Source organism: Benincasa hispida, chromosome 11, assembly GCF_027475165.1.
Source record: "Benincasa hispida cultivar pf3 chromosome 11, pf3_genome.v1.1, whole genome shotgun sequence".
NCBI classification, from domain to species: domain Eukaryota; kingdom Viridiplantae; phylum Streptophyta; class Magnoliopsida; order Cucurbitales; family Cucurbitaceae; genus Benincasa; species Benincasa hispida.
The window spans coordinates 27,442,749-27,553,538 of record NC_143488.1 but is presented as its reverse complement, the minus strand read 5'-3'; the positions used below and the strand labels follow the sequence as shown (position 1 = coordinate 27,553,538).

At 35.8% G+C, this 110,790-nt stretch overlaps 2 protein-coding genes across 2 annotated transcripts; one reads left to right on the top strand and one right to left on the bottom strand.

Annotated features, from left to right (window-relative positions):
* The first annotated feature begins 23,140 nt into the window (after positions 1 to 23,140).
* LOC120090282 (cullin-associated and neddylation dissociated) lies at positions 23,141 to 72,038 on the top strand. Its single transcript, XM_039047851.2, has 29 exons — positions 23,141 to 23,368; positions 23,752 to 23,850; positions 23,977 to 24,146; positions 24,415 to 24,625; positions 28,390 to 28,555; positions 30,269 to 30,398; positions 39,467 to 39,581; positions 39,693 to 39,850; positions 40,311 to 40,434; positions 40,694 to 40,744; positions 40,824 to 40,906; positions 43,821 to 43,905; positions 43,970 to 44,071; positions 44,198 to 44,296; positions 49,677 to 49,787; positions 55,092 to 55,175; positions 55,503 to 55,643; positions 64,667 to 64,759; positions 64,903 to 65,024; positions 65,129 to 65,291; positions 65,381 to 65,620; positions 66,793 to 67,041; positions 67,126 to 67,302; positions 67,393 to 67,539; positions 67,679 to 67,795; positions 68,332 to 68,500; positions 68,837 to 68,914; positions 68,995 to 69,133; positions 71,319 to 72,038. The coding sequence occupies exons 2-29, from the start codon at positions 23,815 to 23,817 to the stop codon at positions 71,413 to 71,415; spliced, it is 3,657 nt and encodes a 1,218-aa protein (XP_038903779.1). The 5' UTR covers positions 23,141 to 23,368; positions 23,752 to 23,814; the 3' UTR covers positions 71,416 to 72,038.
* A 1,437-nt stretch (positions 72,039 to 73,475) lies between these two features.
* On the bottom strand, positions 73,476 to 78,930 carry LOC120089846 (protein NRT1/ PTR FAMILY 4.3-like). Its single transcript, XM_039047259.2, has 5 exons — positions 78,615 to 78,930; positions 77,730 to 77,947; positions 76,292 to 76,732; positions 75,047 to 75,183; positions 73,476 to 74,637 (listed from the first exon to the last, which is right to left on the bottom strand). Exons 1-5 carry the CDS (start codon positions 78,748 to 78,750, stop codon positions 73,740 to 73,742), a joined length of 1,830 nt encoding a protein of 609 aa, XP_038903187.1. The 5' UTR covers positions 78,751 to 78,930; the 3' UTR covers positions 73,476 to 73,739.
* Between the last annotated feature and the right edge of the window lie 31,860 nt (positions 78,931 to 110,790).

Below are 110,790 nucleotides of genomic sequence, written 5' to 3'. Positions count from 1 at the left end.
AGGGAGGTCATTCCCAGGGTGACACGAAGCATCATATGAATCTCATGGTGTAAACTATGTGGAGACGTGGTAGTTGAAATCTATTTATCATATAATAGGCTTATATTTGAACAACTTCCTCTTATTCACTGTAATCTAGATTTAAGCTAAAAATACTTTCCGAAGGGAGGTCACTCCCAGGGTGACACGAAGTACCGCTTAAATCTAGATTGTTAACTCTCAGAGACGTGAGAGCTAAAAATAACGTATCGTATATGTTATTAATCTCCCACCGAAGTTTTCTAATAACTCTATCATATGGAAGTTATTAAACTGCCACTGAAGTGTTCTATTTTGGGTAGATTTATACTTAGGTTCTTTTCGGCTAATAAAACAACCTTAAGTCTATGTGGTTTATCCAAGTATAACTCTTATAATTGGACTTTAACCTAGGATGTCTAGGTGATAAACCATTTTACTACCTCACATCACTCACGTATGCTCATAAAACCGATTACTAACGCTCAATTATTCGGCCATAAATCCCAGGTAGGAGGTGTTCCGTAACCCGTCAACTTAAGTACCCCCAGCCTTAGACAGGATTATATATAGGTTGAGTTTGTAACCTAGGTTTTATAAGTTTTAACAATTAAAACAGGTGGTCAACCTACGTGAGCATGCAACTGTTGTTTATGGATTTTAAATGTCTAACCCAATTTTATAACAACTTATAAAACTTTAGACATGTTATTCATCCATAACATACATAAGGCATTCAAATTTAATATAACATTTACATTAAATACAAGAAACCCTAACATGCATACTATATATTATAACAATTATAACATACTTTAAATGCATGTTACATGCTTCCTATGATGGGATTTTAAATCTAAATGGCATATTATATGCATATACAAGATTTATTTAATTATAACATACATCAAATGCATAAATAATTAAACACAAACTGATATGGTTTTAGTTTTGGCAAAAAAAAAACAAGCAAACGAAAGCCTAACTATTACAAAATAGCTTTCGAATAGCTCCCAGACCGCTCGAACCGCTCCAAAACAAACTCAAGTAGCTTGAACCGGACCCGAATCATTTGGACCGGACCAGCCAAGTCTGAACCAGACCAGCCAAGAACCATTCGAAGCTGAACTAGACCAGACCACAAGAGAACTGGTTGAATTGGCAGCCCTTGCACATGTTCAACATCTCGCTAAGTTTCATCGTTTAGCAATGACGACCATCATCTTGCATTTTGCCAGATCGTTTAATAAATTCTTGATCGTTTAGCACACGAAAAAGGTAAACGATCGTTTAATGCCATCGCATAGCATTCAACACATCGCCCAGCTGTCGCACAAAGGTATGCGATCGCATAGTGTTATCGCATAGAACCTCAATGCATCGCTTAGCTCCTACATAGAGGTAAATGATCGCGTAGTGTTATCGCATAGCAATTCAACGCATCGTTTAGCTCCCGATCAAAGATAAACGATCGTAATAAGCGATCGCTCAGGGCTATCGTATAGCTCTTCATAACTATCGCTTAGTTCTATCGTATAGAACCAAACGATCGCTTAACACCATCGTCTAGCGCTGCATGTCATCGTTCAGTATTCGTCGTGTAGCTAAACGATCACTTAGCTCCATCGTATAGAACATTATCGTGTCATTCAACATCGTAGGTAAGCAATTTTTTTAGTTTCATCACATAGAAACTTCAACACTTCGTTTACACGATCGCTTAGCTCTGCATCTAAACGATCGCCCAACACTATCGCGTAGCACTTCATCGCATCGCTTAGTGCGCATCGTTGCTAAATGAGCGTATAGTACCATCGTATAGTAAATTCAAAGTATCGTTTAGTTCCCATGCCAAAGCTAAACGATCGATTAATGTTATCGTATAGCAAATTGAACGCATCGTTTAGCTCCCGCAGGTACACGATTGTCTAGCGTTCAACATCACAGCGATCAGCATCCATTGCTATACGATCGTCTAGCTTTTCTTCACATCGTGTAGCATCTGGAGCTAGACGATTGTTTAGATACTGGAACCACAACGACGATAAGAACATAGGCTAATTTTTCTCAAATTGCAACTTAGCCTCTTTGCTTGCTTCTTCAATTTACAGCTTAATTTCTACTCTAATGACTCCAAATAAATTACAGACTCTTAGGAACACATTAAAGCTCATCAAGCAAGAGCCAATTACCAATTTAAATGAGGAATTAAAGAGATTTAAATAGTCAAAATTCAGAAAACCATATCAGTGCATCAGTTTCATATTTCTCATATAAAACATCCACCGAACCAAAATTAAACCAAATTGAATGCTTATTTGATGCTCTAATACCAATTGTAAGATTGTATCAATTGCAGCGGAAGCTTAAGGATCATCTAAGCATTAAAATTTACTAATTTTGGCAAAATATAAAGCATGCTTTTGCAGAAAAAATGGGTTTCAAGACATACCTCTTGTAGAACTTCTTTAAAGCTCCTTCTCCAGCTGCAATCTTCTCCATATCATGTTGTAGACCACCCCAAGATCTTCCTCACTATTCTCTTGATGCTCTAGATTGAGTTGTGAGACTCAAAACAAGCTTGAATCAAGGAATGAAGGAGAAAAGCTCACTGCAGCAACCTTGGTTGAAGAACTTTTCTTCAAACCAAATTTTCTCTCAAAATTCTGTAGATTGCATGCCCGATTTTCACTCCAATCTCTTCATTATATTGCAGATCAACATGAAAAGAGAAGAGCTGCATGAGTTGCAGCTCATGCAGCTCTTCTCAGCTTTGAGAAGACAAGGCAAATATATTGTTTCACGTGTGAGCTAGTTCAAAGATGGATAATGGAAAAAACCATTTTTCCATTTAAGTGTTTTAGTTTTCCAATTTTTCAATTTTATCTAAAAAACAAATTTTGATTTAAAAAATCTATTTGATTTTTAAAATGAAAAATTAATTAATTTCATAAATTAATTATTAAATAAAACTTAATAATTTAATATCAAATATTAAATTAATTTTAACACATATCCATCTTTATATATTTAAATCATATTTAAATATATAAATTCTCCTATTCCGTTTAATTCTAAAATTAAACATAATTATATCTCATATAATTACTAATTCCCTTAATTCTAAGTTGAACGTTTCAAATTAACTTATCACGCTATTCTAGAACTAGTCCGTTACGAGCTATATGGGGACCTCGTGGACCTACAGATCATGGGCTCCAATGATCCGAGATTAATTGGCTAAACTCATTAGATCAGATTAGTCTTCATTCGTTAACTAATGGGTCATTTCACTAAAGCCCATAGTTGCACTCCCCTCACTGTAGATATATTATGTCCACATGATTTAACCATAATCAGCACGTCAACCTTTCACATGTTGTTTGTAATAATAACTGGGTCAAATATCTATTTTACCCCCAAGATTACGTCTTATTCCTCAAGTCCCTACTGATCTTCTAATGAACAACTGGTTTGTGATCCAATCACCAAACCAAACTCTCTCAGCCCAGTGAGAGGGTGAAGCCCCTTGTTCAAGACCTGGATTCAGTACTTGAGAGAACAACCTTTCTCCTATCCCTAAATCGGGTAGGTGTGAACTCCTTCTTATACCCTATGTCCCCAGCTATCTATCCGATCTTACCCCTGAAATGGGAGTCTTATTGAGCCGACGTTGTTGAGCCAACCCTCAACTATGCAAATCTAAAGGCAATCCCGAATAAACAGGAGTTCATAGTTAGCTCAGGATTAAGATCGAGTTACCTAGGTCATCTAGTTGAAATAGTCAGTCTTAAACAGTAAACAGCGTTATAAAGTAAGAGTGACTTATTTCTTGGTCCTGATCTTATGCAACTTCATTGCATAGGATGCCTCCACCCCTCATGTCATAACATGTACGAATTATGATCACATCGTATGTAGCACTTTACAATTCTTTGTAACAACTACAGAGTAGGTTGCATCCAATGGTGTTACCAGAATAAGGTACCCGACCTCATTCATGTACCATAGATCATTTTAACTATTTACTCGAACCCGATCCACTCTTATGTATCCACATAAAGTTCAAGTACTCATACAATAGTCATGGGTCTTAGTTTATTGGATTTAGACTTTCATATAATTTATTAGATCAATAAAAAGTATATTGATAATAGAAAATGTTTATCATTTTACAAACTGTGAATTTTTAGGACATAAAACCCAACAGCCCACACCTCCTAGATTCTCACTCTGAGAATACCAAGGTCACTGAGTGGTGGTGTCCAAGTTATTGCCTGTTCTTGGAGAAGACCATTCGTTGGCTGAGCGATAGCTAGATTCGGTAGACGATTGGCTTGGCATTGCAAAGACAGCGAGAGGGGTTGTTCTTGACGAGAGCGAGAGATAAAGAGAAGAAAAGTTCTTCAAAGGTATGTCTCTCGTTCTCTTGTATTCAATTTGTTGAAAGCATGCCGTAATTTATTCTGTGATGTATAACTTTTATGTATGTTTGTGAATGCTTGTTTTTCTATCACAATGAATTTGGAATGGTCTTGCTTCCACTCATAGGTCCTTTTTTATAAGAGTTCCTTCAATTGGTATCAGAACCAGGTTCTAATATTCCAAATCCATTGATGTATAGAAAATCATTTACATTCTTGGTGGGTGAAGCATGTCTACATTCTGTTTAAATGTTAAATAGTTTTATGGGTGTGGATTAATGGAGTTTTCTAGGATGAGGCCTCTGGTTATTTAATTCTTTTACATTCAAAGTTAATTGTAAGGGCCCCTGTGTTTTTGGACATATTAACTTGCTATCGAGTCTGTAAATTCAAAGTGTTTGAGTTTTTATGAGTCACTCGTGATGAAGCTTCAAGGCAAGGAGTTGCACTGTACTTCGAGGATGAAGACAACCAAGCGTTGGTCATGTCATGTCAACGATAGGATAAGCAATCGTTGAGTATGAGATACTCGGCAGCAAGGTAGACACGTGCGCATTAAACGATCGTGTAGCTCAGCAAGCTTCATCGCTTAGTCACTGACTACACAATCGTAGAGTAAATGTTACTTAAGCACTTATTCTATGATCATCTAGACGATTGTGCTTCACAGCAACGCCGTCGTCTAAACGATCGTTTAGACTTGTGCGTTTAATGTTTGGTGTGTTAAACGATCGAGTGCCTCATGTTTCATCGCATTGTAAATGGTACTCGATCGTAGCTAAATGATCATGGATACTCGGCCAGTTTACTAAACAATCAGGGAGGCTTCACCCAGGCGGTTCAAGACCCGGTTCGCCTGTAAACCGGTTTCCTCGATGATTCTATGTAATAGATAGAATTTTATTTCCAGTTTTGAGGCTTATCATCCCGGTCCATTAGTCTTTGGTGAATGTACATGGGATGTATGTTTGATTATATGTCATATGGTATGCCATATAGTTGAAATCCCACCTTAGTTTATGCATTGGTCATGCATCATCTCTATATTATAAGTGTTATGATATAGTAGTTTGTATGACTTAAATTATATAAGAGCATGCTCATGCATCATATAATATAAGAGTTATATTTATGCATGCATTAAGCATAGACATGCATCATCTTTATATTATAAGTGTAATAGTATAAGGGTGTATGGAAGCATGTTTGCTTAGTTCATTACCAAGTATATAAAAGTTATATATAGTAACGAATGGACATTGCATGAAGCATGACACATAGGTTAAATTTATAAGAGCTATAAATACCTAGTTGTGCATGGCAATGTGAATGGGTTTTGGTTGTTTCTTTTATAAGTGTTATAAGGGAAATTGGAACTAAAATCTGTAAGAAATACATGCACGTGAACTTAGGCTTGAATCATGGTTTTAAAAGAGTTTTAAAACTTGGTGGACATAGACCTAAGATTATGGTTATAATGAGATTAGTAATCTAAGGTTTAATCTTTTAATCAGTTTAATAGGATTAAATTGACTAATAAAAGATTAAAAGTGTAGCAAATCTATCTATAAGGGACCTTTTGTCTAAGCCGGGTTGTGTCTAGGTTGAGGTACTTAAGCTGACGGAAACGGAACATCCCTACCTGGGAACCTACCTGGAAAGGTGAATTAGATAGATTTGATGCATGCATGCAAATTTGAGGAGAGTTTGTTAAAGAGTTTAATGGGACTGCTTGAACTTGTTTAATTTCAAAGAGAATAGTTGATTTTGAGCAAATTAAACTGACTTAGATAAAATCAGTAGCTGGATGGTCTAAGTTAATGAACCCCTAAGTAGAAATTCAGTGGGAGGTACTTGAGGTATATGATACTTCATTTAAACCTCTTCGTGTTTCTCCATTTATGTTCACACCGTGAGATCTATCATCGACCTCGTGGCACCCTGTGAGTGTCCCCCTAAAGAATGGTGTTTGGGTAGGTCAATATCAAGATGAATGGAGAGAATGTTCATAGTAAGTAGGAGCGGGACATGCGACAACATATCCCATGGTCTCTCTCATTAGGTTGGATAACGTTTCTGTGCATCGCCTTGAGGCACCCTAGGAGTGTCCCCCTATAGGATGATAGTTTTGCACGACTCTTTATCTAATCTTCTGTATAGGATAAGGTTGCTTTAGTTTCTTGTCCTAATCTGCTTTTTTCCTACGATGGTGCATTAAGGCGGAACTCTAGGGTTGACAATGAGAGGTTACACTTATGCGGAATTGTTAAAGGTTAACAGTTATAAACCAAAAAATGGTGATTGTTAAGGTTAGTTACAATGGTTGTTTCTGCCTAATGGTTGAGAGTGTCTTATCCCAGTGAAGGGGCATCTAATCACCCCACCGGTGACGTTTGTCCTGCCTCGCTGGGGCATCATTGTAAAATAGAAGTCTTTTCACTTAGGGTACTTGGAAACTATTTTGCTAAAACTAAAATTGATGTTAAAATGTGGTATTGCATAGACTCATTAAGTTTGTTTTTCAGCAATGTAATTATGGCTACAGCTACATTAGCTCTATTAAGTGCCGACAAACTGACTGGTGAAAACTACGCTAGCTGGAAGCACGCGATCATAAACATTTTAATCATCGATGATTTACAATTCATCCTTACGAAGGAGTGTCCTCCTATTCCACCTCAAAACGCCACTTGAAACGTATGGGAGGCTTATGAGCATTGGACACAGGCAAACGAGAAGGTCCAAGCTTACATCTTGACCAGTCTTAACGACATTTTAGCCAAGAAGCATGAGCCTATGGTCTCAGCATATGAGATCATGGAGTCCCTGTGGGGGGATGTTCGGACAACCGTCTGGACAGCTCGAGCATGAAGCTCTCAAATGCATCATCAACTTCAAAATGGAGGAAGGCACCTCTTTTCGTGAACATGTGCTTAACATGATGGTCCACTTCAATGTGGTGGAGATAAATGGGTCACACATCGATGAGGGAAGCCAGGTTAGCATAATCCTACACTCGTTGCCGGATAACTTCCTTCACTTTGTCAGTAATGCGATTCTGAACAAAGTGGACTACCCTTACAACTCTCCTCAACGAGTTGTAGACATTTCAATCCTTGCTGAAAAGTAAGGAGAAGAAGGTTGGTGAGGTAAATTTTTCCTTGTCATCAAAGAAGTTCCATAAAAGTTCGACCTCAGAACGAAGTTTTCAACTTCTACTTATAACACTTCCAAGTGGAAGAAGAAGAAGGGTGGTCAGGGGAAGGGTTAGCACCTACTAACCCACAGCCTATCTCCCAACAAGGTAGGCGACCAACGCCCATTAACAAAGGAAAGTGTTTCCATTATAACCAAGAAGGGCACTGGAAGAGGAATTGTCCTCGCTGGATCAAGGTAAATATGATTTACTAGTTTTGGAATCCTGTTTAGTGGAGAATGATGATTCTGCCTGGATTATTGACTTTGGGGCCACAAATCATATTTGTTATTCTTTTTAGGGGATTAGATCCTGGCAGTAGCTTGAGGCTGGGGAGACGAAGATGCGAGTAGGCACCGGGCACGTCGTTTCAACTATGGTAGTGGGAGGGCTTCAATTGACTTTATAGAAGAAGTTTTTCATTCTGAATGGTGTTTACGTAGTTGCCGAGTTAAAGAGGAACTTGATTTCTGTAAAGTGTCTGTTACAGTGTAACTATACTCTTAATTTTAATTTGTCGTAAAGATGGAGTTGAAATTTTTTCAGCAAATCTGGAAAACAACTTGTATGTGCTAAGGCCGTTAGCAACGAGTTTCCTCCATAACACAAAGATGTTTAAAACTGTTATAACTTAAAATAAACAACAAAAAGTTTCTCTAAAAAAAAATGCTCAACTTTGGCACCTTCAATTAGGGTACATCAATCTCAATAGGATTGAGAGATTGGTGAAGAATGGACTTCTAAATGAGTTAGAGGAAAATTCTTTACCGGTGTGCGAAAGACAAGATTACTAAAAGACCTTTTACTGGAAAAGGTTATCGAGCCAAAGAGCTTTAAGAGTTAGTGTATTCTGACCTTTGTGGTCCGATGAATGTGCGAGCCAGGGAAGGCTATGAGTATTTCATCACTTTTACTGATGATTACTCTCGATATAGCTATGTTTATTTGATGCAACGGAAGTCCAAATCCTTTGAAAAGTTCAGAGAGTTCAAGGCTGAAGTTGAAAATGCATTGGATAGATGGATTAAAATACTTTGATCGGATCGGGGTGGATAGTTTTTGGATTCGGAGTTCAAGAACTATATGATAGAACATGGAATCGTTTCCCAACTCTCAGCGTCAGGTACACCTCAGCATAATGATGTAGCGGAGAAGAGAAACAGAACCTTGTTCGACATGGTTTGGTCGATGATGAGTTACGCTTCCTTACCAGACTCATTTAGGTGTTTTGCAGTGAAGACTATAGTGTATATTCTCAATTGTGTTCCTTCCCAGAGTGTTGTGAGAACACCTTTGACGTTGCAGAACGAGCGTAAAGGTAGTTTGCGTCATTTCCGCATATAGGGTTGCCCAACATATGTGCTTCAGGCTAATCCAAAGAAATTGGAACCACGATCGAGGTTGTGCCTCTTTGTAGGCTACCCCAAAGGTACAAGAGGGGGTTACTTTTATGATCCTATGGAAAACAGAGCCTTTGTATCTACGAATGCTACCTTCCTTGAGAAGGATCATATGAGGGAGCACAATTCACGTAGTAAGATTGTGTTGCGTGAACTTTAAAACGAAACTACTGAAACTTCAACAAGAGTTATTGAAGTGCCTACTCCATCAGCAAGAGTTGTTGATGGTAGTTTATCTGGTAGGCCAGTTCCACCTCAAGAGTTGAGGGAACCTCGACATAGTGGGAGGGTTGCGAACCCACCTGTTTGCTATATGGGTTTTACTAAAATTCTGGCTATGGTAGCTGATGGCGAGATTGAGGATTCGTTGTCTTATTAGAAGGTAATGGAGGATGTTGACTGGGATGAATAGGTCAAAGCCATGGATCTCGAGATGGAGTCGACGTACTCAACTAGTATAGGATCTCTTAGACAACCTGATGGGGTAAAACCTATAGGTTGCAAATGGATCTACAAGAGGAAATGAGGTGCTGATGGGAAGGTGCAAACCTTCAAGGCTAGACTTATGGCAGAGGGTTATATCCAAGTGGAGGGAGTCAACTATGAGGAAACTGTCTCACCTGTTGCCATGTTGAAGTCTATCCACACCCTCCTGTCCATTGTCGCTTATTATGATTATGAGATATGGCAAATGAACGTCAAGACTGCCTTTCTGAATGGTAATCTTGAGGAGATGAGACAGGTCCCCTATGCATCTGTCATTGACAGTTTGATGTATGCGATGCTCTGTACTAGACCAGTCATCTGCTACACTGTGGGGATAGTCAATAGATATTAGTCTAATCCAAGACAAGGTCACTGGACTGCATTCAAGAATATCCTCAAGTATCTTTGAAGAATGAGGGACTACATTCTCGTGTATGGAACTAAGGATTTGATCCTTATTGGATACTTTAACATTCAGACTAATAAGGATTCTCGAAAATCCACTTCAGGGTCAGTTTTCACTCTTAACAGAGGAGCTGTAGTATAGCAAAACACTAAGCAGGGGTGCATCATCAACTCCATGATGGAGGTCTATGGGACCGCTCGTGGCTGGACTAAGGCAAGTGGGAGTTTTTTGTACTGGGCATTACTGCACTAGTTTATTGTTTTATACTTGTTGTAATGTACACCCCACTCGCTTTAGGACAAGTGCGAGATTGTTGAGGTTGATGCCCTAAACCCTCGTTGGGTCCTGTAGTTTATAAACACTGTATTGAAAAAACGTTTGTGATGTAATAATATATGATTTTTTCTTCATTGTTGTCTATAAAAAATGAAATGTTTTATTTGTTTTACCACAAACCAATAAACTAAGATCCCTCGTTGTCGTTGTAACTTAAGCATGTACGTGGAGACATACAAGTGGATCATGCCTTAAGTGATAACCAAAATGGTTTGTAGTATATAGATATATCCTAGGAACACTACGGATGTGGCCCGCTTTTTAGAGAGTTACAAGTGTTGTGACTTACTACTGATGGTCTGATCCTGATCATTCATGTGGAGACATGCGAGTAGGGGCGTCCTATACAAAGGAGTTTTTATAAGATCAAATCACGAAGTGTTAAAGTCTCATTATATAACATCATTCATGACAGAGACTTCATTTCACTAGGATAACCATAGGTAACATGACCTTAATCCTGAGTGAGTTGGGAACTCCTACCTTTGAGGACAGTTCGTTGATTTTCATGGGTGCGAGTGGCCAGATTGCCGACTCAAACTTACCACTTTGAGGTAGGAGCTGGGAACTCAACTACAAAAGATGGAATTCACTCTTCTCTGAAGTAGGGGTAAGTAGATAGATTGCTCCCTTAAAGGTTGATTTCGGGGCTTGAACGATGTGGCGCCACACACCTTCTCATGGCCCGATAGGTATCCACACAAAGTAGGACTATGTTATATTGTTTATTAGAGGGATCAGTGGTACTTAAGAAGTTAGATGTAACTACAGGGCAAAATGGTAAATTGCCTAGTTATACTTACGAGCATCTGTGAAGGGTCATTGTACTGTTGATTGGTTATATTAAATGGACACAGAAATATATCTGTGGTTAGAAGAGTGCAGTCGTCGGTCTTTAGTGGAGTGCCTGAGAGTTAACGGATGGTGGATCTTGTGACTAAAGAGTTTAGTCAGCTATTCACATACGATTGGAGCTTCAAGCCACAGGTCCATAAGGTCCCCTTGGTAGCTCAATGGATTTAAGTTGAGAATCAGTTTTTGGGTCAGTTTGAAGTGTTTAAATTGACAAGAGGGAGTTTGATTATATATGATATGATTAAATTGGTCAATTATATATGATATAGTTGACATGATGTATGAGATACATTATTGGAGGAAAAGGATATAAATATGATTTATATCTAGTTGAGGAGAAAAGGACTATGGTTTAAATGTTGCATATGATGTGATATTAAACTATAGGTTATAAATATAATATGATAAGTTAGTTATTATATTTATTTATAATTAAACAATTATGAGATAATTGTTGGTGGTTTTCTCCATAACCGTGTGTGAAAGTAAGAGGTTGCATTCAGTTTTCGTAACTAAAAGGATAAAATTAATTTTTCTTTTTCATTTTGTAAAGAATCGGAGTATCGCTTGAAAAGTTATACACTGTCCATCGTTTAGCTAACGAGAGCCTAAACGACAGCCTCACGTGTTTCCTAATGATCGTGTACACGTGCAGTAGACCTAAACAGTCGTATAGCTTTAACTAAACGATCGCGCACAAGAGCAAGATTCTTTAAATGATCATACCTGATTACTTAAACGATCGTGTGCCTTTTCTAAACGATCAAACACTTGTCTATACGATAGACACAACACCTCTCCCACTTACTTGCTTGGCCATTGAATAAGATCGTGTTTCCTCCTTCCCTCGACCAAATCCAACAGAGCCCACACCTCATGCATTCTCATTCCGAGAATACCAAGGTCACTGAGTGGTGGTATCCAAGTTGCTACCTGTTTGTGGAGAAGACCGTTTGTTGGCTAAGCAACAGCAAGATTTGGTAGACGATTGGTTTGGCGTTGCAAGGACGGTGAGAGGGGCTGTTCTTGACGAGAGTGAGAGATAAAGAAAAGAAAAGTTCTTCAAAGGTATGTCTCTCGTTCTCTTGTATTTAATTGTTGAAAGCATGCTATAATTTATTCTGTGTTGCACAACTTGTATGTATGTTTGTTAATGCTTGTTTTTCTGTTACAATGAATTTGGAACGATTTTGCTTCCGCTCATAGGTCCTCTTTGATAAGAGTTTCTTTAGTTGCAACGATTCAAATAGTTACTAATAAAAAAAATTGTATCATACTATATAGAAGAATTTATTTATGAAAAATACAAGTATATGAAAATATGAAAATAAATTTTTTTTTTATATTTTTTAACTTTTTAAAAGTTTATGGTAACTAAAACAAAAATATATAATATTTTATTTACTACATGGTATTAAATTTTTAAATAAAACCTAGAAGATTTACCTGCATATCTTGACTAGTAAGACTACAGTGTGCATGCTTATTATTCTTAAAAATAATATTTTGGTTAAATCAAAATTTGAAAAAAAAAATGGAACTTTTTAATTTAATTTAAAGTTTAAAATGAGGAGGGTAATCAAGTCATTCAACAAAAAATGCAATATTTGTTTGAAATAAAATTTAAAATGATCGCCATAAATTTACAATAAGTTTTTAAGGATTCTGCATAAACAAATATTTTGGTTTAAATTAAAATATGAAATTCGGAAGAAAATAAAATCGTTTGTTGTCAACTAAGAAAAAATTATTGCAAAATTTTATATAAAAATAAAAAACCAATTATATTTTAGATTGAATTAAAGTTTGAAATTAAAAAAGAAATAATCACATCATCCAAATCCAAATCATTTTTTTAATATATAAAAGATTATCAAAAAAATTAAAAAAATAATACTTTGATTAAATTAAATTTAAAATTGAGAGAATAATCAAATCATCTCATTCAAAATAAATAAAAAACGATTAAAAAAATCAAGAGTGGGTTATCATGTAATAAAAAAAGAAAAAAAAAGAAAAAAAAATAGGTTGGTTTGATTTAAAGTTTAAAATTAGTAGGTAATCAAATCATCCAGTAATTTTTTTTTTAAAAAAAGAGAGGATTATCACAATTTTTTAAAAGAATATATTGATTTAAATCAAAGTTTGAAATTGAGAATATAATCAAATCATTAAAAAAAAAAAACTAAGAGACAATTATCAAAAAATTCATTTTTTTTAATTAAAGAAGATTATCTCTAGATTTTAATATATAAAAAATTAAGAGGTAATCAAATTGTCGATGGAAAAATCCGACCACGTGAGCTCACCTGACTTTCATGTGCCGCCAACAATAAATTTATAATTTGGATAAGAGGTCACCTACAAAACAAACAAAGTAACACAAGGTTGTGGTGCTTGCCACAGACACTCCAATGTCTAAGTCAGTATTTTGCACAAAGGTTAGAGTAAGTAGTTTTTAGAGAGGAATTGAGCTTACCTTCCATAGGGTTGTCATGTCCTATTTATAGTTGAGTCTTAGAGGTTTTCCTTATCCATTTGGAGAAAGAGATCTATTCCCTTCTCCTATTTCGGACATGTTGGACTTGGGTTGGGCCGCTGAGGATGTTCCAACAAAGAAGGCCAATACGGATTGGTCTCACTTAAAAAGGTCAAGGCAGACAATGGGCTAAAAAGGCCCACGTCGGCCTCAACCTCGACCTCGAGGCCGAAGAGGGCCAAATGGGCTCAATTTAGCCTAATTCCTTCTTCCTATATTTGTTAGAATCCTCCCGGGCCTGCTCCTAGCTAATCTCATGTTCATTTTCAGGGTTAGTTAACTTTCTCGGTTCAGACATTACCTTTTACCTTTTACTAGTCTGAAACTACATATAGCATTAGTCCCTTATTCCCGTGTTGAGACTTATGGTCAGCCTTGATAGGATGCTAAGGTCTCAATTGGGAATAATTTTGTGGTAGTTATATATATATATATATATATATATATATATGATGTATGTATGTGTCTATATATATATATACATACATATATATATCTATGATGGTGTAACACAAATGTTTTTGCCCATTTTTAGACCGCTTTTGGACTTATTGATGCCCTTCCCTCAAGATGTGCACCTCTTGAGATTAAATTGAGCGTGTGACTACTTTGTGTGGCTTATTTTGATAAATTTTTAGGTGTTCCTTAGATCATATTTTAGGGTGGGTCCTTAATTCTTAAAGGATTGGTCTACAAATCTTCGTTGAAAATTCCCTAGAGTAAACCTTCATAGGTTGGCTTATAAGGTTGCTAAAATACACCATGTTTGGGTTATAAAGACCATGTTGGCCCTGGCATCAGCCTTCAAGGCCAAGAAGAGCAGCACAATTCTCTTTAATAACAACAACAACAACAAACCAATTTCTAGGATAAAACATGTGTTATGCATGAGGCTTGCCCATGGAATGGCACATTTGTCAATCTAGGATTGATAGAAGGCAAGAAGAAATGGATCGTAGGTCGACATAGCGCTAATTCAGTAGTCAAAAAAGTGCAGGATGCATGTGTTGAGCACACACTCCGATCAGATAGCTTAGCTTGGCCTTGATAGTCGATGCCAAGGCAGAGCTAACGCACCTACCACTACAGTAGCGAATAAATGCATCTCATTCCCCTTTTTTTCCTTTTTTTTTTCTTTTTTATTTCAAATTTATATTTTGAAATCTTCATTTTTCTTTAATTTTTCATAATGTGTTCCCTTTTCGCTTTCATTTATTCTTCAACTTATTTTTTTTTTTCAAAGGTTGGTGTTTACATTCTCTCCCTCATTCTTGCTTCATTCTTCTTTTTTTTAGAGGAATGTCTTTTAGCGGAGAGGATTAGTAGTTTTATGATGAGTATGATTCCTCATCTTCTTATTATGAGTCCCCAAACTTGTCTCAACCATATATTGAGGAACCTTCTATGCCTATGGGGGATTTGCTATTCTCTGTGACTCGAGTTCAACTTGAGATTTTAAGATATGATGGCGTCATTCCTCCCACGATTCATTTGGGGGTTCCTCATTCTAATGAAATCATTGACGACCCTCTCAAGAAGAAGGTAGCTTTTTCCATCCATGTTTTGTTTTGGAATTATCTTGCTTCTCTTTCTTTCTAACCTTTCTTTTTACTAATTCAGTGCCCCAGGAGTTTAGTTGTTCCACACTGTTGCAAGGAATTTTGCTAAGGTTATTCAAAGCTTGGATAGGGAGATGAAGCATGACTCTAGCTTTATTACTTAAGAAAACCTAGTCCTCATTGGTCTTGCCAACCCAGAGTCCCTAGAAAGTTAGCCTTTTTCTTACTATTTTCAAAGATAGAGAACTGTTGCGTTGTTGCTTCGTGCATCTTTTTCCTTTATTTCCTCATTTTATTGATTTTCATGCCTTGAAGAGATGAGTTCCCGCAAGGTTTCTATAACATCCACACCTTTTTATTTATTTATTAATAATGTAAAACTTTTCCCTTTTCAATAATTATCCTTAGTTGAAGGGCATGTTTGGAATTCTGAATTTAAAGTATATATGCGAGGTTTAAGTGTTGTCGTGGAAATTATTAAAAAATTATTCAATTTTCAAATTCAATTTGAAAAGTTATGGCAGGAATTAATTATTTTTTTTAAAAAGGAAAGGAATTAAATAGTATAAAGTGGGTTAAGGAAATGATCTAATTAGAGTTATACTATTTTCCTTTTATTATTATTTTTTTTTTTTATTATTATTATCATTATCATTATTATTTATTTTTTTAAATAAAAAGGACCCCCCCACCTTCTCCCTCACTCACGCGAGCCCCCCTCTCCGTTTTCTGCTTCCTCGCCGCCGTTCGTGGGTTTCGACTGGCCAGATCCCGCCAGTCAGACACGCTCTCAGTCTGCCCAGATTCGAGCCGCCGCTCTCAGTCCGCCCAGATCGGACGCTAAACGCTGCCAGCCACGAATCCCAATCGCTCGCATCTCTTTCTCTCTCGGCAACCCTCGCCCTTCGCTCCCATCTCGCCAACCGGTCAAGCCGCACCACCTCCGATCGACGTCTCAGACCTAGCCGCGCGCGTGCCGCTCATTCTCATGCACCTTTGCGTCTCCCCAAAGTCGTCCGTGTCGAATCTAGGGATTTGACTGCACTGCTTCCCTCGCTCTTTGCTCACGACGGTTCTCGCCAACCGGTCAAGTCACGCCGCTTCCGATCGACGTCTCGGATCTAGCTCCCCTGTGTCTGCCACCCTAGCCGCTTTGCTACCGACTATCGTTGCCCTGCCACATCAGGTCCGTTTTGGTCTTCGTCAGATCTACTGGGGTAAGATTATGTCGGTTCATTTCGTTCTCTTGGCCATTAATATTGTGTTTCAGTGTTATGACTCGTCTTTATTGAATTTTGTTTCAAGCTTAAGTCGTCAGGGAGTTTGGAAGTCAAAGAAGGCACCGTCGTGGAAGGTGGAAGTGTTTTTCTTTCTTTGAATAAGTTCTTGATAGTTTGGACTTGGACCTGAAGTCTTACAATTATGGCTTCAACTGAAATTTGAGAGTTGTTTTGTTGTTAGGACCGCTACTTTGGATTGCCTTCATAGTTTGGTGGTAAAAAATTTGTTATCTGTAGAGTATCGACGCGAGGTAAGTAATCTTATCACTAGAACTGCCCACCGGCCAGGCTCTAGTTGTATGCTAGCATGATAAATGTATGTTATGGTAAATGTTAGCATGTTGATTGACAGTATGACTTGAATCAAAGTATGTTCTGGCACAAATTCTGATTTATTTACATACACACCTAAGTGCTTGATTGTTAGTATGTGATAGTATGTGTTTTCATATGTCGATGTCTGATCTGTTGGCGTTGTGTTGTGGATTTATGATATAAGTTATATATGGATGATATATAATATGTTGTTAAGAATTATGGGTATGTGATCTAGCCATGGTATTAAGGATTTTATGTATGCTTTAGAACCGTACAATGTTGAATCTTAGCACGTTAAGACTGTGTGAATATCCTCATTGATTAGTTAGATGCTCACCAGTTTGTGTTTCCTTCGGGATTCACCAGTTTGTGTTTCCTTTGGGATTCACCAGTTTGTGTTTTCTTCGGGATTCACCAGTTTTGTATTTCCTTCGGGATTCGCCAGTTTTGTGTTTTCTTCGGGATTCACCAGTTTTGTGTTTCCTTCGGGATTCACCAGTTTTGTGTTTCCTTCGGGATTCACCAGTTTTGTGGGCATACTTAACTACAATAGGATAGGACTTAGTTTCTTATATGTTACATGTATTTATGTGCCATATGTGGGTATCTAAAGGACATAGATGCCTAGCCTGATCCTAGTGGTGGGGTTACTTACTGAGTATTTTATACTCGTTCTTTCTTATGTTGATGTTTCAGGTAAAGGTAGAGATGCACCGACGATGGCGCAGCGAAATTCATGATCGAGCCACTGGGACTAGTTTTTTCTTACGCTTTCGCATCATGAGATTTAGAGTTCTTTTCATGTTTCCCTTATTGTTTAGTTTTGATGTTTGAAACTTATTATTAAGAATTGTTTTGCATATGTACTTATTAACCTTTATGATTTATGGGTACCCTATTATTGTTTTTAACAATTGCATTTAATAAATGTCTTTTGAACTTCTTTTGTTTTAAATTAGCATTTACTTCAAATGACTGAGCGTCGTTTTAAATTCTTTGCATGCATTTATTTTAGTAACGACCTTACCAAGGTCCTAGGGGGTCGGGTCGTTACAGTTTCATTCTTGGAGGGCGTGATCAGGGGGAGAAAGAGAAGCAAAGATAAAGCTAGATCCCCCTATATTTAACCTGATGCCGACACCCAGGATCCTACACGAGACGAGGTTAGTGTGAACTGCCCTTTTCCAGGCCTCCATCCTTTCTCTGGCTTGCACTGATCTTCTCATCTTCAGGGTACTCATGCTTTCCACGATACTGGTAAAGGCTTTAATTATTCTGCCCGTAATCATGCTCTCGTTATTTTTGAGGATTTTACTGAATCAAACCAAGTAGATCTTTTATCTCGTAGTTTCCAACCGTGGCAAGGAATTGACCATCAAACGGAGACGGGCGAGGTTGGTGCCACCGATCCTTCTAGCTCTCACCTCGACTCTCTATAAACTTCAGGAGGTAAATCATGGGATTTAACCTCCTTTTTTTAAAGATTGGTCTCGGCCTCTGAGGTCGAGCCAAGTCGATATTTTTCCTTATTTTTTTTCTTTTAACACATTTGTTCAATTTTCCAATAACTTTTCACCAAGATCTTTATTTCAGGCTTGAGCTTGATTATCCATATCGATTTATTATTAGGGTTGATGCCCTAAATCTCTGGATCTTGTAATTTGTAATTGTACTGTACAAACAGTTTATTTATCTAATAAAATAAGAGTTTTTTATTTGATATTTTGTAGCATTAACCCACAAAACCAATAAACTATGATCCAAGGTTATCTTCTGTAACTTAAACATGTATGTGGAGACATACAAATGGATCATGTTTAAGTAGTAATCTAAACAGCTAGTAGTACATGGATAAGACTGGGTACCTTGTCCTAGTGACACTATGAATACGATCCATTTTGTAGTTGTTATAATTGTTGTAAAGTGCTACAAATGATCTGATCTTGATAACTCATGTGGAGACATGTGAGCGGAGGTGTTATATAAGAAGAGTTTGTATAAGACTAGACCACGAAATAAATAGTCTCTCTGTATATACCGTTGATAGAAAAGACTTACATTTCACCAGAATGATCATAGGTGACTTGAGCTAAATCTTGAATGAGTTTGAACTCCTACCCATGAAGGCGGTCCTTTGATCTGTATATGCCTACTATTTTGGGGATTCGTCTGATTGTGGAGCTAGAATACAGCCTCACAAGAAGGAATTCACTCATTCTCTATAGTTAGGATAAGCAGAGAAATTACTCTCTTAAGGGCTGATTCCGGGGCTTAAACAATGTGGCGCCACACCCTATCCTGGCTTGAGAGGGATTCGGTTATAATTGGACTATAACTTATTATTCATTAAAGGGATTAGTGGTACTTAAGAAGTTAGATGTAACTATAGGGGTAAAATGATAATTTTGGCCTAACTGTACTTACGAGCAATTTGTAAAGGGTCAACGTGTTGTTGATTGGTTATATTCAATGAACATAGAAATATATTTGTAGTTCAAATAGTGCAACATCAATCTTTTGTGGAGTGATCTAGTTAATGGAAGTTGATTAATTTAATTAAAGAGTTCAATTAATTAATCAAGTACCATTGGAGCTTCAATTTATAGGTCGATAAGGCCAACTCAGTAGCTCGATTGGGATTAATGAAAATCGAATTGATTTTGATTAATTTGAGTTTAAATTAATTGAGGGAATTAATTATATATGATATAATTAATATAATGTATATGATACATTATAATATAAAGTTAAATGAGATGAAAATAAATATTTGAATATGATTCAAATATTAATTATATAAATGTGATTTGTATATAAAAATTGTAGGTTAAATTTAATGTGAATATGATTCGTATTAAATACTATAGGTTAAATGAGAAAATATTAAACTATAGATTATATTATATGTGATATAATCTAAACTATAAGTTATATGTTATATTAGATATTGTTGGGGTTGATGCCCTAAATCTCGTAGGGCCATGTAGTTTATAATTGTACTGTACAAATGATTTATTTATTTAATAGAATATGAAATGTATTATTTGACATTTAGTAGCATTAAACCCACAAACTAATAAACTAACATCCAAGGTTATCATTTGTAGATTAAACATGTATGTAGAGACATACAAGTGGATCATGTTTAAGTGATAGCCTAAATGGTCTGTAGTAGATGGGTAAAGTTGGATACCTTACCTTGATGATACTACAAATACGACTTGCTTTGTAGATGTTACAATTGTTGTAAAGTGCTACAAATGATATGATCCTGATCATTCATGTGGAGACATGTGAACGGAGATTTTCTATACAAAGGAGTTTGTATAAGACCGGACCACGAAATGACTAGTCTTATTATATAACACCATTCATAATTGAGACTTACATTTCACCAGGATGACCATAGGTGACATGACATGAATCCAGAATGAGTTGTGAATTCCTGTCTATGAAGGTGATCTTTTGATTTGTATGGGTGAGAGTGGCCAGTTGCCAATTCAATAAGCCTACCATTTTGGGATTTTTTTTATATTAGGGAGCTAGGAACACAACTACATAAAACGAAATTCACTCATTCCCCAATATCGAAGAAAGTAGATAAATTGCTCTTTTAAAGGCTGATTTCGAGGCTTAAACAATGTAGCGCCACACCCTCTCTTGGCCCGAGAGGCTTTTTGGTCATACTTGGACTATGACTTATTGTTCATTAGAGAAATCAGTGGTACTTAAGGAGTTGGATGTAACTACATGGACAAAACGATAATTTTGGCCCAGTTGTATTTACGAGCAATCTGTGAAGGGTCATTGAATTGTTGACCGGTTATATCCAATGGACACAGAAATATATCTGTAGTGCGAAAAGTACAGTTGTCGGTCTTTAGTGAAGTGCTCGACAGTTAATGAATGTTGAATAATTTAATTACACTAATTTAATTAAAGGAGTTTAATTAATTATTCAAGTACCAATGGAGCTTCAATCTACAGGTCCATGAGATCCCCTCTGTAGCTCAACAGAGATTTAATGAGAATCAATTTTGGATTAATTTGAATTGTTCGAATTAATCGAGGGAATTAAATATATGTGAATAATTAATTTTTTTACTTAATTATATATGATATAATTACTATAATGTATTTGATACATTATTTGAGAAGAAGTAGATATTTGAATTTGATTCAAATATTAATTATGTGAATTCGATTCATATAATTAAGTCTAGTATAAATAAGATTTATATTAAATATCATACATTGTTGAGAGAATGAAATCTATAGGTTATACTGTATTCGATATAATATTAAACTATAGTTTATGTGTTATATTTGATATAACATATAGTTTAATATATATTATAAGATAAGGTAGTTATCATGTAAATATATATTAAGTGGTTTTTTTTAAATAATTTTTAATTTATTTTGAAAATGTTTTTGGGAGGGCTCTATTAATGTATGTGTGGTCTTGTTGAAGTAGTGCTCTCCATTTTCCTAAAAGAAAAAAAAGAAAGAGAGAGATAGAAGTTTTCTATGGAAAAACTGAATTCCTCCCCATCTTTTCCATCTCATCCAAATATCTTAGAGCCTACAACTCCTTAGTGGTTCTCATCCCAAAAGAGAATACATGAGGTTCTTATTGTGGTAGCGTTCATTTGGGTTGTTTTTCCGTTCGTGATTGTTCGTAACAAATCCGAAGAATGGAATTGGTCTTCGTGAATAAAGGTTCTTCGAGTGTAAGTCTTCTCTCACCCAAATTCTCTCTTTTCTATTTATGATTGCATGCTGTAAATTTATGGTTATGTATAATATTTATATTCTATAATTTTGATTATGTGAAAATAAAACTTGGACCGATCTCCACGTTTCCGCTCAAGGACCTTCACAGGTTCCTTCAGATATAACAATAGTTTAATATATGGTAAGATATATATATATATATATACACACACACACACACCTATGAAGTACAAATACAAATACGACTACATGATACGGATACGATCGGATACGGCGATTCGTCAATTTCTAAAAAACAAAGATACGGATACGTCCAAAGATGTCAAAGATGTGTCATTTTTTTATATATTCTTTTAATATATATATTTCTAAAAAACGATGATACTGATACGTTGAAGATACATTTTTTTCTTTAAAAAAATATAGGATATAGATAAATTTAGCATACAAGTTAATAACAATAGCACAAAATAGAATACAAAGACTGAAATACAATACAAAAAAGCAACATCCAAGATGTTGACGTACAATAGTTAATAAAATGCAATAGAAAAGTGACTCGTATTATAAAGAAAAAGAAGAAGATTAGAGAGAGAAGTATGAAAATAAATGAAAAACTTATTGTTGAAGATATCCAAATGGTTTATATTTTGATGGACTTTGTGGGGATTCCAATGTGAAGATGAAAATTAGATGATTCAGTCTAGGATTTGAACCGTTATTTTTTTTTTCTTTTAGTTTTGGACTCGAGTAGTGAGCTTTTTAAATAGGTTGCCTAATTTTATATTGAGAAAGATTAGATAAGTTACTTGTTTTTTTTCTTTAGAAAAAAATATGCATAGAAATAGATACATCAAATCACGCGTCAGATACGTATCTGGAAAGTATCTGAAACTCTCTAAGGGAAAGAAATAAATTATTCTCTGCAACTCTTCCTCTCAACAGAACTCTCTTCTTGCCAAAATTAAGAATGAAGCTCACTAAACTCTCGTAGATTCCCACCCTCAGAGATTACCTTGGTTTCATTGTGGTGGTGTTTGGAGTTGGCCCTTTGGTTGCTGTAATTTTGGGTGTACGTGTTTCAAGGAGTATTCGAATTTGTTCGTGATTGTAGGGGAATTTTATGAAGTTTTTGGTATTCAAAGGTAAATGTTTTTTTTCCTTTTAATTCCTCTTAAATTTTCTATAAAGCATGCTGTATTAGAATGCATACAAACATTGCTGACCTCTAAAATTTATGCTATTTCTGTAAAATTAAAAATTGGACTACGATCTGCTTCCATATCGGGTGTTCACGCATCTTTCATTTATTACAGCAGGATCGCATGGAATTGGTTCAAGTTCGAGTTAAACTTGCCTAAACTCAACATAACACATTCATTATCTTTGACCTTTTTTACTAGTCCGAAACTATATATAACACAAATCTAAAAAAAAATCTTTTTCCTAACTTAAGGAGTAACACAATTTTTTTTCTAAAAAATAAAAATTTAAAAGATTTGAATTAGAGATTAGCGTTTGCAAAATGAATTAGAGGTTATTACTTATATTCATATATTTAAATAGTTTTAAAAGAAACCATTCACGAGGCACTCGTAATTAAACTGCAGTTTTGAATAATCCTAAAATATTATTATTCTATTTCTCGCAGTTGCCATTAAAATTAAAATAAATGAAGCAAAGAACATAAGGCAGTCTCCTACTCAGATGCTTTCGTCTGATCTGCACTCTCACAACACACCCGACTCGTGGAGTTCCGACAGTGAGCTTCCACAACTGTTTCGCTCCGCTGCAACGGCTGCCCTCCTTCGCAGGTCAGTTCTTTCCTTTTGTATTATTTGCTGCTCCATTCCCCATTTCCATGGCTGGATTTTTGTTTTCCATCTTTAAATCCCCTCCATTTCGATCCTTGTTGATGTATGAACCACCATTGCTGTAGTTTCTATTGCTCTGTTGTTGCCGTTTCTGTTAGGGTTTTCCTTTTTCAATTCCATCCTATTTTCTCAAGCGTAAGTGCGATGATGTTGCGGTCTGGTTTTGTGTTTTAGGGTTTCTTTCTTTACGTGCACTGTCATTTCGGATGTTGCTTTCTCGAGGTGGTTAAATGATGCCAGTTTCATTCGGGAGAATCTATAACTGATTAACAAATACATTTTGTCTTTCTTTGTTTTCTGTTTTCTATGTTGTGACGTCTCAGATCATTCACATTCTAAATTTAAGGCTAGCGGCATTCTCTCAGGCCTAAACAAACAGTTCACCAATGGCGAATTTAGCGATGACGGGTATCCTAGAGAAGGTACTATTTTACCGGATTGCATGAGCAGATATAATCTATATCTGTTACATTTTTTATTCACTTACATTTTTGCTGCCCAATTTTGGATGGCTATGGTTGGTCTGACTTGCACGAGTGTTTCATTAGATGACAGGCAAAGATAAAGATTACAGATACATGGCAACATCTGATCTATTAAACGAGTTAAACAAAGAGACTTTTAGAGCTGATACTGACTTGGAGATAAAACTGTCGAACATCATCATACAACAGCTTGATGATGCGGCCGGTGATGTTTCTGGGCTGGCTGTGAAATGGTACGTAGGACCTTTACCTTTTCTCCCTGCAGGCCATTGGCTTCAATGTTCGTTGCTTACCATGCAACGGCTAGTCCAATAGATGATTATTTCTTTGTGATCTTGTAGACTGTCTTTTTCTTCAAGAGGAACCTGTTCTTAAGTCATTATGAATGTATTTGAAAAGAAAGGATGGAGAGATAGAATCGGTCAAGTTAATAAGAGTATTGATGTGGTATTATAATTCTTAACCCTTTCTTTTAATCTCTTTTGTCAATTCAAATTTCAGCCTTGCTCCATTAGTGAAGAAGGTTAGTGAAACACGGGTCGTGGAGATGACAAATAAACTATGTGACAAATTGCTCAATGGAAAGGACCAGCACCGTGATGTTGCCAGCATAGCCTTGAAGACAGTCGTAGCTGAAGTTCCTGTCCCATTTGTTGCTCAATCTATTCTCATCTCTCTATCACCCCAATTGGTAAAGGGGATCACTACTGCAGTGAGTGTCTGAAACAGTCATTTAATTCAGTCCGTAGTGTTCAAGCTTAGAAAATTTTGAAACTGTTGAGCATTCTTTTGACATCAATTTCTGTAGATTTAGTTTCAGTAGTTAGAGTTGGCTGATGGGAATATATGATTTTAGCTTTCGTAGCCACATTTATTAGCTTCTTAGGTTTTAGTCTTTGCCCATTGAAGCTAAGTTTCTCTGTTTAAATGCCTCAAGGCCATATACATGTCTATATATATATATATATGCGAAAAACAATTTTGTTGATTATATGAAATTACAGAAGAGGGTGAAAGACCCCATAGGGGAGTTACAAAAGACATTTCCTATTGAAAGTAGCAAGGTAAAACTATAGTGTTGAAATAAGGGAGAACATTTACACCAAGTCCCAACCGTATTAACTGGAACATCAAAAAATCTGTGGAAGGGGACTTCTTTTCCTTGAAAGGTTCTACTATTTCTTTCTTGCCATAAATTCCAACAAAAGGATCTTATAAAATTCTACCAAATCATCTTTTTCTCCTTTTTGAAGGGGTGTCCACCAAGGATATATGAAAGGAGAAGATTAGAATCTTCCCGGAGGACGACTTTCCAATTGAACGTAGAGAGGACGTGATTCCAAAAGGATCTAGGAAAGGAACAGGAGACCAAAAGGTGTCCTTGAGATTCAACTTGCCATTTGCACATATAACACCAATGAGGAGACAAAACCATATGGGACAATCTTCTTTGAAGCTTTTCATGAGTATTAGTGGCTCTGTGAGATAGCTCCCACAGGAAAAACTTAACCTTTTTAGGATATTTCCTTTCCAAAACAAATAAAAAATAGGCAAAGTAGATCCATTGTTTTTTTGGGGGGGGGGGGGGATATCTTGCGAGAGAGATTTGTTGGAGAAGAAGATGCCATTCGGTTCAAGCTTACAAATTCCCCTGTTCGGATTTTGAGAAAAGGAGATTGTTGACAAGCAATGAATAAGAGCTCCAAATTCTTCAATTTCAGGATCTCTTTGGTTTCTTCTCAACCTTAAATTCCAGAAGCCCAATTTTGCATCCCAGAAATCCTTGATTGCTCCTTTGTTTTTTGTGAGAGATTAAAAAATGAGGGGAAATTTTTGATTTAGGGGGCGTTTCCAAGCCAAATGTCCTTCCATCAGGAGATATTAGCCTCGTCACCAAGAGTATAGTATATCCGATCATGTATCAAATGGCAATGTTTTATAATGGTTTTCCAAGGACCCTGGCTGTTCTAAGGGAGATGCTTCCAGCCCACCTTCCTTCATGGGATTAAGGAGATTTTTGCATTTGACAAGATGAAGACCCAAACCATCTTTGTTAAATCGTGGTTAGTTTATTCATACTATTAGTCACTTTAGTTGGCATTCAATAGATGGACATATAATATTAGTTGGAAGATTGGTGAGGGTTGCTTGGATGAGTGTGTGCATTCTCCCTTTGTAATGTGATTGTTTTTCCATTAGAAGAGCTTTCTTTCCATCTTATCATTCATAGGCTCCCAGAAGGCTTTGGTTTTGGGCTTACCATTTAAGGGAAGACCAAGATAAATAGCAGGCGAAGAACCAACTTTGCAACCAAATTTGTTGGCCAAAGTGAGCACCTCCTCGTTTTCCAGATTGAGATTGATAAATTCAGACTTGTGGTGGTTTATAGATATTGGAAAGAAATGGGAAATTGTGAGAAATAACCCCACAAAGTTTTCATCTTTTGCAATTAGCACATTTTTTTTGACAATTCGTTATAATAGATTTTTTGATCCTTCCTGACTGAGATCGACCTTGAGATTCGAATGAACTTGACTTCTTTTCACCACACAAACCATCGATTTTTTTGGGCTTTCTCAATGAAATCTCGGTCAGGACGAAGATCGAGATCATATGTAATCTTTTCCAAAATTGAACTTCTTTTCTGAAGCAGAAACCACACAACGATCGCCCTGAGATCCGATTTTCTTTTGTAGACCGGCACACTCGCTCGAAGGAGGAAACAATGAGAAATTCGTAAATCCATTTGGAAATCCAATTCAGATAGCTGTAGAAACATAAATTGAGCGTAAGATTTGGAATTTGAAAAGATTAAGTAAGATTTGAGAAAGATTACATCAAATTTGAAAAAAATTACATACAAACTCGGTTATTTTGGCCACATTTCCATGGACAAAACCCAAAAAAATTGATAGTTTGGATGTACGATGAAAAGAAGTTAAATTTTTATTCGAATCTTGGAGTCGATCTCGACTGGGAAGGATCGAGAAAAGCTATTCTAACGAGTTCTTCAGGAGGGTGCTAGTTGTGAAAGGTGAAAATGTTTAAGGATTATTTCTGACAATTTTCCAAAAAAAATCAAAGAAATCAAAGATTTTGAGGACATTCTTTACTTGGTCAAGTCGTTTCAAAGTCATCATGATTAAAACCTCTCACGCTTTTGCGGGATATCTTTCCAAGATATTAGTAACAATGGGGAGCTCTTGTAGAGTGTTGCTTTCTATGATCCTTGTTTCATAATCTTTTTTCTGTATTTATTTTATTTTCTGCTTCTTTTCAGTCTACTTTTTGTTGGGTGTTTTTTCCCTTCCTCCTCCGGTTGTTCTCTATTCTTCATGAATGAAAAGATCTGTGTCCTCTTTAAAAAATTACTTTATTTCTATAATTTGTGCCTTAGCCTTTGTGGAGAGGTTCTCTTTAAATTTCATTTTATCAATGAGTTTTTTAGTTTTCCGTAAAAGAAAGATTGACATAACATAAGTCATGAGTTTATATTATTAACGTTCTTGTTCATCAATGTTTCTTTTCATTATTTGGCCTTATGAAATGTTTTAGATTGACTTCATATGCTATGGTAATTGTTGAAGTTTCATATAATTAAATTTTTCATAACCTATCAACTTAAGCTTTTGGGTCAATCGGCGTTCTACAATTTAACATGGTATCAAAGTAGGTCTTATATTCAAACCTCTGTAATGTGATTTTCTCCCCAATTAATATTGATTTCCACTTGTTAGGTCTTCTACAATTTTTCAAACCATAAGTGAGGAGAGCGTTAAAGTGTTCATAGAATGAAATTTACCAAAATCTATTAGCTTAAGCTTTTGGGTCAATTGGTTATTTAATACTAATGGACTTAATTTTGTACAGATGTTTGTTTTTGTCTTTTTGGTGAGAAACAAGTGTTTCATTGATATGATGAAATATAAAAAAGGGAGATCCAAACTAAAAGAGGGTTACAAAAAGGCCCTCCAAATATTCAAAAGGTTATTTAAACTGCAATAATTATAAGGGAGTAATTTTACATAACCACGAGCATTGACAAAAGCTGTGTCAAAATCTATCATGAGAAGAAATTTTTTGTTGAAAGTCCTCTTGTTCCTCTCCATCCATAGGCTCCAAGGGAATACTCTGATAGATTTTGTTGAATAAAGCATGATAATTCTTTTTGCATAAATGAATAGACCTGAAAATAATTTTGCATTAATGAATAGTCCTGAAAATCACTTTCTATGAATGACTTACAAGTTAATTAGCTTCTGATTTTGTATACTGAAGAATTTATATATATATTTTTGAAACAGAAACAATACCTTTTCATTGAATTAATGAAATGAGTCTAATGCTCAAATTACAAGATACAAAGCAAAAGGAAACCTAAGAATATTTCTAAATTTAATATTTCTTTATTGTTTAACTGTGCTAAGCAGTAAAAGTTCAAGTTTGGGCTGATAGATTTGCATGTTTTATATGCAGGGAATGAGCACAGAGATCAAATGCGAGTCTCTTGATATTTTATGTGATGTTCTCCACAAGTTTGGTAACCTCATGGCAAATGATCACGAGCTTCTGTTAAGTGCATTATTATCCCAGTTGGGTTCCAATCAAGCTAGTGTTAGAAAGAAGACTGTGTCGTGTATTGGTAAGACTTAGATGATAAATGGATTCATTACATTCCAAGTTTCTTTTTAACTTCCAAGTTTCTTTTTAACTTGTTGTTGGCCGTTTTTTGTCATTTTGATGTAGAGTAGTTAGTAATTATCTTGTAATTTTCATTTGAATGGCTAATTTGTTATAGTTAGTAGTTCGTTGTTTACTTAGTTACTAGGTTATAGGTTAGCTCATTAGTCTCCTGTATGTAGAGCGTTAATCTTTGTTGTTCATTTACCTTTTCATTCATAATAAACATTCCTTTGAGAATTCTTGGAGATGTTTTCTTTGATGCTTGGTTCCATCAAATTGGTATCATTCCATCAAATTAGTATCAGAACAACTTCGTAGATGTTATTTCAATCTTCATTTTGCATGTGGGGAGTGAATTTCGTACCTCTGTCTTTCTAATTTATTCTTTTAATGGCTCCTTCTAATTTATCAAAAGAAGATCAAATTCTTCAGTTCGGAGCTAGCTCATAGGGCAATCAACACTCAGGACAATCTTCAAGGACGGCTTCCGTACATGGCTTTTTCACCTAATAGATGTATCGTTTGCAGATCAGATTCGAAGTCCGAATCACCTATATTTATTAGTGTTCATTTGTAAAAGAATTCTGGAATGACACGAAGGCTGTTTTTAGTTGACAAGTGGTTTACCTAGCAGTCCCTACAATCTTCTCAATCCTCCTCTTCGGCTATCCTTTCAAGGAGATGAAAGAAATCTTTTGGATGAATCTTGTTTGTGCTTTTTTGTGGTCATTTTGGTTGGAAAGAATCTATGGACTTCTAATTCCAAGGAAAGAACCGTCCCGGTTTTCTTAGATAGTGTTATTTTCCATCCTTTATCTTTTAGTGTAAATTGAATCCCCATTTTTCTTCCCATGGTTTATCTTCTCTTTTGTTCAATTGGAGATGTTTATTGTAATTCCTTTGAATTGGGGCGTTTCTCTCCCCTCCTTTTTTTAGTAAAATTTATACGTCAACAAAATTGTTTTTGTTAAAAAAAAAAGCTTATTCTTTTAATAAAAAAATAACTACAACCGTTCATATAATTAGGTTTTTATAATTTCATTTTTTTTGGAATCCATATTAAGTTATTTCAATTTTTTTATAATGTCAAGTGAATATTGGTTGTGCGAAGCAATTTGTAGATTGCATTGAAAAACATTTACATTTACAGCTGAATGCTTGGGTGCCTTTATATGACTGCTTACAATCTTAGATCTCAGTTGTGATACCTTAGTACTTGGATGGAATATGTTAATGGCTTCGTATGTGAATGACATAGTGATGTTGCAACATAATCTTCAGGCGAGAGAGTTCTTTTAGCAACGTTTTGCCCCTTATTAGCTTCTTAGTTTCTTTCTGGATCTCTGTTTCTATGCTCTTTTGTAATTATTCACTAGGTTTTATAACTTGTTTCTCTTGACTGAGTCCTTTTGTAGCATCAGCATGTCTCCTTTTTTGTGGGGTTTTTTGGTATGCCTGTGTATTTCTTTCTCTTAGTCAAGCTTTTTCATTAGAGAAAATAAAGGTGGGATTGTGGAGTTTGGTAGGTTTTGTTTAGTTGTAGAGCATTTGATAATATGTTATATAAATCACATGTATTGAAAAGAATATATTAAAATGTGATCTATTGTACTTGTTTAACTTTTGAGCTGCCTGTAGAAGTTTGTTGAATTAATTATTTTATTGCCTTCAGCCTCTCTTGCTTCAAGCTTGTCAGACGATTTATTGGCAAAGGCAACAACTGAGGTTGTTCGAAGCTTGGGAATTAAAAGTACAAAAGCTGAAATGACACGTACAAACATCCAAATGATTGGTGCTTTGAGGTAAAGCTTTATGAAAAAAAACTTTTAAGATATGTATTGCATTTTTCATGCCATGTCCTGTACGGAATGGAAGATAAGTATATTTTATTTATTATTATTATTTTTTTTTTTGAAAGGAAATGAGTCTCTTTATTTGTTAAGTTAATGAAATGAGACTAATGCTCAAAATACAAAGATACGACAAGATAATACTTTGGATTAGTAGGTCAAGATATCTCAACTAGGTTGACACCCCCTTAGCACCATCATCATCTCCTAGGACAAAAATTGAGGATATAATTAGAATGTTTCAGTACAATACATTACAGTATATTCATGTTCCTAAAGGACCTAAGCAGAAAGGATGGCATTCTTTTATTGGAATGCTTAAAAGTTTTAAAGAAATGTGAGGCAGTAAGTCAGATATTAAAGAAGCCATTAACAGATTTTGCTCAATCCACCAAAGTTATACCTGAGCTAAATTCCCAAAGGAAATATGAAACAAGTTTCGCAGACGCGGTAAAAGGAAAAGGAAGTATCAAGTTCTTTGCCCCAAAATCATCAAATAAGAGCAGTAACAAGCAGACGTAGTCCTCTGTTCCAGTGATGGTAAAAAAACAGAGCAAGAAGTGCTTTTGGATTCAGAAGAATTATGATGTTTTCAAGGAGGATTTTAATAACTTATGAATCATTTCGAGGCTATTTGTGTTCAATGAATGAAAGGAGATAGCAAAAGTACTGAAAGAGGTCTTTCATTCTAGTGTCATTATCAATTCCCTGTTTGCAGATAAAGCCTTAATCAAAGTTGGCCAAGGAGATTTGGAAGAGCTGATCAAAGATCCGGGTAAATGGCCGTTAATTGGTTCTTATCGTTTACTATTTGAAAAATGGAATAAGACAAGACATGGTAGACCTTCAATTATGAAAGGATTTGGGGGATGAATATCAATAAAAAATCTTCGATTGGATTACTGGTGTAGAAGTACGTTTGAAGTAATTAGAGCTTATTTTGGAGGTCTTGAAAGCATAGCAGCTGAAACTCTTAATCTCACAAATTGTGCGGAAGCTAAAATCCAAGTTAGAAGAAACCTTTGTAGATTCATGCCAGTGACCACAGAAATTAAGGATGAAAATCGTGGCTGTATCTTTTTGAATTTTGGGGATATTGAGTGTGTTGATACTGGTGATTTATTTGTTAATAATTTTTCCAATCCAATAGATTTAGTTCGTCCGAATCTAAGTTATGAAGGATGAAGGTGTTGCTATTAATGTTATGGAATCAAAATGGTCTTTCCTTGTATCCACTCAGTCCAAACTGGAGTACTCAAGAACCCGAACGTGTTTTTGAAGAAGGATCTCCTACAGATGCTGTAGACAACAAAGCATTCCCCTATGATCAAGCTTCCTTCAACAATGGATGGTGTGAACACTTCAGAGGAAAGTGAAGCGTCACTTTTAATGAGGAAAGAGAAAGCTTCTGACGTTTCGGGTTTTAAGGAAAACACAGTTATTTTAAACACAAAAAAGGCAGGCGAAGAGTCACTCTTAAAGCAAGGAGTGAAGAACTTTAATGAGAAATGGGAGCTTTCCGACATGGAAGATCAGACAACCCACAACGAAATTAATACTGAGAAAGGGATATATGAAGAGCCACATGGTTTTTCTTTGGAAATTTCTCAAAAAACAGGGACCTCGAACACCTTCTGCTACACTCCAGACAATAGAAAGCTAAACTCAAGAGATAAATCAAGGAAACTCTCTGCTTCCTCTGCTTCTCGATCGAAATTTTCCAGTCTTTGGAAACCTTTTCCCAAACATTTTGCCAGAAAATGAACTTCCTACATCAATAAATGGATAGTAACAAATAATCAAGAGTTGTTGGAAAGAAATGACCTCAGAATCTCAAATTTTTGGCTCCTCAGACGGTAAAGAGAATAAGAGTTCGAGTCCCCTCAGAACAAGCTCAACAGAAAACAACCCAGATTTGTTAGAGGATTGTTGCACAAGAATTCAAGCACCCTTTTCTTCCACAAAGACAGGTAACACCTCTTCTTCTTTCAAACAGTTTAATCATTCGAATTTCACCATTCCTAACTCCCATTTTTTTTAGAGGTACACCTTGACCTCCTCTGATCTCCTATAAAACAAGAAAGTGTGAATCTGACATAGACTCTCCAATTAGTGTGAGTAGCGAAGATATTTAAGGCCTGGAGATTGGTACAACCCAAGAGGACAGAGTGCAAGAAGAAATTAGTGGTGTGGATCTACCGACTCTGTTTTTGAATGAAGTTGAGTTGAATGGTGACGAGCATCGTTTTTCATGTTTTTCTCCATTACACCCATCTGAATTACCCCTCATTTGACCTCCATTGTTAAGAATTGTGGAGTTATCTTGGCTTGAGTACTCTCCCCTTTTTTCATACGTGCAGTGCTCTATTGACAAAACACAATGAAGATTGTGTCCTGGAACACATGGGGGCAATCTTGTATTATTTGGCATAACCTTCTTCTTCTTTTGTACTATTGTGTATCGGTTAGTGATTTGTTTTGGGACCTTGTTGTTCTTTGTTTTATCACTATGTTATGTTAGTTTTGTATGGATGTGATCAGTGTTTTAAAATGCCCAAGGTGCACTAAGGCGCAATGGCCCTTTGGAGCCTAGGTGCGGGCTTTTTTTCGTAAGGCGCATTATATATAAAAAATATAAAAAAAAATAGATACTATATACATGTTTATTTACACAACCAAAACATAGATGGATAGAAATGTGACTTAAAGAAGAATATACAAAAAAAAAAAAAGAAATAGATAAGATTTAAATATTAGTCATTGACTCATTGTCATTCAACACCAAGTTAAAGTGAAACGACACAAAAACAATCACAAATACGATTCTAAAATCCTAAATATCGAACTCATCTTCACTAAATAGGTTTTCATCCTCATTCTCTCCATCATTCGACTTATAACCATCTATATCTTCTTTGTCGGTCTCAGAGTCATAACTGATGTGTGGGTGGGTTGGGATGGTGGTTGTGTGGAAGATGAAGATGAACATAAAGCATTAGTCTTAGACTTAGTTCTTAAGGTACCAACTCTAGAATAATAGGCAAGTTCTTTGCTCCAGTAGCTCTTGAAACATCGCCCCATGTTAAAGAATCGTTGTCGAAAACAAGATCATCCTCCTCCTCTAAATCGTCATCCGTTCTTCCAATCAGCCACCCATTACTATCATCTATCTCTTTTAAAGAGATAGGGTCAACGATGTCTCGAATATTATATCGACGCTTCAGTGCTCTATTATATTTTATGAATACTAAGTCATTCAGACAACTTTGAGCAAGTCTATTCCTTTTCTTGCTATAAAGCTGCAAGTATACACTAAAAATTTCATTGTCAACTTCAATTACATTCACATCTAGAGGCACTACAAATAACAAAAGATACCTAACCTGTTAACAAACGCTCCAATTATGTTCACATCTAGAGGCACTACAAGTGATGCCCCATTGAGCGTTAGTAGCGAAGATGAAGTCGAGCCTCATGAACAAGAGGATGGGCAAGTGACTCTAAAGAAGGAGATATCAGCTTTAGATCTTAATGCCTTGTTCTAGATTGAGGAAGATCCAGCTGATAAAACGAAATTTGAAGCCAACCTTCCACCACTCCAATCAGTGGATATCCCAGATCATTTGAAATCAATAATCGATGATTGCGGAGTAATTTAGTTTGATTTTCCTTAGTTACACACTGGGTTCTATAATTGGTAATTTCATGATGAAAATAGTTTCATGGAATACAAGAGGTTTGAAGGATGTCAGTAAGAGATTGGCACTCGAGATTTTTGAAAAAACATAATCTGGACTTGGTGTTAGTACAAGAGTCAAAGAAAGAAAACTTTGATATTGGGTTCATCAAATCTATATGGAGCTTTAAAGACATAGGTCGGGAATTTGTGGAATCATTTGGAAAGTCTGGAGGAATGTTGACATTATGGGACAAGAGTAAGCTCTCGGTTGCCGAATCTCTCAAAGGAGGATATTCACTTTCAGTTGAATGCATTACAATGAGTAAGAAGACGTGTGGGTTACAAATGTGTACGGTCCAAATGATTACAAGGAGAGAAATTTGTATGGCCTGAATTGCTTTCCCTCTCAGCGTATTGTTCAAAAGCATGGTGTATTGGAAGAGATTTCAACATTACTAGATGGGCTCATGAGTGATTTCTGTATGGTAGAGTCACCAAAGGTATGAGGAAGTTTAATAATTTCATTGATCAAGCTAATCTTTTGGAGGTTCCTCTTTCTAATGGCAGCTACACTTGGTCCCGAGAAGGCAGTTTTGCTACAAGGTCACTAGTCGACCGGTTTTTTGTTATTAAAGTTTGGGGTGATGAGTTTGAAAATAATGGAGCTTTAAAGACATAGGTCGGGAATTTGTGGAATGATTTGGAAAGTCTGGAGGAATGTTGACATTATGGGACAAGAGTAAGCTCTCGGTTGCCGAATCTCTCAAAGGAGGATATTTACTTTCAGTTGAATGCATTACAATGAGTAAGAAGACGTGTTGGGTTACAAATGTGTACGGTCCAAATGATTACAAGGAGAGAAATTTGTATGGCCTGAATTGCTTTCCCTCTCAGTGTATTGTTCAAAAGCATGGTGTATTGGAAGAGATTTCAACATTACTAGATGGGCTCATGAGTGATTTCTGTATGGTAGAGTCACCAAAGGTATGAGGAAGTTTAATAATTTCATTGATCAAGCTAATCTTTTGGAGGTTCCTCTTTCTAATGGCAGCTACACTTGGTCCCGAGAAGGCAGTTTTGCTACAAGGTCACTAGTCGACCGGTTTTTTGTTACTAAAGTTTGGGGTGATGAGTTTGAAAATACTGGAGTCAGCTGACAAGCTCGATTATTTTCAGATCATTTCCCTTTATCACTTGAAGCTGGATCTTTCAACTGGGGCCCTTCTCCTTTTTGATTTTGCAATAGCTGGCTGCAAAATAAAGAATGTTCCAAAATCAGAGTCACCAAAGGTATGAGGAAGTTTAATAATTTCATTGGTCAAGCTAATCTTTTGAAAATTCCTCTTTCTAATGGCAGCTACACTTGGCCCCGAGAAGGCAATTCTGCTACAATGTCACTAATCGACCGGTTTTTTGTTGCTAAAGTTTGGAATGATGAATTTGAAAATACTGGAGTCAGCTGACAAGTTCGATTATTTTCAGATCATTTCCCTTTATTATTTGAAGCTGGATCTTTCAATTGGGCCCTTTGCCTTTGCGATTTTGCAATTGCTGGCTGCAAAATAAAGAATGTTCCAAAATCATTAAAAGGACTTGGAATAGTAGTAGATCGGCTGGATGGGCTGGTTTTGCTCTTAGTACTAAGATGAGAAAGGTGAAAAGCGCAGTTTAAGCATCGTTTACTGATTATCAGGAACTGCAGAAAAGAAAGGAAGAGGAATTACTAAAAGAAATTGAAAAATGGGATGCTTTGGCCGAAACAGTCAATTTTTCAGATTTGGAATTTGATATTAGAACATCTTTGAAGGCAGAATTGATGTCAATATACAGGATAGAGGAGCTAAATTTATTGCAAAAGAGCAAGTTGAATTGGATAAGGTTCGGAGGTGAAAATACAAGTTTCTTTCATCGGTTTTTAGCAGCCAAAAAGATGAGAAATTTAATAACTGAATTGGTAAATGACCAAGGGGAACCAACCAAATTTTTTCGAGAAATTGAAAGTCTAATCTTGGGATTTTATGAGCAATTATACTCTAGAGTTCCCGGAGTTAGATTCATGCCATTGAACTTGGATTGGCCTTGCTACAATCCAGAATGCTGTTCTTACAGGTAGATTTTCAGAGTCAGAATTGAAGTCAGCAGTTAAGGCACTTGGTAAGAGTAAAGCTCTAGGTCCGAACGGCTTCACAGGTGAATTTCTCCTAAAATTCTGGAACTTAGTAAAGTTGAATTTCCAGTCTTTATTTGAAGATTTTTACAAGAATGGCAAGCTAAATGCATGCATTCAGGAAAATTTTATTTGTTTAATTCAAAAGAAAGAGAATGCTACTGCTGTTAAGGACTTCCAACCAATTAGTCTCACTACTTTAGCTTACAAAATTATTGCTAAGGTTCTTGCTAAGAGGTTGGAAAAAATTATGCCTTCCATTATTGCTCCAACTCAAAGTGCCTTCAAAGAAGGAAGGCAACTTTTGGATCCAATTTTGATTGCTAATGAGGTGGTGGAGGAATATCGAGTTAAAAAGAAGAAGGGATGGATTATGAAACTAGACCTTGAAAAAGCATTCGACCGTGTTGATTGGAGTTTTCTTGAAAAGATTTTGTTTGACCATGTTGATTGGAGTTTTCTTGAAAAGATTTTGTTGAATAAAAAGTTTGATAAAAAAATGGGTCAAATGGATTTTGGGATGTATTAAGAGTCCTAGATACTCAGTTTTCATTAATGGTATGAAGAATCATAGCATCAAGAGGAATTAGGCAAGGTGATCCCCTTTCGCCCTTTCTTTTTCTTCTTGTTAGTGAAGTATTGGGAACTCTTGTGGCAAAGCTTCATCAGAACGGACTGTTTGAAGGTTTTGTGGTGGGAAAGGAGAAGACTCATGTATCCTTACTTCAATTTGCAGATGATACATTAATTTTTTGCAAGTTTGATAATAATATGCTTGCAAAACTAAAGCAAACCATTGATTTCTTTGAATGGTGTTCAGGCCAGAAAGTAAATGGGGAGAAATCAGCCTTGTGCGGAGTTAATGTGGATGAAACTGAGTTGCTGTCTGCTGCTGCAAGTTTAAATTGTAAAGCTGCATTTACCTATCCTCTATCTTGGGTTACCATTGGGTGGTTACCCTAAACAGGTTTCTTTTTGGCAACCAGTAATAGATAAAATTCATGCTAAACTTGATAAATGGAAGAGATTTAATCTATCTAGAGGAGGGAGAGAAACTTTATGTAAGTCAGTTTTATCCAACCTCCCCACATATTATATGTCAACTTTCTTAATGTCAGAATCAGTCATCTCAATCTTAGAAAGAATCTTGAGGAATTTCTTTTGGGAAGGTTATAATGGTAGCAAGATCAATCATTTGGTAAAATGGGACCTTGTGTCAAGGTCTCAAGCAGATGGAGGCCTTGGTTTGGGGGTTTTTAAGGCAAAAAATCTGGCTCTCTTAGCAAAGTGGGGTTGGAGATATATTGAAGAGGAAGATTCTCTTTGAAGTCAGATAGTTAGAAGCATTAACGGTAAAAATACCTACAATTGGCACACGACGGGTAGAGAAGGAAGAAGGTTGAGAAGTCCCTAGATTAGTATATCGAGAACTTGGTTGAAGGTGGATACTTTGGCTACCTTTAAGCTTGGAAATGGTAGATGAATCACTTTCTGGTTAGATACTTGGGAAGCTTCAACTCTGCTTTGCACTCTTTTTCCAAAACTTTATAGAGTAGCTTTACTTCCGACTGGATCGGTAGTGGACCACTGGGATAATTCTTTGGCGTCTTGGTCAATCACCTTTTGCCGTTTACTCAAGGAGGAGGAAATAGTAGAGATTCAGGGTTTGCTCGGCCAACTATCTAATAGGAGAGTGATAGATGACTTTGATAGGTCATTGGAGGAATGGGATTTTTTCAGTAAAATCTCTGACAAAACATTTATCTCCTTTCTCACTAATGGACAAATTCATCTGTAAAGGCCTTATGGAAGACAAACTGCCCTAGGCGTGTTAGCATCCTTGTGTGGATAATGTTTTATGGTCACCTGAATGTTTCTTCAATAATGCAACAAAATAGGCCTGCTAATTGTCTCTCCCCATCCATTTGTCTGTTTTTGTAAACAGCATGAAGAAGATGCACAGCATCTGTTTTTCAGTTTCCCTTACTCAGAAAATTGTTGGGAGAAATTGTTAACGATTTTGAACTTATCATGGGCTTTTAGCAACAATTTTAAAGAAAACTTACAGCAGCTCCTTTTGGTTTCACATTTTAATAAAAATTATAGTTTGATTTGGATCAACGTGGTCAAGGATTTGCGAACGAGATATGGTTTGAAAGAAATAAAAGAGTGTTTCATGATAGGTCCCTTTGTTGGTTGGATCGGTTTGAGATTGCCCGAAGGAATGCCTCTTTGTGGTGCATATTGTCAAAACAATTTGATGACTATTCTATTAGGATTTTTGCTCAAATTGGAGAACATTCATCTTTCCGGTCCATTAATGGAGTCACGGACAGATTTATTTTGTATTTCATTTGCTGTATTTCTGGTTCTTGTGGTTGTATCTATGGTTTAGTTTGTATTTTTGCATGGATGTAGTCTATTTTGGTTTATTAACTCTTCATTGTAAGGGCTTTCTTTTCCTTTAAATTTAGTTTGTAGGAAATGATGAGGGCGCTATGGGGTTGTCAACCTAGTTGAGATGTCTGGATGCGCCTCCTAATTCATAGAACTCATATTTTAAGCTCTTGGTATATCTCTCCTGTACTTTGAGCTTTGTCTCGCTTTATTATATCAATAAAGAGACTTGTTTCCCTTTCAAAAAAAAAAAAAAAAGAAGAAAAAAAAAAAGAGGCTAATGCTCAAAATATAAAAATAATAATAAGAAGACAGAAAGCAATCCTTCTACTAGAATACAAAAGACTATGCAGGAAAAACAAAAGCATTCCAATTTAAATAAATATCTTGAATAATCCTGCAAAGAACTTGGAGATTGAGCACCAAGAAGAGACATTGATCTAAGCAAACTCAAACTGATCAAACAAAAAAAACATGTTGATTCGTTCAAACCAAATCTCTGTGAGAATAGCTTTAGCTACATTTTCCCATAGCAACTGAGGTTGAGACTTCAAAAAAGATCCTACCAATAACTTAGTTGCATTTTCATTGAATGAGATGCCAACTCCTTTGAAGTCATATTTGTGCAAAGTCTCTGCCGAGTTTAAAATTTATTGTTTTGTTTTATTTTTTTTGTTTTTCAAGTGATGATGTTCCCTTTTTTAAGATTCTTGATTGTGAGAAAGAGAAATAGGTTGTTTCGGGAATATGCTAATGAAAAGTTTATTGGCATCATAGCCGTGCAGTTGGATATCGTTTTGGACCACATCTTGGGGACACTGTTCCCGTGCTTATCAATTATTGCACAAGTGCCTCTGAAAGTGATGAAGAGCTTCGTGAGTACAGTTTACAGGTAATCTTCTCACTTTTTTTGGTTAAAAACTTATGCTCACTATCAATTTCGGTTTTTATAATTAAACTTTGATGCTTCTCTTATATTGCTAAAGTGGAATTTTGATTGCAGGCTCTAGAAAGTTTTCTTCTAAGGTGCCCCAGGGATATTTCATCCTATTGTGATGATATTCTTCATCTTACCTTGGAGTATTTAAGTTATGATCCAAATTTCACTGATAATATGGAAGAAGATACTGATGATGAGACTCATGAAGAAGAGGAAGAAGAGTAATATATATTCTTTTTGGATTTTTGTTTTTAATTCTGTTAATGTACATATGGACTTGTCCATTTGTGGTGGAGTTACATATTTGATATTTAACTTTTTTTTTTCCCTGCAAGAGAAAACAAAAATTTTATTGAAATAATGAAAAGAGACTAATGCTAAAAACTACGAGTATCCTAAGAAGGGAAAAGAAACAAAAAGAACAAAACATAGGAAATATAAGATAGTAGAATTATGAGTGTGTTGACCTGGTTGAGAGATCCGAATGCACCTGTTAATCCCTCGTATTCACGCTTACTTTGTCTCATTGTAATTCGAGCAATAGTCTTTTCATTTCATTAACGAAAAGTTATGATTCCGTTTAAAAAAAAAAGAGAATTATAAAGGATAGTTAAAAGCATTCCAATTTAGTTGTAATTCTTGAGTGGTGATATTTGACGTATAACTGATACCATGTTGCAGTGAAAGTGCCAATGAATATACGGATGATGAAGATCTCAGCTGGAAAGTTCGACGTGCAGCTGCTAAATGCTTATCAGCTTTAATTGTATCACGGCCAGAGATGCTTTCAAGACTATATGAGGAGGTACTTTAACTCTTTGTGGAAGCTAAAGTCTCTATCCTCATCTTATTTCATTTGATATTTTTCAGTGTATCTCCAATTGACCTAGGCTTTAACTATGGTGTTTGTTTCTGAACTTTGAACTAACTATAGCTATCTTGATCTAATTCTGATGTTTAGAGAAGTAATTTGTTCTTGAATTACATTGTTTTCTTTTTTCAATTTATAATTTATAATTTTTTTTATTGTCCGCTAATGTTTCAAGTTTTTCTCATATTTGCAGGCTTGTCCAAAATTGATCGATAGATTTAAAGAGAGGGAAGAAAATGTCAAGGTAGTAGGCACGTGGTAATTCAGATTCAAATACAAATACTCACTTGCACCTGTAATGGATGGTTATTGTTTGTACGCAGATGGATGTATTTAGTACTTTTATTGAACTGTTGCGCCAAACTGGAAATGTAACAAAAGGGCAGGTTGACATTAATGAATTGAGGCAAGTTCTTTTGTTCTATAAAGGTTTTTGATTCATTTGTACCTTGGCTTGGTTGTGTGTGTGGTGTATGTGTGTGTGTGTGTGTGTGTTTTGTGCATTTTCTGTGATGGTTTAATGGTGTAAGCCATGTTTTTTCATGGTGCAAATGAAAGGATATTGTAATGAGCAAAACAAAGAAACAGGCCCAAAGTAAAAGGAAGGAGCTAAAGGAAGAAACAATGTAGGCAAGCGCCAGAAAACTGTACTAAAAAGGCTCTAATTGTTGAGGAAAATAGACAAGGATAAGTACAAACTGGTCAAGGACACCCAAAGGAAGGCAATTGAGGTCTACCTGAGACAGAAAGATATAATATTGTTCATATCTTTTAGGAAGAAGTCAATGATAGTGATCCTTGTTACCATTTCTTTTCCTCTAAACAAAGAAACCAACGCTTATAAAGTAGAGCGAAAGTTGCAAATTTTTTTTAACGTGGATAATGTACTGTTATTGGTCCATTCTTCATTGGGATTTTAATTCTAGTTTGGAATGAATTTAAAATCTGTCAAAGATGCCACAGAGCCTAGAAATTATTTCAGATAAGAATGATTTCATTCAATACTTTGATGGCACTACACAGTAGTATTTCTTTTGGCTCTTGTAATTTTTTGTGTTTTCTTGTTTAATTGGGTATTTGCTTTTCTTTTCTCCCGTTTGGGAGATAGTATGCTTTGACTTTTTCCATTTTTTTTTTCATCCATCAATGAAAAGTTTGTTTCTCGTTAAAATATTTCAATCCAACAATATATAATACAGGGGGTTTTAGGATTCATGTTATAGAGGTTATTGTTTGGTAGGAATCCAAAATTTCCATAGGATGGACATCTGAATTACTCTGTTTGTACTGTTTGAATAGAGGATACCCAGACATTTTAGCCCATCGGTAGGATGCCCATACGGGATGCATCTCAAGAGATTTTGATGCCTAAATGGGTTTCCAAGATTTTCATGTCGAGGACATCTTTATACTTGTTTGCACATCCTCTTTCTTATATATATATATATATATATATATATATATTTATTTATTTATTTATTTCATCAATTTTTGTTATTTTTTTAATATAATAAAATAGATCAATGTATTCATTCAGTAATAAACAACTCTACTATGGGATTAACTATATTTATATTTTTCATTTAGACATAAAATAAACTCCATTTAATGTATATTATATAGCTCAATTTATTTTGTAAAATTTCCGATTTATTTAGTGCCCTATGGCCCTTGGATTTTTGTGTTGAATGAAATTGGGGAGCAAACTTGCTTTCCTATTTATTTGCATATTTGCAGCCAATAACCATAATTACAATGAGGTGGTAGTTTTGATTGGTTTAACCCATAATGGGATCTCTAAGTTCCAGCTTGAAGCCTTTTTTTGTAGGCCTCCCGAATTGATATTCAAGATTAATTAGGAGGCAGTGATCATGGCTTCTCAATCTTTTTCACCAGTTATAAGGAAATTCCTTTCTCAGTTCCTTCATAGTTTTCATCTTTAGTTAAGGCTTTGGGTATACAATGAAATTCACCCTTCTTCCCCTCTCGTAAAGTTCTAGGGAGTCGAGGCAGCTTGTGTTGTCAGTCAGAGTTGGATTTTTGCTTTGAACATTAGAGATCGGGAGAGTACTTTCTTTAGGTTGCTCTATATAGGGTGGATGGTTTCTTGTTTGCTGTTTTTGAAAGTTTTAAGTTGTGGCTGTTTAATTTATCTTGTTGGGCTTTGTGTCGTCCACCTGTTGGAAGATTATAGAGCGTTATGAGAAAGTTACTTTTCAAGTTTCTTGGTGTTGGTTCATCAAAAGCTTCTTTCATCAGATTTTAGTTCGTGTATCGTTGATGAGTTTTCAGTTTGCTCAGTCTGCTCTTTGTTGGTCTTTTGTTTGGTGGTGGTCATTTTTTTTGGATTTCTTCGGTAGCTTTATAGTAGCCTTTGTTTTTCTGTAGTTGAAGGCAATTTGTCGGTTATAGTTGTTTGAAAGTTTATATATATATTTTTTGAAAAAGGAAACCAAGACTTTTCATTAAGTAAATGAAAAGAGACTAGTGCTCAAAGATACAATAAGAAAGATGCAAAAGGAAAAGACAAACTTAAGAGACAAAAGTTCCAAAAGCATAAACAAAACAACATAACAAAAGGAAGCATAAAACCAGAATAGCAAACTAATAAGTTGATAAAAAACATTCCAGCTACGGGAGTTGTCTTGAATTGAATAGCCCTCAAAGGACTTGGATAGAGAACAACAAGAAGAATGTTTGAAAGTTTATCTATATTTGGTTGTATTTGTTTTTCGTTTTTTCCCTCTTTGTGAGAGTTTCTATTTCCTAAACATTTAATCCTGTTCACTACATCAGTGAGAAGTTGTTTCTTGTTTCAAAAAAAATTAGAAGGCATTGATGTATTAGTTCTTTTGGGGAGGGGCTTCTCGCCTCTCTTCCCCTAGGCTGTTCATTTTGTGATTAATACATATCCTTCTCTTTCTTATAGAAAGAAAAGGATATTCAAGATTAGTGAAGTTGAATTCTGATTTTCTTCCTTCCAGTACATAAGCAAATAACTATTTTGAAGATTAGCTGGGTTAGCTGACTATTTATTTGCATATTTGCAGCCATTAATAATTACAATATGGTGGTAGCTTTAATTGGTTTAAACCATAATGAGATCTCTAAGTTGTTCCAGTTTGAAGCCTCTCTATAGGCCTCCCATCTTGTATTTCTGAATTGATAATCAAGATTAATGAAGTTCAATTCTGATTTTCTTCCGTTCAGTTCATAACATGGTCCTTGATTAGTTTTTTTTCTCCCTACTAGTTATTTATTTTTAGTTTTTATGATTAATAAAATGCTACTTCTATTGATTTATTGGCAATTGTGTGCAGTCCTAGGTGGTTGTTAAATCAAGAAGTGCCAAAGATCGTGAAATCTATAAATAGGCAGCTACGGGAGAAATCTATCAAGACAAAGGTAAAGAAATTGTTGGTGGCAGTTCTGAATTTTGTATGGTCCATTTAACTTTTATGCTCTGTAGGTTGGTGCATTTTCCGTCTTGAAAGAGCTTGTGGTTGTCTTACCCGATTGTCTTGCTGATCACATAGGATCGCTCATTCCAGGAATTGAAAAAGCATTAAGTGTATGCACTATTATCATCTTCTGCTGCTTTGCATATATGTTCTAGCAATTGATTTTTATCTGTTGTGATGCCTACATTCTTTCCCTTCCCTTATTCTAACGTGGTTTTTCTTTTTTAACTTTGCAGGATAAATCATCTACCTCAAATTTGAAGATAGAAGCTCTTATTTTCACTAGATTGGTGTTGGCTTCAAATTCTCCTTCAGTTTTCCATCCTTATATCAAGGTAACAAGAAAACAAGTCACCTGGCTAAAATACATTGTAGCATACTAAAATCTGTATGTTTCCTGTGTTAAAGTATCATTCTGGTCCTTGCACTTGGAGACTTATTAAATTTCTTAGGTCTTGTACTTTCAAATGTCCAAATGCAAATTTAGTCCTCGTACTTTCCATAATTCTTAAAAACGTCTCTACTAATGAAACTTAAAATACAGGTATCAAAATGATATTTTAACCTTTTTTCTTTTTTTAGTGAATGTAGATTCTTTTTCCTAGTTAAACTTGCATTTCCGTGAGTAGTACAAGGAGTGTTACTATCAACATTAGGTGCAATGAAAACTAATTACAGGGTTGGTAGTTGTTTTTAGTTTTTATGGTGGATCTCTATAGCAAACTTGGGAAGCATTATTGAGCAAACTTTGTCTTCCAAACTTGTCTACATCACGATAATTATATTGAATTGAAAGATATCATACAAAACAAGGGGAGATGAGACATCCCCATGGCCCAACGGCTACAGAAAGGACTTTTGATTATCCATAATATGCACAAGATCATAATTACAAAAATAATTGGAAAGTGAACACCAGGTGGAAGCAAAGTGTTTTATGGAATCCCAAAGCTCTTCCCTGCTAGTTGTCTCATCTTTGAATACCTTCTAGTTTTTCTTGAATCACACCTCTTAAAGAAGCACCATAATGGCATTGGTCCACAAAATACGACCTATATTCTGAAGGGAGTTCCAAAAATCAGCTTGCTAGGAAGGATAATTTGATAGTGATCAATTATGGAACCTATTTTAGAGTTTAACATATGGACTTCAAGGAGGAAAATTGACTCAAGTTCATTTAGTGCTCCTCTTAGTGTTCTAGGAGATAACAAATATTTTCAAGAGGATGTTTGCAACCAAGCGGATTTAATTGGTTCAGATCCACTTAAAAGATTATTGACTGTTTTGCTTAAGAGCATCATTGACTGTTTTACTTCGAAAAGTGATTAAATTATCACTTGGATTAATAGAGGCTTGGTGATAGATCAAGACAGATTGTTCTGAAAAAGTGATCACTTTTCTAGAAGGGGGTGATATGCTCCTCGGAAACTGGTGTCTCCTCTTTCTCCAAAATCACGTATCTTACCCTAGCAGAAGCGGATCTAGACCACTCAACTGAAGTCTCTTTTTCGAGCCCAGGGAGCCTATTGTCGGAGAATCCTTACACCCCTTGGCCGAATCCTCCTCAAATATCCCTTTGGAGTTCCAGAATATCTTCCACAATGAAAATGATGTAGGAGTCAAAAAGATGGGCGATCAATTAATGGCACTTGAAACTTCTCAGCCAGCCATGGATCAGTGTAGAAACTTGGCAGAAATTGAGAGTGAAACTAAACTTGGGCCAGTCATATCCTCCCAGAGCCTTTCCCCCTTAGTAAAGAAGTCGTTGAGGCTCTCTTAGAGCATAATTTATGTATTCAGGAAATTTCTCGCAAGAGCAGTACGCATAGAAAGGGTGGGGCCTCAAAGAGGAAATTAACTAGAGAAGTGAAAGCGTTGTGCTAAATAGTTGGGGAAAGGAAGCCGTAGCAATTAGACTAAGTAGCTCCCAAGGCCTTGAAGGTTCTCCATGTTAATTATCTCTTGGAATGTCAGGGGCCTGAATGCCCGCCCCAAAAGAGTGTTGGTGAATTACAATCCTGAGGTTGTTATCCTTCAGGAGTCGAAACTCAACGAGATTGATAGGTTGGTGAAATCTCTCTGGAGTAGTCGTCACATTGGTTGGTGGCCCTTGAAGCTAGTGGCTTCGCTGGTGGCATCTTGATTATGTGGAAGGAAGAAAAGATCACCGTGATTGATCCGATTCAAGGGCAATTCTCTCTTTCTATTTTGTGTAGAACTAATTACGATTTTAGTGGTTGGATCACAGGTGGTATGGCCTTTCGTCTTTTAGAAGCAAAGATCTTTTCTTGCAGGAGCTTTTGGGCTTGTCTGGGCACTGTAATTGCTGTTGGTGTACCGATGGGGATTTCAATGCTGTTAGATGGGTGAATGAGAAGAGTTTTGGGATAACATCACTAGAAGTTTGAACTTGTTTAACAGCCTTATTGAAAAGCTGGATCTTGTTGACATTCCCCTTCAGAATGACTATTTCTCTTGGTCTAGGACGGGAAACAAACCGGCTGCTTCCAAGATTGACCGTTTCCTTCTCTCCAAGTCTTGGGTCAATTATTTCAGAGAGAGAGAGCTGACAAGCTTCCTAGAATTATATCAGATCATTTCCCAATTCTCTTGTCTTTAGGGGAGCATCCGTGGGGCCCAACTCCCCTCAGATTCGAGAATTTCTGGCTTGATCATCACTTGTTTACTTGAAATTTAGAGGGCTGGTGGGCAAATTTTAAAGCTGAGGGGTGGCCTATCTTTGCTTTTGTGGAGAAGCTGAAGGGGTTGAAGCCCATTTTAAAAAGTTGGAACAAGGAGACTTTCGGGAATGTGTTCTTTCATAAGAAGCCTTGCTGGAGAAAATCGAAACTTCGGATTTGATGGAAGACTCAGGTCCTCTCTGCTGATATTGCTAATGACAGAGATGATTGCAAGGTGGCTCTTCTTGAGACTATTATAAAAGAATAGAGGATTTGGGCTAAAAAAGCAAGATTCAATGGCTTCAGGAAGGAGAGGAAAAACTCCAAGTTCTTCCACAGATGGGTCTCCTCGAGAAAGAGCAAGAATATTATATCAGCCTTAGAAAGTAAAGATGAAAGAATCCTTCTTCATGAAGTAGAGATTGTGGGTGAGATTCTTGACTCTTACTCTATTCTATATGGCTCCAAGACCTCCCATCCTTTCACTTTTGAAGGCCTTGATTGAAAAACTAAGTCTCCAAGATTCCTTATCTCCCTGGAAGCCCTGTTTGATGAGAAAGAGATAGGGGGGCTGTGTTTGATATGGGAAATCTCAAATCACCTAGCCCTGACGGAATGACTGGCGAGTTTTATAAAAAGTCGTGGAACATCTTGAAAGCTGATTTAATAGGGGGTGTTCCAGGATTTTTTTTTAAAAAACGGTATTATTAACCAATGATGTAATGAGACTTACATTTGTCTTATCCCCAAGGAAGGCTGAAGTTGGGTGATGAAAACTCTAGCTTTTTCCACTGTTTTTTGGCAGCAAGAGAAAAGAAAAATCTAATCACTGAATTGATAAATGATCAAGGGGAGCCAACCAAATCGTTCTGCGACATTGAAAACCTTATTTTGGTATTTTATGATGCTTTATATACTTGCATTCCTGGAACCAGATACTTACCATTATTTTTAAATTTGTAATGTGGTACTCACTCCATCTCAAAATTTTCCTTGATAAAATAGTTTGGATGGATTGGTTTGAATTAGCAAGAAGAAATGCTTCATCCTGGTGCATTTTATGCAAGACTTTCAAAAATTTCTCCATACTGGAATTATGTTTAAACTGTCAGGTTTCTTCCGAGAATTTTAGTCTTTTTGTCTCAATTTTGTATTGTATTATTTTTAGTTGTCAGTTTTTCATTTGTATTATTGCGCGTCAGTTAGCAACTATTTTCGCTTGTTTTGTATTTTATTTTGTTTTGTCTTGGGCCCTTGATTGATTGTTGCTTTTATCAATGTTTTCAAAGCGCAAGGCGCACCTCAAGGCGACAAGTCCCTTGATCGCCTCAAGGTGAGAGGTGACAAAAAGGCGACGCTTAAGCGAAGCGAGGCACAATGAATGAATGAATAAATAAATAATATATGTAGAAGTATAATATAAGTTTATATACATATATCAAAGCCTCAAAGATTAATAGTAATAATCTAATCTATAAAATTTAACAAAACTCTAAAAGTGAGTTTAAAACATCATCAAATGTCAAATTCATCATCTCTCCATCTAAATCTAAGGTCTCCTCCATGTCCCTGACTGAAGAAACACCTTTCAAAAAATTTAATATAATAAATTCCAATTTACATAATATTATAAATTAATAAGTAGATAGATTCTCCAAAAAGAGTTAATAAGTAGATAGAATATAAAGTAGCTAATCTTTATAAAAAGATCTCAACCCACGATATTTATTATGTATAATATAATATCCTTTTATTATTTAAAAACTCACCAAGAACTCATTTAAAATAGAGATTTACCATTATAATAGTAATAAAAAGCAGTGACCCAGCACAAAACCAACCGACAAAAGATATCAAATTTACATTTAAACCATTTAATGAAATTTATGATTCAAATTTCTTCTCAAATAAAAGAAAGAAAGAAATCGGTGATTCAAATTCAATAGTTTCAAAAAATTGAAAAAGAAAAAAACAGAAGGGAATCAATAGATAAATCAGGAAGTTGAAGAGTCAGACTCGTACGAGAAGAAGTTGGAGAAGAGTCGCTTGTTTGCAGTTAAAGAAGAGTTCTTGTTTGCAAAAGAAGCCAAGGTGGCGTACGTTCAAGAAGAGTTTGTCTTTTTGGAGTTTTCTTTTCATTGTAACTCAAAAGTACCGTTTACATTTGTTTCTCTGTTTCTCTCCTCTTTTAAAGGTTATTGTGTTTTTGAGCATTAGTCTCTTTTCATTTCTTCAATAAAAAGTTTTGTTTCTTTTTTTTTTTTTTTTTTTTTTTTTTTTTTTTTTTTAAGAAAAAGAAAAAAGAAAAGTGACCAAGACGACAATTCCTCCAAGAAGTCTGAACTTCAGTCTATTTTAATGAATCTAAGTGTTGTGGAAACAAGAGAGAAACTCCCTATATATAAGGGATTAATACAAATGAGGTAAAAGGGGTTAACCTAGTAATTAACCTAAGATTGCCCTAATCCTCCCCTCATCAAATGGACAATCTTGCAAATGATGCAAGTCCTTTCCTCAGCCTGACACCTGCAAAGAATACAACTGTGCAACACAAGAAAGACCGTCTTTGAACATGGTCCATTATGTTGAGTTTGTTGACTCACCTATGTAAAATGTGGCACACAAAAAAATTTACCTTCCTTGGGATTGCAGTCTTCTTGATGAAGGTGAAAGAGAGGCATACGAAAAAGGAACTGCAAGAGAACCCTCTAGAAGGATGGGGTCCACAGCTTAAAATCTCCTCTCTCTGGGAACACCTGTGGATCTTGGAGGACAGAGAGGAGACGAGCAATATCTAGCAACTCCCTATCAGACAGATGGCGAGTGAAGGGAGGATAGCAATTGTTATCCTGTTCTTTTTGTGAAATAAAAAGGATGAATCAACTTTGATGCTATGCAGATGCAGTTGTTCTATAGTTGGGCCAGGATGTCTATGAAACTTGAATGTTAAATATGTAAATAGATTTTCTCATTCTGTAAGCAATTGATTAGATGTGATTACTGCACTAATAACTTGATCTTTGTGTTTATATAGGATCTCTCTAGTCCTGTTTTGTCTGCTGTTGGAGAGCGTTATTACAAGGTTACTGCTGAAGCATTGAGGGTATGTGGGGAACTCGTCCGGGTTGTTCGTCCTGGTATTGAGGTGAGTTAAGTTTCCTTTTAGATGTAGAATTTTAGTTCCTTGGGCCCATTTGATAATTAATTACTTTTTCATATTTTTCAAAATACATGTTTTCATTTTAATTAAGAATGTTATTTGTTCTTTTTATTTTTTTTTGTTATCTAAGCCATATTTGAAACCAGAAACAATACCCGCTCCCAAAGGGGAAAAAAGTTCTTTTTATGTATTTGAGATGATGTGTTTTGGTTTCATATATGGTTTTATTTCATTCATCAATGAAATTTATTTCTCTTCTTAAAAAAGAAAAATATAAAAATAAATATAGGTTTACTAATGAGATTGATGTAATCTAAGAGATCAGAGAATTCTCTCCAAGAATCAAATCAAAGTCTTTAGAATCAAAAGTTATGAATAAAGACAATTCTCTATTTGGAAAGCAAATTAATCTTAATCCTAATTAATCAAAGAAACTAATCCTAAAACTAACAAACTAAGGAAGCTAATTCTAATCCTAAATAAAGGAAACTAAGAAGTGATGGAAAGCTCTCTCCTCTCTCCCCCTTCCTCACCAAACTTCCCATAATCGTCCCTTCGCCATGACCACCATTGTGCCCCCATCACCTCCCTCCTACCCCACTTGTTCTATCTATACTCTGTACTTTTTGGAGAATATATTTCTTATCATTTAATTAGATAAAAGGTACTATATATATATATATATATATATATATAAGAGAATGAGAAATCCTAATCTAGGATATACAAAATTACAATAAAGGACAATTGTACATAATAATTTAAATATATCTTATAACACTCCTCAAGCTGGAGCTAATATGTCGATCAGGCCCAGTTGGACAAAAGTGTATTGAAACTATAATCGTAAAAAAGCTTAGACAATTTACACCAAGATATAGTAGTATTAAGGACATGATAAAAAAAGATGTTGATGTGCTGGATTTTGTTGTTGAAAAGACAGTTGTTTCGTTCAAGCCAAGCCGATTAGAGGAAAGCTCTAACTAAATTCATCCAAAGGAGGCCTTTTATCCCCTTAAAAGGATGATAATGAAGAGCATGGGAGAGGAAGGGTGGTTACAAGTGGGAAAGGTAGCAAGGCTATTCTTCTTTGTGTACAAACTTGTGAAAAAATTCAGGAATTCCTCAACAATTTTTGTTTCTGAGAGAAGACTAATACTGGCAGAGGAAATGATTTCGAGAATAGTGTTTAATCTTATCCTAGTGGCAACAATACGATGGAAAAACCTGGTGTTTTGGTCACCTTCACTTAGCCAAGTGAGCTTGCATCTTTGCCTCCAAAAGGTTTCCTCTTTAGCCACCACCAAGATAAGCTGAGCCTTTAGGCTCTTCTTTTGAGCTCTCAAGATAGGCGAATAATCTGACGACTCCTCCATACCATCAAGTAACATGATTTCCACAATAATCTGATTATTTTGGGTGTGCACGCACCCAAAGATATCTCTGTTCTAGGCTTTCAAAACCTCTTTTAGACCCTTCAACTTTTTAACAAAATCGTGCCCCAGGTGCTTGATTAGAGGAGTATTTCTCCACCAATGATAAAAAAGGTCTCCAAAATCTTTATGATGTAGCCACAGATTTTCAAAGCAGAAAGGGGTAGGGCCCCATTTGTCAACACCAATGGATAGCAGAATAGGGAAGTGGTCGGAAGTTGGTCTCTCCAGTCTCTTGGAGGTAGTATATGCAAATTTCTGTTGGAAGGTATCTATGATAAAAAAATGGTCAATGAGTCATCTTCAATTTGCTGATGATACCTTGCTTTTCTCTGCTGCTAATCGATCGACTTTGACTCATCTGTTTGAGGTTATTCATGTCTTGAACAAGCATTTGGTTTTTCTATTAATTTCTCTAAGAGTGAGTTGTTGGGGGTTGACCTTCCCGAGAATGATTTGGACTGGATGGTGAATTCATTTGGATGCAAAAGAGGCCATTGGCTTGCGACTTATCTTGGTCTCCCATTGGGAGACAACTCCAATTCTATGAGGTTTTGGCACCCTGTTGTTGAGAGAATTCAATAAAAGCTTCATAATTGGAAGTATGCTTATAAATCTAAGGCGGAAGGCATACTTTCGTCCAGGCCACCTTTTCAAGCTTGTCTACATACTACCTTTCTCTTTTCCGTGCCCCTACTGATGTTATTAATAGATTGGAGAAACTAATTCATGAATTTCTTTGGGAGGGTTTCCGTGGTGAGGATGACATGTATAATGTGAATTAGGCAACCACTCAACGTCCTAAGCTTCTGGGCGGCCTTGGTATAAGTAACTTTTGATGTCATAGTTCTACTTTTCTGCCAAATGAATTTGGTGGTTTTTATATGAACTTAATGCATTGTGGAGGCAACTTATTGTGGCTAAATATTTCTCTCCTTCATGTATATGGCCGTCTATTACTTGTACTTCAACCAAATCTTCGTGGAGGTTCATTTGTCAGATTGTTGATATGGTTGCTTCTCGCACTCAGTGCTCCCTTGGCACGGGCTCTACTATTTCTTTTTGGAAAGGCTATTGGCTTTGTTGTGGTGTTCTCTTTGTGGTTTTCCCTTATTTGTTTCAGCTTACTAGGTCTCCTGATATTATGGTGTCTGAGATGTGGCTTGCGGATTATGAGGCTTGGAACCTTCGTCTTCGCCGTAATCTTCGTGATTCTGAAATTCACGAATGGGCTTCGTTATCTCTATTACTGTCTATTGTCAGATTTTGTGCTATGCCCAATTTGTGGAGATGGTTAATTGGCCCATCTTCTTCATTTTCCGTGAAATCTGTCATTGATGACTTCATGGTCTTTTCTGAACCTCCCGTGAAGGATTTATACTTATCTAGCAGGATCATTACTCGAAAATTAAAATTTTCTTTTGGGAGCTTAGTCATAGTGCCATCAATACTGCGAATCGTCTCTAACATCGCATGCCTTATATGTGTCTCTCTCCTTCTTGGTGTGTTATGTGTAACGTTCAGGCCGAGTCCCCTGCTCATCTGTTTATACATTGTTCCTTTGCCTCCTGCTTCTGGAACGATATTTTGGACGCTTTTGGGTGGTCATCGTTTGTTCTCATAATATTTTGGACATTCTTGACTCTCGTTTGGTGGGGGACACCCTTTTACTGGCACAAAGAATATAGCTTGGCTGGCTATTCTGTGTGCTTTTTTCTAGACCTTATGGGGTGAACGTAACAAGCGTCTCTTTAGGGACTCCATCTCATCTTTTGACTCTTTTATTGATCTTGCTCTGTCTACCGCTTTTTATTGGTGCAAATTTGGGCACCCTTTTAAGAACTTTACTCTTTCTTATTTATTTTCCAATTGGAAATCTTTTTGTAATCACCTATAGGTGTTTGGGGTTTCCCCATATTTCATTTTTTCATGAAATGTTTCTTCTCTAACAAAAAGTAAAGGAAACTAATCCTAACCCTAGTCAATTAAGACCAAGATATCAATTAATAGTTCCTCATCATCTAGTTTGAATTGAGCAACCTCCATGTTAGTCTCATCGATTTTTTCCTCTTCCAATGCAAGCTCCTCTTCGATCTGTCTACCTTTCTTATTCAACTCGTCTTCAATTGATTTTTTATTTTCTTCTACTCCGTTCATTTTTTGTGCAATTTCACAGCCCACTTGGATGAGTTCTTGATCTTCTTGAGTGACTAAATGTGATTCTTGATGGTTTCTTGAAAAATCTTGAAGATTATAATTATGCCTTTCTTGAATTTTTTCCAAAAGAACTCAAATTTCATTCATTCTCTTTCAAAAGTCCTCTTGATAGATGTTTTTATTTGAATATATATATATTTTTAAAAATGTTTCGACCTCCAAATTTGTGTTGGAATGATTCATGGGTGTTCTTTTATATTGGTGATAATAATTTCTTTCACACTCAAAATTGACGTCGATATCTTGAGAAACCGGTTTGATTGGATCATCGGCCTCTTTGTTGATAATGTCGCCTTGTTATCCTGTTCCAAACTGTATTAGAATCTTCATTAGAATCGCTAGAATCACTATAATCAAGTTTCAAATGTGGATAATGATAGGTTCTTTAAGAAAATCGAGTACAGGTGAAATTATTATGTTGGAGTTCTTCTTCCTAACCACTTGAATCAGAATTCCAACATTGCTTTTGGGAGGAAATTTGACTTTCTTGCCTATACCAATTGCTATATTTTTTCTTTGCTATCTTCCTTGATCGGTAATAGTCCATTCTTGCAAAATCTTGAAAAAAAATCTTGGTATTTTCTTTCTTTTCTAAAATTTAAAGGGTTCTCTCTATATAGATGTGGACTGTTCAATAACGAGTACTACTCATGAAACTCCCTCTTGTGATCAGCGTCGCCAAGAGTTTCCTGGTCTTCCACTGGCGGCAATCAACGTTGGCCTAGACAGTTGCTTTGATACTAAATTGATGTAGCCTAGGAGATAAAAGAAGAGAAATCTCCAATAATAAAATCAAAGTCTTTATTATGAATCGAAAGTTGTCAATACAAGAAGTCAATCTCTCTATTTATAGAGAATTGGAAAACAAACTAATCCTAATCCTAATTAGTTGAAGAAACTAATCCTAATCCTAATAAACCAAGGAAACTAATACTAATTCTAATCAATCATGGAAACTAATCCCAATCTTAATCAATTAAGGATTTGCCCATAATACCCTAACTTATCTGGATCCTAGTACACCATAAAATAAAATTTGGCCACAATTTCAGAATTATTCTTTTAAGAGTGAAAAGCTATACAAATAAACGGTTTCTAAATCAGCTTAATCTTAAAAAAAAAAAAAACAGAAAATAAGTTCAGAAGAGATCTTAGGTTTTGCTTGGTTTAATCTAAAAATAGAAATTTTATAAACAAAAGATTAAATGATAAGAGAGTCTCAATCTGTGCTTTTAGATATGTTTTTGGTAATAGTATGTTAATCATAGATTCATAGTTTTTGAATGGTATATTAATCATGGTTTTCCCCTTTTAGTGTATTTTTGTATTTTCAAACTTCTTTAAGATTTGGAAACACTGAAAAGAAACCTACATAACAGACATTCACTATCAATTTTATTCCATGAATCTAGAAATAAGAAACAAAATTCAAATTGTATATGAAACAAGCTCCTAGATTTTTGAAATTTGGTGATGATTTATAAAATATTTGAAATCTTGAAAATATGAGGTAAGAGATTAAACAAGCTTATATTTAAAATAATAGAAATTAGAAAATAAAGAATATAATGGACTCATAGTGCTTTCAGTATATATATATTTTCTCTTTTTTTTTTTCAACATCTCTATCTTTTTCCAGGGGCAAGGTTTTGATTTCAAACAATATGTGCATCCCATATATAATGCTATAATGTCACGGCTGACTAATCAAGATCAAGATCAGGTGTGTTAAAACTTCCAAGGTTGAACAACATTTTACTCCTTCGATCTACAACTATTGCTCGTTTTTATATTTGATCTTGAAGTTTTTCTTTAAAACATTGGGTCCTACTGGGGAGTTAATTGGCATGCTCTGTTTTTCTTTTAGAAATAATGACAGTTTCAAATTTTATACCTTCAGATTTTATTTTAGAAATTGGATACTCAAAGTGGTGTCAAATGATTGGCATCTTCATTATGCTTCTGACGAAGGATGCACTTATAGCCCATTGGGCTTACAAGTTGGAATGTTGGATCAGATCATAACGTAACTTCTAGTGTAACTTTTCAGGAAGTCAAGGAGTGCGCCATCTCTTGCATGGGGCTTGTTGTGTCTACATTTGGTGACAATCTCAAAGCAGAGTTAACAACCTGCCTTCCAGTTCTTGTTGATCGGATGGGAAATGAGATTACCCGACTTACAGCTGTTAAGGTTAGTTTGTTGCTTTCCAGTTTACATGAAATGCCTTGGTTTTTATTCTCTAGTTCTAGTTTCATCTTGTTTTTATTCTCTAGTTCTAGTTTCATCTTTCAGTCCTTTGTTTTCCTTCATAGTCATTAGTATGCTATTTCACATTTAGTTAAATGGGAAGAATTCTGAGATCTTTTTTTGGGAAGGACATAACGGGTAGCAAGCTCTCTCATTTAGTTGGACTTGCAATCCAGAATCAGGCTCTTTTCTCTAAATGGGGATGGAAACTCATGTTTGATTCAAATTCCCTCTGGTGCAAAGCGGTTCGTAGTATTCATGGGCTAAGAAGCACGGACACCGACACGCGACACAGCGACACACAGATTTTCAAAAAAGTAGAACACGACACGTTGGGGACACGTTTTTTTATTAAAAAACTTAAATATATGTCGTGTAATAAACACATTGTGAAATATTTCATTTAAAGACATCATTAACAACCATACAATTCATGAAAATGATGATAATAGATGAGATGACTAATGGTCCAATATCATAAGTCATAAGATGACTAACGGTCCAATGACTAACAGAGGTTTGGCCGTGGAGGTGTGACCGATTGCCATGGAGTGCGTTTGGGTGTGGAGGTGTGGCCGACTTCGTGGAGTGCGTTTGGGCGTGAAAGGTCGAAGGAAGGTTGAAGGAATGAAGGTTTTGGGCATGGAGGTGTTGAGATTGTTGGCTGGAAGGTCGAAGGAATGGAATGAAGGCTGGACAGTAGTGGAATCTGATTTGAGATTTTGAGAAATTAAAAGAAAAAACACAATAACCCTAAAAGCTAATTTTTGGGCTGAGCTTTTGGGCTTAAAAATGGCAGTTTCCTTGTTTTTTTCATTCTAATTTTGCAGGTGACGTGTCCTGAACATGTCGCAGCTGTGTCCAGCCGTACCGGGGCATGTCGGAAATTAAAAAAATAAAATAAAATACCGACTGTTGGACACATGTCAGCGGCGTGTTGGGGCGTGTCGGTGTCCGACACCGACACTTCGCCATCTTAGGAGTGTCGGTGTTTTATAGTTCATGGGAATAGTACAAATAATTGGCATACTTCTGGAAGGTTTGGAAAGAGTTTGAGAAGCTCATGGGTTAGTATATTAATTTGGCTCCAATTTATATCTATTGCAACTTTCAAGCTTGGCTCAGCAAGAAGAATTAGTTTCTGGCTGGATACATGGGCTGCTAATTCCTTGTTCATACATCATTGCTTCTCCTCCCTAGGGGTCGATCTTTGACCATTGGGATGAAACTTCTTGTTCATTGAATATTTTGTTTTGAAGACTTCTCAAAAATGATGAGATTATCGATTTCCAGTAGTTGCTTGGTGTTGTAGCAAGAAGAAAGGTTAATGACACTCTGGATTCTCGTTGTGGGGCTTCTGATTCATCCAAGAAATTCTCTGTAAAATCTTTGCGAAAACAATCGACAGCATCTTCTCCTATTTGTAAGGAGGTATATTTAGCTTTATGGCACTTCTAAGCTCCCAAAAGAATCAGTATCCTTATTTCGGTAATGGGTAATGGTTCATTGAATTGTTTAGAGGTTCTTAAAAAAAAAGCTCCCCATACCCTATCTTTCACCTACTATATCTCCAGTTTGCATGAGGAATAATGAATCCTTGATTCTTTGATTGCTGCTCATATTCAAACAATTGTTGGTGGATGCTTTTCTCATTTTTCAACATCCTGTATGCACCATCCACATTCTTCGCGTCTTCAAATTATATGAAATAATAGAAATAGAAAGACGTGGAGATGTATATTCTTTTGTGGTGTTAGAGAATTTTTTCTATGATAGATTCAGACTTCAGAGCATGTCAATTTGCCAAGGATGGGAAGATCAAGAAAAATGTGGAAGAGGAAGTAGCTCGGTTTTTCCTTTTGATAAGACAGGAAACTTTCAGTTTCAAGCCTAGCTACTGCCAATCAACCTAACCCTAGCCACCTTCGTAGTTAGAAATAGTTGCATTGTTGTCAGGGGACGTAGTTTCACAGCTGCCAATCCCTTTCGTCTCCGTCTCCATCCTCGTCCTTGATTTTAGCTTCTCGTCTTCATCCATTGCAATTTCTTGGCTTTGCGATATCAATTCTTGTTACTGACCACCATCTACTTCTTGCCTTTGTCTGTTCGCTGTCATTCATTGTCTTCACCGCTGCCCTTCATCGATGTTTGTCACCAGATTCTGATTGTTTTTCAATTTTGCTTGTTATTTCTTCGGTTTTGGTTGGGACTCTTATGCTCGTTTAAATCTAACTTTGCCTTGATAGATGTGAAAAACTGTTGCATTCGAGACATCTTCAATATGATCTAGTAGGATTTGAGTAACTTTGGTATCTTGGTCAAATCCTTGATTGATTAGGATTATAATTAGTTTCCTTGATTGATTAAGATTAGGATTATTTTTCTTGGTTATTAAGATTGAGATTAATTTCTTTTATTAATTAGAATTAGGATTAATTTGGTTTTCAATTCTCTACAAATAGAGTAACTATCTTCTTCTATTGACAACAATTAATTGATAATAAAAACTTTGATTTGATTCTGGGAGAAAGTTCTCCTTTTATCTTTTAGGCTATACCACAATATGATTTATATGGAAGAAATGGGAAGAAACCAACAAGTTTCTCTTTCAACTCCTCTTCTTCAATGGTTCGTAAGTGTTATGGTTGAACTACTGCAACTTCCTGTTCATTCCTTCTTTCATAAAAAACTTGAGGATAATTTTGGTGACCTTCATCTAAATCTTGAACATTGATCTAATAAAAGTCACTCTCATCCGGAGTTTATTAAAAGTTATGACGGTTGGACATCAATTAAAAACTTACCCTTGGAATACTTGGAACGATCCATCTTTGAGGGTAAAGGCAAAATATAGGTGGTTTGATCGGCATTGCCTCCTAAACCCTTAATCTCATAGTGTTCGACGACTCTAACTAAAGTTAAAAAAGAAACAAAAAAAGGAAAAGAAAAACATCTGTGGCTTCATTCTAATAGATATTTTTTTTTGAAAAGGAAACGGTTCATTATATTAATAAATAGAGAGGAGCTAAAGCTCAAAGTACAAGAGAGTTATACAATGAGCAAAGTGGAAATACAAGTGCTTCTAAAAAGATCAGGAGGTGCACCTGGACGTCTTAACTAGGTTGACACTCCCTTAGCACCTTCATCATTTCCAATTCTAACCCATAACTGGGAGAGACATTAACAAGATTACAAAATGAGAGGACAATAACCAAAGAACAATCGAAAATGAAAATTTAATAATAAAGCCAAAACAGTGGCCTAAAACTTATGGAAGTAAATAAAAAGTTCAATGAGTAGTGCTGAAATCCGATAGTGTTTAATGCTGTCCCAAAGAGGGGGGGGGGGGGGGGGGGATGGATATAAAGGCCCCCAGTTGAGGTTGAAATCTGAAAGACTATAGGTAAGGAAGGGATCGGAGAGGATGCACCAGGAGGAGGCTTGACGACGGGCGGTTTCAAAGCGGTGTTGGCATCTAGTAGCTTTGTTATAGAAAATCCTTTGATTTCTTTCAAACCAAAAGTCTGTCAATAAGGCTTTTACTGCATTACACCATAACAGACGGATGGATTTGTGGAGAATGGGGCCGGCAAGGAGTTGAAACACATTGCTTTTGAAATCATTGCACAAGATCCATGAAAAGTTGAAGAAACACAGCAGTTTCTTCCAACACCAATCTGAATAAGGGCATGTAAAGAAGAGGTGAAGGGAGTCCTCACTATGTTGTAGACAAAATGGGCAAATTGTGGGAGAAAGGGAGGATGCTGGTTGCTTTCTCTAAAGAACTTCGGCTACATTCAGCTGACCGAAAAGCATAATCCAAATGAGGATGTTGACTCTTCTTGGACTCTTTGTAATTGATTCTTGTTGTTAAGGATAGTAACATTAGTAATTTCTCTCTCTGATTTGTTAATATAGCTCCTGTCGACACTCCAAGTTTACGTAATTCACTTCATGGTAATTTATCATTCAAAACCTTTTTAAATTCCATAGATTTAAAGAGGATGAAAAAAGGTAACGGAGGATGTTTTATTTATTTCTTTATATTTTTTATTAGAATGAAAGCAAGTTGATTTGATTGAAGTCGATGTTAGTTCAAAGGCAACTTTGGTACAGGATTCGCGTCTTAAGTTGAAAGATCCAGATGGATGTGGTCCTAATGTGGTTGTTTTCCATATGAAGAGCCACTAGATCTAGAAGAAGACAAGTATTCAAAGGGGACTCTCCATAATTTATCATCTCCCAAACTTGCTACGAATACTAATGAGGTGAAGTCGATTTACCAGTTTCGTCACTTTTTTTTTTTTTTTTGAAAAGGAAACACCACTTTTCATTTGATGAAATGAAAAGAGACTAATGCTCGAATTACAAGAAACTACTAAAAATAAGAAGAAATAGGGATCAACAGATGCACTTGGCTGTCTCAACTAGGTTGGCACACCCATAGCAACCTCATCATATCCCAAAATGAACATTTTGAATACAATAGAAAACCATGTATCTAAAAATACCATTACATAGATTGAATGAAAGCATTCCAATTAAGACAAATATCTTGAATAGAATAATCCGAAAAATTCTTGGAAAGTGAACACCAAGGAGAAGCTTTAACTCTTGCAATCGCAAAACGTCAAACCATTGAAGAGACTTTTCTTGAAAAATTTGCTGATTTCTCTCGAACCAAATTTCTGTCAAAACTGGTTTAACTACATTAAACCATATCTGAAGCGAGTAAGCTTTTAAAAAAGAACCGATGATAAGCTGAGCCACATTCTTCTTGAAAACATGGCTGAAGATTAAATGTTGCAAACAATTTCCTTCATGATTCCAAAGAGTAATGATATTCAAAGAACATATGTTGGCTGTCTTCAGAATTCTGCACCCACAGGGGGCAGATGGAGGGCAAAAGATAATGATTTGGCAGCTTCCTTTGAAGAGAGAAATTGAGAGAACCATAAATCATTACCCAAATTATAATATTTATTCTCCTCGGACAGCTTGATTTCCATAAGTTTTTGTACAACAGACTGTCCATTGGTGAAGATGAGTTCAAATACTTGAATAACGATTTCACCGAAAAAGCACGTGAAGCATCTAAAGACCAAGATCTACAATCTTGCCCATTAGCTATCCTTTTACCTTCTAATAAAAGTAAAAGATTTTGAAAATCCTAAATTTCATCATCTTGTAGTAATCCAAAAAGAAATTTTAAAGCCATTACCAAGTTTAAAAGATGCAAATAATGCAATCTTTTGCCAAACTCGGGAAATAGTAATCCAAGGACTTCTAAGACCTCTCCCTTCTTTTCCAGCCATGCGCCATTCAAATGAATCACTGCCATGAATACTTTTTACTACCTTACACCAAAGAGCTTCTTTTTCGTGCATGAACCTCCAACCCCATTTTGTCAACATAGCCACATTTTGGTTTTTTTGATCACCAAAACCAAGGCCTCCGTGTTTTTGTTGTCCGGAAATTATCTCCCATTTGACTAGGTGATTAATCTTGCTTCCATCTGAACCTTCCCAAAAGAACTTTCTCATAATCTTCTCTAGTTCTGAGATCACTTTCGAAGGCATTGCAAAAGTTCATGTAATGAATTGGAATACTTGAGAGAACTGCCTTGATCAAAGTGAGTTTACCTCCCCCTGAAAAATTAAAATGCCTCCATCTGTCCAGCTTTTTCTGAATTTTATCAATTATTGGCTGCCAAAAAGAAACATTTTTTGGATACCCTCCAAGAGGGAGACCAAGGTAAAGAAAAGGTAATGTTTCTGTTTTGCAATTCAAACTAGAAGCAGTGGCCAACACCCTGTTTTCATTCAATATTAACTCCACATAAAGCATATTTTTCCCATTTAACCTTTTGTCCCGAATACCATTGAAATAAATCAACGGCATTAATTAATGTCTTCAAACTTTTGTCATCATCTTTGCAAAATAGTAATGTATCATCAGCATATTGGAGGATAATTTTGATGCTTGTTACCCCGAGTGCTCTGAGGGTAATTTTGATGCTTTAGAAGAATCTTGTCTCTATTGATTTTCTCTTCACATTCGATACAGCCTCATAAGGTCATTTCACAATAGCATCAGTCTCTGGATCCTGTCAGGTTCTTTAAGCAATCTGTTATCTCTATCCCTAGGTCGGACATTCAATTTATGTGAAAGGGGTCTCAAACCCCCTTCTCCTAAAGTAGATTTATCTTTTGTTGATTATGATGAGGAATCAGTTGTAAGTATAAGTAGTGAGGAAGATGAACTTGTTATAGAGAAATAAGAGTAACGAGAGTTATTATCAGAAGATTTATCTACAGAAGCCTATAATGATCTATTTCCAAGTGTAGGCAATTTGTCACTTAGTTCAGAGCCTATTGCAGTAGTAACACCAGTGCCTATTGGATAAAGCTTATGCATGACTTCTTTATGGATAATTGAAGATTGGATTTTTTATTTTTCTCATACTTCTAGTCATCTTTTGACTATTCTTTTATCGATAAAAGCTAAGGAGCAAGCTGTCCTCATCCTTCTAGATGATATGGCTGGTTTAGAAGTTTCTGTTTGGTTGGTTTGGTTTCTAGTGAGGCTTTTGATTATGCATCGTGCAAGTCAGTCCTGTTTTGGTTTCATTCTCAAGCCTCATCTGCAATCAAAGCTCTAATTCATTTGAGTTTCAAGTTTTTACCCTCTGCTGGATGACTCTTTCAGTTGGAAAGATCTTTTGTTTATTGGATTTTTGTTGTCATTTAGTATTTGAAGACCTAGTCTCTCTTTTCTACTTTGTATTGTTCTTGTTGCACTTTTATTGTAGTTGTATTTTCAATTTTTCTTATTTTGTTTCCTTGTATTTAAAGCATTAGTATCTTTTCATTTCATCAATGAAAAGTCTTTAGTTCCAAATAAATTATCTTCTCTAATTGACAAAGCAGACAAAAATAAATTATCTGTAAAAGAAATCAGCTCAAGATCAATGGCACTAAGTGAACTTCTATCTCCATATTTAACGGAAGAGAGGAATTATCTCCAAAAGTGCAAGATATTGTGGCTCAAAGAAGGAGATGAAAATATGGATTTTTTTCACCAAAGATAATTTCTCTCTTGAAGATAAAATTAGAAAAAATCTTGTTGAAACCCGTGCAGTTAATGGAGGTGGAAAAAAAAGAGAAGAATTTGAAGATGTTGATTTGGAAATCGTCACGAGTGAAGAAGAGAAATCTAGCGAAGATGGAAAAGAGGTATTGAACATCAAAACTTTAAATGCCTAGGCGGAAAAAATCGAGCAAGAAGAGCATACCGATTGTGTTGGAAATCGATTACCACAACATCAAAGAACTTGAAGCAAATGGTGAAGAAGATGTGATTGTCGAAGGGTTCTCTTTGGAAGCTAATTCTTTTGTGATTGGTCCTATATATTACGGTTTTGAATGAGCTTGATGGAAACGTCTTTTTTGGGTTGATGGTTGATGGAAGAGTTCATTTTTTGGTGGCAATATTGAATTTTCTTTCTCGGATTACTTTTTTAATTGGAATAATTTTGTTCCAAAACGTAGGAGGTTGGTTTGACTATATGCCATTGAACTAGTTTAATTTATTCCTTGATTGTTTTATTTTTTCTTTTTAAAACTCGAAGACGTGTTTTCTTTTTGGAGGGATAGAATGATGTAAGAAGAATGAGGTTAATTGAGTAATATTCTAGGTTAATTCTCTTTTTACTCCCACTTGTAATAAAGTCTAATTCTTCTCCCTCTTGTGTGTAACAATTATTATCACTTCAATAAAAGATGCACAAGATTGATTTTTGGACGAGTATTCCTTTTGCGCTTCGATTTTCGAAGTTCTTTTGTGATTAAACTGTAGGCAATATTCTGCTTGATTGGACCCTTTTTGTGCAGTGGGGTTCCCTTTCTGAAAACTTAGTTTTTTATATGCCCTTCTGTGTTCTTCTCCTCCTCCTTTTTTTTTTTTTGGCAATAAAAGTGGGTGTTTCATATAAAAAGGAAAAAAAAAAAAACGTATAGTTCATCATTGGTATATTTCATACTACTGTGTTGAAAATCATACTATTTTTTTATATTAAAAAAGATGTAAAAAAAAGTATGATTTTCAACATAGTAGCATGAAAAAGATGATTATATACATATGTATTTGAAAAAGGATGTTTTACATAAAAAAATATTAAAAAAGATGTTGAACTACAGGTACCGGAGCTTTATTCTCTTGTCGTCTATTTGGGTAGTTCATCTCTCTCTGTCTCTCTCTCGAAGCGAATAGAAGTTCTTATATAATGAAGTTCTTATATAATGACATTTACATCAAGCTAAGGGGGGTTACCAAAATCCCTTCCAATTAGTACACATCAGATATCGCTAAGAGAATGATTACAGAGAGATCTATCAACCCTGCACCAAGTGGCTGCTGTATACTAGATTATATCAAATAAATAAGTGTAGTTTTTCTTCTTTCCGTTAAACAAAGTGTCATTTCTTACAAGCTGAGTGATCCAAACGAAGCTCCTAATCAGAATCAGCCACAATTATTTCCTTTCATTTTTGAAGGGGTGTGAGGGACCATAGTTATGTGTTTTCAATGAGATGTTGTGCATAGGGATGCTCCAGCTGAAAGCCTGAAAGAGAGTTGAAAATAGATACAACATGGCAGCTAAGAAATAAATGGTTTTCAAGCTCTCTGTCTAGCTTGCAGAGAGTCGAATATAGAGAAGGCAACTGAGGGATTGGAGTGGTCTGTGTATTTTGGACTGTGTAAGGCTTCATCTAGTTTTCTAGTTTGTTGTATGTTTCTAGTGTTTAGAAATTATTGTCCTCTTTCCATAAAAAAAAAAAAAAAAAGAAAAAAAAAATATTACTGTCCTCTTTCTTGATTTTATTATGTCCTTTCTTATCCAACAAAAATGTTCTCTGTTTCTTATTAAATATGGTACTGGCTTAAACTCGAATATTTGGTTCCAGGCATTTGCTGTCATTGCTGCTTCTCCACTTCAAATAGACCTGTCATGCGTTTTAGAGCATGTCATATCAGAGTTGACAGCATTCCTCCGGAAGGTATGAAAACTATTGCGTGTACTAAGTGATGATTATTATGCTTGCACTTGCAGATACTTGTTTCGTTCTATAATCGGCTGTTATGTGACTATGTTGATATACGTATGTTTGAGTTTTTTTGTTTGTTTATGGGGGAAAAACAGGCCAATCGGGCATTGAGACAGGCAACTCTGGGGACTCTAAATTCACTTATAGCTGCTTATGGTGATAAAATTGGCCCTTCAGCATATGAAGTCATTATTGTGGAACTTTCGACATTGATAAGGTTTTAGTCTCCAAAGCCACTCTTCCCCTCTCCCTCCATTCTCAACCCTCCCTCCTGGTTGCTGTTTGTTTCACTCATGATTGAATTTTACATCGTTTTGGCAGTGATTCAGACTTACATATGACAGCTCTTGCATTGGAATTATGCTGCACCTTGATGGGTGACAGGAGGTCAAGCCCAAGTATTGGTTTAGCTGTTCGGAACAAAGTCCTTCCTCAGGCACTTTTACTAATCAAAAGTTCACTTCTGCAGGGGCAGGCACTTATGGTATTGAGATTTCTGGGATTGTTTACGTTTCATTATACCCTGATTTATCATGTCTACATGTGAGGAACTATTGGTATATTGAATTGCAGGCTTTACAGAGCTTTTTTGCAGCATTGGTCTATTCTGCAAATACGAGCTTTGATGCCTTGCTAGACTCTCTTCTTTCATGTGCTAAACCATCACCTCAGTCTGGCGGTGTTGCAAAACAAGCTTTGTTTTCGATAGCACAATGCGTAGCTGTTTTATGTCTTGCTGCTGGTGATCAAAAGTATTCCTCAACAGTAAAAATGCTAACAGAAATTCTGAAAGATGATAGCAGTACGAATTCTGTAAGTGTGTGTTTTTGTGTCTTTTAAATTTTAAATTATTATAATTATTCTATTCATTATTTTATGTGAAACATGTGTTATGGTTGGACCAGTACCTAGTTTATTCGTTTGGGGCCTGCTCAATTGGTATTCCTTAGGTATGTGTCGCTTCTTAGGTATGTGTCGCATTATGGTGAAACTTCAAAAAGAAAGAGATGTAGCATCAATCGTGCTGGGGAAAAATAAATGTTTTGAATGTAATTTATTGTAAGTTGTGTTAATAGTATTTGGTGTTCAGTTCATTTTTTGTTTCGGTTTACTTTCCTGTCCAAGATTTGACAAGTCCCATGTGTGTGTGTTTTACTTTCCGGTTAAATTTTTTCATCTGAATAATATTTTCAAATGGCACTTTGGTGTGCTTATAAAGAAGCCTATTGATCGATGGTAGAGTCCTAGCTAAGAAAGGTTTAGGGTATAAATGAAGGTTGTGGACATGGAGCTGCATTAGCTTGATGAGGTATTCAGTCCTTGTTAATGGTAGACCGAGACCTATTGATCAATGATAGAGTCATAGCTAAGAAAGACTGCGCGTATAAATGGAGGTTGTGGATTTGGAGTTGACTTAGATGGGTGAGGTACTAGGTCCTTGTTCATGGTAAGCTGAGGGGGAGGATTTGTGCCTTGAGAGGACTTAGGATTGCTATAGCTTTTAAAATAAATTGCTGATAGTGGCAGTTGTGCTTTTAGTAAAATCAACACTAATATGAAACATGCAAGTGTTTGATAAAATCAACACTAAACCCTAATATAAGCATATAAGTGTTTGGTAAATTTTAGCTTTAGACCTGAACAAGTTGGTCACAGTGTTTGGTAAATAAATACTAAATTATCTTGTTTTAGATATAATAGACATTGTTACCTTGCTTCATGTTTAAGTCCCAAAGGACTACTGTCCTTTAGTATGCCTTGTGCTTTTAGAAACACAACTAAAAGAAGAGTGGGAGTAAATTTCTTTTGAAGAGTTGTTTTGAATTTCTTTTGAAGTGTTGTTTTGTAGTATCTTCATCTATATATATTTCGTTCACCTTTGTAAGGAGTTCATTTTCATCTTGTAAGAATCTGACTCAATAATTCAATTTTGTAGTTCATGTTGCAATTGTCCTGGTGTCTAATTTTTAATTTTGCAAAATCAGGCTAAGCAGCACCTTGCATTACTCTGTCTGGGGGAGATTGGGAGAAGGAAGGACTTGAGCTTACATGCTCACATAGAGAATATTGTTATTGAGTCATTTCAATCTCCCTTTGAAGAGATCAAGTCTGCTGCCTCCTATGCTCTTGGTAATATTGCTGTTGGTAATCTATCCAAATACTTGCCTTTTATATTGGACCAGATCGATAATCAGCAGAAGAAACAATATCTCTTGCTTCATTCACTGAAGGAGGTATGTACATCGGATGCCTGAGCCAGATTTTGCTGATTTTATTTTCCAGTTGTAAGTTTGTGCAAACTTTAATCTATATTGCAGGTTATAGTTAGGCAATCTGTGGATAAAGCTGAATTTCAAGACTCAAGTGTTGAGAAGATACTTAATCTACTCTTTAATCACTGTGAAAGTGAGGAAGAAGGTGTCAGGAATGTTGTAGCAGAGTGCCTTGGCAAAATTGCGCTTATTGAACCTGGAAAACTTGTTCCTGCCCTCAAGGTAATCTGATCAAGTTACTTTTTGCCATTCTTCTGTGGGCTATGACTCTGAATTTTTACATAGCATGTTGTGTTGTAATGCATTCTTTAGGTAAGGACAACCAGTCCAGCAGCATTCACTAGAGCAACTGTTGTAATTGCTGTCAAGTATTCTATAGTTGAGCGACCTGAGAAGATAGACGAGATTATATACCCTGAGATCTCATCGTTCCTGATGCTTATAAAGGATCATGATCGTGTAAGTACCAAATATTCATCTAGAGATATTTACCTCATCTTTGAGTTTCTTTTTCTGCCTTTATTTAGTTTATCAAATGACTGTTGGTGGTGGTTCATTGGATTGAGTCTTAATTTAACGTGATTTTGAATGTGTGCAGCATGTCAGACGTGCGGCTGTCTTGGCCTTGAGTACATTTGCCCACAATAAGCCTAACCTTATAAAGGGGCTTCTTCCTGAGTTATTGCCACTTCTTTATGATCAAACAATTGTGAAGGTAATGAATTAGGTCTATTATGCACGAAGTTAAGTTGGTCTGGGATGTTATGTTGGGTTTGGTCCCGAGTTATTGTGGCTTCTATTTTATCCCTGGACTTTTTGTTTCTAATTCTCTCTCTCTATTAAACAAGATAACATACTAGGTTAGGTATAGGTTCTGAATATTGAGGCAAGACTATATTGTAAATGATATCTACCATTGTAGAGGAACTGTTGAGCTTGAATTACAGACTATTTTTATGTGGTGTGAAAATTTACAATCCAGATAAGGTCAGGTGTAAGGATTGTAGTTAAAGCTTCTAAAAGCTCACACCACGTACAATGAGAGGAAGCATGGTGAATTGCTTTTCACCTTGGATCTTTTATATCGTTTGTCCTCATAGTTTCATTTTTCCTTACAATTACAGTTTTCATGTCATGTCAGAATTTCTACAGAAGAAATTATGTTATTCCTTTGAGCTTATTTCCTGCCCTATCTTTAAGATTTTAATACGACGGATATACATGTTGATACTGTCTTGAACCTTGATGCAGCAAGAATTGATAAGGACTGTTGATCTTGGTCCCTTTAAGCATGTTGTGGATGATGGGCTTGAGTTGCGGAAGGCTGCTTTTGAATGTGTGGATACATTGCTGGATAGTTGTCTTGACCAAGTGAACCCATCATCTTTCATTGTTCCTTATCTTAAATCTGGCTTGGATGGTGAGTTACCAACTTATCATCATAATTTTTATCAACACAATTTGAGCTTCAATTTTGTCTTTTGTTGGCATATGGTCTGGTTTGGTCTGGATAGGATGTCTTAGTATTAACCTGTTTTGTTACTTTTAGTTTCTCAATTTTTTCTGAGAGTTCTGTTGAATTTTTGTGTTACACCAACTTTTTTCGTTATACTTAGGTTTATTCTTACACAAGCAACTTGTGCTGTAGTTGAAAGAACTAGTGTTATCTATTATGGTCTTTGATGTTTTTGGATGGTTGATAATGATTCCAATCTGTCCTTGTGAAATTTTGAACTCATGGTTCTTTTTATTATAGATCACTACGACGTTAAAATGCCATGCCATCTGATTCTATCAAAACTCGCTGATAAGTGCCCATCAGCTGTACTAGCAGGTTGGTTGATTCTTCAATCAAGGCACATAAAGTTTTTGCACTGTAAGATTTTCTCCTGATGTATCTTCGGTATTTTTCAGTTTTGGACTCTCTGGTTGATCCTCTTCAAAAGACTATTAACTTCAAGCCAAAGCAAGATGCTGTTAAACAAGAAGTAGATCGTAATGAGGACATGATTCGCAGTGCTCTTCGGGCAATAGCATCTCTAAATCGCATAAGGTTTGCTTTTAATATGCATTTGTCTTTTTTTTCCCGCCTGTTGAGTCTACAATTTGGACGGTCCTTGGAACCAAAGCCATTCTAGAATGACACAAAAAGAAGCTGTAGGTTTACCAACATACAGAGCACATGTTTTGTAGATATTTTCCTTGCTAGTCAATTCTACTTGGTATACTGAAGGAGTATCTCAAGGAGACACTAAAGTGCAACCACTAAATGTTGAAAAGAAATCAAGTTTTGGTTTATGTTTAGGTAGTTACCTAAATTATTAATATTATATAAATTTCTTAACTTCGAATATCACAAGGGTAGACAGAAATCATGTTAGATTAATTCAAGTGTGCATAAATTACGTGGTTATGAAAAAATAGTTGAATATTATTGGGATGTGATGAAGGTACTATGGGTGTGTCAACTTAGTTGAGATATCTAGGTTCGCCTGTTGTTCCTTAGTCTTGTTGGATTCATGTCTCATTTCTAGTTGTATCTCTTTGTAATCTGAATATTAGTCTTTTCATTTAATCAATGAAGTACTATTTTCGTTTAAATAAAGGACAAAAAATAGTTTAATATGATATATAAGCCTAAGGACACCATAATTGGAATTGTTTTTTGTTTGGATAAAGAAAAAAAGATTTGCATGAAGGGACATCATTTATCGGGAGTACAGAAGATGTCTCCAAAGTATAAGAGATTGATATTAAATATTTCCTTGTATGCATGGAGAACCATTAACAGTCTTGAGAGGTTGGAGAGAGCTGGAGAGGAGGGAACTTGTTTTTTTTCTGAAAAAGAAACGAGACTTTTTCATTGAAATAATAAAATGAGTCCAATGCTCAAAGTACAAATAAACAAAAATAATAGTGAGAATACAACGGAAATTTTGCCACAAGAAGAATAAGATCAAAAGAGAGGAGGACCAACCCTAAGAATAAGAAAAAAAACATCCAATGAACAGAAGTTTCTGAACGAGACTGCTGACTGCTGTTGACAAGGAGACGAAATTGAAGCTTGAGCAACAAGGGACTTGGAGAGCGAAAGAGGCTTGATAAAGAGATCATAAAAGGAACAGTTTGCAATCTGGACAACAGGAGACCTTTAACATCCTTTAATTGATCACCCTCTGATTTTATACACCACCTTCCATCAACAATTTCCACTTCCAAAAAAGGAAGTTCCACTCTTTGCATTCCTAACTAAGCTACATTAACTGATGTAACTTTTTTTTCCAAGCTTGCGAACTTGATCTCGAGATTCTCTTAAGGCATAACTCGCAGAATCTTTGTCTAAGCCATCTTCATCTACAGCATTCAGTATCAGTTTAATCAAGGATTGATTTACAACCATTCCCATTATCAGATGAAGGTCGACACCACTTAAATTGAAGGTTTCTACTGCCGCATTAGTCTCATCCAAAAGTCTAAGGCTTTCTTCATATGTCCAGTTCGAAGACCAAAGTTGGGCGAAGAGTAGAACGACCTCCTCTAGAGAGGTTATATCTCTTCCATTTATCCAATTTACCTTAAATTTTGTCAATCACTGGTTGCCTTAGCCACTTGTTTTGAATAGCCACCTAACGGGAGGCCAAGGTACATGAAAGGGAGGTGGATAGCCATGCAAGGAACTTGTTGGGTAGGGGAGAGCGGGGATGGGAGAAAAGGAGGCTTTGGTTAGCAGTTTATTTTTTTTTATTTTTATTTTTAATAAAAATACCAATACGTCGATGGTTTGGAAGTTCTTTTCCAGCAACTCCGACTGATACCAACTGGCATATCCATTCAAAACCAACCAACTAATAGTGTTTTATTTATTTATTTATTTAGTTTGGGTGCTTTGGAAGATCTTCACCAACCAAGTCTAATTTGATTTACAATGAATATCACTTTGGTTGCCTAGTTCTCCATAGAGTTTGATTTGGAGAATTTAGAAGGCACAAAATTAAAAGAAAAAGAAAATACAAAACTGAATTTAGTCCACTTTAATTGAATAAAAAATTAATAAACCTTGACGTTAAACCCTATGTGAGCTTCACACAAGAGAAGGTTCTGCCATTACATGGATGGTTTATTTTTCGATTAGATCCTCAGATAAGTTTGTTCAACGTAAATGGATGGTATGCATGCTAATTTTGAAACTTTCACTATCGGATTTCTTTGTGTAACCGGTATTTTTATTATTCTTGCAGTGGAGGAGATTGCAGCCTTAAGTTCAAGAATCTTATGAATGAAATTTCAAAATCTCCAGCACTCTCAGAGAAATACTGCTCTATCCGAAATGAGTGAAAAGAAATTGGAATGATGAGACATCATTGTGTAATATTGAAGTTTCCCAAGTAACGAGGAAGATTATGTTGTCATTTTGGTCTCCGCAGCATAAGCCTTCTTCGGTAAGATGAGATAAGGTACACCATCCATTTAAAAATGGTAGTGGAAGAGCTTGTAGTCACATGGATATAATACGGTAGGTTTGGAGGTCTGGAAAGTAACCATCGAGCATAGGAAGGCGGGGAAACGTGCATGATATTGTTTTGGACAATATTACATTTTCTTTTTTTCTCTTTTCTGTTGTATCCTGTCATTCGTTTTGAGTCCTGGTTATCTCATGTGACCATATGAAATCAAATGTCGACAGACCATCCAATAAAGTGAAATGAACGTTACTCTCTTCAAGGGTGGGGGGGGGGGGGCAAAATGAAAGAACACATCTCTTGGTTGGATCGGATCACATTGGATTAGATACACAATTTGGTTTTGTGATATAGGTAGGTCAAAAGTTGATGTCTACTGTAGCAGATGACAAACATGATGATGGATGTTGTTGATGCTTTGTGATTGATAGTTTTGTTATTTAAACTCTGGTGTGATTACAAAATTATAATCGAAAAAAGAAGTGAATTTTCAGGTGACGTGTTCTTCAACATCTCCCCCTCTCCCCCCCCTTTTTCTTTGGTTTGGGTTCAAATACGCCATGACTAGAACTGAATTTTCAATAAAACTGTTTGTAGACAATCAATCCATTTACAATGGGAACAATAAAGCAGTACCTTTGATTATTATTATTATTAATATGTCCAAAGCCGAAAATATTGAACTGATTCCACAGGGAAAACAAGGTTATTATCATATAGCGAGCTTCACTGAAGGAAGTGTCATCTTAACACATCACTCTGACAGGTAAAGCATTGGGAATTGCAAGTGACAGGTGACGAAACTACCAACATCCTCTGATAGTGGTGGAAATGGACTATCTAATTTGACTCACATCTCATATTTTGGAGTAGAATTTTAAGTACACAAATCTACCATTTTACCTGTCATAACCCACTAGTATTGAAACCAGAGCCAATTTCGATGTGTATACACATAAAAGCTAAGAATTTAGAATGGTTATAGTGGAGGTAGATATTATCAAAACCAGGAGTAAGAACATGAATTAGGTTGTAGTTTTTTAGACTGTTTAGGCTTTTTATTGCTTTGGTTTGGGGATTGGGGGGGCCATATCCAATCTTTCTGCAACCAATATGATATCTGTTTTGCCAAAAGGAGTTTTGAGGAAAGAGCCTATCCCCATCATGGGGAGCCAAGCTTAGACAACAAAACATGTTTGGGACATGTTTCCTTGCATAAAGTTATATGATTGACAACTAAAAAGCTTAGTACACATACTCTTTGCAGTGTTTCTACTGCATAACTCTCTCTCTCATTTTTTTTCCCCTTTTTGACTTCAGTTTTATAGGGATTTCATTATGTCCCTTGTGCATGCATCACATCACATTGGCTAGATCTCTTTGGGCCCCCCGGACCCCCCCCTTTTCCCCCCTTCCTCTTTCTTTCTCTAGGAAGAGAGCACCAACCCTCCACTTAGTTATTCCTTTCTTGTCAATTCATATTTTTAATGAAGGTTAGGCCTTGCCCCCCAAAAATTAAGGAATGAAGTTGATGTGCAATTGTGGGAAGGAGATGAAGAATCCATTGAATATTGTCAATGGACTTTTTCCTAATGTATCTTTTTTTTTTTTTTTTTTTTTTTTTTTTTTTACTATCCTTGCCAATTTCTTGTAAAAGTTTTACCTTTTCTTAACCTTTTTCCAATTCAATATTTCATTTTCAGTCCATTGATGAGAAAAAGAAAATGATATTCTTGTAGTGGAATATTAATTGGTGCTCTACACTTTGTAAAGAAAGTTTCTATAGCTTTTGGATAAAGGCTATTTTATCTTTACTACACAGTTTTGTTAATAATTTAATAAAACCAATTATTTCTTATTGAAAAGCCATTTAAACCATTTAGAGAGTAAGATAATTTTAGATTCTTAACTTCTCATAGATTGATACTATTTCAGTGGAGGAGAAAGCAACTTTTGTCATTCATTGGGGATAATATGACAAAGTCAAGTAATGAGACATTTACAGGGATTTATACTTTTAATATTATTTAGTTTCTTCTCTACAGGACTAAGTACACAAATATCACACAAACCCTAAATCTAAACACACATATCAAATAGATAATTTATATATCTTCTATCATCTCCCCCTAGTGATCTAGATCATATTGCCCAATTAATTTTTTAAAAAAGAAAAAAAAGTACTGAAAAATAACATAATCAAGGTACATAATCATCAACATTATTCTTGGAAGAATTGAAATTGTGAATGCAATAGTCTTCTCCTTGGTGGGGATTGTCATCATTTTGTAGCTTTTGTGAGAGAGATGGATGTTCATCGAACCATGTCGACCAGAAGAGATAGTTAAGGAAATTGAGGAAGCTAAGTGCAGCCAGCAACCAGTAGAAGAGATCAAGTCTATCTTTGTTTAGGTTATTGTCATGGAGCCAACCTCCATTGGAGGAACTTGATGTGATCTTATTCACCATTGACACCAATAATGAGCTCAAGTAGAATCCAAATGAGTATGAGCAATATGTCATGGCTGTTAAAAATGCTTGCATTCCTTTTACCGATTGTTTATAGAAGAACTCAATGAGTCCAACTGCTGTAAACATTTCTGATAACCCAAAAATAAGGAACTGTGGTGTGATCCAAAAGATTGACATCGTTTGGTTCAAATTCACAGCTGAATCTCTTCTCCTTTTCTCCATTATGGCTGCCGAAACCATGGAAAAAGTGGAGAGAAAGAGACCGAAACCGATACGTTTTAAGGGAGAGATTCCAGAGGTGTGGCCAGTGAACTTTCTAGCGAATGGGACAAAGAAAGTATCATACAAAGGGACAATGAAAATGAGCATAATGTAAGGAATAGACTGGAGTGAAGCTGGAGGAATGTGAAACGATTTTGTAAGTTGGGTGTTCATAAGACTTCCTTGTTGAACTGAAAATGTTTGGAGCTGAGCCAATATGGTATTGAATATTATTGTGCAAGCAAATATTGGGACAACTGAAATTAATATCTTCACTTGCTCAACTTGATTGGGAGTGCACAATCTCCATGGGCTTTCCTTTGTTGCCCCATCTTGGCTTTTGAAACAAGCCTTATCCAAGAACCTGAAATAATCAAATTTCAATCTTAGTGTACATTTATTAATAAGGGCCATTCTTAATACTTTTAGGGATAATAATTGTGTAGAACAATATATTTAAAGAATTACAAATGTAGTAAAATCTATCCGTAATAGACTCACTTATACTCCTAACAATATGGTCTATTGTTAATAAACTTTGAGAACTTACAAATTATTTTGCATTATGCTATATCTGCAAATATCTTGGGTCTAATTGTTATATTTGAAACTGACCCTATTAACAATAATTCCGAAAGAAACAGTGATTTCTTTTTTTATTTTTTTTTTTCTTGAAAAGGTTTGAGTTTGTTTAGGGAAATTTAAGTGAAGTTGTAAGAGCATTGAGAAGTCAAAAATATAAGTTAAAAATGGGAAATTTGAACTAGACTTGCCTGAACTTTTGAGTGGGAATAAGGTTGGCAGAATCAGAGGATAAGGCAACTTTATCATTACTGGTTTGGCTTCCATGAAGCATATGAGAGTTGGAAGGACAAACTTGCTTTCTTTTCAAAAGAGCAGCAACAAAGACCTGAAGAATTATGTATTTTTACAGCAAATTAATTGGATTAGTATGACAGAGATAAAGTACTTTGATTTAACTTTTTATGGACAATATGACTCAGCAGACAGCACTAACTTTCATGTCTTTTCAATTCCAATATATGCATTCAATCCATACATACATTTACTTCCTTCTTTTTTTCTTTTCTTTTTTTATTTTTTTTACCAAAACAAAAGAGATGTTACTCCTTTTTTAATCAACATAGCCAAAAATTGTGAACAGTCCAAACAGTATTTTCAAATAGTCTACCCAACTATAGGTCTATAATACTTGAAATACATCCATCCATTTTTAGTATTTCACTATGATCTAATGCAATATATATAAATAAAAGAAAAATTTGCTATATGATAAACTATGATTGAAATGCACAAAATAAATGTTCTAGGATACACTCGAGTATTTTTGTAAGTAAATATATTGCCTTACAAGATTTACTCATATTAAAAATAAAAATAAAAATAATAAAATTTTCATGCTGTTAATTTTCTGTTAAACAATCTCTAAATGTAAATATATATATGCACATTTAGAGATTTATGAATTTATAATCTACTTTTTTCTTTTTAGATAAATTTATGAATTTTTTTTTTGTAGAGATGGTACGAGTTATTAAATATTATTTTATATTCTAAACCATGATCTATTGGGTTGTAAGAACATAAGATTCTAAGATTCTTATGGAAACCCAATATGGAAAGTTAACAACAATAATAAGGAAATTTGTAATTTTATGCAAATGAAAATGATAAACAACATAAAACCAAAATTAAAGAAAAGGGAATAGGTTTAAATATAAAAATATGAAAAAGAAAAAGAAAAGGTAACAACTATTATTAATTTATTATTTTATGCCAAAATGAGCTATTGACCTTTCAGGTTCGATCCTCCATCCTCGTGATTGAACTTAAAAAAAGAGAAAATGATGGATAATAATTTTGACAACAATTTTCAGACAAAAGATAAAGCTTTTACGAAAGATGATAATTAAGTGCATGGGCACAATATAATGCAAAATTGTAAAGAAAGTAATTAAAAGTAAAAAGGTAAAAAGTAAAAAAGTAGAATTAATTACTTGAAGAATAGGGATGAAAATGGGTCCTTGAGGTGGTTTATTCCTGTAGTAAAAAATACCAGCAACCAAAATGATCAAACCCAAAGCCATAACAGCAGCAGAAACACCAAATCCAACATCCATCCCAGAGTGAGTTTGAATCCAAACAAGAAGAGTAAGTGCAATGAGTTCTCCAATTGAGAAAGCAAAATAAGCTGCATTGAAATATTTTGAGAGTGACTTTGATTGGCTTGAATTTTGTGGACTAAATTGATCAGCTCCATGAGCAATCATATTGGGCTTCACACAGCCACTCCCAAGCGCCACTAAGTACAATGCTACAAAGAATATCAATGCTTTTACTCCTTTTGCCTCCACACATTCATCACTCTTTAACAACATATTGCATTGTGGTGGCTTTAGTTGGGGAACATGAGCTTGAACTGATAGCAATATGAATCCCTGCCATGTCCATACACATAAATTTTTTAATACACTTTTTTTTTTTTTTTTTTAGAACAATGGTTAGGTTCAACTAATCTCATATACAACATATTTTCTTATCTAGTAAAAAAAAAATGAATTTTTTTTTTTTTAATAAAATGTGAGCTTGGTTACATAAAGACAGGTACAGCTTAGGTTACTCATATTTTTTTTCTTTTTGTTTTACTCATATTTTTTCTTTTTTGTTATATATGCCTACACGCATGCAAAATCTGTCTTTTCTCGAGATTATATGCATGCGTTTGTGCATTAGACAAATAACTCTCTCTTATTATGGTTTTTTTATGCTATAGTTAACAAAGTACAGTTATGACTTGGTGTAACTGCTCTCCCTTATTTCAATACTATAGCCATATTAGTCTCTTTTCAAACTACAAAAGTCTTTTGTAATTTCATATTATCAATGATATTTTTTCTTATATATATATATATATATATATATTATATGCATGCGCTTGTATGCTAGTATATCTAGTAGGTTATTATTAGTGAACTTATATGCTATCTATTACTCTCATGATATTTATGAGCGTGAAAATTAGTAAAAGGTCGAAAGGTAATTATCAATATTAATTAGAGAGAAATAATATTACAGAAGTTTGAACAAGAGAACTTCATCCATTTTGATACTATGTTAAACTACGTAAAATGATATTCATTGATAATACGTATCAACTTAAAAACCTAAGCCCTAATAGGTTACCATGGATCTAATATTTCATTTACATTCTTAACAAAAATACATATATATGGATTGAATCTTCTCCTTGGTGGGTTAAAAATAACCTATCTTTATTCAAGTGGAGGTGATTGATTCATTGAACTTGTTGATTAAATAAGTTATTGATAAACATGAAAGGATATAATGTGTAATATATATTTTGAGTGGTGAAAAGATTGATTTTGATAGAAATGAAAGGAAGAATGAATGATGATTATGATGGGAAGAACTTACAGAAAGTTCAACAAAGCCAAAGATAAGAATGGTCCAAAAGCTCCCAAGATAAGAATCAGAAAGGAAACCACCAAGAAGGGCCAAAAGAAACACTGTCCCAACAAAGTTTGTCACTATGTTTGCAGATTTTGACAGTGAAAAGTGCATCTCATTTATCAGATATGTTATCAGATTGTTCCCAACCGCAGCGATCGCCATTATCTCGAACGCTTGCAGCCCTGTGAACGGTACAACGACACGGTTACTCTACATCAGATTCATTCTTCTTCTTTATTTTGGATCGTTTTAGAATATTACATCACATATATATTAGAAATACAAGATAAAAACTATATCTATAAGTATAATAACCCTTTAAAGGAGATGGAAAAATATTTAGATTAGGAGTTAGGCTTAGCTTAGGTATGCCAAATTCCATATCATATTCAGCAAAGCTGACTAACTTTTTCTGTATGTTATTTTATATATCTTAAGGCCAAAACCATTGACTTTGAACCAAACTAGTAGAAAACCACTTCTCTTTTAATTTCAAACCATTATTTATATATATATATTCGATACTCCCTTAAAAGGATTCAAGCCATACCCTTTAGACAGTCTGTTTCTCTTTCTTTCTTTCTTTATTTTTATTTTTTGCATTTGGAGAGAACTTCCAATAAAGGGAAAAAACAAAGAAAAGAAATCCAGATCAATAGGAATAGAAAATACGAGACAGATGAAAATATTTCAATTTTCCATACTACTCTCATTCATGTTCAACTACAACTACGTCAACAACATTTAAGAATGATATAGAGTACATACAAAAACATATAAAAAAAAATAGAGAAAGTAAGTACTACGAGAGAACTCAAAGGATTGATCTCGAGAGAGGGAGAGGGTTACCGAGAACAAAAGCGGCCGCTCTCATTCCGCCGTGGGACGTCGGGTTGGAGGGTCTTCCTCTCCAATCAACAGAGACATCTTCAGATGGGATGGTGTGGCTCTCCCCCTTGAAATCTCTCTTTCTTTCCATTTCCATTTGTTTGAGAGAGACCAAACAAGATAGAATTCAAATAAAAGCTTTGTTTTATGAGAAATATGATATTTTTTGGTTGTCTTGCTCTTCTTCTTTCAGCTTAATCTGAGGCAAACTTCTAGTTGGGTCTTCATTTATAAAGCCAAAATAACTGCAAAGGCCCCCACCTCTCCACCCATCAATTTTATTATTATAATTATTTTCTTTATAAAAAAATCAAATCAAAGTCCCCTTTTCTTCATAAATTCTTTGTCCATTGAAGATTCAATGAGAAAATTAATTCCATTTACCCACACGCACTACAAACATGTGGATAACAATCTCACGCAACCAAATTAATTAAAAAAAAAAAAAAAAATTAAAGTTAGTGAGCTTTTCTGTTTGTTGTGCACAATTTGAAACCTCTCTCTTCTCTTCCCCACAGTCATGAGAGGTGTGTGTGTGTTGTTGTTGGTGGCCCTCTTTTTCAGCTTGGGTTGACATGTTTTAACACCTTTGCTTTTTATGCTCATACACACCTTTTCTTTTCCATATATGTGTATATAACAATAATTATACTTTTATATATTCTTACGAGGATGCGTATGTTTGTATGTATTCGTTTGAAATAAAAGTACGTAACAATGAATGTACAGTTGTAGGAAAAATATATAATACGGTTCCTAGACATTGGAGTCAATAAGTCGTGGAGTCCACAGTGGATTTAGAACCTTTTGGATCAATCGAAGAATGGAGTTAATAACCCTACTTCACTCCACACCCAACTCCTTCCCGAAACCTCTTTAAAATTCTTTTTCATCCTTATTTTAAGAAAAACAAACACACAAATTAAGGGTAGGGCGTTCAAAAAACCCGAAGACCTGAAAAAATCGAGCAACCCAACCCAACCCAATTGGTTTGGGTTGGTTAAAAAAAATGGTTTGGTTTGAGTTCTTTTTAATGAACCCAAATAGGTCGGTTCGGTTCTCAGGTTCGTAGGAAAACCATTCAGTTCGTTTACAAAATACTACACGATCGCTTATCAAGTCCAAACGATTGTTTACAAAATATTACACGATCGATGAGCTCCACTACACGATCGCTAAATAACAAAATACTATACGACCGCCTACCTAATGTTAGACGATCACCTACCAAATGCTACACGATCGCTGAGCTTGGCTAAACGATCGCTTAGCTCTGCTACACGAATGCTGAGTAACAAAATACTATGATTGCCTACCCAATGCTATATGAACACCTACCCAATGCTATACGATCGCCTACCAAATGCTATATGATCGTTGAGCTTGGCTACACGATTGCTTAGCTCTGCTACATGATCGCTGAGTAACAAAATGCTATACGATCGCCTACCAAATGCTACACGATCGCTGAGCTCGGCTACACGATCGCTGAGTAACACAATGCTATAGGATCGCCTACCCAGTGCTATACGATCGCCTAGAAAATGCTATACGATCGCTGACCTAAGCTACATGATCGTTGAGTAACACTAGTCGATCGCCCACGAGGACCCCACGATCGCTTATCTAGTGCTATACGATTGTCAATCTTCGCTTTTTTAACCCTTTTACTTGACATTTTTTTTTTGTCCAAAATCATATCACTTGATGTTTTTTCCACATAAACATCAAGTAATTAAAAACTACAAATGTCAAGTAATGCAGATTTTGTAGTAGTGATTTTTTTATTGGTGATTCCAATTTTTTTTTTTTTTAAGGGAACTGATGGAACCAAACCAACTCAACCCATTTTTTTGGGTTGGTTTGGTTCGGGTTCATAATTGAACAAAGGTTAGTTTGGGTTAGAAAAATACACAAACTGAAGCATAGGATTGAGCCTAAAATATCCCTAAATTCAACCCAACCCAAACTACGAACACTCCTACTTAAGGGGATGAAGTTTGGATCTTGAGCTATTTTTCAAAATCAAATTTAGCATTTCAATTTAGCTCAATCTTATGGAATAGTTATTTGTGGTGATTTTCTCAGGTGGTCCTTTCTTATTGTTATTATTTTATGATCATTTATTGTACTTCCTTGCTTTTGTAAGGTAATGCCAATATATTCTATAAGGACCATAGTGGTATTTGATCTTCTTCATTGAGGACGGAGGTATGTATATATGTTTGAAGTTTAATGCTAGTTGGTTATACCTTATAAAACACGAGCAAAGTTAGATCAATATTGAATACTCATGTAATGCAAACACGAGCAAAGTTTGGAATTTTTAAGCCAAAGTCCTTTTTATCTACACAAACATCATATATCGAGGCTTCCAAATATCTTGAATGGTGATTTGCCATGTTTGAAAATTTCAATGCTCTTCAAGAACATGGTACATGGTCTTTAGTACCTCATCTTCCATCAATGAATATTGGGTTGTAAATAGTTTTTACGAACCAAATATAATGTTGATGGTTCAACGGCTCGTTATAAAGCTCAATTAGTTGCCAAAGGTTACCATCAAGTTGAAGACTTTGACTTTCAAGAAATATTTACTCTTGCTAATCAGTATAATTGGTTCTCAACTCAATTGAATGTCAAAAATGATTAATCTATCTTTATAATATCGTTGATGAAGAGATTAACATTTCATGAGATGATCATTAGTAACTCGACGTCAGTCTTGAGTGAGTTATGAACTCCTATCTATGAAAGCAGTCATTTTATTTTTATGGATGAGAGTGGCCAGTTTTGTCGACTCAACAAGCTTACCATTTTGGGGATTGGTATGAGTAGGGAGCTGAAAACATAGCTACACAAGATGAAATTCACTACTTCCTATTTTTAGGGTAAGTAGATGAATTGCTCCCTTATGGGTTTTGAACAATGAAGCTTCAGTCTCTCATTGGCTCGAGAGGGATTTGGTTTATAGTTGAACTACAAATTTATTATTCATTAGAGGGATTAATGGTACTTAAGGAGTAAGTGATAATTATAGGGGTAAAATGATAATTTGACACTGTAGTGGTTATATCTGTGGACACAAATATATCTATCGTGCGAAGCAGTTGTGGGTCTTTAGTTTAGTGACTCACAATAATGAATGTTGATTAATTTAATTAAAGAGTTTAAATAATTAATCTCGTATCATTGAAGTTTCTAATCTGTAGATCCATTAGGTCCCCTTGCTAGCTCATTAATGATAAAACAAGAATCGTTTAGTTTTAAATTATTTGAATTGTTCAAATTAAAATAAGGGAATATAAATTAATTGTATGAGATGCAATTAATATAATATATATATGGATATATTATAATAATTTTTTAATATGATTCAAAATTAAACTTTATAATAGAAGAAAGATATATATTTGAATAAGATTCAAATATTAATTATATGAATGAGATTCATATAAAATTACAAATTAAAATTAATATAAATGGAATTTATATTTAAACTATAGGTTAGGAGAGAAATATGCATTTTAATATGTTTAAAATGCATAACTAAATATATGACATTTAAGTTAATTAATTAATAGTTAATTATTTAATTTTTTATTTACTTATGTTATATTAACTAATATATTATAAATTAAATAAAATTAACTCCCTATTTTAGGTGAGTTATTTGTACATTGGTGGAGAGTTATTGTAACTCCCATCCTCATTCTCATATCTCATTCGTCAAAGGGGTTGATGTGAGATTGGTTATTGAAATGTACTGCAAAGAAAAAAAATTCTCTCTCAATTCTCACAAGAAATTCTCTAAAAAAGTTTTACAAACTCTGTAAAATAATCTTGCCTCTCCAGAAGGTTGGATCACACCATCCGATTCTTGCTTAAGGATAGCAAGGTAACACTTGTGATAGTGTCCTATTGGATCTTGTTCGAGGAAGAAGTTTGTTGTACATGGGAGTTCGTACGAGACGAGATTACGTTAAAGACGGTCTTCAAAGGTAGGTTTCTTTCTCCATGTAAAAACATGCTTTATATGTTTATCTTGTACTGTTTGTATCTTCTTATTTTTCTTGAATTTCCAAAATTGAAATTGTTGGCACACTCATTTACATGCTTCTGCATTAAGATTCAATCACTTAAAATCTGAGGACAAAGAAATTGATTTTATAAGTTGAACTATTTCTGATCCTAATATAGGAATAGCGATTCCATCAGCTATGGTGACATTAGGTAAAAAAAGTGGATGAAGAAAGGTTATGGAATAGACTAGGGTTATCTGTCATATTATCTGTAGAGCTAGACTCAATGACCCATTTTAAAGTTGGAGGAAAGTAGACATTTAAGGGTGTTACCTGTTTCTATGATGGAAATAATGGAAGTAGAAAATGATGTCGTCAATGACTTTTAATACTATTGGAATTTAACAAAATCTTTTGCAGAAATCGTAATGGACTTCACAAGATTATTAGTAGTAGAAGCTGTTGGGGTTGATGCCCTAAAGTCTCGTATCCTGTAGTTTTTAAACAGTATATACGAACACTTATGTTGTTAATATATGATATTTACTTCACATCTTGTATTTTGCTCGGTTAATTGTTTTAATTTGCTTTACCACAAACCAATAAACATAAAATCCCTGGTTATCTGTATATGACTCAAGCATGTATGTGGTGACATAGAAGTGGATCATGTCTTGAGTGATAACCAAAATAGTCTGTAGTATATGGATATAGGAGGGAAACCTTATCCTGGTAACGCTACGGATGCGGCCGCTTTGTGGAATGGTCATAAGTGTTGTGACTTGTCACATATGGTCTGATCCTGATCATTCGTGTTGGAGACATGCGAGCGAGGGCGTCCTATACAAAGAGTTTGTATAAGACCTGACCACAAAGTGTTAACGTCTCATTATATAACATCGTTCATGACAGAAACTTTACTTCACTAGGATGACCATAAGTAACATGACCTCAATCTTGAGTGAGTTAGGAACTCCTACCATTGAGGGCGGTCCTTTGATTTGTATGAGTGCGAGTGGCCATGTCACCGATTCAAACCTACCATTTTGAGGATTCGTCTGATTTGGGAGCTGGGAACTCAGCTACACAAGATGGAATTCACTCTTTCCCTAAGACAGGGGTAAATAGATAGATGGCTCCCTTAAGGGCTGATTCCAGGGCTTGAACGATGTGGCGCCACACACCTTCTCTTCGCTTGAGAAGTGTTCACACATAGTTGGACTATGTTGTATTGTTCATTAGAGGAATCAGTGGTACTTAAGAAGTGAGATGTAACTACAGGGACAAAATAGTAAATTGGTCCAGCTGTACTTACGAGCACTGTAAAGGGTCATCGTACTCATGATTGGTTGTATCCAATGGACACAAAAATATATTTGTAGTAAGAAGAGTTCAACTATTGGTCTTTAGTGGAATCATTGACAGTTAACGGATGGTGGATCTCGTGGCTAAAAAGTTTAGTCAGGTATTCACGTACCGTTGGAGCTTTGAGCCACAGGTTCATTAGGTCCCCTGGGTAGCTTGGATAAAGTCGAGAACCAGTGTTTGGGTTAATTTGAAATGTTCAAATTGACAAGAGGAAGTTTAATTATATATGATATATTTGGATTGGTTAATTATTTATGATATAATTGGCTAAATGTATGAGATACATTATTTTGGAGGAAATTAGATATAAATATGATTTATATCAAGTAGAGAAGAAAATACTATAGTAAATATGTGATATCAAACTATAGGATAGGACTTTTCATTCCGGTTTTTTTGGTTAACAGACTCATTCCAGTCCATTAATCCTTTATTTATTACATGCGATGTATGTTTTATATGTCATATGGTATGCACATATAGTAAATCCCACCTTAGGTTATGCAATGGTCATGCATCATCTCTTTATTGTAATTGTTATAATTTAGAGAAGCATGATTTAATTATATAAGAGCATGCTCATGCATCATATAATATAAGAGTTATATTTATGCATGCATAAAAAGCATTGACATGCATCATCTTTATATTATAAATGTTATAGTATAAGGGTGAATGATAGCATGTTTGCTTGGTTGTTACACGTTATATAAAATTTATATATAGTAATGGCCGGACATTGCATGAAGTATGATACATAGGTTATTTTATAAATGTTATTAACACCTCGTTGTGCGCAATGTTTTTAGTTGTTTTTTTTTAAGTGTTAAAGAGAAACTAGAACTTAAAGAAATAAGAAAGACATGCATGCTCAATTAGGTTTAATTCATGGTTTTAAAGTGTTTAAAACTTGGATCACATAGACCTAAGATCACGGTTCTAATATGATTAGCAACCCTAAGGATTTAATCTTTTAATCAGTTTAATAGGATTAAATTTGCTAATAAAAGGTTAAAGTGTAGTAAGTCTATCTATAAGGGACCTTTTGTCTAAGGTGGGTTTTGTCTAGGTTGGGGTATTTAAGTTGACAGAAACGTAACACCCCTACTTGAGAACTTACCTGGAAAGGTGAATTAGATAGATTTGATGCATGCATGCAAGTTAAGGACAGTCCATTAAAGTGTTTAAATGTGACTACTTGAACTTGTTCAGATTTTATAGACAAACGTTGTTTATGAGCAGAGTTTAAAAAGACGACTTAGACTAAAATCAGTAGCCAGATTGTCTAGGTTAATGAATCCCTAGGTAGAACATTCAGTTAGAGGTACTTGGGGCATGAGATGTTTCACTTAAACCTTTCACTTTTCTCTTAAATAGTCCACACTGTGAGATCTATCCTCGTCCTCGTGGCACCTTTGGCATGTCCCCCCAACGGATGGTGTTTGGGTAGGTCAATATTAAGGTGAATGGAGAGAATGTTCATAGTAAGTGGGTGCAGAAAGTGCGACAGCACATCCCTTGGTCTCCCTCGTTAGGTTGAATAAAGTTATTGTGCATCGCCTCGAGGCACCCTGGGAATGTCCCCCTAAAGGATGACAGTTTTGCGTGTTTCATTATTTGATCTCCTGTAAGAGGATAAAGTAACTTAGTCTCTTGTCCTAATCTGTTTTTTCCCTACGGTAAGCGCATTAGGGCAAGACTCTGGCACCGAAAGCGAGGGGTTACACTTGCACGAAATAGTTAAATGTTAACGATTCTGGACCAAAAAATGGTGGTTGTTAGGTTCAGTTCCAAGAGTTGGTTCTGCCTAATGGTTGAGAATGTCTCATCCCAACGAAGGGGCAACTGATCACCCCACCGGTGGCATTTGTCCTGACTCACTGGGGCATCATTGCAAAATAGAAGTCTATAACTTAGGGTACTTGAAATTATTTTGCAAAACTGATTGGTTTAAAAGTGGTTTAGCAAAATCTATAAAGTTTTGTTTGCAACTTTTTCAAATGGCAACAGCCACCTTATCGTTGTTAAGCGTCGAAAAACTAATTGACGATAATTTTTCAACATGGAAACACATGATCACGACGATCCTAATCATCGAGGATCTCATGTTCGCTTTCACAGAGGCTTGTCCTTTTATTCTAGCTCTAAATTCTGCTCGAAATGTTCGAGAGGCATACGAGCGATGACAAGGGCGAATGAGAAGGCCCGAGCCTACATGTTGGCAAGTCTTTCTGAATTCTTGGCTAAGAAACATGGTCTTAGCAAGTGAGATCATGGGGTCCCTGCGGGGGATGTTTGGACAACCGTCTGAACAGCTTATGCATGAGGCTCTTAAATACATATTCAACTCCAAAATGTAAGAAGGAACCTCTATTCGTGAACATGTACTAAACATGATGGTCCACTTCAATGTGGCGGAGTTGAATGGGTCTATCATCGATGAGGGCAGCCAGGTTAGCATAATCCTGCATTCTTTACCAGAGAGCTTCCTGCACTTTGTTAGCAATGTGATTCTTAACAAAGTGAAGTATAACCTTACAACTCTCCTCAACGAGTTGCAGACATACCAATATTTACTGAAAAGTAAGGAGAGGCAGAAGGGTGAGGCAAATGTTACTTCATCCTCTAGGACGTTCCATAGAGGTTCGACCTCAGGAACGAAGTTTGCACCTTCCTCTTCTAACTCTGCAAAGGGGAAGAAGAAGAAGGGTGGTAAGGGAAAAGGGAAGGCACCTGCTAACCCACCGCCTGTCGCCCCAAGGAGGCGTCCACAAGTTGCTAATGGAAAGTGTTTCCATTGCAACTAAGATGGACACTGGAAGAGGAACTATCCTCGGTATCTGAAGGAGAAGAAAACAGCCAAGGTTAAGGCCAAGGCGGATAAAGGTAAATGTGATTTACTTGTGCTTGAAACTTGTTTAGTGGAGAATGATGATTCTGCCTGGATAATTGATTCAGGCGCCACTAACAATGTTTGTTCTTCTTTTCAGGGGATTGGATCTTGGCGACAGTTGGAGACTGGTGAGATGACGATGAGAGTAGCCACTGGGTACGTCATCTCAGCTATGGCAGTGGGAGGACTCCAGTTAGCTTTATAGAATAGGTTTCTTATTTTAAATGATGTATATATTGTTCCTGAACTAAAACAAAACCTTATTTCTGTAAAGTGTTTATTGCAATGTAAATACACTATTTCTTTTGATTTGAATAAACTGTTTATTCATGGAATCAAATTTATATGTGCTAAGGCTGTTAGCCATTAATTCCCTCCATAATACTGAAATATTCAGAACTGTCGTAACTCAATCAAAATGTCGACAAATTTATCCAAAAGAAAATGCCCAACTTTGGCATCTACGTTTAGAGCACATCAATCTCAATAGGATTGAGAAATTGATGAAGAATGGACTTCTAAGTGAGTTAGAAGAAAATTCTACCCATATGTGAATCTTGCCTTGAGGGTAAGATGACTAAATGACCTTTTACTGGAAAAGGTTCTAGAGCCAAGGAGCCTCTTGAGTTAGTACATTCTGACCTTTGTGGTCCTATGAATGTGCGAGCCTGAGGTGGCTATGAGTATTTTATCAGTTTTACTGATGATTACTCTAGGTACGGGTATATTTATCTCATGCAACGGAAGTCTGAATCCTTTGAAAAGTTCAAAGAGTTCAAGGTTGAAGTTGAAAATGCATTAGATAGACGGATTAAAATACTTCGATCGGATCGGGGTGGAGAGTTTTTGGACTCGGCATTCCAGGACTATTTGATAGAACATAGAATCGTTTCCCAACTCTCAGCGTCGGGTACACTTCAGCAGAATGGTGTAGCAGAGAGGAGAAATAGGACCTTGTTAGACATGGTTCGCTCGATGATGAGTTACGCTTCCTTACCAGACTCATTTTGGGGGTTCGCAGACTGCGGTGTACATACTCAATTGTGTTCCCTCCAAGAGTGTTGCAAGAACACCTCTGGAGTTATGGAATAGGCGTAAAGCTAGTTTACGTCACTTCCACATTTGGGGTTGTCCTGCACATGTGCTTGAGGCTAATCCTAAGAAGTTAGAACCACGGTCGAGATTTTGCCTTTTTGTAGGCTGCCCCAAAGGTACAAGAGGGGATTGTTTTTATGATCCAATGGAAAATAGGGTGTTTGTTTTAACAAAAGCTACTTTCTTGGAGGAGGATCATATAAGAGAGCACAGTCCACGAAGCAAAGTCGTGTTACGTGAACTTTCCAATGAAACTACTGAAACTTCAACAAGATTTGTTGAAGAGCTTGCTACATCAACAAGAGTTATTGATGTGAGTTCATCCAGTAGGTCGGTTCCACCTCAAGAGTTGAGGGAACCTCGACATAGTGGGTGGGTTGCAAACCTACCAATACGCTATTTGGATTTCACTGAAATTCTTGCTATGGTAGCAGATGGCGACGTTGAGGATCCGTTATCTTATAAGAAGGAAATTGAGGATGTAGACCGGGACGAATGGGTCAAGGCCATGGATCTCGAGATGGAGTCGATGTACTTCAACTCAGTATGGGATCTTGTAGATCAGCCTGATGGGGTTCACCCTATAGGTTGTAAATGGATCTACAAGTGCAAACGGGGTGCTGATGGGAATGTACAAACCTTCAAGGCTCGACTTATGGCAAAGGGTTATACCCAGGTAGAGGGAGTCGACTATGAGGTGACTTTCTCGCCTGTTGCCATGTTAAAGTCGATCCTCATCCTCTTGTCCATTGCAGCATATTATAATTATGAGATCTGGCAAATGGACGTCAAGACGGCCTTTCTGAATGGCAATCTTGAGGAGACCATTTATGTGGTGCAGCCCGAGGGATTCATAGTCCAAGGTCAAGAGAAAAAGGTTTGCAAATCGAATCGGTCCATTTATGGACTGAAACAGGCGTCTTGGAACATACGGTTTGATATTGCAATCAAGTCGTATAGTTTTGACCAAAACGTTAATGAACCATGTATATACAAGAAGATCATCAACGTTTCAGTAGTCTTCTTAGTGTTGTATATAGACGATATCCTACTCATTGGGAATGATGTAGGTCTACTGACTGCAGTTAAGAACTGGCTAGCGACCCAATTCTAAATGAAATATTTGGGAGAGGCTCAGTTTGTTCTAGGTATACAAATATTTCAGGATCGTAAGAACAAAGTGCTAGCACTGTCTCAAGCATCGTACATTGACAAGATGTTACTCAAGTACTTGATGCAGGACTCCAAGAGGGGCCTACTGTTATTCAGGCATGGAGTCACTTTGTCTAAGGAAATGTGTCCTAAGACGCCTCAAGAGGTTGAGGAGATGAGACGGGTCCCATATGCATCTACCGTTGGTAGTTTGATGTACGTGATGTTCTGTACTCGTCCAGACATCTGCTACATTGTGGGCATAGTCAGTAGGTATCAGTCTAACCCAAGCCAAGGTCACTGGATCGCAGTGAAGAACATCCTCGAGTATCTTCGGAGAACAAGGGACTACATGCTCGTGTATAGTTCGAGGGATTTTATCCTTACAGGATACACAGATTCTAACTTTCAGACTGATAACGACTCTCGCAAGTCCACATCAGGGTCAATCTTTACTCTTAACGGAGGAGCTGTAGTATGACGAAGCACTAAGCAGGGGTGCATCGCCGACTCCACTATAGAGGCGGAGTACGTAACAACTTGCAAAGTTGCTAAGGAAGCTGTTTGACTCAGGAAGTTCTTGACAGACCTGGAATTTTTTCCAGATATGTCTAGGGCTCATTACCCTCTATTGTGATAATAGTGGGGCAGTGGTAAACTCCAAGGAGCCAAGGAGTCACCGGCGTGGAAAACACATAGAGTGGAAGTATCATCTGATCCGCGAGATAGTGTATCAAGGGGACGTGATCGTCACGTAGATCGCTACATAGCACAATGTTTGACCCGTTTACGAAGGCTCTCATGGCTACAGTATTTGAGGATCACCTACGAAGCATGGGTCTATAAGATCGCCCGTGGTTGGACTAGGGCAAGTGGAAGATTTTTTTGTACTGGGCTTTTATGCCCTAGTTTATTGTTTTGTATGTCTCGTTATATAACACCGTTCATGACAGAGACTTCACTTCACTAGGATGATCATAGGTAATATGACTTCAATTCTGAGTGAGTTGGGAACTCCTACCATTGAGGGCGGTCCTTTGATTTATATGGGTGCGAGTGGCCAGGTCGTCGATTCAAACCTACCATTGTGGGGATTCGTCTGATTTGGGAGCTGGGAACTCAACTACACAAGATGGAATTCACTACTTCCTCGAGGCAGGGGTAAGTAGATAGATGGCTCCCTAGGGCTGATTCCGGGGCTTGAACAATGTGACATCACATACCTTCTCTTGGCCCGAAAGGTGTTCACACATAGTTGGACTATGTTGTATTGTTCATTAGAGGAATCAGTGGTACTTAAGGAGTGAGATATAACTACAGGGGCAAAACGGTAAATTGACCTAGCTGTACTTACGAGCATCTGTGAAGGGTCATCGTACTCATGATTGGTTATATCCAATGGACACAGAAATATATCTGTGGTAAGAAGAGTTCAGTTATTGGTCTTTAGTGGAATCATTGACAGTTAACGGATGGTGGATCTCGGCTAGTTTAGTCAGCTATTCACGTACCGTTGGAGCTTCGAGTCACAGGTCCCTTAGGTCCCCTGAGTAGCTTGGATAAAGTCGAGAACCAATGTTTGGGTTAATTTGAAATGTTCAAATTGACAAGAGGAAGTTCAATTATATATGATATAATTGGACTGGTTAATTATATATGATATAATTGGCTAAATGTATGAGATACATTATTTTGGAGGAAATTAGATATAAATACAATTTATATTAAGTAGAGGAGAAAATACTATAGTAGATATGTGATATCAAACTATATGATATAAATATAATATGATGATATTTATTTATTAATTAATTGATTAATTATAGGATAATTAACCAATTTTTTCCACGTTCGGACGTAGGTAGTGGGCATCATCGATTATTGTAATCGATAGGTTTTTTCATTTTTTTAGGGTAAATTCAATATTGCTTCGACCGCCCAAAATAATTCGTGAAACAATCGACCGAGAGCCTATGCAATAGTTGCTTCTCCATCTAAACGATCGTCTACCTTACGATTCTCTAAACGATCATACGTTTTTCCTAAATGATCATTCAGCTTTTCATACACGATTGTGTAGCTCCTGTATGTGATAAGCATTTTTCCTATACGATAGCACTATATTATCTCCTACTTGCTTATTCTCTACACGAACGTTGTCCTCCGTCCTCTACCAAACTCACCAAAGAACACTCTTTGGTTTTCTCTTTGAGAATACCTGGGGTTCATTAGTGGTGGTGTCGTCCCCGCTACAGCGTTCGTGTTCGTGTTGATCGTGCTGTTGCAGTCGACGTTCCTGTCGGGTGTTGGTAGATCTGTTGGAAGGATCCGCTGCGTTGGGATTCTAAAGTTAGAAGACAGTCTTTAACTGGTATGCAATCCTTTCCCTATTATTTATTGTGTTCTGAGCATGCCGATAATTAGATATATGTGCATAATTGTATGTGTTGAATGTATATCATTCTTATTTCAGTCACTGTGAAATTGGAGCGATCTGAACACGCTCATGGAAATCTCGGTATGAGATCCTTCAAAAGCAACATACTGGTCGAAGCCAATAAAGTGTCGTAAAACCCTACGATCTGAACCAAATAAAATTATGGGTCTTACTCCACTAAATATTGCAAAAGGAAGTACGAAGTCGACCCATAGAGAGCCGGTAAGATTTCTAAACTCAAAGCTTACAGAAAGTAACCAGGGGGTTTGTTATTGGTGATGCTAAATAAACGTAAATTGTACGAAATAAAATGATGTAGAGTAAATTGAATGCATAGAGTGTGAGTTGAGTGAATTGTGTGAATTTTTCAATTAAACAAACACTTAGCTTGAGTAGATCAAGTTTTTTCCATGCCTTATAATTCTATCACAGACTTAATCATAAAATGAGCATGAAATTTCCCAATTGCAACTTAGCCAACTCACTTAGATTAGAAAAAGAATGCTTATTAATTGGAACCCCTATTTAACTTCACAACCTTACTTAATCTTTACTTCTAGGTGATTAACTACCAAACGATTACAAATTAGGGCTAATCAAAATCAATCAATCAAACCACCACGTCTAATTTTTCAGATATTCCCATGAAAGAAAGATTGAAGAATAGATGCAAGATGAAATCTCCATAATATCAACAAATCTTACCAAATTACAAACCAAAGTCTCAAGAACCCTAAAGGAAAGGAAATAAGCTAAAAAACCCAAGCTAAGTTCTTACTTCTTAGCCCTTCATCATTCTCTAAATCAAGTGTTGAAGCTTATTGTTGACAAAATTGGAATAAAACTAACTGTCATAGTGGAGAGGAGAAGAATATATACAGGTGAAGAAAATAGAAAAATAGTGTGATCTTCCTCAAATTGGGCAAAGAAAACATTTTATAACAGGCTCATAGCATAGTTATGCTCGACCGAGCGCAACTACATTGGTCTTTAGGTTACCGAAGCGTAGGACCTTAGCGTAGCAATGCTAAGGCCTATGCTCTTACGTGCGTGCACACCATGCATCTCCATCAGAGTTTAGAGCGTAACTACGCTCTATAGAGCATCGTTAAGTTGTAGCACTTGCCTCGAATGCCATGCTTCTTTCTTCGAGCATAACGCTACACTTCATCTAGTGTAGCTATGCTCCCCTAGTTCCCCTAAAAGTGAGGCTACTGCCTTTGAGTGTAACACTATACTCCCACCAAGGACAGTTATTAATTTCTCGACATTTTTTCTCCCTTAGTGCAATTTTGCTTCAAATTTAGCCCTTTTATCATCTTTTCGCACCGAACACCTCACTTTACCTCTTATACATCCGGGACCTATAAAACCATCAATTAAGCTCATTAAATAGACTAACGATCCCAAATTAAGAAGAGAAAGATAACACATTTTCGGTGCTATCACATGTGCAAATGACACCCTCTGACCCTTATTCAATAATGTCATGTAGTCACATTCCATATGGCTAAGTTTATGACAGTAATAATTGATAACATCTTCTGAATTTGATCATTGAGTACTGGGATAACCTTTGGAGTTATTTTAGCTAACCCCTTTATTACCTCTATAATCATCCGCTTATCCAATCAAAGCATTGCTAGAATCAGATGACATAGCTACTTGTGGATTCTCTGTACAAAGTATTCGAGTATAAGCCTCTTCCAATGATGAGATGTTTGAGCTTGGAAAAACTTAATCTTGGACCATCTCATATTTAGATGTAAGTCCAACTAAAAAACTCATGATGAACAGTTTTTCACGTTGAATTATCAAAACTTCGGGATCAATGCTAATTGGCATTAAAGCATTGAATTTTGCACTTATATTTTTCACCTCCACAAAATAACTTGTAAGGGATATCTCACCTTGGTCAAGTTGGTATAGAGTCTTACACACATCAAGGATTTCTCTCATTGGTCAAGTTTATCTGAGCACAATGCTTAAGAATACAAAACTATATAATCACGAAAAAGATTTGCCAAATCCGAATACCCGACCCCCAACTTTTTAAACACACATTGTCTTCAATGTGATAGAAGTGAAAGCGAGAGGGATTAGAAAAGTTCTCTGAATAACGGGATGAAAGAAGGATTTAGCTTCCTCGATTCAAGCTTTTCTCCACCAACAATTCTAACAAAACAAGAATGATGGGACACTACTCTTGAGCGAATTCTGTGATCTTTTGCAAAACAAAAACAATTTTCATTTTATTGTTCAGTTATGAAAACTGATTGGAACTTCCCACTAACACACGGTTACAGAGAAAACAAGGTCCAATTATCATATAATTGTCAAAATAAAATAATAAATATAATCATATTATATTCATTAACCTATAGTTTAATATCACATATCAACCTTAGCGTTTCTCCTCCACTAGATATAAATCATATTTATATCCAATTTTCTCCAATTAATGTATCTCATACATAAAGTCAATCATATCAAATATAATTAACCACTTCAATCATATCATATATAATCGAACTCCCTCTTGTCAATTTGAACATTTCAAACTGACCCAAAAATTTAATTTCAACTTGAATCCATTGAGCTACCAAGGGGACCTTATGGACCTATGGCTCGAAGTTCCAGTGGTACGTGAATAGCTGATAAACTCTTTAGCCACGAGATCCATCATCCGTTAACTACCAGGCATTCCATTAAAGACCGATAGCTGAACTCTCCTTACCACAGATATATTTCTATGTCAATCGGATATAACCCATCAATAGTACGATAAACCTTCACAGATGCTCGTAAGTACAGCTGGGTCAATTTACCGTTTTGCCCCTATAGTTACATCTAACTCTTTAAGTACCACTGATCCCTGTAATGAACAATACAACATAGTCCTACTATGTGTGGCCAACTCTCGGGCCATGAGAAGGTGTGTGGCGCCACATCGTTCAAGCCCCGAGATTAGCCCTTAAGGGAGCAATCTATCTTCTTACACCTACTTCGTGGAATGAGTGAATTCCATCTTGTGTAGCTGAGTTCCCAACTCCCAAATCAGACGAATTCCCAAAGTGGTAGGTTTGAGTCGGCGACCTAACCACTCGCATCCATGCAAATCAAAGGATCTCTCTCAAAGGCAGGAGTTCCTAACTCACTCAAGATTGAGGTCATGTTACCTATAATCATCCTAGTAAAGTGAAGTCTCTGTCATGAACGGCGTTATATAACGAGACGTTAACACTTTGTGGTCAGGTCTTATACAAACTCTTTGTATAGGACGCCCCCGCTCGCACGTCTCCACATGAATGATCAGGATCAGACCATTTGTAGCAAGTTATAACACTTGTAACTATTCCACAAAGTAGGCCACATCCGTAGTGTTACCAGGTTAAGGTTTCCCTCCTATATCCATATACTATAGACCATTTTGGTTATCACTTAAGACATGATCTACTTGTATGTCACCACATACATGCTTAAATTATATAATGACAACCAGAGATTTTAGTTTATTGGTTTGTGGTAAAGTAAATAAGACATCCAATGTTAAAGTCAAGTAGTGAAGAAAACATCATATATTATACATCACAAGCGTTCGTACAAAACTATGTTTACAAACTTCAGGACACGAGAGTTTGGGGCATCATCCCCAACACAAGCATCTAAGACAATAGTCAATGCATCTGTAGAAGGATCTCTACTTGAAAAGCTTGTAAACGAAGCTCAAGAGATCATGGACATGATTGCAAACAACAATCATAATTGGGGTGATGGAAAACACACTTCAATCACAAAAACTATTTTGAAATACAAGAAGTGGATACACTCGTATCCATGAGCCAACGGTTGACAGCCATAGAAAATATGGTTCAGAATTTTATGATAGGACCACAAAAAGTGGCAGTTGTCCAAGCTAAACCTCAAACCAATAAATTTTGTAATGCTAACCATTTATTTCATGAATGTATGTATAGCCCCCATTTGGTGTGCTATATAGGTTACTAAAAGGCACAAGAGCACTAAGACCCTTATTCCAACACCTACAACCCAGGATGGAGGTCACACCCAAATTTTGCATGGGAAAAATCTAATAGCGGTGCAAGTACATCTTAGTAGTAGACAAGGACAACTCCACCAAGATTCCCAAAAGTGTTGCGACAGTAGTCATGAGTGCAACCACCAGCATTCCCCCTTGAGAAGAGCCCTACAATGGTAGATTTACTAAAAGAATATATGATTCCCAAAAGTGTTGCGACAGTAGTCATGAGTGCAACCACCAGCATTCCCCCTTGAGAAGAGCCCCACAATGGTAGATTTACTAAAAGAATATATGACAAGAAATGATGTCGCTCTTTGTAATCTGGATATGCAAGTGGGACAGCTAACTAAAGAGATTTAGAGTAGACCTCTGGGGACACTACCCAGTATCACAAAGGCCCTAAAGTCAAATGGAAAAGAACACAATGATGCTGTCACCCTAAGAAGCGGGCTAGAATATGAAAATTCTGGAGAGCAAAAATAGAGTGGTAAGACAGGATCAACAAAGGTTAAGTCTAAGGAAGGGATGACATCAGTAGCTAAAGAATCGGAAGGAATAGCTAAAAAAGAAAAAAAAAAGGACTAAGGAAAGCCGCCAGTGGTTGGAAAAGAGAAGAATACAGTTTCAACATACAAACCAATGATACTTTTCCCTTAGAGATTGAAAAAGGAAACCCTTAACATACAGTTCAAGAAATTTTTGGACATCTTAAAGAAGCTTTATATCAACATCCCCCTAGTTGAGGCATTAAAGAAAATGCCCAACTATGTAAAATTCTTAAAAGATATTCTATCCAAAAAACGTAGGTTGCCAGAAAACGAAATAGTAGCATTAACTGAGTGTTGCAGCCTTGGTAAGCAGCAACATTCCACTAAAGCTAAAAGACCCATGAAGTTTCACTATTTGTGCTCTATTGGAGGACAGAGTTTGGGTAGGGCATTATGCGATTTAAGAGCATGCATTAATCTAATGTCTTACTCGGTATTTGCACAATTAGGGATTGGTGAGGTGAAGTCGACAGTTGTGACCTTCCAGCTGGTTGGTACATCCACCATTAAACCAGTAGAGAAGAATAAAGAGGTTTTGGTGAAGGTTGATAAGTTTGTGTTCCCTACAGACTTCATAATTTTGGATTGTGAAGAAGATAAAGAAATACCGATAAATTTGGGAAAATCAACTTTAGTGACCGGAAGGACCTTAATTGATGTGCAGAAGGAAGAGTTGACCATGCAAGTCAATGACCAACAAATCACATTCAATGTGTTGTATGCGTTAAATTCCCCGGAGATATTGATGAATGTTCGTTTGTTAGAGATATTGATACTTTATTTTTTGATGTGCAGAAGACGTTGAACCAAGAAGTTTAGGATATAGATCCTTAAGAAATTGAAGAAATGGAGCAGATTGTTGTGGTCACATTGACCTCAGCAGAGCACGAAACTTCTAAGTCATTAAAACCATCAATAATTGAATCGCAAGAGCTTGAGTTGAAACCACTACTAACACATTTGAAATATGCATATCTCGGTCAAAACAACATAGTACCGATGATCATTATGATAGAATTAAGTGAACAAAATGAGCAATCATTGTTGGATAGGATTGACCCATGAACTGTCAGCGATTGGGTAGATAACTCCAGCATCTAACCCAATCGTCGACAGTTCATGGTTCAGGAGTTCATGGGTCGCCAACAGTTCCCTTGTTCGGGAATTCTACTTGGGAATGCAGCCTGAAAGAAGCATTTCCATGGTGAGAGGGATGGAGGTGGACTTCCTCCTCTAGCTATTAATTCCATCTACCAGCTGCTTGACGAGCAGGAGGAGGAGAGTTTTATGAGAATGTATGCTCTGAGGAGTAGGCTAATGAAGCATTATGAACAGTTGGGGTTCCTAGGGCCGAATGGGTGCTCTCTTCCATAGGGTGCCATGCCTTAAGACCTGAGGATATCATGGATCGACTAGCCGTTTGGCTCTATTTCATTAAGCATTAAATTATGTCAACTACCTATGACACGACCATCTCCTTGGAGCAGATCATGCTTCTTTTTAGCATTCAAAAGATCCTCTCTATCAATTTGGGAGGAATTATCAATCAAGATATGATCAAGTGTGGCCTTAGGATGAGAGGGCATCTATTCTCTCCTTCTCTTGTTGGCAAGCTCTATGCCTTGGCTGAAGTAGGAGTTGATTTAGTCGAGGTACGCTATAAGGTGAAATGAGCCATTGATCTTGTCTTATTTAAGAGGTTACATGGGAATATGGCCATAAAATAAGGCAAAGCCATGAAGTCCTTATCTTTCTCTATGTCAACTTCATCAGGGAGTTCAAGGCACCCCACGTTGGATGATGCCGCTTTCTCTTCGCCTGAAAGAGATCATGGGACCCCTATGTTTGCTCATCAGCTAGATCCAATCCTCACTCCTGAAGCAGGAAGTCATGGCCCTGCCCCTCTCACTCTCTTGTCCTTCCAACTTCTGTTGTTGGTGATGCGACAGCAGGACCTTTTCGCTAGTCGACTAGAGCCAATGCCTCATCAGTTTATGCTACCATAGTGTTATGTTACTTGGTTGACCAATGAGAGGTTTATAACGCAAACCTGTGCTTATTGGGCTTATGCTAAAAGCGAGAGATGATGCACTTAGGAATTTTCTCAACTCTGCCCGCTCTGGCTTCTACCCTGCTGTTCTTACCTTCCCAGACCATATTCTCCAGCACCCTGTCAATGAGGAGTGAGATCCCGTCGTCAATGATGACGAACTAGAAGTTGATGATGATGCTCCAACACTGTAGAGGAGTATCATGTTCCTTCTTTCTTATTTTCCTCTGCAAAATTCAATTTATTTTTAGTTTACTTCTTTTGTGCAGTTAGGTTTGAATTCTCTTTTGTTCGATTAGTTTCTTTTTGTTCTACTAGATTGATTATTTTTAGCTGGATTTGATTAGAAATTATTTGAGCATGCTGTTTGGTTGTTGTGCAAGGTAGCTCTTAATGATGATCACTAGAGTATATCTCCTTTTGTGTAACTTGCATTCAACCCTAAAGGATACAAAACTAAGAATCTTGTCCACTCGTGCAAGACCTCTTTAGGCTAAACCCTTACTAGTCTGCTTGTTTAGCATATTAGGAGGACTTAACCCTACACATCGCAACCAAGCCCTACCAGTTACCCCTTATTTTACCCCTTTTGAAGTTTCTCTTTTTCAACCAATGAGGACATTGCTTATTTTAAGTTTTGGGGGGAATGGGGAGGGGAGCTCTTCGCATTCTATGTATCATTGTAAGCATCTGTTATGAGAATGTGTGTGTTTGTGGTTATATATATGTTGGGTCTATGAAAAATGATGAAAAAGAATAAAGCTAGGACAACACTCCTCCTTCCTAAAAAATCTAAAGTAGTCAGGGGCGAGCATGACACTCGTGCTTTCTTTTGTAGCAAAACAGTTTGTAGGATGTGAGTGGAGCCTGGAGTGTGAGCCTTACTCGTAGTTAGATGACTTGCATGACACCCGTGTGGGCATGTTGAAACGAATGTGAGGATGACATGATAGGTTTGTCCTAGACAAGAAAAGAAAAAAAGAGAATATAACATTAAAAGGCCTTGCAAAATAGGATTTTAGAGTGGGGAGGGTTTAAAAAATCATGAGGTATCATTGGGCAAATTTGAGTTGTGTTTTGGATCTCACTAGGTTTGATGATTAGGAGCTCAACTGATTAGGACATGTTTAGGTGGATAGTTATAGGATGTTGAGTCGTTGGTTGGGTCAAAATTCTTGTGAGGATTCTATGGGAGATTGAACTTATGCAGGGTATTTAGATTGGAGACCCCTTTTGAAAGCTGCTACATTTTGCATTTATCACTCCAAGCATGTGTGTTCTAAACTTTGGGGAGCTGCTTTTTATAGTATTTTCTTGGGGATAAGAAAATATTTAAGTTTGAGGGTGTGATACTATTTGGGTTGATGCTCTAAATCTCATAGGGTCCTATAGTTTGTAAACCTTGTACGAACAAACTTGTAAGTGATTTATAATATATAATATTTTATTCACTTTGTCTATGAAATATATAACATTTTAGTTGTATTAACCACAAACCAATAAACTAACATCCATGGTTATCATTATAACTTAAACATATATGTGGAGACATACAGGTGGATCATGTTTAAATGATAACCTAAATGATCTGTAGTATATGGATAAGGTTGGGTATCTTATCCTGATGACACTACGAGTATGGCCCGCTTTGTAGGGGTTATAAATGTTGTAAAGTTCTATAAATGGTCTGATCCTGATCACTCATGTATTAGACATGCGAGTGGAGATATTCTATACAGAGGAGTTTGTATAAGACCGGACCATAAAATACTTAGTCTCATTATATAACACTGTTCATAATAGAGACTTTCACTAGGATGACCATAGGTAACATGATCTTAATCCTAAGTGAATTATGAACTTCTGCCTATGAGGGCGGTCCTTTGATTTGTATGGTTGAAAGTAGCCAGATCGCCGACTCAACAAGCCTACCATTTTAGGATTCGTTTGATTGGGGAGCTAGGAACTTAGCTACACAAGATGGAATTCACTTCTTCCCTGAAGTAGGGATAAGTAGATAAATTGCTCCCTTAAGGGCTGATTTCGGGTCTTGAACAATGTGGTGTCACACCCTCTCTTGGCCAGAAAGGGGCTTAGTCATAGTGGGACTATGATTTATTGTTCATTAGAGGGATCGATTGTACTTAAAAAGTTAGATGTAACTACAGTGGCAAAACAGTAATTTGGCCTAACTATACTTATGAGCAATTTATGAAGGGTCATCGTACTATTGATTGGTTATATCCAATAGACACAGAAATATAAGTGCGAATAGTGCAGTTGTCGGTCTTTAGTAAAGTGCTCGACAGTTAACGAATGGTGGATAATCTAATTAAAGAGTTTAATTAATTATTCACGTACCGTTGGAGTTTCAAGCTACAGGTCCATAAGGTCCCCTTGGTAGCTCAAAAGGATTTAGTTCAGAATTAGTTTTTGGGTTAATTTGAAATGTTCAAATTAATAAGAAGGAATTTAATAACATATGATGTAATTAAATTGATTCAATTATATATGATATAATTGATATAATATATTTGATACATTAATATTTAATTGGAGGAATAAATATTTGAATTTGATTCAAATGTATTCTCTATGAGTGAGATTCATAGTTGTTAAATTTAATATAAATATAATTTATATTAAATGCCATAGAAATAGAGAAAAAAAATAGAATTTATATTGTATATGATGCAATATTAAAACTATAGGTTATAAATATAAGATGATAAGTTGGTTATCATATTTATTTATATTATTAATTATATTAGATAATTAATCCCTTTTTCTCTCTAACAACCTTAGTGGGAAGTTAAGTGGTTTTTGTAGCTATTGAGATAAATAAAATAAGATTTTATTTTTTTCCTTGTAGATCTACACGAAAAACAAAAGATCTATATGATAGATTGAGAGAGCATATACGATAGGCTCACTGACTCTAAACAATTGAAGAATTCTATATGCGATAGTGTTGTTCTTCCTCAATCGTCTTCCTCCTCTAGTCTCCCAAACTCCCTCCTAACCAAAATAGCCAGAGCCCACCACTCCTGGGTTCTTACCCTGAGAATACTAAGGAAACCAAGTAGTAGTGTCCTTCACTTTTAGTTCAAGTGTTCTAGTTGCTATTTATTCGAGGACAATTCGTTGTTGTTTGAGGAGTTCGAGTTAGTTCGAGGGATTTATGTGAAGAACAGTTCTTCATAGGTATAATCACTTGAAATCCTTTTCCAGTTTCAAAAGCATGCTATAATTTTATTAAGAATGCATAATTTGAATGTTTTACTGTAAATGTTTGTTTGCAATCGAAATGGGATTTTGACGATCCGCTTCTGCTCATAGGTTCTCTATAAAACGAGTTCCTTCAGATACATGCCATGAAATGCATGTTTTTAGGCTTTTATTTGTGTATTTCTACTTGGAAAAATGTGTTCTCACATGTGTTTTCCCTATAAAGGTAGTCTTAAATTTCTTAAATAGGTCAAAAAGGCCTTAATTTGCATTGAAAGGATATTCGTTGATCTTGGGCTGATTTTGTTGGTTTTGGCAGGTTTTTGGCCATTTTTAGAGGGATTTGCTTCAATGCACCAAGCGATGCGACTGCATTAGCTTGCCCTAATTTTCCAAATTTTGAACCAGTCAAGGGTTGTTGCGACTTTCTCGTTCTGAGTTGATTTTCAGTCCCAATTTCACCTGGTAAACCTTCTGAACACGAAATTCAGTCCTTCCCAACCATTTTTGGCCTATATAAGACCATGTAGACCTCCACTTTGAGATAGCTCGCCGTCCCCCGAAGTCACCCCATTTTCCTTCTCATTCTTGTCATTTTCCAGTAGTCGTTTGGATAGATTTCCAACCTCTCAAGTCAATAGCCTTACAAACAAAGGTTCCTCTAAGACATAGCAGCTTTAGGTCCTTCACCTCGTGATAATGGGTGGTGAAGCACGATTCCACCTTGAAAAAGGGAATCTTCCTAAGGAAAGACTAAAGGTTGAGGGTTTGCCCAAAGATCCCACCTCGAGATTTCACTTTCTTTCTAGCATTTCAATTTCATTCGTTCATTGTAGTTATTTAATTTTCTCACTCGAACGTTAACCTGTAGTTATGGTCTATGATTCAATAAAGATGTTTAACCTCTCATCTACCATGAGCTAAATTCTCCTAGAGGTTCAACAATATGGATGCCTTAGGGTTATTATGGCTTAAGCAATGCTACATCAACTTGAGTTGTTCTTTCCCTTTGTTGAAATTAATGTTAGAATTGGTAAATTGAATTGGCTACTTAAATTAAAAATCTAGTGCAACTTTAGTACTGAGAAGGCTAAAGTGTAAATGGATCTCACAATAGGATATGGGACTAAGAGCCTAGGAATTGGAGAGTCATGTCACCAAGGAATAAGGGACACCATAAGGTAAAGAAATTGGGCTTTAATTACTCTAGGATTCAGCTACCCATGGGAACATTTGGCAGTAGCTATTTAGAACTCCTAAAGGAAATGGACACCAAACCGAATAGGGGTTTTTGCCCATGCACACTTCAATGTCTTAGTACAATGCAGCCGCATCACTTGCAACATAGAACCCGTAAAGCTAAAACATTGTTTGCCTGTGTTTGATTACTATTATTTAGCCTCTTGAAAGATTCCTTCATTAATTCTAACCCAATCTATACTTGGTTACCCCGGTCACATTGATTCACAACCATCATTAATTTTAAAAGTAAACTATTCCTATGAGATTCAAAACTTGGAATATTCCGAGTTTATTACTTCATTGACAATGTATGCTTACACTTAGACCATAGTCATTTCCATCACTCATATATATTTGGTCGATCAAAAACCAAACCATTCACCTTGACTAAGACATCTTTTATCATTCCTAGAGGTCTAACTAAAGAGCAATCTACCAACTGAACTAAAATGTCAGTGGGATATAAGACATGTGATCGAAGCTCAGGGTACACAAATGTAGGTATGATATTAATAGTTGATCCTAAGTCTAATATCGCATGCTCAATTTTCATCTTACCTATTAGACAAGGTAAGGAAAATGTATCTGGATTGTCATATTTAGCTGGTAAGTTACCTCGGCGGACGACTGGGCTTTCTTCACTCTTGGGCTTGTCTTCAACCTTAACCTATGACATCTTGCCTTTTATAGTAAGGTTTTAGTTGCTCTTCAAAGACTCGACCACCTGCACCTCGTCCTTTGGTACAACTCCCTTAGCTAACCTGCTGGGGAAGGGGTCAACATGAATATAAGAATTAAGACTCGAAAAAGGATCAAAATGTACCTCCTATTTACTGACTGGTCTGACAGCTATCTTGTCACTTTCTTCCTCTTTCTCATGCTTTTTTGGCTCATTCACTAGTTCGGAGGTAAGAGTATAGGAGACTTCATTGTAGCTCACCGTCATAATTGTGCTAACATTATGCACACTGGGCTCGGGTTGGGAAAAAAGCTTCCCTAATTACCTCTCCAACATGCTCACTGAAGAAGCAAGTTGAGAAACCTGAGTCCTCAAGGTATCAAGATCATTTTTGGTTTCTTATTGAAATTTTAAAGAGTTATCAGTTAAACTCTTAACAATATCTTCAAAGGACATACCTGAACTTGACAAAGCCCCTCTATTCGATTGAGCTTGCTTGTTTTGTCCGCCCCACTTGCTGTTTGGGTGATTGCGCCACCCTGGATTGTATGTTTGACTGTTATGAAGCACTGACACATATACATTTATACGATAGGGATACGATCGGATACGGCAATTCGTCAATTTCTAAAAGACTAAGATACGGATACGTCTAATGATACGTCATTTTTTAATATATATTTCTAAAAAATAAGGACACTGATACGTTGAAGATATATTTTATTTTTCTTAAAAAATATAGGATATAGATAAATTTAGCATACAAGTTAATAACAATAACACAAGATAGAATACAAACGTTGAAATACAATACAAAAAAAACAACATTTAAGATGTTAAGTACAAGAGCTAATAAAATGCAATAGAAAAGTGACTCATATTACAAAGAAGAAGAAGAAGATTAGAGGGAGAAGTATGAAGATTAATGAAGAACTTCTTCATTGAATTGTTGAAGATATCCGAATGGTTTATATTTTGTGGCCTTTGTGAGGACTCAAATGTGAAGATGAAGATTAGATAATTCTAGGATTTGGTCTTTTATTTATTTTTTTTCTTTTAGTTTTGACTCGAGTAGTGAACTTTTAAATAGGTTGCCTAGTTTTAGATTGGGAAAGATTAGATGATTTGCTTGTCTTTTTTCTTTAAAAAAAGGTATGCATAGAAATAGATACGTCAAATCGTGTGTCAGATACGTATTTAAAAAGTATATGGAAGTATCGGTATCCGATACGTGTCTGATACGGATTCTTTGCCTCACATGAAGTATCTGTGCTTCATAGTTTGACTGTAAGAGTCTCTCTGGCTATTTTGTAATCCTCCAACAGCATTCAACTCGTGCATTGTCCCTTGCTGGATGTGTAGGCACACATTAGATGTATGGCTAGTGATGGAGCATACTTGGTATACCGGAATGAGTTTGTTCTTATCCAAGACCATTTGATTCACAACATCAACCATATTAGAAATTTGGCTCTTAAGTTCACTAACCTCTAATGCAGATTTCACGCTCACAGAAGCACGGGTTCCAAATTTTTTAGAGTTGGCGGTCATGATGGCAATGGGCTTGTTCGCCTCAGTTGGAGTTTTTTTCACAATGTTATTCTTGTCAGTCTGTATCGGGCCTTCGATAAAAGTATTGGATCAATAGTTGATCTGATATCTGATGATGTGGAAATTTCACATAGATCCACGTAAACCTCTCCCAATACTCATGAAGCGTCTTTCTACCAAACTGTAAGATGCTGTAAATTTCTTTCCATATGCTTGTAGCTCGTGATGCAGAAAAGAAATTTTCCAGGAACTGTTGCTGCATTTCTTCTGATGACATGATACATCCTAACGACAAGATGTAGAACCAATCCTTTGCATCGCCTTTCAACGAAAAGAGGAATGTCCTCATGTTGATTTGCTCTTGAGTCACTCCATTTGGCCTCATCCCACTATACAGACGAAGCTCCTTGAGGTGTTTATGTGGGTCTTCACCTGCGAGGCCAGAGAAGGAAGGGAGTAAGTGAATTAACCTAGAGTTTAGTTTGAACGCACCTGTCGTCTCGGGGTACACAATGCATAGAGGTTGTTAGGTGAAATCTGGTGTTGAAGGCTCACTTAATATTTTCTCTCACTCGACCATTGGTGAAATTTTCTCTTCAGACTTTTCTTCTTGAGATTCTTTTTCTGATGTATCTTCTACACAAATGTTATATTTTTGCACAGCTTGCTCTCTTTTTGCTCTTCTAATTCTTCTTTCTTCCCAATATATTTCTAGAAAATATAATAATCAGTGTTGGTCATGCATTAAAAGAGAAAAGCAATTAGCAAGCAAGAAACTATAAGTTCCTTAATAGATAAATCTTTTGGCTCTCCAGCAATAACGTCAATTTGGTCAAAGTCGACAAGGCATAGTAAAATCCAACGTTATGAACCAAATAAAATTTTATGCCTTACTCTACTAAATATAGTAAAGGGAAGTACGGAGCTGATCCACAGAGAGCCGCTCAGATTTCTAAACCTCGGAGCTTATAAGAAGTAATCGGGAGGGGGGGTTGTGATTGGTGATGCTAAATGAACGTAAATTGCACAAAATAAAATGATGCCGAGTAAATTGAATGCATAGAGTGTGAGTTAAGCGAATTATGTGAATTTATGAATTAAACAAACACTTAGCTTGGGTTGGTCAAGTTTTTTCCATTCCTTATAATTCTATCACAAACTTAATCATAAATGAGCACGAAATTTCCCAATTAAAACTTAGCCAACTCACTTGGAATCCTAAATGGTAGTCTGTAAGATCAAGTTAATTTAGAGTTCAAGCGAGAATCCTTTCCTAAATAGTAAAATAACAAGCATTAAGCTTAAGGGCACGCTAAGCCAAATAATCAATTTCCACCATCTAATCGATTACTCGAGGTGAGATTCATCTAGATTAGAAAAAGAATGCTTATTAATTGGAACCCCTAATTAACTTCATAATCTTACTTAATTTTTACTTCTAGGTGATTAACTACCTAACGATTACAAATTAGGGCTAATCGAAAGCAATCAATCAAACTAACTCGTCTAATTTTTCAGATATTCCCATGAAAGAAAGATTGAAGAATAGATGCAAGATGAAATCTCCATTATATCAACAAATCTCAGCAAATTAAAAACCAAAGTCTCAAAAACCTTAAAGGAAGGGAAATAAACTAAAAGACCCAAGCTTAGTTCTTACCTCTTAGCCCTTAATCATCCTTTAAATCAAGTCATTGAAGTTTAATGTTGACAAAATTGGAATAAAACTAACGTTTACAATGGAGAGGTGAAGAATATATACAGGGGAAGAAAATAGAAAAATGGTGTGATCCTCCTCAAATCGGGCATAGAAAACGTTTTACAATAGGCTTGCAGAGTAGCTATGCCCGACCGAGCATAACTATGCTAGTCTTCAAGTTGCCACAATGTAGGCCCTCAGCGTAGCAATGTTGAGGCCTTACGCTCTCTCTCGCGTGCGCATCGTACATCTTCAATCAAAGTTCGAAGTGTAACTATGCTCTATAGAGCGTCGTTATGCTGCAACACTTGCCTCGAATGCTATGCTTTTGTCCTCGAGCGTAACGCCACGCTTCACCTAGCATAGCTAGGCTCACTTGCTTCTCCCAAAGGTTAGGCTAGTGCCTTTGAGTGTAACGCTACGCTCACGCCAGGGGTAGTTTCATAATTTCTCGGCCTTCTTTCTCCCTTAGTGCAGCTCCAAACTTGGTCGTTTTATCATCTTTTTGCACCGAACGCCTCGCTCTACCTTTTATACACCCAAGACCTATAAAATCATCAATTAAGCTCATTAGATATACTAATGACCCCGAATTAAGAAGATAAAGATAGCATATTTTCGGTGCTATCACATGTGCAAATGACACCCTCTAACCCTTATTCAATAATTTCATGTAGTCATATTTCATATGGCCAAGTTTATGACAATAATAATAGATAACATCTTTTGAATTTGATCATTGAGTACTGTGATAACCTTTGGAATTATTTTAGCTAACCCCTTTATAACCTCTATAGTCATTTGTATGTCCAATCAAAGCATTATTAGAATTAGATGACATAGCAGGTTGTGGCTTCTCTATACAAAGTATTCGAGTATAAGCCTCTTCTAATAATGAAATGTTTGAGCTTGAAAAAACTTAATCTTTGACCATCTCATGTTTAGATGTAAGTCCAACTAAAAAACTCATGATGAACAATTTTTCACGTTGAGTTATTGAAACTTTGGGATAAGTGCTAATTGGTATTAAGGCATTGAATTCTGCACATGTATTTTTTACCTTCATAAAATAATTTGTAAGAGTTTTCTCTACTTGGTCAAGTTGATATAGAGTCTTACGCTCGTCAAATACTCTATTAATGTTCTCTTTTCTAGAATAAAGAAAATCCAAGCATTCCAATAGATCTTTAACAAATTCATAGTGATTAACTAACCCAACAATTTCATGCTCAATAAAATTCTTGATTTGTAGAAACATTCTTGAATCATCCCTCTACCAAATCTATTTAGTAGCATCAGTTGGTGGCTCTTCAGTTATATGATCATCCATCTCGATTCTCCTAATAAAATGACGAACATTCGATCTATATGAATAATAATTAGATCTATTCAACTTGTGTTCGATTACTTTTGACACTATCAGAATCATCTTGGACATGACTAATACTTTTTTGTCAGCCATAACCTCACAAACAAACTGAAATATAGATTAAAATTTAAAATAAATTTGTATTAATGCAAACTGCCCTAATGTACCGAAAAGACTTTTCTTTCAATCAACCACAAATCAGTGAATATGTAGCCCAAATGACCAAACCACTTAAGGGAGGACACAATTTCAAACACAACCATAAAAGGTGAACATAAAACAACGATTCACCTGCCTACACATGCCAGTGTGTGGATCAGATTGCAAAAAGAATCGATGGTGCGTGAGCTTCATGCATTGGTCAAATTGACACCATATTTTAGGGTTTTATAGATGGGCCGCGGGACTCCCTTTTGGACTAGGCAATGTAAAAATATAGTGGTGAATAGTGACCTAACTTGTACTAGCAATAGCTACGACAAACAAAAGTGTAGTCCGAAGGACTTCACAAAACCCCATATGAAACACAAGCAGGTTCTAAACACCAAACTCTTAAGGTTCACAAAAACCCTAATTGACCTACGACTTTGATATCATGTAAAACTCTTAGGTTTGAAAGAATCTGAATATCTCATTCCATTCATTAAAGAGATATATATAGAAGTGTACATGACTAACCTTAATTAGGAGAATGTAAAAAGACAATAAAGTACGATAAACTAAGTATATTTACATTAGCAACATAACCATAATAATAGCACAATAACATAATACTTCTACATAAAAAAGTATCTATTAAGTTAAATTTGAGATTTCACTTTTCTAAAGATACATAAAATAAGAAAATTGAAGTCCATTGCAGTTGACAATAGTCATGACGAATTAAACGTATAAGATTAAAAGTCTATTTGGAGTAACTTTCTTCTTGCTTAAAAAAGTGCTTTTAAATGTAAAATAATAGTGTTTTTAAACACATTGAAAGTCATTACAAATATAGACTCTAATTATCAGTTATTTATTACTCTATCCTTCTCTTATGTTTAAATCGAAAATGAACAATTAAATTTTGATTATTTGTAAATCATTCAAGAAGTTCACATGCCAACCGTTTATAGATGTTCAAGTATATATATATATATATGTGTGTGTGTGTGTGAACTATTGAACATATTTCTTTCATTAATATAATTCTCAAAAAAAAAAAAAAGAAAAAGAAAATCATTCATGTATGATGAAGTGGTCTACCTAAATAGAGAATTCTTGTCTCCATGATCGCTTCAAAGTTATAATATTCGAAAATAGTGACGGCAGAGAGAGAGGTCATTTAACAAAGCAATTAAAAAAAAAAAAAAAAAAAAAAAAAAAAAAAAAAAAAAAAAAAAAAAAAAAAAAACTATATAGTTCTTTTAGAAAGCTTTGAGAAGAAGGGACGATTTTAAATTTGGAATGTTACAACTACTTTAATAATAGGCTAAATTATAGAAAACATCCGAAGGTTATATTTTGTGTAAAAAATACTCCTAAACTTTAAACAGTTTCAATATATCTTTAATTTTTTTTTATAAAAAAGGTTAAAAAATACTCTTACCTTTAATTTTATTTTTTTATGAAAACCGTAAATTTTTTATTTCAAAAACATTATTGAACTTTTAAAGTTTCAATAATACTTCTAAATCTACTTTTCCTCAATTTATTTAGGTCATAGATTGATGCGAGACGAGAGGAAATGGAAGAGATAGGTGATGAGGATAAATGATAGACATTTTAAACTTTTTCCGAAAGGTAAAGGTACTAATGCAACTTTTGATAGTTCAAAGGTAATTCTAAATTTAAAGGTAATTCTAGATCGAGGTATTAAAGATTTTTGTTCATATATACTAGTAGTAAGGGTTTTTTCTTTTTTTAAAAAAAAAATTTTAAGGTATTTTTAAAATTTTTGAAAGTTTAGAGGTATTTTTTTAACCAAAATACTAACAGTTTCTATCTGAAACTAACGGTAAGAATATTTTTAAACTCTTTTTGAAAGAATAAGAGTATTTTTTTAATTTTTTAAAGTTCATGAGCATTTTTTTTACTCAAATTATAAAGTTTAAGAGCATTTTTTATAATTAGTCATAGTAGATGTTTGTTTATTAGGGAGGATTAAATATATTACATCATATAATGGTTAACAGATCAATTGAACTTTAATATCTACATATATTTGTAAATATCAATTTATACCCCTGAACTTTGGGGTTGTATGAATTTATACCCTAAATTTTTTGGATAGTATCAATTTAAACCCCAAACTAATAATTGTATAATTTAAGCCCTGAACTTTCATAAGTGCATCAAAATAAAATATAATGGATGATTTAAATTTTGTGAAACTTCAAGGTTTAAATTGATACACTTATGAAAGTTCAAAATTTAAATTGATACAACTATTTGTTTAGGGTATAAATTGATACACCTCCCAGAATTTAATAGTGTAAATTAATATTTATTCAATATTTTAAGTTCAACAATATGCTGGCCTCTTAATCGATATTACATATTAGGAAAAACATGTCGGTTTTGGCAAACATGTCTTAATATTATTATTCAAATTTTAAACGGGAAACATGCCTTAATTAATTCCACATAACTTTAAAAGAAATAATAATAAAAGAAAGAGTAGAAATTATGGGGTTTGGTAGAATAAGTGCTCCCTAGGCTCCACATGATTAGGGTAAAAATATATATCAATATGAAGTATATAAGAGACGGTTTCATTCTTT

Excerpts from the sequence above, each read along its gene's own strand:
- LOC120089846 (XM_039047259.2), bottom strand. The coding sequence starts at position 78,750 with ATGGAAATGGAAAGAAAGAGAGATTTCAAGGGGGAGAGCCACACCATC. Across the intron at positions 77,948-78,614 it reads AGCGGCCGCTTTTGTTCTCG|GGCTGCAAGCGTTCGAGATA; the intron begins GTAACCCTCTCC and ends TACCGTTCACAG. Across the intron at positions 75,184-76,291 it reads TTTTCATCCCTATTCTTCAA|GTCTTTGTTGCTGCTCTTTT; the intron begins GTAATTAATTCT and ends ATAATTCTTCAG.
- LOC120090282 (XM_039047851.2), top strand. The coding sequence starts at position 23,815 with ATGGCGAATTTAGCGATGACGGGTATCCTAGAGAAG. Across the intron at positions 40,435-40,693 it reads TTTCAAGACTATATGAGGAG|GCTTGTCCAAAATTGATCGA; the intron begins GTACTTTAACTC and ends TCATATTTGCAG. Across the intron at positions 67,303-67,392 it reads AACTTGTTCCTGCCCTCAAG|GTAAGGACAACCAGTCCAGC; the intron begins GTAATCTGATCA and ends TGCATTCTTTAG.